Genomic DNA, 144,179 nt, shown 5'->3' on the forward strand with positions numbered 1-144,179 from the left:
CAGTAAATCTGTGGATTTACAATGTTAAAATCAGGGGTTCAATTCCCCTCAGTGGGCTCAGCAGACAGCTCGATGTGGCTTTGCTATAAGAAAACACACACACACACGCATAAGTTTATTTTAATTTACTTTTCTCATGTGTATATTCTCTAACAATTACTGTGGCTTGTTACCATTTAACTTATGTTTCAAATTATTATTACAATAATTAGTAAAAGTACATTAAAGTCATAACCTAAACAAGCTTCACTAAACTGTGTGTTTGTAATGTAAAACTGGTGTTTTCCATACAACTGTATCTTCTGCAATATCTTTGTAAGTAATGGCAGGGAATTTTGTCATATTTAAAGGTCTATAGTATCTAATATAACATAATTTAGAAGTGTTGATACAAATGAATAAATATAACTTTACTTACAAGTTATAGGAATTGTTATAAATACACTTAAAAGAAAAAGAAGGTAATAGACTCGTGTATCTTTGAGATTTTATGGTAAAAAAAATAAAGTTTGTGTGTTGGTCAAGAATCAGAAGTAATATTATATCACTGAAAGGGCTGAAGTCCACCTGGAGGGGTCACCTGTTTTAATCACTTGCACCACAATAGAGTGGTGTGTTATCTGTCAGTCAGTCAGTCAGTGGATATTAAAATGATGTGGCATAAGAGATGTTTAACATTGCAACTTGTGCTGTTGTGATATAAGTAAAATGTGAGAACACCATGAATTACAAGAAGAATTATGCACTCTGTAGGCTAAAACACAGCATTACATATAAACATATATTGAGAAATAAAAATGATACTCATAATTTTGGTTTTATCTACTCTTGAAACAGAAACCTGCACAAAGTACATCTAGTTTAGCTTTATTTTACAAATATTTTTGAAGTGCTAGGTTCACATATTAAATAACATTGTGGTCATGAACAGGAACTTCTAACACAACAAGGCATTCATTCTTGTTTTAATTAAGGAGAGCTGTAGACATGGTAGATGCTGCTGTTTCCAGTGAGTACCTTATGATACTTTTGTTCAAGAAATATAAATATTCTTCAGTGCTGAACCTTACATAAATCATTGGAAAACGTTTTGAAATGTATTTAAGGAAAGTTTGTAATTATGACTAAAAATGAATTATTTCTTAAATGTTACATCTAATGTACTTATAATAATCAATGTACTATATTTTCTTTCTTTATAGCCACACTTGGCTGGCCAGAATCCTATGTTGGCTTCCATGCTGGCTCAGACGCCTAAGACAGAGCCTTCTGTCCCCACTACTATTGCAAATTCAATCATGTCTCAGCTACCCCAAGATCGATTACCTAAAAATCTGGAGAAGAAGCTGATTCAGACACCCTGTGTGGCCATTACATCTGGTTCTTCTAGCATTTCAACACAGCATGGAACTGGCCATACCATGTCTACAAACCAATCCCTGCTTCATCAGGATGTAGTTACTACAGACTCTAGAGGGCATGTTACTCTTAGCCACCATTCAGTAACCACTGTAAATCCTTCCTCAGGACAGTTACCCCAACTTGGATCCTCAACTCAACACCGGCAGTATCAAGGATTTCTTAGTCGTATATTGAACAATTCTGATGGCTCTCAGCTGACACGAGCGTTGGCAACTGCTTCAACAAATGCTACCATTTCAAACCAATCAGGACAGAGCATTTACAACAACAATTTTCAGCCATCCAATGAGGTGTTTCAACAATCTGCTAGGAGTTTAACACTTTCAGATTTGCTTGGAGATGTCAGTTCATTTGATTCTGTGGTTGGGCTGACAGCACAAAGCCAGACATCAGATCCTATGTTGTCACAGATACTGGATGAGGTGTGTGTCTATCCTCGGGTAATGTGTGCCACTAGCTATCCTATTGTAATGTGGTTTTACGTAATGTATATAAAATAGTAGATCTGTTTTATGTATATATATCTTATCGACAGTTCCAGTGCAGTAAAAAAAGGCACCCTAAGTAATTTCAAATTACTTTGTTTTAGTAAGAAATTTTATTGCAAGATAGTCTCAAGATATTTTGCATTAATGATTGTAGAAAAAGGTAATTCAATTTTGTTGCTAAAAACTAGCAAACCTGTGGGCCCCGTGGGTCACATTTAATGCTTGAACTGCAGTTTTGCACTTTTTCAGTTTAATGATCATTAAGCTTGTATTATAATAGGAATTTCTTTAACTAAGTTATAAACAGTAATTATAAGGCTTACTTATTTTTTCATGCTCTAATGTAAATCAATGTCACATGTGGACCCTACTTTCAGGGGATCCCCATAAAAGTGTTTTTTGCGAAATACCTGGGTTTCCTAAAGGGTTCAGTAAAAAGATTTACATTTGTGCATGTATCAGAACTGAGATGATTCATTTGGCACCATTTACAATGAGATGATTCATTTGGCACCATTTACAAGTTGATGACTCCAGCAGTATATGAGAATGTGTTTTGTTTTTTTTGGGAAATCCTTAGGTTCTCAAAAGGGTGATGTGAAAAAAAATTATCTTTATTAAAATCTCAGGACAAATACAGTTTGTTTGGTATCACTTAGAAGTCAGTGTGAACAGCACTTTATGAGGAGTTAGATGACACACAAACACCAGATCTTATTATATTATAATATTTAACCCTTTTGGTTCCTTTGGTAAGATATCCTGGTTTTAAATACACCTATGAACAGACATATGGTTGCAGACCTAATGATGTGATGTACTTACCCACTTTGTTAAAAGAGAGTTTACAATAAAATATCTTGTATATCACTTAAAACAGATTTATATAGATACCTTTTTTTTAATGAATAGATCTTATTCATAAAAGTTATTTCTTTACTTTTATAGAAATTATGAACAGGTAATTCTAAAAGTCCCCTCTATTAATCTTTACGCTCATATAATGATGAATGAGTCTTCTAAAGGAAAAGCAACTGCCAAAGTAATGACTTCAAAAACAGTCAAACAAGTACTGGAATCAATGAAATTGATATACTATCTTTATATGCCTTTTAAAAAATCATGATATAGTTAGTTTATTTGAAGGCATTTTGTCAGGAAGGACTTCTGATGTATTAAGTAAAAGGGAGCTTTATGAGAAACAGCGGTAAAAAAAATAATTCACCTTTCATATGTTTTAATTTTTCAGCTTTAGAAGCAAAACTGAAAGCAAGTTTAGTTGAATTTTACAGTTTTCAACAAGACAGAAATAAAAATATGATACTTTAGTTATATACTAAGTTTTATATCCAAAAGTAGGTGCTAGTCTTAATCCTAAACAATTTCTTGTGGACACATTATATCAAAAGAGGTGCTGATGGTTTTTGTATATGAGTGTTTGCATATATGTATTTGCATACTAGGCCTGGCATGGCTTGATGGTTAGAGTGGTTAATTGTGGGTTGGCTGGTTTGAGTGCACTCTCCAAGAGAAAATCATATGATGAAACAGATTCTGGCTTCAAACCACCATCAAAGTGACTAGCTATCTGATGTGTAATGCGTTATGGTAGGATTAGTAACAATCAATCAGTAATTGATACTTTCATTTTATTATTGCTTTGAAATCTTTAATTGCACTTTTAATATCTTTGCTTTCTGGATATAAAGAAAGCAGTTAACTTGCTATTTATGGGTTGCAGAAATAAATTCAGTTACAGGACATGCTTGTCCTCTCAGTTGTGATAGCATTATAATGTGATAGTTAATCCTACTATTCATTGGTAGAGAGTAATTTCAGAGGTGAATGGTACTGACTAGCTGCTTTCCTTCTGTTGCTTAGCAGGTACAGTTGGCACAAATAGCCTTTGAACAGTTTTATTTTTTTAATTTTGTAATAATTTGTTTCCGTGTTGTTCAATCTGAACAATTAAACTATTATTTATTGGTGATGTTAAGATAAAGTTGCATTACGTTAGGTTTGGAGCATGCAACAGGAGATGGAGACAACACCAATAGATGATAACATGATAATAAAATACTTGATGAAGTGTTTGAGCAACCATCAGGATCTTCAGCCCCGAAAGTGTGCCTTCCAACAACCAGCCTGACAACACTGTCCAGGACGTTCATGAAAAACTTGCTATTAATGCTATTCAACAACAGTTGATGAGCTATGAGACTGCAGCTAGAAGCAGTACAACTGCAGCTCATGCTGTTCCATCATCTGTGTACATTCAGTCTTCTGGTATGGGTTTAGGAACTGTGGTTCCTCCAAACACTGTTGTCAGTTTTTCATCTTCAAACAACTACCTTTCTGTACCGTCTTTGCCTACCTATTCCAGTGGAAGTCAAGCTGGATACAAGTTAAAAGCTCAGAATCCTGGAGTTCTGACTGGTGTACAGCAAGGAGTGGCTGTAGGAAATTTTCAGCGACCTGGAGGTCTGCAACTTCTGAATTCTGGAGGAGGACTGACCCCTGAGGTATGTAAAATTGAGCTTGACATGTAATTTATTAAGATATACTTAGATTATGATACTGTACTGTCATTATTACATATTTGAGAAAAATAATTAATTTGATTTCTTTGGAATTTAATTGCATTTTGTGTGTTGTGAATTTGGAAATATCAACTTTTTGAAGAAAACAATACAGCATGAAGGGATTTTTTTTAATACAGAAAATATTGGCTATTGCTAGAAAATTCATAGTTTTTCACATACTGTGAAATTGAAATAAAAGATTAGTTATGAGTTACTTGTCAAATGTATCTTGACGTGACAGGTTTTTATGGTGTTTATTTTATTGTGACAAATCAGGTGTATCAACGGCTTCTTGAACGTCGACAGAAAATGCTTCAGCATCAAAACGTTTATGAGCACAACAGCAACAACAACAACAACAACAGCAAGTTGTACAGTCTTCTCAGACAGCTGCAGAGCCCCTGACTCAAGTATCAGCACCAGTGTTCCCAGAAAACACAAATGATATGCTGAATAACACAGTTGCTCCCAATGTTACACTTCAGGTACTAAAAGCTTTGTAATGGCTGTTATAAAGTAATCTAACTGTAAAACTACATTGTAGAATACCACACTGTAGATGTTGATTTGTGATTTTTCTTACAGCATTTCCTGAATCTTATGGTATATATGGAACACATATTGAATTATTATTTAAGGCAAGATATTAGCCACAGTGAAATATTCTTCACATTTGAGCATACTTGCAATACGTATATGTATGCTATTACCCAATAACCTTTGTTTGTAAAGCACCAACAAAATATGTATTTGTTCCCCAAACCAAAGAAAAAATAACTATCATTTTATGAGAAATTAGGCATATAGAAAGTCTATGGTTACACTATAGCTAAAGCCTAAGAAATTGTAGGTTTGAACTAATTTTTTTACAAAGACTTCAAAACAATATTTTGAAATATTGTAGGTTTCATGATAGTTGTTACTATTTATTTAAAGCTAATTGGAAATAGTTTCTTTAGGGATAATATTTCTAACTCAGAAATTTAAATATCCTTCAGTGATATTATTATTACAACTTTACTAGGATCAAAAACATGTCATGTGAACTTAAGTTAATGTAGCCTGCAATTAAGGACAACAAAAGTTCTTATTGGTCTGTCTAGGCTATTCTATTCACTTAATTAAACTTCTAAAAATAAAAAACCTGTCCTTATTATTGAAGAACCATCATTGAAAAGTCAAACAAAGTTGTTAGGAAAATAAATACAAAGCTATCTCAGTTGAAGATGGCTCCTACCCCATCAGAATTTATACTTGTTTCCTACTCTTACCATCCTCACTATTAATTAATTATAGAAAAAGATAAGGCATCAACAATATCAATTTCATTAACAATTAACAAATATTAACAATCGGATCCTTTCTAACACTTTTTAGCTGTGGTATAGCAGCTTATAGAATGGCTCTGAATTTTTATAAGTACAAACTTTTAACTCATAGCTTTGTAATCTCTTGACAGATTTAAGATCTAATTACAGTTTTGGACTCAGGAAGTCAAACCCTCTTGACGTAATGTGTTTGATTTCATCCAAGGTCTCATTGATTAATTTACTCTAATCCATCAAACCCTTTTGACTGATGTGTTTGATTTCATCCAAGGTCTCATTGATTAATTTACTCTAATCCATCAAATCCTTTTGACTGATGTGTTTGATTTCATCCAAGGTCTCATTGATTAATTTACTCTAATCCATCAAACCCTTTTGATTGATGTGTTTGATTTCATTCAAGGTTTCATTGATTAATTTACTCTAATCCATCAAATCCTTTTGATTGATGTGTTTGATTTCATTCAAGGTTTCATTGATTAATTTACTCTAATCCATCAAACCCTTTTGACTGATGTGTTTGATTTCATTCAAGGTTTCATTGATTAATTTACTCTAATCCATCAAACCCTTTTGATTGATGTGTTTGAGTTCATTCAAGGTTTCATTGATTAATTTACTCTAATCCATCAAACCCTTTTGACTGATGTGTTTGATTTCATTCAAGGTTTCATTGATTAATTTACTCTAATCCATCAAACCCTTTTGACTGATGTGTTTGATTTCATCCAAGGTCTCATTGATTAATTTACTCTAATCCATCAAACCCTTTTGACTGATGTGTTTGATTTCATCCAAGGTCTCATTGCTTAATTTACTTTAATCCATCAAACCCTTTTGACTGATGTGTTTGATTTCATCCAAGGTCTCATTGATTAATTTACTCAAATCCTGCCTAAAAAAATTTCAATTTGAGGATAGGCTAGTAGCGATTTTGATGAGTAATCATATCAAATTATGTATATGTGTGTCCCACACGTGGTTTTGTTGACACAAAAACATAGCTAATTAAAAGGAAATTGTACATTAGTTTACTTAAGTCATACCTAAAATAATTTCAAGTGTTGTGGCTACTGAGAATTCCTTCTTGTTTTATCCCAAGACAAAACAAGTTCAGAAGTATTAACCTGTTATTGTGTAACAGGCTTTCAGATATCATCCTTACAGCCCTCTTACAACCTGTTTCCAACACTTCAATGCCCTTCCTGAGGTAAGAGGCCCAAGACTGAACACAGTGCTCCAAAATCCCCAACTAATGACTTATAGAATCACATAATAACCTCTTTAGAGTTGTATTTACTATTTCTGTAGATACAATCTAGAATCCTATTTGCCCTGCCACTAGCACCAGAACACTGCTTGGAGGGTGTAAGAGACTAATCAACCAGAGCACCAAATTCTTCTTTCATAACACTGTCAAGGTTTTTCAGTCAAAATTATATTTGTAATTCGAATTTTATTATCTGACATGCATTACCCTGCATTTGTTATAATTAGAAGGATTCTGCCATTTCTTTATCAAACTCACACAATTTTCAAAATTCTTTCATAAAGCAGCAATGTCATTCTCAAAGCGATCAATATCCAAAACATTAATGTCATTAATCAGAAAATTTAAATGAGTTATTTATCATTCTTTCATATATGTCATTGATTTAAATAAAAAAAACAAAGGTCCTAACAGAGAGCCCTGAAGTACCCCACTCATGACATTAATTCAGTTTGACTGAACTTCATTTATGACAACCCTTTGAATTATTCCATCTAGTCAGTTTTCTATCCAGTGAACCAACCTATCTGTCACACCTAGAGATAACCTTTAGCAAGACTTTTATGTATTAACTTGTTAAATGCTTTCTAAAAACCTAGATACATCAAACTCACACTTGTGACCTTATCTACATAAGCAGTAACTTCTTCAAAGTTTAGTTGGTTGCTGTTAAGTGTAAAGCTACACAGTGGGTTATCTGTGCTCTGCCTGCCCTCCATGGGTATTGATAGCCAAATTTTAACATCATATGCATGCAGACTTGCAGTTCAGCCAGTGGAGGGCCCTCTTCAAAGATACCAAGAGATTTAATGAAGCAATATCTTTCTCTAGCAAATCCATACTTACTGTCCAACAAAATTTTAGATATTAAATGATTTTGCAAAACATCTTTTATCAGACCTTCAACATCTTTTCCACACCACTGATATAAGACTAATAGGACTATAATTACTGGGATACCTCTTATCACTTCTCTTGAAAAGAGATGTAACAATTGGCAAATTCTAACCTTTTGGTATCTGTCCACTATTCAAAAACTTGGAAAAAATAGTAACAAGTGACTCATTTATCTTATCCTTAATCTTTGGGTAAATATTATCTTCCTGAGATCATCATGAGTGACCCAAGAATTCCATAATCATAATAGTCTTTATGTATTATCCCTGAAAAGCCCTACTCACATACTAACATTTTGCTTACCCTTAATACATTTTAAGAAATCCTTATGATTATTTTTTCACCTTTTTAGCCAGCCTTTTATTTATTTTCTAATTACACATTTGATCTTTTTTTTTAATAATCCACTCTTCCTCTCCTCGTTGCTATCAACTTAAACTTTTTTATATACTCATTGTGAGCCATCTTAGTGTTTTACAACTTAAACTCTTCTATATACTCATAGTGAGCCATTTTAGTGTTTTACAACTTAAACTCTTCTATATACTCATTGTGAGCCATCTTAGTGTTTTACAACTTAAACTCTTCTATATACTCATAGTGAGCCATCTTAGTGTTTTACAACTTAAACTCTTCTATATACTCATTGTGAGCCATATTAGTGTTTTACAACTTAAACTCTTCTATATACTCATAGTGAGCCATCTTAGTGTTTTAAAACTTAAACTCTTCTATATACTCATTGTGAGCCATCTTAGTGTTTTACAACTTAAACTCTTCTATATACTCATTGTGAGCCATCTTAGTGTTTTACAACTTAAACTCTTCTATATACTCATTGTGAGCCATCTTAGTGTTTTACAACTTAAACTCTTCTATATACTCATTGTGAGCCATCTTAGTGTTTTACAACTTAAACTCTTCTATATACTCATTGTGAGCCATCTTAGTGTTTTACAACTTAAACTCTTCTATATACTCATTGTGAGCCATCTTAGTGTTTTACAACTTAAACTCTTCTATATACTCATTGTGAGCCATCTTAGTGTTTTACAACTTAAACTCTTCTATATACTCATTGTGAGCCATCTTAGTGTTTTACAACTTAAACTCTTCTATATACTCATAGTGAGCCATCTTAGTGTTTTATAACTTAAACTCTTCTATATACTCATTGTGAGCCATCTTAGTGTTTTATAACTTAAACTCTTCTATATACTCATTGTGAGCCATCTTAGTGTTTTACAACTTAAACTCTTCTATATACTCATAGTGAGCCATCTAAGTGTTTTACAACTTAAACTCTTCTATATACTCATAGTGAGCCATCTAAGTGTTTTACAACTTAAACTCTTCTATATACTCATAGTGAGCCATCTTAGTGTCTTACAACTTAAACTCTTTTATATACTCATAGTGAGCCATCTTAGTGTTTTACAACTTAAACTCTTCTATATACTCATTGTGAGCCATCTTAGTGTTTTACAACTTAAACTCTTTTATATACTCATAGTGAGCCATCTTAGTGTTTTACAACTTAAACTCTTCTATATACTTATAGTGAGCCATCTTAGTGTTTTACTTGCAGCCATCCTTTTTTGTTTTTAATAAAGAACATGCTTATCTAGAATATTGAAGAATTTGTTTCAAACATTTTCCCACATTTGATCAGTATCTTCATCTAAATCACTTCACCTAATTATTGTCTCATCCTTTCAAAATCCTTTCATCTGTTGAAATTCGAAACCAAAATCTCATTATTCTTTACCTCCATATGTAGAGAAAAATAAAATTTATTTTATCAATAATCACTTGCACCCAGATGTTATCTAGTCTCCACCATACCAGTCATTTCTTTATTTGAACTTAACAATAAATCTGAAAATAACATTGTTTCCAGTAGGTGAAGCAACCAATTGTTGAAGGACATCATCTAGAAAAGTGTCTAAAAACCTGTCTCATTCATGATTTTACTCTAACATTTACAAATATTTATGCCTGAATTTAATATATTTTATAATTATAACTTTATTAACAGTTGAATTCTTTATCTCACTTTAAAGCTTCTCATTAGTTTTATTTGGTGGCATGTAACAAGTTCCAACTAATACCACTTTTCCCCTTATAACAATTAACAGAAATCCAAAGAGATTCAACTCATTTGTTTTAGTTTTGGTAATCCCAACTGGGAACAGTCTGTAACTCACATAACTACCCATTCCCATCTTTTTAGTACTTTATCCCTGTTAAACAGTGTGTGATCCTGTATTTGTAAACAGTTCCTGTCCTTCAAATTATCTACATTTAGTCATGTTTCAGTTGTTCCAATTATATCAAAGTCCTCTTTTGTGATCAGTATTCTGAGTTCATCCATTTTATTTCTCATGCTTCTAGTATTACAGTACTGCCTTTGTACATTTTTCTTACATTATACCTCTCACTAAATTGTATTCTGTCTTTGCCATCTGGACTTCTCCAGTGTCTCATTTTAAAGTTATCCTTCCAGTTAAGTTAATTGCTCTTGAAAAGAAACTAGCCTCTACCCTAAACAAATGTTAACCATCCATTCCCAAAATCTTCGCCTCTACCCTAAACAAATGTTAACCATCAATTCCCAAAACCTCCTTTTTCCCACTGAACTGATCCCACAAATTCAATCATTTAACCTGTTGTCCTTACATATTAACTTAAGCCACAGTGAACAGTTTGTAATTTCATTTTCACAGTTATGTCTTGTACTTAACAATAAGCTACCCTTCCATAAATAATTAGTATGTATGGCAGAAACTGCATCACTGCTTGCATCCTTTACTATATCACTTTTCATGTTGATTCTATCCTCCAAATAGTAACTGATAATGTAATTTAAGGCTAAAACAAATCCTTCTTCTTACTTAGGTTACACTAGTGAAAACTCTTTATTTCAAACTAATAGTTAATAACTTCATTATATTATAATAATACTTATAAAGTATTAAGCCTAATCCTGTATTGGTAATAGTATTATCTCAAAACAACAACAATAAAAACAATAATACTTATAAAGTGTTAAGCCTAATGCCATAAATGTATGCTTAAATGTAACTTTAATAATAAATCCTAAGATCCCCCATCTTAACTGAACAGACTTAAATATACTAAAATAACAACTCTATACTTTAAAATACTGAAATAATATTAACTTTCTCTAGAAGAACATTCCAACCTACAACTACAGTTATTCTTTTTTTTCAAAGCTCAAATATTCTGTTGATTACTATTACTTTTCCTATTGATCAGTGTAAACTGGCAAGTGGAAACCTAGTGATGGAAACAGAATTTATTTTATTTTGTTCTTGTTAAGACAGTCTACAAAATTGTTAAGAAATATATCTTATAAACTGTGATACATGTAAAATTTCAATTCACTTGTTATTTTTGCATATATGATTCAGTGCAGGTTTGGGAAAAACTACAATATGTTTTAAGTAATACCCACAAAAAAACCGAGCCCCAAATGAATCACTGTAAATAAATTTGTTAACATTACATCACACAACATTTTATATTTAAATGAGGTATTTTCAGTAAGCCATTTAAATTAAAAAAAATATATACTGTTTTCAAAATTTGTTGTTCAACAACATGGTCCAACAAGCTGCTTACCAGCCCTACCACTGATTTAACCCAGCCTCAGTTTACATTTTATGCTAAACTCTAGTTTCATGCATTAAAGAAAAATGACTCGAATTTTAAAACTCGATGCATCCATAATACATCTTAATTACTATCTATCTTTATAATTTAGTTAACACTAGTGACTGTTTTTGCAAATAAAAGTAAATTGAGGCAGTAAGAGATCTCATTTCAATAATTCGCATAAGTAATTTATTATAACCATCCAGAGTCTTGGTTTCCTACAGTTTGGCTCTCCATAGGCAAATAGTGGGATCATTCTGTTCTAAAATGCATTCTGCATTACTTACGCATGTGACTGTAAATATTATATTTTATTAAAATTCCAGCGCTTCAATGGTATAACAGATCAGCAACTGTCGCCACAATACAATACCACATTATTAGGGCAGACTGGTCAGTCACAGTTGTCTCCTGGTCACCAGCCTCCGTACTCGCCACTATCTCAACAGTCCTTTCCCAATCCAAGTCCGCCTGTCACCAGTGGCTACTCTCAGCAACATCATAGACAGCCTACTTATTTGCCTCCTTCTCCTGTAACAGTCACAGGAGGAGGACCCCAATCTTCTCACCTTCAAGCTCATTCCTCACAGACTCAGTGGAACCAAAGAACTGCTCCAAACACCACAACGACAGGTTCTGTCCAGCAGCAGAATCCCATGTTGAATGCTCAGCTGTCACAGGTTAGTTGCTGTCCTTGTGAAAATGCCCTGATCAATACTAAAGATAGTAAAGAAGGTGAATTATATTAAAAGTTTAACTAAAGAAGTTGTGAAGCTCAGAATTAAAAGTATTTTGTATTAGACACACAAACATTTTTTTTTAATAGGTATTCTTAACTGTATTTATCTTCAAATTGCAAATTATTCAGAGTGGTTGTATTGGTCTTGGGGTAAATCTGTTTGTATGTTTTTCTTTTCTTAGAGTTCATTCAGTGGCCAAGGTAGGTTTATTACACAAGCACAACAACAGATACAAGTACGATCCTTGTCCAGTCCAAACTCTGTCACTAGCCAGAGAAATTCACCTTTTCCTAACCAGTCAGATGGTCAGTTTCAGCCACAATCTCCTGGTCACCTATATCAGCAGCCATCACAAGCACCATCAAAACAACAGAGAATACAAAGGGTAGTTTCAATGCCAAGTGAGTTTTCTAGTATAAAAATTTTCATCATTGTTCTCAATAGTAAGTCAGCATCATACTGAAGTTACAAGCATTGTTATTTTGCTAGATAGGTTGAGTGGGAGTTTCGTCTGTTTGTATTGTTGTATAAGAAACATATACAATACTTTTATTTCAGGAAAAGAAATATTGTTACCAAGACTCAGTAGCTTTATTTGTAAGCTATTAATCTAAAAATGGGATATTTATGTTGCCTTGTTGGTAAAAAAAGTGATTGATAGGATTTAAAGCAAATTATTGTATTAAGTTCACTTATTTCAAATAACATAACACAAGGACACTCAAAAGTTGCAGATCTTTTGAACATAACATACCTATATAGAGACGAAATATACATTATTTTATATGGAATGTGATAAGAGTAGCAAATTTGGGCAGATAATTGTAAAACAATATTTCTATCATTTCACCTTTTCAACATATTTATGTAAGCCAATTTTTGAGGTAAGTGTGCCAGAAAACCAAGTTATGTATACAAATAAGTATGTGGTGAAGATAAGGTATGAACATGGTGTATAATTTTGAAAAAAAATACATTTCTTCTGTTTTTATTTTCCATACATGTCCTTTTAAGGTAAGACGTTTATCATTGTTTTAAGTATGTTGTTGCAAAGTTAGTTCTTTTCTGAAAGCTATGCACAAACAAGTGACAGTTCTGGAAAAATTCCAAAATTTTTTGATTTGACCTTCAGTAACCTTTATGAGCTTGAAGATTAAAATAGGAAAAATTTCATTTACCTACATCTTAATTATTATCTATCTTTATAATTCAGTTAACACTAGTGACTGTTTTGCAAAAAAAGTAAAAAAACAAAACCCAAATGCTATCAAAACTTGTTCTTGATGTGGCTGGTCCACTGTTAACACAATTTCTAATGAAAGGTGATGGAAGTTAGGGCTGTTGTATTGAAAAAAGATACTTAATTTTGTCTCATTTAGATTTTAATGTGCCTAGAGAATACTAGAAAGTTATGCTCCATCAAAAAGCTTAACTAAAAAAACATTTAAACATTTAGTGTTGTCCACTGAAAACTAAAGACTATATATCACAGTGATTAAAAGTTGTTTGTACTTTACATCATTAAATGTAATATAATTCAAGCCAGTAAGATTTCATTGATAACAATTGTTATCCTGGAGCTAGTATTATTATAGTTGACTTTACATAAAACTTTAATTTTTACATTGTTTAGGTTGTGTAATGGCCTTAACAACGTATTGCATAGCGACACATGTCAGTTAAAGAGTTTGAAATCTCAGATACTGTATGGAAATTACCTTTATTTTGTAAGGTATCTTTCATTCATATTGTAAAGTAACAAAATATTTGTTGCTCCTTATGATTGCACATTGTCTGTTTTAAATTTTACTGCCTCTTTCTCTTATAGGTAATAAGATTTAGAAATTATTTTGAGTGATTACATTATGTTTAATTGCCAGTTTATTTCTGTTTATACAGGCCATTTGAACTCACCAAGGACACCACTTGGAGGATATGCTAGCAGTGAACAAGTTGTTTCACCCCAGCCACAAATGTCCCCTAGCTACACAAGTCCTGGGAACAACTATGCCTCTACAAGTGGAGCATCTGATAATTCACGTTTCTCTTTTAATCAGCAGAGTTCACAGATATATGGCTCAAGCTCCATAGATAGGTACAAGCCCATTGCTGCATTATTCAGTTCTAATTAGATGGTGTAATAAACTGCAGGTTTACCAATAAAAACTGGTTTCTTGTTTTATTTGTTTTGAATAAAACCTTTGCTTATTTAGGTTACAGTTCACAAATAAAGCTTTTTCAACATTCATTGCTACTTGTTAAATATTGATTTAGAAACTTGTTAATAAATTAATAAATTCATTGTAAGAGATTTTGAGTTAGCATGTGTGATTTGGTGCTGTAAATTTATCAACTATTTCATTTAGACTTTATAAGTTACTAACAAGTTTGGTGTGTCATAACTACTTAAAAAATGAAAGAATGTTTGTTTCTATAACATACCAAATTATTTTAATGTCTCAAATTCTCTAGGCAGTTTATTAGGCTTAGCGTAAATTTCAAAGTTTTGACTATTTAATATTCCTTGAAATGCGACAGGTATGTTTGGGCACTAGATATTTAAAAAGTGGACTGTTTTCTATCCTTTATTAGATAATTAAATGATATTGTATAAATACTGCCCAATATATATAGGTTTGTTCAAAATGCTGGTTTTTTTATGAACAGTACCCAGAAAATGTAAAGCTGGTGTTTGTTTGAACCAATTCTCATGCTTCAAAACTATGATCTATGTTGCAACTGCACCATTATTTTTTATTTGTAATCATGAACAGTCTGTAATAAAACTGATAATAACTATTTTCTTTTTTAAAATTTAATTGAGACAAACAGTGGCTCTTTTTGGAATAATATGCCATTTGATTAAAATTTCCTTATGTTGTACATATCAAAAGGTTTAGTTTTGTATTTAACATGAAACAATTTCAATAGTTACTTGACCAAGAAATGTAAAAGTAATACTTACAGACTCTCATCTGCAGATGTTTCCAAACATAGGTTCATTTTTTTTTGTTATTGTGCTTAGAGGGAGATTAAATTATTCACTTTAATTCTGTACTTTTCAGTAGGTTTCATGTTTTTTTAGTATTTGCAACTTAAATTTCTATCTGTAATCTCCAGCTTAAAATACTGTAAAAAAATTTCTACAGGGGTCAAGGAAAAAACAGTACCGGAGGAATGACATCAGAGTACGTTAGACAAGAGTTACGAGCTATGGTGGGTGCTAAAACTCAACATCAACAACAAACACAGGTAAATTTCAAATATGTTTATTTAAGCTCCTGAATGGGTTCCATACAAAGATGGCTATAACCATTTATTGCAGAATAGGATGGTGGTATTCTGTAGGTATGATATCCTCCAATGTGCACGAAGCATTCACAAAGGAGTGAGACGTCAAATTGCAATGAACTCTTCAGCTGGGAGCCATAATCCTGTTCCTGCATGGATGTCGAAACTCTTTGGCTAGGTGTTGGATTTAGAGGAGAACAAACAGACATGAATCCTCACACATGATCATTGTGACCTATATTCCTCCCTCAGTCATACTTCATCTGTGTCGTGGGTTATAATGGAATTAAGGGGAATTATTCTGTCCTTTTTGCTACCTCTTGTTGTACCTTAAGATGAGGATACTATTGCTTTCTGGATGGTTTTAGCCAATTTTGCTGTAAGTGGAGTTGAATTTTATTATATAGACATTTTTTCAGTACCAGAGGTCAGGTCCCTGGTTCGATAGATCTAAAATGTTGCAGTTGTCCCGCTCAGGAATCTAAATGGTTCAATTCCCTCCAGTATTTTGAACTTGAGGTGAAGGTGGTATCTTATCCTCAAATGGATATCACTTTCCAACAGCATGAGTTTTGGATGTAGTTGATTTACTGAGTATAGGCTATTTTACACATTTCTTGCCACAATTATCTCTCACTTGGATGTGCTCTTATGTGTTTTTACCCTCATCTCCCATATATTTCACAGATGAGCAAAGAGTGTACTTGGTTTAGAAGAGGGGTGGTTTCCCTCATCAGATCATTGGATGAAACTCTCTCTGATTTCCTTTGGATGCTTTTGAAGGTTATTTCTCTCATTTCTTTGCACTGGCTTCACCTCCTATTCAGTGTGGGACTCTAGTTAATCACGTGAGAGCAGATAAGTACTGTACTTCTAATTTTTTCTGTATTGAAAATGTATTTACAACAGGTATTTACTTCCACTCACACTTCCCACTTTCATCTGGTGTTTACATCTTCTGCCAAACTGCCAAGTGATAGTTCATGTAGAGGAAGTTACATGCATTATGTATGTTACATTCATGTCACAGGAGAAATGACACATAATGATTTGTATGAGAAATACACTAGAACAGTGGTTTCCAACCTTTTTTATGCCCCGCACTCCTAAAAAATTTTAATATGTTCTCGCACCCCTAACAGTAATTATTTATTTAAGAATAAAGGTGAAAGTGGGCAAATCAAATGTTATCTCTCACCCCCTGGAATGCTATCTCGCACCCCTGATTGGGAACCACTTCACTAGAATCATTTGATGCTGGGGGAAGGTTTTGAAGCACATGTAAAAAAAAAGTTTGCATATAGTGGTCACCACTGGATGTGAATAGCTAACTAGTCTTGTGAGAGGTGGTAAGTACCTTTCAGTATAGAAAACTTATAACTTTCCTTACATCATAAACAAAGATGAAAAAGAACTTAAGGAAAGTTTTATTTTTTTTCTTAATAGAAGAAAGTTAATTTGTTTAAACGTATCAAATATATTTATGTCACCATCAGCATTTGTAAACTTGTACACACACGCCATTGTTGATATAGAAACATTGACAGAATGATTAAAGTGAATTTTAAGAATACTTTTACTCACGTAATGGGCATTATAATGAAAGATTTTTTTATTTGACTTTTGTTCTGTTCTAAAATTTTCAATTTTGGTCAGTACTTTAACTTCAGCGACTAATTATTTATTTTGACAATCATGCTGGTTTAACTTGTTTTGTTAAAGGTTTAATTAGCAACATCGTGTTGAATTACAGGTAGTGACACACCCTTTAAAGGATTAAAGTATTAATTATTACAAAGAATAATTTGTAGTAATTTCTTTTTCAGGGTCAACAGTTTCAATATTCCCTCAGTGGAAGAAGTAACCCTGAAGGGTCAGTGTCAACACCAAATCATCAGACGTTTAGTAACCCTGAAGGGTCAGTGTCAACACCGAATCATCAGACGTTTAACCAAGAAGAGTTGGATGCTCTTGTTCTCTCTTTAGATCTAGGAACAGGTATAATCATATATGGGGATTTCCCTGTCTTTTAATATTGCAAATATTTCTATAAAATAGTTTCACAGCACCAATCCAGTATATTGCTGATGGCACCATGGATACATGAACTACATGTCACTAGCAGGGTATTCAATGAATGCCATATGTCTTTAAAACTGAAGAGCTCTTTTAACCAAGGATCTGTTAAAAACACATTTTAACTGAATATATCGATTTATTGGTGGTGTTTTTTTAATTTTTTCTCTATCATGTTTGACATAGTGCGTATCAGTATGATTAAAGTAAGCTTTCTTAAGAACATCTGATATAACAGTAGTGGAGATAGTTAGCTTTTAAGCTTCTATGTGTAGTTTATCCTACTTAGAAACAGCAACAGAAAACTTTGATATTTGTTGAGGTTTAACATCTTGTGCTTCAAATAAGTTTTGATTTTCTCATGTTTTAAATTTTCTGTGTAGAAGGTTTTTTTTCTTCCAAATTTTCTTAACACATTGAAAGAGTAATGTTTATAAACGTTAATAAAGTCCAGTAAAAGTGTTTATGATAAACCTTAGTGTTAAGTATTCTTGGTTTAATGTTTTTAAATGTTAATAAAGTCCAGTAAAAGTGTTTATGATAAACCTTAATGTTTTAAACGTTAATAAAGTCCAGTAAAAGTGTTTATGATAAACCTTAGTTGGTTTAATGTTTTAAATGTTAATAAAGTCCAGTAAAAGTGTTTATGATAAACCTTAGTGGTAAGTATTCTTGGTTTAATGTTTTTAAATGTTAATAAAGTCCAGTAAAAGTGTTTATGATAAACCTTAGTGGTAAGTATTCTTGGTTTAATGTTTTTAAATGTTAATAAAGTCCAGTAAAAGTGTTTATGATAAACCTTAGTGGTAAGTATTCTTGGTTTAATGTTTTTAAATGTTAATAAAGTCCAGTAAAAGTGTTTATGATAAACCTTAGTGTTAAGTATTCTTGGTTTAATGTTTTAAATGTTAATAAAGTCCAGTAAAAGTGTTTATGATAAACCTTAGTGGTAAGTATTCTTGGTTTAATGTTTTAAATGTTAATAAAGTCCAGTAAAAGTGTTTATGATAAACCTTAGTGGTAAGTATTCTTGGTTTAATGTTTTAAACGTTAATAAAGTCCAGTAAAGTGTTTATGATAAACCTTAGTGTTAAGTATTCTTGGTTTAATGTTTTAAATGTTAATAAAGTCCAGTAAAAGTGTTTATGATAAACCTTAGTGGTAAGTATTCTTGGTTTAATGTTTTAAATGTTAATAAAGTCCAGTAAAAGTGTTTATGATAAACCTTAGTGGTAAGTATTCTTGGTTTAATGTTTTAAATGTTAATAAAGTCCAGTAAAAGTGTTTATGATAAACCTTAGTGGTAAGTATTCTTGGTTTAATGTTTTAAATGTTAATAAAGTCCAGTAAAGTGTTTATGATAAACCTTAGTGTTAAGTATTCTTGGTTTAATGTTTTAAATGTTAATAAAGTCCAGTAAAAGTGTTTATGATAAACCTTAGTGTTAAGTATTCTTGGTTTAATGTTTTTAAATGTTAATAAAGTCCAGTAAAAGTGTTTATGATAAACCTTAGTGGTAAGTATTCTTGGTTTAATGTTTTTAAATGTTAATAAAGTCCAGTAAAAGTGTTTATGATAAACCTTAGTGGTAAGTATTCTTGGTTGTTTTAAGGTATGAACACCTGAGAAGGATGGTTTGTCATTCTGTTGATTTTCCACATTAAATTTTATATTGGAATGTTTAGTATTTAAAAATAGGATAAATTCATTTACTGGTTCAACATCACAAAAGTGTCCTCAACACATCTTTAATATCCTGTAATAGTATAAACATTTGACACCTCACTGCTCATGTTTTAACAAGATATTTGCATATTGTAAGCCACATGATCTTTTATACTGAATGTGACATCCTATACCAGTTGTATTATTATTTAAAACAAGGTGTTTATCCAGTTTTCCAAGTTAATTATTCATTTCTTTATGTGAGGACACATTTTTAGCCCTAAACTAACTGTTCTTAGCAGAATGTAATATGAGCCTATAGTCCACATTTTATTCGATATAAAAAGTGTGATATACTTAATAGTTTGTGTCTACTTTCCTTTAAAGCAGGAGACAGTTCATCAGGACTTTTTCCACCATCACTTCTTGGCGTATCTAATAACCAATGTTCCATATCTCAGGTTCCCAGTCATAGTCCTAGGGTAAGTGTAAACATTTGTCTTTTAACATGTGCATCATTGTTTCTGGAATGTTTTATTGATTTGTTTAACATGGGGGTAGTAGTATTGAACTTATCTACCTATTAATGATTTTTGTAAAATAAAATTGGTTAAGCTATATGCATATAATGTGTGTATTAAAATAGCATATTGTATACCACTAAAACATAAAAAGGACTGATTTTTAAAAGACAAAAAAGCACCAGTGAATTGAAGTTGGTTAACAGTTTCTTGTGATGATGTTTGTGTATGAATTATCTTAAATTATTCTCAGTTGCTTGGTTTCCACCTACTCTGTCTAGTCTTAATTAATTAAAGCTACTTTGACTTTAGTCTGCTGCTCAGTGTTGTTTCGGTTGTGTTTACTCTAATCACAGTTGCATGTTTAATTTTAGATACATAGTTTTCTGTGGTTAAAAGCCGTATGTTCATGTGAAGGTTGGTTTCACATTGTTCAAAGTTGTACATCAGTAGAAGAACTGATTTTTCTGATACATTCAGACTTTTCTCATTATGTCAGGACGAAGAACCAAAACCAGCTGATGAGAAGAAAAGTTTACTTCTCCAACTTCTGCAACACACACCGGAACCTTGCTAGAGATTATGTCAACTTTGAGTTGAAACAGTCTTTAAAAGTAGCTATGAAACAGATACATTGTAATGGTAGAAGTTACACTTACAGTTGTAACAATGAAGAAACGTTTATATGGAACAGACACGAAAAGCTATTACAGTCCTTGTTCAGTTTTTGCTAAAGACTTTCTACCCAAGACTCCCAGTCATGGATGGAGCCTGTGTTTGTGTCTGTGTGTGTATATATAGATATATGATTGTATACATATATGTATATTACTGGGATGACCAACTAATTACACATCAACTGTGAAAAGAAGAAAATGCTAATTAAATTAATTTGGAGGTATTCTATGAGTTATCCATCTAATTTAAGTATTGTTTTTCAGAGCAGATTACAAAGGAAAGGAATTCAGAAAATAGTCTTCGTTTTATCTTTCACACATTTCAGGAGATCTTGTATTTAAGAAGAGAAAAACAAAACAGAGAGATTATTATGGGTGTAACAAAAAAAAAACAACAGAGAAAGTTGTATGGGTGTAACCTAAGTTGAATAGGCTCTACTTTTGGCACAAAACAGCATTGGTGTTTGTGAACTTACTGTTTGGTTTTAATTTTTCTTCTACAATGAGTCTTAATTGTTTGTGTGCTGACACACACAAAGTTTTGGTGGATTTGATAGGATTATGGCTAATTTCATGTCTTGAAACGTAAGACACTATATAGTTAACTGAGAAGTGTTAACCTTTAAAAGCTTTTACTGTTTGCACTACCCAGTAACATTGGTAGTTTTAACTAAAAAAATGTTTTGTTACGTTTCTTAAATATTTTTAGATTTATACAAATAAAAGCTTGTCACGTTACTTCTGTGTAAATTGTGTAAGAATAATATAAACTGAGAAATATACTTGAGTTATTCAAAAATTACTTGGCACGTGTCGTACGTGCATTTAGATATCCAACTTTGAAATTTATAGAATGAAAAAAATATTTTTGTCATTTTATTTCAGAATCTTGTACAATTGTTTATGATGTCTTAGAAAAAATCTTACTGATTTATTTTTAACATTTTAGAGGATTTTGCTTCAAACGTGACTTCCAAGAATCAAAATGTTAATGAAGTTTAATTTTTAACGTGATTTTATCGTTTTTATCATGTATAGTAAATTAACTGTTGTGGTTACAAAGAAAACGAGATATTAAATCCTTGAGTGTCAAAGGAATAATTATTAATGCCTTGTAAGTGTAATGTCAAACTAAAGTTATATACAAGCGTGTAAATGTTCAACTGAATAGAATTACTAGAAATTACAAATGGAATAGTAGAAATGTAAAGAAAACATCCATGGCTCGTATAGAACCTGTGTGTGTGTATATATGTTGTAAGTCATTCTGAGGTAAATCTAACTACTTTTACTGCACTGCTATCTCAAAATACAACTACTGTAATGTTCTATTAAAGTATTAATTAACTCTTGTTTCAACTTGTAAGTAGAAGTTCATATCTAAGTCAGTTCAGTGTTAAGTTGTGCAGAAAGTTGATTACAGATGTGGTTAAAGTTTGACTGTTATTAAACTGTCCAAAAGCTGTAGGGACAAATCATATTTCTACTAACGTCCTATGAATGATAGTCCATTTTGTGTACAGGCCATTTTGGATATTCAAAAGTAAAAGTTTTAAAGTTTAAAATTGTTTTTATCTATTACAAGTCTATAATGTTAATTACTAAATTACAAGTATTTTTTACGTGTTGTAGTTCTTAACTGTAAGATTGTCATACTTTGTGTTAGTACAATCTTTATTTTAATAACGAGACGTGGTAAACGATCTTTTCTTGTCAAAAACAGATTAGAGAAATACCTGTAAAACTAAAAAAAAAAACCAAAAAACACACCAAAAACAGATTAGAGAAATACCTGTAAAACTACACCAAAAAACACACCAAAAACAGATTAGAGAAATACCTGTAAAACTAAAAAAAACACCAAAAAACACACCAAAAACAGATTAGAGAAATACCTGTAAAACTAAAAAAAAACACCAAAAAACACACCAAAAACAGATTAGAGAAATACCTGTAAAACTAAAAAAAACACCAAAAAACACACCAAAAACAGATTAGAGAAATACCTGTAAAACTAAAAAAAAACACCAAAAAACCGACAATGATAAAATATAAACGCGATTTTAATTATTGAGAAAGAAAATCATCCTAGTTCATGTCGTGATGTGATATGTTACTACCGTTATTATAACATGTTTTTTAGACTTGGAGATTTCGACTTTGTAATTGTTGTGAGTAATAGACATTTTAAAACTAGAATTTCACTGACGTTTCTCACATCAGCTGTACAATACAATAGATTCAAAACATATTAGTTTAAAATACTGTTTTACACACTATACGTGTTTTGGGCCTGAAGTATTCTGTAATATAATTACTTTTGACGTGTGTATTCGACGAAAAATATGAACTACTACTATAGCACGGCGAAGCTTCTACTAGTATATTAAAAGTGTATAATTGTTATCAAATGTTTTATCATATTTTTTTCTATTGCCCTGCTGTCATTAAGATTTTGTTGGATTTTTTAAAACTTGGTTTGTACCGAGTGATGTTATATATCTCCAGCGTTTTACTGTCTTTTTCAAACATCTTGTTACATATCCTGCCTTTGATATTGTCCGGTGCCCACATTTTTGGACATTTGACAGTGTATTTTATTCAGAATAGATCGTTCTAATAACTTTCATTATTGACAAGTAATAAGGAGGGAGGAGGTCTGCTGATCAGATATATTCTAATATATTGTAGCGCCATCTATGAAAATGTGGAACCAAAAGAAAAAAACCTTGTAAAAAAAATTGAATGTGTTGTAACGCCATCTATGAGAAAGTGGAACTAAAAAGGAAAATCCTCCACTTTTGTAAAGTCGCTGAACTGATCTGGTGTTAGTAAAGTTGGTCTTTCCAGTAATGATTTGTACAAATTAAAAGTTTTAATATTTTGTCATTTAACTTAGTTATAATATTGTATAGATGTCAGCTGAGTGTACAAAAAATTCTTTCTCATCGACTTGTATACATAAAGTGTGCCTCCTGTAAATGTATCGCTACAGATATGTATATCGACAGTTGATGAGGGTTTGTTTTATGTCGTTTGTTTGTTATTTGGCGAAAGAAACTTAAACGCGAACTAACACCGATCCACACATTTTTGTTTTTTACGACCATGTTAAAAATTTACTTTTTTTTTTCGTTCGTTACCCAGACAGATTTTGTTTCAGTGAGAATAACTCTTGGATCTTATTACACCATTAATTTTTCTTTTTGTACACATGTGTATACTTGACCACTAGGGCTGAGTATTTCTGTTGCATTATTATCAGGTGGATATAGTGATGAGGTGATGTATCAGCCATTTGCTCTTACTTTAATATCTCTCTACTGCGATGTTTTTGAAGTTCTAAAAAACACAAAAAAATTTGTTGTAAGAAAATTCCATCCCTTGCACATAGGGCCTTAAAGACACTCGATTGAAGTCATAATTGTTGCTGTAATTGCATCGAAAAGCACATATTTTTGTATACATACATATATATATATATAAATAGCTAAAAACTTTGAGTGAGTTTTAGCACAGTTGGTAGATTCTATTATTACAGAACTAGGTTAAGTCCAAAGTTATTGTTTTTCGTTTGTTTGTTTTTTGTATTAAGATACAAGACTGATATACACGTGTACAGAAGAAACCAAAAACCGTTGTCGTGAATCTGTGAGAAATAGTTTGCAGTAACGCTGTTAGTTTTGGAGATTGTTGCTGTTGAAATGTTTATTTTAAATAATTTCGATATTGTTAAATTATTGTATATTCTGCTCATAGCTAATCCATACGTTATATTTACGCCAGTTTGTTGAGAAAATTGGGGGATTATGTGCAGGCTTTATGCAGGAGAGTTGAAACTGTTAACTAAAGTAGACGATAATGAATTTATTTTAATACGTAATGTAGCTCAGTAAGATGAAGGTTCCTCCTTATTAGGTTCTATCTTGTGTAAACACCTGACAGTTGTCTTCTCTGAATAAAATATTGGATTGAAAACTATTTAGTTTTTTTTTGCCTATGAAGTTTGATTTAATCGTAATCGGTGTGTGTCCACTGAAATTAGCGAGAAACCGGTCAGTGCAGACTACGCACTCAAAATATTGGACTCAAACCTAATTTGCCCGTTGATGTAGTAAGTATTAGAACGCTACACATATGTTGTGAAATTATTTCAGTAAATATTAATTATTGCCGACAACTGCGCCAGCCCAGCTATTTTATAGCTAAGTAATATTAGCATCCACTTGTCCGTTATGTTTCACGGACTGTGATATATCTACACTGAACTAGTCAGGGGCGTAGCCAGGGGTAGGTGGGTGTTAAATCCCCCCATGGACCCAAACTTTTTAGACAAGTTCAGTTGCCACCTGTGAAGTTTCATAAAGATCCGTGATTGCATGGCAGATAATTTCACACACAACAAATGGTCAAATGCAAATTTCTGATTGAACACTCTTTTAATACAGCAAGTTTTGTCAGAACTAGAGAAATACAATCAAATACAGGCTCAAACGCCTGTTCGTTCTTGCCAGGACATCTACAACACAGTTTGGTTCAACTTTAATATCACGGTGAATGTATAATGAGGCCAGGCCATTCAATCGATCTTCAGTCATGGTATTTCTCAAATACGTTTCGAGTCTTCTGAGAGATGAAAACGAACACTCCACTGAGCTCGTTGACACAGGCAGCGTGGCAAATACTTTCAACAGTCTAGAAATGACTGGGAACATTTCTACATTGCACATTGCATGTGCATCTATGACATTTTTTTTGTCTGTTGTTCGCGAGTGATTTGTACCGAACCCTAAGTTCACCTACTACAGCTAGTGAAATGCTGTCAGTGTCAGCCTTGTATATATTGACCAACTCTTTAATTTAGTCACATTGTTGTGCTGTGGGTTCTGACCATTCTGTGGTAGATGATAGTAGACACATGGAGTTTGTAAAGAGAGTTTTGTGACGGTCACATATTCGTGAAAGAAAGTGATCAACAAATGGTACAGAAACAACAATACGAAAGAGCTCCTCAGGGCTAGTGATTTGTGGGTTAGCACGGTACACCTGTCTTTTAGCCTGCCTTGGTATTATGATGTCAATCTGAAGCTCACTACACAGAGTTTGAGCCTCACAGAAAATGTTGTTAAATTCATTCACAGTATTATTTCTGAGTGAATGGATTAAATCTTCCACTATTTCTGCGTGATGCATCGCAGCAACTAAATCAATGTTCTGTTGCTGCAGTAAGTTGCACAGAGTTAAACTAAAGGAAAACAATTTAGCAATGGTAAGTAGAGTGATGATGAATTCAGGCTGTGTTATGGAACACAACAATTGATTTGCTTGCGTGGCAGAATCTCTGTCGTGCCAACCTGATATGGTCTCAAGGGCATCTGCAACTGCATGGATTAATTCTAGAAAGACAATGACTGAGTCATGCCTCTCGACCCACCGGGTGCGGCAGAGACCTTTCAAACTTTTTTTTTTTCAATTCAGGTGCTTTATTCTCCACCGAAAGAGCCAAAACGTGCTTTTGTTTGGGTGTATTGAGAAAGTTTTCAGTGCTAGAAATTACTTCCATGCAATTTCGCACAGGAACTTCTTTACAAAATTGCCAAGTTTAGGGAATGGGCACTGCAGTGTACATAGGGTGCAAGTGGGAATTTATCAATTATGTGTCTGTGGACACCATTGAATTTCCCATTCATAGAGGCAGCACCGTCGTACCCTTGCCCTCTCAGGTAAGCCACGTGAGTACCATATTTTGTTGGATTGGTTATGATAACATCAGCCAAATTTCTGCCTGTCACATCATAAACAGATATAAATTGCAAAAAAATTCTCTCATTGCGACAGAGTTGTCACTGGCATGCAAATATCTAACACACAGAAATTATCTATTCAATGTCTGAAATATCTGTTGTTTCATCAGCTAATATTGAGAAACACTTTGCAGCATTAACCCTGTTGACCAAAGCATCAATTACATGAGTATTACAGGCATTGATGATTTCATTTTGAATTTGAGGACTCAGATACATAGCATTTCTCTTTGTACTCTTAAGGCTTGCTGAAAGCTTTACATCACCCTTTGCCCTGTAGCGCAAAATGCCCGAAAATTCCCATCATTATTGACGGGCTCCTCATCAGTTTCACCAACAAACATTGGACCAGAATCATACATTCTCCTCATAGCTAAACCCTGTCTCCCACACAGCAATACAGTATCAATAATAGGCATTAAATATTTCCAGATCTGTTCAATTTCTTGCTTGTAACTTGCATCAAGCTGCAAATGCACAGATGAACTTGTGTTTACGACCTATAGAAAATTGTTAGCTTTTTCTTTGCTGTCTTGGTGGTACTGTTTCAATTCATGTGTTTTGAAGTCTTCAACAGTCTTCTTCCAGTTTGTGAATAGAAATTTCACTAGTTGTCCCAATTGCCGGCTTCCAACACCAGCACCATCAGGAGCAGAAAGACAGCAGTACTTGCAGAAAGCACCCTTTGCATGTTGACTGTAGAGTAGCCATCCCCACTGTGAAAGCCAACGATGCTGAATACGCAGCTTTCTTGGACCACACTGGGAGAAAACATAATCACTTCCTGGCTTCCAGGGATTCTCAAGGAGGCATTTTTTTGGTTTCAGCATTTATCTAAAAGAGACAGAAAGACATAGTTTTAATTAAGTTATTTTGCACATAGGAAAGTTTGTTATGAGAGTACAATAACCTCGAAGAGAAAGGCTTAGAGCTGTACTTCACAGAGCAGGCCTAACATCCTGTGACTGCAAGCCTACAATCACTAGCAGCAATGAATATTCAGTCTAAAACTCATCAGAGAGTTTGCATGATTTTTAATATAAAATTAATATAATGAGGAGTCGACTTACCTGTTTACTAATGCTGACATCATCAGAACTCTAATTTCAAATGTTCCAGGCTGGACCTGAGGTGGTAGTGGCGGCACTGGTAGAAGGCCACGGTGATGACTGTGACAATTCAGTTGACAATTCTGATTCAACCTGCTTGGCTGCAGCAGATTGATCAGGTTCAGTCTCATGAATGGGTTTAAAGAACCCATGCAGTGTCTTTTGCTTTTTCAGGCTTGACATAGTGAATGATTATTTATCGCAACTTCTGTTTGTCAACGTCACATTCACAGTACCATTGGCGCCATCTATAGTGAATGATTCACGATAGATGGCGCCAATGGTACTAGGTTAGTGCCATGATGCTGCCAGGCTGCCACGGAGCCACCCACTGTTTATTTGTGAAGTTAATTCTTTAAATCCAGGGAATATGAACATACACTGTCCATGATAGTTAAATACAGATTATAAACACTATACATATATTTTGCACTCTTCTGAGTGGCTATATATTTTATATGTTGATGACAGGACTATAGGCCTACTTTGCTGGACTTGATAACTTTAAGTTATATATTATATATATAGGCCTATATATTTATTAATGAATAAAAAAATAAGACAAACACCTCAGTGTGCCATTCTGAAATTTGCCAAAAAGGTGGTCTCAGAATACATAACTCAGGCTTTTGTTTTTTATTAAAAAATTTCCCGGGGGGGCCATGCCCCCGGACCCCACTAGCATGGCTTCGTGCCTGCGGTGCTTGCGTCAAACACTCAAACCAAACCCTCCATGGCCAATTCTGGCTACGACCCTGGAACTAGTTAATAATAAGTCCACAAGTTTGTTTGGGTTCATGGATTGTAATACATCTATTCTGAATTAAGTAATAAGAACATTCACAAGTTTGTTTGGGTTCATGGATTGTAATACATCTATTCTGAATTAAGTGGGGTATTATAACTATTTGCTGGTAAAAGAGTTACCCAAGAACTGGCTGTGAGTGATGAGGATAAGCTGCCTTTCCTCTGGGCCCGACACGGCCAAGCGTGTTGAGGCGTGCGATTCGTAATCTGAGGGTTGCGGGTTCGCATCCCCATCACACCAAACATGCTCGCCATTCAGCCTTGGGGCGTTATAATGTTACGATCAATCCCACTATTCGTTGGTAAAAGAGTAACCCAAGAGTTGGCGGTGGGTGATAATGACTAGCTGCCTTCCCTCTAGTCTTACACTGCTAAATTAGGGACGGCTAGCGTAGATAGCCCTCGTGTAGCTTTGCGCGAAATTCGAACCAAATCAAACAAACAAATATATATTTCTCACACCACTCTCTGTCCCTTCAAGAAGTTTTGTAAGACTGTATTGACCGCTAGGGGTCGACTGTGAGCAATAGATGTAAAATTGCGAAATGAAACTACTTAACGTTATATTAGGTAACAACATAAGGTAAGTTCGTAGAAGTTACCAACTGAAAACTACATAAAATGCGAGATTACCAGTGGTATGTCTCATATACCTTTGAAAATATGCATTTGGATGCTACTTTCAGTTAGTTTTGTTGACACTAACAGACGTGTTCCAAATCTATATTTCTTTTGTGGTATCACATAGTTTTCTTATTCCACGCTCCTAGTGGTATAGCGATGTATCTGCTGACTTTCAACGCTAAAATCCTGGTTACGATAGCCGTGGTGAGCAGAGCTCAGATAACCCACTTTGTAGCTTTGTGCTTAAGTTCGAAGAAACAAACCTTATTCCAGGTAAACCAGTTAATATATCAGATGATGTCGTGTATACACCTACAAAATATTTTTTAAACTCCTTACACACAAACATTAAGTCATGGTCAGCCGTTGGTTTGGTTTTGGTTTGTTTTGAATTTCGTGCAAAGCTACACGAGGATTATCTGCGCTAGCTGTCCCTAATTTAGCAGTGTAAGACTAGAGGGAAGGAAGCTAGTCTTCACCACCCACTGCAAACTGTAGGGCCACTCTTTTACCAACGAATAGTGGGATTGACCATCACATTATAATGCTCCCACGGCTGAAAGGGCGAGCATGTTTGGTGAGACGGAGATGCGAACCTGCGACATTGGTTTAGACAAAAGACAGATGTTAGTTTGAATACTGTAGTGATCTGTTCCCCCCTCTTGGTTTCTCTGGTAACGTCCAGTTTCGCTAGTATCAAGAGTTGTTCTGTGTATGTCGTTTTAGTATTGTTCAAGAAGTTGTATATAATAGATTACTCATATCAATAAACTGTTAAACAATCAATACGTTAACCATAGCAGTTAATAACTTAACAAATGAATATGTACTCTTCAATGTTTTCGGGTCCCTAACGTCGTAGCTCTTGCTGTTGAACCTCTTCAATTGACGACTAATTTTCTTTTCGTACTTGTTCTGTTTTTCTCTTTTCTTCACAAGTTTGTCCCCTCGGTGTGGATTCCTTTACGTGGTGAGGGGATTTCCCAGGGAAGGTTCTGTTCTTTCAGTTTACCTCATCTGGAATCTAAACATCCACCCACGTGCTTGCCGTGCGTGGCAACCCGTGAAGAGGAGGAGAGGATCCTGGTGGTTGAGGGGTCCAACCATAACAAATCACTTTGGCCTTGAATTCTTGTAGACGGGAGGCCTTGGGATGGTCCCCCTTGGGTCAATCGGCTGGTCCACTCGGGCTAGGGTCAACCAAGTACCAGTATTTGGATGTTCTCAACAGGTGCTGTGGACATTATATTTGATGCTGGTGTTTGGGTATAGTGCTCACCAAACCCTGACGTTGCTGCAGTGTTCTTCTTTGCGTCCCCTCGTAGGGCTCCATGGTGGGTGGGGTCAGTAGGCACCGAAATTTCCCTTTCTTTGTTATGGATACTCCAATTAAAAATCTTAATAAAATAGTGAAAAAACAGTCTATAGGTAAACGACCACGTCTTGAAGATTCTGAGCAGCAATCCTCACCATCCGTACCACCTATTGTACCTCATTTTCTTATATTGCACTCACTTTCAGACAAATCTTTAGGGCAAATGCCTCCCTTTTTCATTCATAAGGGACTTGCTGGTTCTCCAAAGTCAGTAGAAAAGCTTCGATCTGGAGACATATTGGTTGAAACATCCACATCCCAACACAGTAAACTCCTCTTGGATTCAAGGGCAATTGGGGATGTACCTATTGATGCTACCCCTCATGCTACTTTGAATTTATCACGAGGAGTTATTGTTGAGAGGGGTTTGAAAAACGTCCCTGAGTCAGAGATTCTCGCTGGTCTCTCTACTCAAGGAGTTTCTGTAGTGAGGCGCATCTCCACTCACAAAGATGGAGTTACACTGTCGACAAATATCCTCGTTATGACATTTACGTCACCACGTCAGCCTGCCACTATCAAGGCAGGTTATCTTAATTGCAGAGTATGGCCATACATTCCAAACCCTCTCCGATGTTTCTAGTGCCAACGGTTCGGTCACTCGAAGACGTCATGTCGTGGTTCCTTGACGTGTGCTCGTTGCAGTGGCAAGGGCCATGATGCCTATGAGTGTGAAACAGACCCTCATTGCATCAACTGCAATGGCTTTCATCCGTCCTGCTTTCATTCGTGCCCGAAATGGTTGGAAACAAAGAGTTGCAGCGTTTAAAAAACGATTCATAACATTACCTATCCTGAGGCTCGAAAATCGCTGTTCACCACCTCATCTCGGACGTATACTGCTGCACTTTGTTCCACAGCTACTGTGGGAGTGCAGACAGATCTCTATGTGCTTCCTAAAAAATCATTTTCCAAACAAAGGAAACGTCTTTTGACCTCCATGGTTAAAAAGGTTGTTAAATCAACTTCGACACCTATCTCTGTCCCTGATATACATTCCACCAAACCGCAAGATCTACATCCTTTGGTTCCACGTACAGGCATTTCTCAGATCCATCTTCCTCTCTCATCCCAAAATGCAAAACAATCATTCGTTTACGTTCTCAGTCTCTGGAATCCCCTTCCAACAGTAAAGACCTGCCCAATCGACTCAGGGCAGGATCCGTGGAGGTCGATAGACCTCCCTCGAATTAGGAAAGTAAGGAAAAAAGAATGTAAACAGAAAAAAGGATGTAAACAGAAGGGTTCTCCGCCCAATTCGCCTACACGTAAATAAAAATGGCCACCCTGATACAAAGGAACTGTCGAGGTTTACATTCTAATCTGGGTGACATCAAAACACTGATATCTTCCTACCATCCTGTTTGTTTCTTCTTACAGGAAACATTTCTGAAACCTGCCGATTCAGTCATCTTTCGGCGGTTTTCTTCATACAGAAATGACAAGCTGTGTGATGGACGAGTACATGGTGGAGTGGCACTGTTGGTTGATCAGCACGTGCCCACCCTGTATTTGCCGCTCGACATATCCTTGGTGGCCGTAGCCATCCGTGTTTCCTTGGGTCATACCATCACTGTTTGTTCTCTCTATCTGTCACCTGGAGAGACATATAATCAATCACACCTTATTGATAGGAGGGATCACTCTGTAGAGCGTATGCTCTCTGATCACAACCTTTCTCTTTTCAATACTGGTTCTTCTACTTATTTTCACGCACTTAGTCAGTCCTTTACTGCTATTGATCTCTCAGTTTGCTTTCCTTTATTATTCTCCCATTTTTCTTGGAGGGTTGACAATAATCCACTCGGCAGTGATCATTTTCTTATAATCTTAAAAGAGACTGGCCGTGGTCGATGCCACCCGACCCGCGTGCCCCGGTGGAAGCTGGATCAAGCAAACTGGTCCACTTTCACTGCTCTCGCAGAACTTGATCCTGCAATTGTCTGTAAGCCATAAATAGACGACTGTGTTGCAGCAGTAACTGACTATATTATACAAGCAGCTGTTCAATGTATTCTTAAAACCTCGACATGTTTACCACTATATCCTTGTCCATGGAGGAATCCTGCCTGCCACATGACACAAAAGACTCAAAAATGAGCCTGGATACTTTCTGTAGATATCCCACACTCTCGAACCGCATCGCTTTCCAGCGGGCCCGTGCACATGCTCGATGGGTAAGACGTCAATACCAGAAGGAATCTTGGATTAGGTTCACAACTAGCATATCCTCTACCACCAGTTCTAAAGTCATTTGGGACAAAATTTGAAAGATCAGTGGGCAACATAATTCTGTCTCCCTCTCGATCTTGCTCTCTGGTGAAAGGTTTTGCCAGGTATCTAGCACTTCTGCCTCTTCTTTCTTCAACACTAGGGCAGAGCAATTTCAGGTTGATTGTCTCTCTGACTATAATCGTCCTTTTACACTAGTGGAACTCAAACTGGCCCTTCATTGGTCTGGCAGTACATTGGTTGGACCTGATGATATACACTATGAGGTGCTGTGCTATTTATCTCCTGCTCTTCTTGCTATTCTTCTGGTTGTTTTTAACCAGATCTCGCAAGAGAATGTTTTTCCTGATGCATGTTACCAGGCTATTTTTCTGCCTTTCTCCAAGCTGGGGCCCGGCATGGCCAAGCGTGTTAAGGCGTTAGACTCGTAATCCGAAGGTTGCAGGCTCGAATCCCGGTCGCACCAAACATGCTCGCCCTTTCAGCCGTGGGTGCGTTATAATGTGACGGTCAATCCCACTATTCGTTGGTAAAAGAGTAGCCCAAGAGTTGGCGGTGGGTGGTGATGACTAGCTGCCTTCCCTCTAGTCTTATACTGCTAAATTAGGGACGGCTAGCGCAGATAGCCCTCGAGTAGCTTTACGCGAAATTCAAAACAAACAAACAAATAGTTCTACAAGCCTGGGAAGGATCCCAAGATTCCTTAAAACTACACATCTTGTTTGGTTCCTCGAATCAAACAACCTCCTCTCGCCCAACCAGTGTGGGTTCCGACGACAGTGTTCCATCATGGACCATTTGATTCGACTTGAAACGTCAATCAGAGAAGCCTTTCTTAAACGGCAAAATCTTGTATCAATATTCTTTGACATTGAGAAGGCTTATGATAAACATGAAGGTATGGCATTTTGTAAGACCTACATATATATGGGTTAGACGGCCATTTACCAATTTTTATTAACATTTTTGTAACGGACAGGAGATTTCGAGTTCGTGTGGGTTCGACACTTTCCCGTTCTTTTTACAGGAACTTGGAGTTCCTCAGGGCTGTGTTCTGAGTGTCACACTTTTCAGTATAAAAAATAATGCCATCACTGAACAACTCCTTCTTACTGTTGCAAACGGACTTATGTCGACGACTTACACATTTCATGTCAGTCGTCGAACATGAGGTATATTGAGCGGCAGCTACAGACTGCTCTCAATCATTTACTGAAGTGAACCACAGTAAAAGGCTTTAGTTTCTCTCTCTCTAAAACTGTTTGCATGCACTTTTGCCACCAACAGGGTGTTCACCCTGATCCTGAACTCCATATCGGTGAAGTTGTGCTGCCTGTGGTCTCTGAGACTAAGTTCTTGGGGCTTATCTTTGACCGTAAGCTAACCTTTATACCACACGTCAAGTAGCTACGGGTCAAATGTACAAGAGCACTGAACATCCTCCGTGTCCTCTCTACCACCACTTGGGGAGCAGATCGACGTTCTTTGCTAAAGATAAATCGTGCTCTTATTTGATCAAAACTCGACTATGGATCACTGGTCTATGGGTTTGCCAGACCATCAGCCTTAAAGATGCTAGGCCCTATTCATCTTCAAGGACTTTGGCTCTTCACTGGGGCTTTCTGCACTTTCCCAGTTCAGAGCTTATACATAGAGTCTTACGAACCTTCTTTGCACCTCTGCCGTTTGCAACTGTCTTTACTATATGCTTCGAAACTTTGTTCCTTACTAAAGCATTCCACCTGGGGTTGTGTTTTCCTTCCTCGACGGGCCATGCTTTTTCAGACCAGACAGTCTGCCATTGCTCCTTTTAGCCTTCGTATCCAGACGCAGTTAGGTAAATTGGGTCTGTCCTAGGATAACATTGCTGTATCCACTGGTCAGTCCATCCCACCATGGCTTCTTACAGTCCCCAGTTGTGACCTATCTTTAAGTCATCTGAGAAGAGTAGACACTCCTGATTGGAAATACTGTTTGCTATTTGCTGAACATCTTTCGAACTATCCTTCCATTCTTATTTATACAGATGGTTTGAAATCAGGTGACTGTGTGAGCCCGACACTACAGCTAAGTCTATCTGCTCTGGTACTATCACCGCTGTGCCTATCCCATACATGGACTATGGTCCTGTATTCAAGGCTCGGCTCCGTGCCAGCTGGCAGTCGACCTGGAGTGAGCAACGCGAAAACAAGCTTTTCCAAATAAATCCCTGTATTAGACTTTGGCCGTACTACTTCCGTAGGGATCGGAAAGAGGAAGTTGTTCTAACTAGACTACGCATTGGTCATAGCTTTTTAACTCATCGTTTTCTTTTATCTGGAACTGATGCACCAGTGTGTAGTTTGTGTAACACTCACATCACAGTAAACCACATTTTACTTTTTTTATCATCGTTATGATTCACAACGACGGCACCATTTTAAGGATGTTCTGACCCAAGGTTTGTCCATAACATTAGACAGTGTTATTGGTGATGGCGGCACTGTCCACCTATTAATGTTTTTAGTTTTTTAAAGGCCATCAATCTTTTTAATGCCATTTAAGTGTTTTTAATTTATACATTAGACCTTTTTAATGTGGTTCCCTTTTAAAAATCACAGTTCATCTAGTTCAATTTGAAATTAGAAACTGACCGTAGCATTAAGTAACTCGAAACCAGGACTGGAAAGGCCAACTTCAGGTGACTGACGGTGGTTTTTGTACTTACCTGTTAGTCTTCCTGGTGAGTTATGATTATTACAGTCACGCTACAGAAAGTCCTTTACAACTTGTATTAATGTAGTTTTTCTCTTGACGTTGTAGACTAGATGTAAACATTGGTTTTATACTATTTATTTTTTTTAAACTTTGTTTTGTTTTACCTTAATTTCCTTTTATGAGTTTTACTAAATTTACTTTTACCTTTTTACCGGACGTTTGGCGCAGAGAGCCTAGCTGCTTTGTGCCATAAAACACTAAACCAATCAACCAACCCATCACAAGTTTGTCTTATATTAATGCTTTTCTGACGCCCCCTAGTGGCACAGAGGTATGCCTTCGGACTTCAAAGAAACAAAGCTTTTCTGACTTCTATGAAAGGTTCCATCTTCCCGGTTTTTCACAAAAACAACCAAAATATGTTAACATTGGACCTGGTAATTATTTAAGTGTTGAAGTTTCGAAGGAATCCCAGTTTATGGTTATAATTTCATGTAGGTTAATTAAATTCGTATTGAGAAAACAGTTGCCTAAATATAAAAATTTGGTCATTTTTAATGATTCACGAAATAATCAGAAACAAATCTCGTGAATTAATTGTTTTTTTTTGGTTTTTTTGATTTGGTCATTTAAAAATTTGGTCATTTTAATGATTCACGAAATAATTAGAAACAAATCTCGTGAATTAATTGTTTATTTCATTGTACTTATTTTAAAAAAAACCTTCATCTCTAAAAAGCCCAGGATTTGTCGTACAAGAATCTTTTAAAGTGTAGATTTTTGGTATTTCATATTTTATTGAATCTTATCGTAATGTTTCTTTAAGCATTATATCTCAACCAATGCGTCCCAAGTAAACACAAAAAGATCTATTGGAAGGTTGGCATTATCAAAAAAGTAACGTAAACAGTTTTGAAATGCTGTTAATCGAAATGACATTTTCTTAGAAATAACGTATTTTACACAATTCACAATAATTCACTGGCATTTACAAACACCTTGTACAATAACTAAGCATACCAAAATATTTAAGTAAAGTGTACACTTTTATATTGATTAAATTATAAGGCTGTACTTTAAAGTTATGTTGTAATAACAAAAACGAATGTTACAAGTTTTAATAACGGATGTCACATAAAAGGCTACTGCTTATTGTCCCATCTGAAAACGATTACTTTTAATACACACATTAGGACCATATATTAGAAATCCAAATAAACAATTTGATATGGAGAACTAGTACAGTTTTTCTCCATAAAGATAAAGCAAAAAACAAACAAACACACATTTGTTTGCCTAATCCAGATAATGATGAGTGGTCATCCATCGTTTTCAGATGATTTGATTGGACAAACCTCATTTCAAAATAATAGTGATAATATGAACTTGCTGATTAGCAAGTTGACGGTGAGATAATGCTTATTAAAAATGTATTAATCCTGCAATAAGCTCAGTATGGTTCAGTAGTTAGGTTGCCAGAGTATGGATCCAAGGTTCAAGTCCTATTACCGTAAAAATCATGTTCCGCATTCTGGATCCATGGGCGTGTGATAATGTTGGTGGTAGAATCTAACTATTCAGTCACATAGCTTGGCGGTGGGGGCTATAGGCGAGCGATCTTCCTTATAAGCTATCAGCTGCTTAAGTATTTCATGCAACTGGTTCATTTTCTGTTATCTATGAAGCTTGTGAATACGTTATGTTAACTGTGTAAAAAATATATACAGTACAACTATTCAATTCGTTCCCAAGGCGGCTGAGCTACTTAAACCCTAGCGGACGATGCCAATGTCCGGCCCAAAATCCCGATTTATCCATTTTTGGATAAAAACAAATAATATCATGTCATTGTCCACCTTTTGTTTTTAAATAGACCGGAAGTTCCGTGAAAAGTTGTTGTTTGTTTTAAAAAAAATTCAAATGAATAAGTTGTGTTTGAAACCGATATTTTTCAGTGTTTTCTTGTGAAGTCTGACAATTTGTTTATATGACTTGCAAACATAGATTCCGAGTGAAAAGGGGCCACCAAAATCATTGCTTGCTGAGCAAGCAATGAGTCTGTTCAGTCAGTTAGATGAAAAGAAATTGATTACGATGGTTATTCTTACGTTGAATTTAACTTTGGAAGAAACTAGTGACGAAAACGACTCAGAACAGTCATCGAGACCCAGTTCTAGTCTTCAGTCAGAGGGTGACATCGTCTCAGCCAGCACCTAGTGGTATAAAGAGGCCACGAAGGTGAGCCCAGCTAGACCTGATCCAGTTCCTAGATCTATGTTCACTATCGAAGCCAGAAATAATGATTGGATTGAGGTACATCTGCAGGATAGGCCAGCCACAAATAACGACTTTGAGTTTTTACCGAAGAACAAGCATGACCTTTGTACATGTTGACATCAATGATAACTTAATGTAATCCTGGTGTATAATGTTGACATCAATGATAACTTAATGTGATCCTGGTTTACAATGCTGACATCAATGATAACTTAACGTAATCCTGGTGTACATGTTGACATCAATGATAACTTAATGTGATCCTGGTGTACAATGTTGACATCAATGATAACTTAATGTAGTCCTGGTGTACATGCTGACATCAATTATAAGTTATTACGATTCTGGTGTACATGTTGACATCAATGACAACTTAATGTGATCCTGGTGTACATGTTGACATCAATGATAACTTAATGTGATCCTGGTGTACATGCTGAGATCAATGATAATTTAATGTGATCCTGGTTTACAATGTTGACATCAATGATAACCTAACACCTCTTGATTGTTTAAGAACTCTATTTACAGAAGATGTACATAACGCTCTCATCAGTGCTATCAACAACTTCACCAAAGCACAAGTTGCAAAGAAAACACCTGCTCAGAGACGGTTGAGGTATTTGAACTGGACTCTCTTTACCCACTATGGACTGCTGAAGTTTCTTCCACTGACAACATCAATTGGTATCAACAAAACACCTACCATTAGAGAGTACTTTGACATCCACCAGTATCTCTACACTTTCTATCACCAAGAGTTCAACAGGGAAAGGTTTGAGGCTATTTACTCAACAATGTTTCAAACGAGTATCCCTGATACTAAAGGAAAAACACAATTAATAAAATTGAAATTTTCTGAATTATGATGAAAAGTATCAGTTTAAAGAGCTAAAAACGTTTTCACATCATTTCTGTAGTTTCTGAGTCAGTCAGAAACGTAATTTATAGATGCTAGCAAAAAAGCATTCATAGAACAATGATGAAATCGTTGACACTAAAAATTGGCATTGGAATGTAAAGCGTGAAACTTTCATTAGGTACGTACAAGCTTCTTGAAGTATTGGCTCCTCATTACTTGGAACACTATTCAAGAATGGATTATTTTCATATTCAAATCCTGAAAAATACATTAAAAATCACAATAAATATTTGGCAAATATGTGGTACTAAGAACCTTCAAATCAATATCGAGTACGTTTAGCAATACATCGGGTTATTTAAAAATGTTTTGCTGTGTTTGATTCTTGTTATTGTGAGTACTTTTGGTTTAGTTTGATAGCAACTTTTTGATAGGGAAACTAGTTCATTCAATCTTTGTAATCACGAGATATAGTTTGCATAAATTCTCTTATTCCTTTCTTCGTTTATGCATGAATGTCAAACCGAGTTGATTAAACACTTCATTGTAAAAATACTATCAATAAACGTTTCTGTAGCACATTATTTTCCATGGTAAGGGTTACGCGGGGTTTTTGTTTGAAAACAAAGTGATGGCATTCCAAATAGTATGCGTGTTTAGGCGTTCGACTCGTAATCCGAGGGTCGCGGGTTCGAATCCCGGTCGCACCAAACATGCTCGCCCTTTCAGCCGTGGGGACGTTAAAACGTGACGGTCAATCCCACTATTCGTTGGTAAAAGAGTAGCCCAAGAGTTGGCGGTGGGTGTTGATGACTCGATGCCTTCCCTCTAGTCTTCCACTGTTAAATTAGGGACGGCTAGCGCAGATAGCCCTCGAGTAGCTTTGCGCGAAATTCAAAAAACAAAAGAACAAAACCAAGTAGTATTTTGTAATTTACTACTTTACGTAGATGTGCTTTGCTCAAGCATCGACAGTAATAAATATAACAATTACTTTTGCTTGTAAATCAGTAGGACATGCTCGAAGACTCAAAAATGTAATGAAAGAATTGTCTAGAAAGATTACGAAATCAGTAAACGATAGTTGATACCAATTACTATTCACTTATAAGTAATAATAATTACATTTTACAAATAGCATCTAAAAACCGTTCAAACAGTTCACTGGGGAAACTTGTCCGCTAACAATTTTGAACCATCTGTCTCGTTTTGTCAACATTTTCTTAATCGTCTTTACAAATAAAAACATAAAGAAATCCGACACGTTCAAGCCACATGTTACCATCAGATATATATAAACGACAGTACGTTGATTATTTTAATTCGTTGCTCGGCGGGCAACATGTTTCACGTTTATGTAACATTTGAAAATGATGGCTTTGCTCATTTTCCATCTTTCAGTTGCTGTTCCCGCTTCAATTGGGATACCAGTTCTGATCACGAGAATACACGTCCTTCTGGCAGCTGATGACTGTTTATAATACAGATGTATCGAAATTAAAAGAAGTAAAAGTTTTAGAAAAGCAAAATCAAAAACACCAGGAGCATTTCTTAGGCTATCAAATATGGCGACTGAGGAAATAAAACTTTCGACTGTGTCAGAAAGTCAGTAAAAACCACGAGCTACGACAACAACAACAAAAAGTTGGTATTCACTGTTCTAGGTACGGAATCAGTTTACCGTACAAATCCAAAAGATTTGTAAGATACAGTAATGTAGAGAAACGACAAAGGCCAGAAAGTCCACTAGAATTTAGTTGTCCCTGGATCGTACTCCATTCGAGTTGGCACAGCCCTGAAAGCACCTCCGTATCGAGACCCGTAAATCCCACTATAATTGGATCCAGGAGCACTTTGCATCCCATAATTGGACTCAGTAGACGCTGGATAGGTAGATGGAGATGGGGAGTAGGTGTTAGGGGCAGGCCTCAAGTTCTGATCGTAATATTGAGATCGGAAACCCCCAGATGTTTGAGGACCTCCATCTTTGGTCATCTTGCACCTCTCGGGATCTTCATAGTCATCTTCATCTAGGTTGGATTCTAGTGCCCCGAGAAATAATAGTTTTAGTATGAAACCCTGAATCACTTTAGAAGGAAAATACATCACATTTTACCAAATACAAACTGAATAACGTGAACTGGTTAAAATATTGAATTTGGAATAACAGTTCTTAGTAATGTTTAAGCGTATTTTTCAATAATTTAAATAAATGTGGCATTTTATATACGAAGAACGTGAACCTTCACTCGAAATATGATAATTTCGTATTGAAAAAATGAAAAGTATGAACAAGTAATAGCAATGACCATTCTTAGAATTTTTGATTAATTAAAATCTAAAATTAAACCAGTGAAAACTGGCTATTCATTTTCTGCCATATCCAAATACAAGATTATTTTTTCATAATAACTTCAAATCAGATTATAATCTTCAAACTGCGACATAAAATAACAGAATACTACACTGAGCTAAAGCTAAACTGCCATCAAAACATTCAGTACTGTTGTATGAAGATAACCCACTCTCACTGTGTAAAATAAGAGGTAAGTTTGAACCAATATAAATTAATATAAAGAACTAATGACATTTTATGTATAATTAAGGTAACTTACGGTATTGGAAATAATTCTGGAAATACACGAGTGACGCAGGTAGAGGAATCACAAACAATGAGGAATTACAACGAGATGGTTGATTTATCATTAGTACAATACATTGCTACAGAAAAGCAAAAGTCTCATAATTCATCCAACTTGTTTTTGTGTTACTGTTTGTTTTTTTCCACTTTCCATTACAGTCTTCAAAATGTTCATATTTGGGCTTGTTACAAGATCCAGCCACAGAAGTAAGCGTTCCATGGACCTATCTTTTTGTCTTTCAGGGGACTTGGCATGGCCAAGCGCGTAAGGCGTGCGACTCGTAATCCGAGGGTCGCGGGTTCGCGCCCGCGTCGCGCTAAACATGCTAGCCCTCCCAGCCGTGGGGGCGTATATGTACGGTCAATCCCACTATTCGTTGGTAAAAGAGTAGCCCAAGAGTTGGCGGTGGGTGGTGATGACTAGCTGCCTTCCCTCTAGTCTTACACTGCTAAATTAGGGACGGCTTGCACAGATAGCCCTCGAGTAGCTTTGTGCGAAATTCCAAAAACACAAAACAAATTTTCTTGTGATAAGGGTACACAGTGCCTTTGCTTTCTATCAGCTGTTCTGATTTATTGAAAGTCATTTATGCGAACGATTTATGGAGATATTTTGATACTTAATTCTTATGATATAATTGAATAAATACTGCATAATGAGTTTTAATATATCTGCTTAGCGTACTGAGAAAAAGTCGTAAAAGAACGAAACATGATGCAAACCGCACATTTATTCGTAGGCCTAATAAATCACTGTGTAGTAATTACAAGTAGATATTATCATTATTCAAATGTTAGGATACATACAATACGAGCTCGACATGGCCAGGTGGTTAAGGCGTTCAACTCGTACTCTGATGGCCGTGGGTTCGAATCCCTGTCACACCAAATATGCTCGCCCTTTCAGCCGTAGGGATGTGTTATAATTAACGGTCACTTCCACTACTCCTTGGTAAAAGAGTAGCCCAAGAGTTGGCGGTAGGTGGTGATGACTAGCTGACTTTCTTCTAGTCTTAAACTGCTAAATTAGGGACGAATGTTTCATTGAATGTACTTCATTAACTAAAAATTTGATTTCTACACGTTTTCAAGGGATATTTCCGTTCCTGGTACCGATGAGTAGATTCACCATACCATAGCGGGGAAAAGTACAACTGTACCTTTTTAGGTTTATTTCTTGTGTGACACTGTGTGATTGGTTGGACGACAATAAATTAGAATGTTAGGTATAAACATGAGACTATGCTCATTTTCATAATATAGAAGGGAATAATCCAATTTCTTAGTTGTTTATAGACAGTTTATTAACTATTTGCCTAATTATATCTAACACTGTACATAGATGTCGCTACCGTCTAGAAAAATAAAAACTTTTTTTCTGAAAGATTGGTCCTCATCGTGCGAGCCATGAACATTGATTTATGTCCTAGGTAACTTTTAATTCTGTAACCCTAAAATTTGATTTATGTTCTAGACGAGTCATAGTTCTGTAAAAAAATATTTAGTTTGTGCGCTAGAACACGAAACACGAATCGTATACGATACACTCTGCTTGGTAAACTATAAATTATTGTTACCTAATGGTCATTAGGTAAGTTTAGTATTCTACCTTTATCAACTTCGTCTAATGCTTCCTTCAATGTTTTGGCAGTTTTCTTGGTGTCAAAAATATACTCATAGATAAGTCCTGCAATCACAGCTCCTGCCAGAGGGCCAAACCAATATACCTAAATAAATAAAAGCAAAGAAAAAAACTTGTTGATAAAAAGTGTATAATGCAATAAAAGTATAAAACGTTTATTTAATACATATCCCACTAGGGTTGGTGTTAGATAATACAAAAGCCCCCAAGTGGCTCAGCGGTATGTCTGCGGACTTACAACGCTAAAAACCGGGTTTCGATACCCGTGGTAGGCAGAGCACAGATAGCCCATTGTGTAGCTTTGTGCTTAATTCAAACCAACAAGATAATACAAGACAAATGGTAATCTATGATAGTTAATTATTTAACACTAGGTGGAGTACCCGTCCCTGGACGGAAGTTATGTGTGTTTGTTTTTTTTTGCATTTTGCGCAAAGCTACTCGAGAGCGATCTGCGCTAGCCGTCTCTAATTTAGCAGTGTATGACTAGAGGGAAGGCAGCTTGTCATCACCACCCATAGCCAACTCTTGGGCTACTCTTTTACCAACGAATAGTGGGATTGACCGTAACATTATAACACCCCCCAGGGTAAAAGGGGCGAGTATATTTGGTGCGACGGGGATGCGAACCCCCGACCCTCAGATTACGAGTCGCACGCCTTAATCCACCTGGATATGCCGGGCCGAAAAGTTTGGTATTACGCCTGGTTTCTTTATATTAATTTTGTACAACGGTTTTTGTAGCTCTCCTATTTAATTCGAATCCCGGTTGCACCAAACATGATTGCCCTTCCAGCCGTGGGGGCGTTATAATGTAATGGCTAATCCCGCTATTCGTTGGTAAAAGAGTAGCCTAAGAGTTGGCGGTGAGTGGTGATGACTATCTGCCTTCCCTCTCATCTTACACTGCTAAATTAGGGATGGCTCGCACAGATAGCCTTCATGGAGCTTTGAGTGAAATTAAAAAAACAACAACAACAAGAAACAATCATGAAGTATTTATTTTGTCACAACTTAAACATTTTTCGAGAATTCGTTTGTCGTTCGCGATCTCCCATCGACTAATGTCCAAAAAATAAGCCCCCCAGTGGACTTACAACGCTAAAAACCGTTTTTCGATACCCGTGGTGAGCAGAGCATAGATAGCCCATTGTGCAGCTTTGTGCTTTATTCAAAACAACAACAACAACAACCAAAAAATAATACAGTGTGTATTAAGAGTTTGATAACTAATCATATGATGGTGATTTATAGAATAAAATAACTACAGTAAGTGAATCAGTAACATCAGAGACAACTATATGAGTAGCCACGGGCGATTTTACGGGCCTTATCTGCTGTACACCCAATATTTATATAATTTGCCCGAGGAAGATTTTAACGCTAAAAAATTGTAGATCTGATTTGAGTTATTATGTAAGATAAAGATGGAAATAAGATATTACTTTAAAATGTGTATTTTATCGTAAGCCCAGCAAGCTGGTCCAGCATGGCCAGGTGATTAAGGCACTCGACTCGTAATCTAATGGTTGCGGATTCAACCTTTCAACCGTGGTGGCGTTATTATGTTACGGTCAATCCCGCTATTTGTTGGTTAAAAAGTAGCCCAACAGTTGGCGGTGGGTGGTGATGACTAGCTGCCTTTCCTCTAGTCTTACACTGTAAAATTAGGGAGGGCTAGTGCGGATAGCCCTCGTGTAGCTTTGCGCGAAAATCAAAACAAACCAAACCAAACAACATATTTAAACGGTAACAATATAACATAAGGTACAATAAAAACGTATGGCATACGCATGTTTAGTAAATAGCATTGTTATGAAAAACCATTGTAGAGAAATGCTTTAAAGATACAGTATTTATACTTAAATATTAAATAAAAACACCGAGAACCTGGAATTGATTACATTAATGATAACAGGGAAGAGTTGATGTTATTATTTAGTGTTTGTCGATCACTGAAATGGAGAGGTTTTCTTTAATAAAAGTTTGTAATCATGTGGTTCTAGAGTCAAGATTTTTAAAGTTTTATAGAAGTATGGGCTAGTTGTTACTCGCACTTGAAAATCAAACGGATAGATTATCTGCTTGTAGCTCAAATTCTCATGTGTTATTTGTAGAAGGCGTGTAACAAATGTTCCCACACCTACAAACGTGCCAATTTTCTTGTGTCTGCGCTAACTTCACTAATTAAGAAGGAATTTACTGTTGAAGATTCTAATGCAGACCAATTCATTGTGGCCAGCTTTGATATTCAGTCCTTATTCACTAACATCTCACTTGATGAAACAAATGTTCCAAGCCAAAAATGTTCTGAACTCTAACCAACATATATTATGGCAGCTTCTTAACTTGGTCCTGACAGGACAATCACTTCGTTTCTAATGGTCATCTTTATGACCAAACAGATGGAGTGGTGATGAAATCACCTCTAGGTCTATGTTATAACAAACGTCAATGGCTCGATAATTACCACATTTATTACAAACCAATATTATATAGAAAGTACGTTAATGATACCATTCTACTCTATAACAACATTGATTACGTCAAAAAGGTTTTAGAATACCAAAACTCACAACATCTATTAATAAATTTTACATATAAGATGGAATAAAACAACAACTTAGTTTTTAGACGTTCAAATAAACAAAAACAATCTCTTTGTCACATCTGTTTACCATAAGAAAAATATTATTGGTTTATAAACTCATTTTTGAATGTTACATACCAGACTCCTTCAAACGTAACCTAGCTCTATATCTCCTAAACAAAGACTATAATATCTCTTCAGACTACTTTTGTCTTTACTAAGAAATGTAAAAAGTTCATAACGTATTACAAAGTAATGGTCATCCTCTAAATTTCTAACACTCTATCAAACGAACATTTTAAACAAGTGAAACAGAATCCATGAAAAAGCCACACACTGCTTTAAAATATCTACTATTTCTTGTCACTCATTTCATTGGTAAAGTTTTAATCTCAAATATCAATTTAAAAAATAATCAAGACATTACTAACAAGTTTAGCTACATTTAGTATATATACATATATATTTCATTCGCGTTTCTTTAGTTGTTCAAGCAAAATCGTATACTCCGACTTGTCTTTAAAAATTACAATTATTTATTAATCAGTTTGTTAAAGCATACATAATTCGTAAGAGAACTTTTTTTTACAATTTTTTTAAAACGAGTATTTATTCGTCAATTGATATTAAAAACGCATCAACACATCACGTTGTAATAATGAATAATTCTGCATATTTTATATTTTAATGAAATCGGAATTTTGATAACATTAAAAAACTTGATTTTATTTTCACAGTCAAAGTCATAAAAATATATAACTACCTATTTTTACACTACTTTTGTTACTACCCCTAAAATCTCGGGAGCCAGACGATTCATAGAATATATTATTGAGGCTACTGCTTACGAGAGTTCTCGAGGAAGAGTACATTTTTACATCATAAAAGAAGACACCTACCCAGTGATGAGGCCATTTGTTCATTACAAAAGCTGGGCCCAGCGAGCGAGCCGGATTTAACGACGCTCCTGTGGCTGGTATCTGGAACATAGAACACTAAACATTAGTCCGGAAGTAATGCATTTTAGAAAACATAGTCGTGGATGATAATTCAATCTTTCAACCCTCCCTGAACATTCAGTTATAATCGCACCCTTTCATGTCGCTACCATTTGTAAACTAAACAGATAAACTAAGAAATTTCAAGTGAAAAAAACTTGAAATTCCGCAGTATGGTTCTACTTACGTTGATGAAAGTTGATACACACAAGAGTTAATATTTTTAGACAATTGTGCAATTTAATTTGAACCATAATACTTTTCATATTACATCAGTAATCGCTTGTACTTCATACCAGTTTTATATGTCAAAGACAACTAATAATTAATAAGAACTTTCAGTGTGTGTGTGATTTTAGTATAGCAAAGCCACAAAGGGCTATCTGCTCAGCCCACCGAGGGGGAATCGAACCCCTGATTTTAGCGTTGTAAATCCGGAGACATAAGAACTTTCAGTGCTGACGAGGATTTTCGCTTAACACTAACGCTATTCAGGCTAGCTGGCATATGATAGACACAATAGTGTTGACTGAGACCTTTATATATATGTATACTTGAAATTGTTTGACATTATCTATTACTGTGTGAACTGATTAAACGATGAAGTGTAAATTGTTTGACATTATCTATTACTGTGTGAACTAATTAAACGATTAGGTGTAAAATATATAGGTATAAATTTTCATCAACTTTATTTTACGTCACAACACATCGTAATTACTGTCGTAAATTCAGTTATTTAATTGGATGTTACAACGCATCGGAAATACCGTTATCAACATAAATACATTAGATGTCACAACACATCGGAATTACTCCTATAAACACAATTATTTGATTGGATGTTATAACATATCGGAATTACTGTCGTAAACTCAATTATTTAATTGGATGTCACAAAACATTGAAATTACTGTTATAAACACAATTATTTTATTGGGTGTCACAACACATCGGAATTACTGTCGTAAACATAATTATTTGATTGGATATATTTTCAAGTTTAATGCACTCGCACCTGAAATTCGTTCATATTTCACTGCTAGGTGGCGTGAACTTCTATAACTGTTCGCCTATTAAATTAATAAAGTGTGGTATAATAAATTTCAAGTTGTACAGGTACATCAGAATTATGGCAAGGAGTTTTAACATTACATTGTGTATTTATTTTAACAGCACCTATTGTTATTTAGTATGAATTAATCTGTCCATTATTCAGAAGAAATAGCAAACTATAAGTCAATCTTCTTGCTCCAGGTGCTAGTAAAGTAATCATGACAACAACAGGAATGTATGTATTTGTATTTTAAATTTCGCGCACAGCTACTCGAGGGCTATCTGCGCTAGCCGTCCCTAATTTATCAGTGTAAGACAAGAGAGAAGGCAGCTAGTTATCACCATCCATCGCCAACTCTTGGGCTACTCTTTTACCAAACGAATAGTGGGATTGACCGTCACATTATAACGTCCTCACGGCTGAAAGGGCGAGCATGTTTGGTGCAACCGGGATTCGAACCACGGGTGAGCAATGCATTATTAATTATAAATCAGAAGTTCCGAGTGAAAGTAAATAAGAATTTGTAACAACATGCCTGTTACACCACACGTTACGTGTGGCATTCCTTAGATTCCTTGAGCTTGGAGGCAATAGACACAGTGGTGATCAAAACGCGACTTATAGTAGCAAAATGTTTAACAACATCCACTATGGCGTGAAGTAGGTTACGTGTATAAAGTATAATTTTTCATTTATTTTATTTGATTTCATAAATTACCAGAATTAGGACAAGAAATACTTAACCCTATATTATTCATTCATTTTAATACCACGTATTATAAATTATTTTTCGATTAATCTTCTCATTAGTCGTACGAATGTTGTATTTAATTCACTTCAGAACATTCAGTATCAGTATTGTCAGTCCGATATTCCATTGTCGTAAACTGTTTCAATTATTTCAGCACTGGCTTCGCCTGGTAATCAAAGCAACTGATTCCCAACTTGCGGGTCACGGGTTCGAATTTCGTCTTCCTTTCAGCAGGGGCGGCGATAAAAGGGAGCCATCTTTTGTTGTTAAAAATTGACGATGGATGGTATTGACAACGTATCCTCCTTCTGGCTTATCAGTTCTCAATTGGGAGGGCCCGCTAGTACAGCGGTATGCCTATGGATTTACAATGCTAAAATAAGGGATTCGATTCCCGTCGGTGGGCTCAGCAGATAGCCCGATGTGGCTTTGCTATAAGAAAACACACAAACACACACTCAACTGGGAACGGTTAATACAAATAGCCCTCGAGAAATTTTGTACGAAATTCACGACATTAAAAATTACTTCAATGTATTAACAAACGTTAGGTGGCGTGAATCTCTATAACTGTTTGCCTTTTCAGTTAATAAAACTTGGCACAATAAATTTCAAGACCTGTCAGAAGCACTGCACTTTAATAACAATATTATTACACAAAAATGAGCTCCAATAGTTACTATAAAACCTGAAGGCGATTTTATTGATTTTAATTTATCCAAGAGAAAACCGCAACAAATACAACTTTAATCGTAAGTTACTGGAAAAATACGTACGAAAAAAATTGGTACGAGGGGAGTTCGAACTCGCGACCCTCTGATAACGACTGGAACGCCTTAGACCACCTGGCCATGCCGGGCCTTGTTCATACGAAAGACTGAGTAAGAGAAGTAAAACGCCTAAAAACTGACAGTTTAAATATTGGTTTTAAAAGAAAAATGATGTTCATAAAGGTAGAATCTAGGTGTGCCTTAACTATATATGTATTATGTAGAATTAGCCTAGAAATAAAGGGTGTAAGAAAATCAGATAGTGCAAACTTCTAGGCCCGACATGGCCAACCGTGTTAAGGTGTGCGACTCGTAATCTGAGGGTAGCGGGTTCGCATCCCCGTCACGCCAAACATGCTCGCCCTTTCAGCCGTGGGGGCGTTATAATGTTTCGGTCAATCCCACCATTCGTTGGTAAAAGAGTAACCCAAGAGTTGGCGGTGGATGGTGATGACTAGCTGCCTTCACTCTAGTCTTACACTGCTAAATTAGGGACGGCTAGCACAGATAGCCCTCGAGTAGCTTTGGGCAAAATTCAAAAAACAAACAAACAAGCAAACTTCTGAGGAAAAATTGTTTACATTCAGGGTTGCCATTCACGTGCTCTCGAAACAAACCATTCTTTAACCAGCTAACATCAAGAAACTCAATTTTATTACAAAGATATAATAATGAAAAAGGAGATTCAAATGTTAAAGCGATTGTAAAAATAATAATAAAAAATACTATGCCCAAATCCGCGGGAAATAGGACGACATGACAACGCAGATCACATGTTTTCCACCTTACTGTTTTCACAGTGTGAAATAAAACAAAGTAATCACCGTATCTCCGCATAAAACTCTTTTTATGCGTGTTTCTATTTTCATTGATCGCGAAATCCACGGGAACGAACACTTCCTCAAATATTAGTTGCCATGGTAACGGTTAACCTGTCCTATTAAGCTGAAGTTCATTTAGAAACTCTGATAAAAAGAAATGTAAATGTGCGTAAGTCTCGAATCTCGTTATTTTTTGATTGCATATACTTTGAGCTGTGTTAAATACGTCGAGTCCACAAATTTATTTACTTTTAATAAATCATCATCAGCTTTTTTTTTAATACGACATATGCTTTCAATTTTTAATTTTTCTTGATAGATAAGAGCAGGTCCCTCACTTTACAAAACCCTGATATGTTGACCTTATAACACCTCATTACACCAGAAAGGTGAGCAACCAAACACTTTACTCGAGTTTAAAAACAATATCTGTTTAGAACGCATGAATATTCCGATGTAACGTTTCTAGTGCTGTATGCTCTGAATAAACAACATTTCATTTTCCTTCCAGACTTTACAACTTAAACATTTGCAGCTAAGCTGATTTCAACAGTTTTATCTGTTTATTCCGTTTAAGTGTGTGATAATGTTGCCTGCTTTCGGGGGCGGAACCTTTCAAGGCGTGTATAGACATTCAGTATAACTACCGGAAGCTAGACAAACAGAAAGTCCAGTAGCAGCTTGTTTGGTATATCGTTGTAAAGACCGGACTTCATAAGACCGGCCTGCAATGAAATCCAGAAGATCTCTTTCATTAATGCAGTGGACTTACACTTCATATTGGATCTTTCCCCAAAATGATTGGAGTTACCAACAACGCCATTGGGTGCCTTTTCGTTTTACAGATGAGTTAAATTTCATGCCTTTATCCGATATCAATGAGTTGTGTTTGAGAGCTAAAAGTGGATAATATGCGCAACGCTACGTAATTGAATGTAGTTGTTTTGGTGGCGGTTTAGTTATCGCACGAGATTATATCAGTATTTATGGCGTAAAAATGTTATTGTGTTTTCGAGGATTAGACCTACTGTTTGATATGTGCCGACGTGGTACTGGACCCAGTTGCGCAATATATCTTGGATGCAATCAGGTCAGATTTTGACTTAATGTAGAATAATACCGGATTGTGATGGACTATCGTAAAGGTTATGGTCCTCTGGGACTTCCTTAGACGCCATGGACGTCAACGTCTTAATCTAGTACTAGAGTTTATCAGAACACTGTCTGGCAGCATAGCACAAGCACAATCCATATATACAGAGACCTTATCAATGCCAGGGGAACTCTATTCACTAAAGGATCTACTTTTTTGTGTGTGATGAATATCATCCTTTTTGATTGGCTGCTGATTGTTTGTAGTCAAGCGCAAATATACACAATGGGCTATCCGTGCCATGCTCATCACAAGTATGGAAACCCGAATTCTAGCGTTGTAAGTTCACAGATATATCGCTGTGCCACTAGGGGGCTGATTCGATTAGGCCGTAACTTTGATTCTTTACTCATGGTCCATACATTTCAACCACTGATGGAACCAATCAATTAATATGCGAACATACAATGCTGTGCTCTTAAAACATAGTGCGGTTTCAACTTACTTGTTCATTCAGTTGAAGAATAATTATGTAACTGTATTTTTGAAACGGTTTATTTTTGAAGTTAAACTCATGGATAACCTTATGAGGACATTGTAATTACTTGAAGAATTATAAGATAAGTTCACAAATATATGAAGGTTATTTCCACAAAGAGATGATTGATTTGTGTTGCTTAATATGTATTTAAATGGAAATATAATTATCAGAATTAAAAATGATGTGGCAGTGAAAATAAATATAATTATATGATACTGTGAGGGTTTCTAATTTAAAGTTTTGAGTCGACCAGGACGGTTCCTTAACTAATGGCTGTCCTATACACTATGTTATTCTACGTTCCCTGTAGCTACCTTACCAGTCTAAATATTTATTTTGGAAACTATATATTTACAACGAAACTCTAATTGACTTTGTTTATGGTGTCCCCAAAAGGCTTTTTTAAATATTAAAAGCATTCAAATATCATATTATTACGGCTGAGGAATAATCTGAAGGTCACGAAACAGGCCCCATTTCATATTAGATTTTTAGTTTGTTGGTAAAGAATTTAGAATGTACAAATTTATTTTTGTATAACTAGAACCGATCAATGAAAATTAATTATGTATATGGTTCCCTTTTTGAATTAATAATGTAAATCGTTTCCCATGAATTAGAAAATCTTTTCATGAAGACATTATTTAACAAAAGTCAAGATTGGTTTGTTTGTTTGTTTGTTTTGAATTTCGCACAAAGCTACTCGAGGGTTATCTGCACTAGCTGTTCCTAATTTAGCAGTTTAAAACTAGAGGAAAGGAACCTACCGCCAACGTTTGGACTACTCTTTTACCAACGAACAGTGGGATTGAATGTCACATATAACGCCTCCACGGCTGAAAGGATGAGCATGTTTGGTTTGACGGGAATTAGAACCCGCAACCTTCAGATTACGAGTCAAACGCTTAACTGAAAAGCAATATATTCTTAAGTTTTATAACTAACTAGTAAACTACTCGGCGATACTTGGTTTTGGTTTGTTTTGAATTTCGTGCAAAGCTACACCAGGTCTATCTGCGTTAGCCGTCCCTAATTTTGCACTGTAAGGCTGGAGGGACGGCAGCTAGTCATCACGACCCAGCGCCAACTCTTTTCCCAACGAATAGTGAGATTGACCGTCACATTGTAACGCCTGCACGGCTGAAAGGGCGAGCATGTTTGGTGTGACGGGAGGTCGAATCCGCGACCCTCAAATGACGAGTCTAATGTTTTAACCACCTGGCCAGTCCGGGCCGCGATACTTGGCGAAAGTGGTTTTAATTTTAATATCTTGGGTTGTTTTGATCAAATAAATCGTATTAATCATGATTTTTTTGCTAAATAATCAAAATTATTTCTTTATTAAATTAAACACTTTGGTTGTAATCAATGAAAACAACAGTGTTCAAATACATAAAAATTCGCTAAAGCGATTTTAATCAAAGCAAAACCGGGTACATTGCACTTGCTTCTTTCATGTGTTTTGCGTGACATTTCAAGTTTGAAAAATAAAATTTCCTACTTATTTGGTTTTGATTTCTACTATGTAGTCAAGTGTCTTTTGCAGCTTATTCTGACTTTATTATCCTTATCTTAACGAAGAATTAATTTATTCACTTTTATTTGAGATAGAACATAAGTTAAAATTTATCGATACCAAAATTTTTTGTAAAGTCATCGTATAGCTGATTCTTGCGAGTACACGCAAGCACAGTAAAATATATGTCTGAAGCAAGCCTATTTAGTTGAGGGAGTGTGCACGCATGTTCGAAAATACTAGTCTTTTTCAGTTACGAGAATACAAGAGAGTTGGTATGTATGTGTAGAAGAAAGGGAGACAGGGAGGGAAAGAGCAAAGAGAGAATAAACACAGAGACGAATAATGCCGTCAGAAGTTTTTAAATCATAAGAACACATAAGTGATCATGAATGGATTATTAAGATAAGTGCTCATACAGAGAATAAACGTAAATAACAGTTCTCTTGATCACGTTACTGAAATAAAAAATCCGTTGCTTTCAATTTGACATCAGCTGGTCGTCCTGTTTGCTAAAAATTGCTGTATTGGGCACTTTCACCTCAGTCTGCGGCCTCAAAATAGCCCCTATTTTAGAGTTTGTAGTTTTAAAAATCTAGTCACGCATAAAAAACAGACCCACAGAGAGAGATATGTGTTTGTACTTATACAAGAACATACATCTTTCTCAACTATATTCTTAATGCGTAAGCTTTCTTTCATATAGGATCTTCTAAAGTTCTTACAAGTTGGGCCCTACGTACTTAGCAAATAAATTTATGTGAAGATCTAGCCAGAAACAAAAAGTGGTTTTGTAATTTTTTATTGATTTTTGTCTTTCGTTCGGCTTTTCAGTGATATACAGAGCAGATAATTAGATGTTATTGTGGGATTTTACGAACGTTTCACGTACAAAATCATAGTATGATGTTTCCACTTAACAGATGTAGCATTTCTTAAAGAGTTTTATCGTCGATGATTTTTATGTACCGAATGATGTGCTATTAAGATAGAGTTAAAGTAATAACTTAGACTTGTTAATGGAGGAATTCATTAAATTGCAATAAACCGAAGTGCTTAAAGAAAGGACTGACGTTCCTTCTGTCCCATATATAAATATGTTTGTAACTCTTTTGATGTTTTACACATGAATGTTTTTTACTGCATAAGATAAAATGACATTACGTATGAAGTTGGGTCTGGCATGGCCACATGGTTAAGGCGCTCGACTCATAATCTGAGGGTCACTGGTTCGAATCCCCGTCACACCAAACATGCTCGCCTTTTCAGCCATTGGGACGTTATAATGTGACGGGTCAATCCCACTGTTCATTGGTAAGAGTGGCACCCAAGAGATGGTGGTGGCTCTTACACTGCTAAATTAGGGACGGCTAGCGCAGATAGCCCTCATGGAGCTTTGCGCGAAATTCAAAACAAACCATATCAAACGGCGGTCTGTGCGAAATTCAAAACAAACCATATGAAACGGTGATCTGTGCGAAATTCAAAACAAACCATATGAAACGGTGATCTGTGCGAAATTCAAAACAAACCATATTAAACAATTATCTGTGCGAAATTCAAAACAAACCATATGAAACGGTTATCTGTGCGAAATTCAAAACAAACCGAATGAAACGGTGATCTGTGCGAAATTCAAAACAAACCGAATGAAACGGTGATCTGTCTCGTGCTTCAGGTGTATTTGGCATTTATTTGCTGTTTATAATTTTCTAATTACAACTTTTTGTGAAGTTGTTCTTTTGAAAATACGACTAATGTCTTCCTGGTCATATTTTTTCTCTGTACGTGTATAGAGCAATCAATAAAATGTTGTAGTTCAGACGACATAACAAGGGTCAAGTCGTGCTGTCTAAGTTTAGGCCTTAACTGGTTATCATACGTCATTGTAATTAAAATCACGTTTTTCGTTACACAGTAATATTTCTTATTTGATAAAACACTGTAGCATCATATATCTAATTTAGTAATTATTTACCTGTGACAGGTGTGGAACGAGCATATTTCCTGTCGTATCGTATTAAATATATATGGCCCGGCATGGCCAAGCGTGTTAAGGCGTGCGACTCGTAATCTGAGGGTCGCGGGTTCGCATCCCGGTCGCGCCAAACATGCTCGCCCTTTCAGCCGTGGGGGCGTTATAATGTGACGGGTCAATCCCACTATTCGTTGGTAAAAGAGTAGCCCAAGATTTGGCGGTGGGTGGTGATGACTAGCTGTCTTCCCTCTAGTCTTACACTGATAAATTCGGGACGGCTAGCACAGATAGCCCTCGAGTAGCTTTGTGCGAAATTCAAAACAAACAAACAAACAAAACCTGTGACAGGTGTGGAACGAGCATATTTCCTGTCGTATCGTATTAAATAACTTGACATGATATAATAAAGTCCTCAGCATAGGTTTCTTCCAAAAGATATAGCCGTAATACATTCTGACCAAACTGTCCCCGCCTAGTACAGTAAGTTTACGGATTTACTACCCTAAAATCAGGGGTTCGATTCCTCTCGGTGGGCTCGGCAGATAGCTCGATCTGGCTTTGCTATAAGGAAAACACACACATACTGACCAAACTCGTTCGTAAAATTTGTACGGCAGATATTAGTATCACTCTGTCTTTCTATTTGATTTTATGTTAAGATAAGATACCAATAACGATTGTGTGTTAGTGGGAAAAGATACTTACAGCAACCAATACATATGGCCGCATAAGAAGAGACTTGGACTAAGAAGCGACTATCTTAACCATGTAACCGCGCACTAGGAACGTTACCTGTGTTCTATTAATGGAAGAAGCTTGGTGATTCCAGGTGAGCATACACTTTATGAAAATTAAGTGATGACAAAAATATTTGGTTGTTGTAGCTACATGTTACCGTCTGTTAAAGAAATCCTAATTGTTTGTGTTAATCACGGCCCATTTTTAACAACTTTGAATAAAATACAGTTATTTTTAAGTGTTGACCACAACACTCTAAAAACTGATATTTTCAAAGAGCTTTCAGTTATTGCACAACAGTGATCGAAATGTCCTCTTTCCTTATAAATTCTGATAAGATGCATATCTTTTGAGAGTTGAAAGCGCTTAGGCTAGTCTAATATATTACCCAAACATACCAACCTCAAACGAAGAGGAAAATAATGGCCTGTGTCTCCAAAATGTATCTTAATTAGCTTAATATTTCACTTTCATAGCTTCATCAAAAACTATCGATATCCTATAAATTCAGTACAGGCCCAGCATGACCAGGTGATTAAAGCGCTCGACTCGTAATCTGAAGATCGCGGGTTCGAATCCCCGTCACACCAAACATGCTCTTCCTTTCAGCCGTTGGAGCGTTATAATTTTACGGTCAAACCCACTATTCTTTAGTAAGAGAAACGCCAAAGAGTTGGCAGTGGGTGGTGATGACTAGCTGCCTTCCCTCTAATCTTACACTGCCAAATTAGAAGTGACTAGTGCAGATAACCCTCGTGTAGTTTTGCGTGAAATTCCGAAAACAAACAAACCATATTTAGTTGCTCTAAAATCATTTTTTTCACACATCATGTTTCTTTGTTGTATGCCGAACCTGTTATTAATGATTTAATGCGGGGGCGTTATAATGTCACGGTCAATCTCACTATTCGTTGGTAAAAGAGTAGTCCAAGAGTTGGCGGTGGGTGGTGATGACTAGCTGTAGTCTTACAGTGCTAAATTAGGGAGGACTAGCGCAGATAGCCCTTGTGTAGCTTTGTGCAAAACTAAAAAACAAACTCTTTGTTATGACGAATCTCTGCTACTTCCACCCCTGTTTTTAAATGAATGCTTTTGTCGTTGTCGAATACTATAGAGAATTTGGTTTAACGATTATAAAATGTCTAATTCTTTTTCATCATCTGATCTAGTTGGGACTGCAAAAGTTGGTCCTCGATTGATTAAATATTTCATTGTCTCATCCAAGTTAATGTCAACTTCTACAGTTATATTACTTTCTTTGATTTGTTTTGAATTTTGTGCAAAACTACATGAATGCTATCTGCGTTAGCAGCCCCTAATTTAGGAGTAATATACTAGAAGAAAAACAGCTAGTCAACTCTGGAGCTACTCATTCACCAACAACTAAAGGATTGACTATCACATTATAACGTCTCACGACTGAAAAGGCGAGCATAGTTTGCGTCGGGGACTAGAACTCGCAACTTTATATTGTGAATCGAGTACCTTAACCATTAGGCCATACCAGGCCCTATTCTTCGAGAATTACACTTTTCTGATGTAGCTCCGTTAATGTGATAATATGAGTATTTATTAACTAAGGTTTCAAACTTACGTTACACAGTTTTTTTCCCCTTCTAATCTACTGATAAAATTCCTCTGGTCTTTAATTAATTTCTTGAATTCTACATTATGAATATTTTTAATGAAATTGAAATTCCTGTCATAAAGTATCTCATGTTTATTTTTCGTTTTAAACATGAGATCATTTCTTAAACTACAGTTTGCGTTAATCAATATTAAGAACAACATTTTCAGAAATTATAGGACGTTAATTTATTAAAAGCAATGCAGATTGTTAGGAGAATTTTAAGTTCTGTCACTTTTAGTTTTCGATTCAAATGGTTTCATTAATTTTAACTTTATTCTTATATCTATGTAACTTGCTACTTAAACTATATCTATGATGTAACATAACGAAAAGTGCGATTAACCGTAATATCATTACATTCCCACGACTGAAAGGATGAACATGTTTGGAAATAATATTCCATCTCGCGTCCCTCAGATTGCAGTCTGAGCATCCGAATCCCCGGGACTAGTTATGTGTTTAGTGATAAACAAAAGTGAAATATCTGATGGACAGAATAATAAAAACAAACTCTATTTGCATCGTCCGTATAAAGACAAACAGAATTAGTGCACTAACCCTAACATACACAGAAGGCCTGCTATGGCCAGGTGGTTAGGGCGTTTGACTCGTAATCTGAAGATCACGGGTTTGTAAACCCCGTCTCGCCAAACATATTCGCCATTTCGATTTCATTATAATATGTCTGTCAATACCACTATTCGTTGGTAAAAGAGTAGCCCAGGAGCTCGTGATGGGTGGTGATGACTACCTGCCTTTCCTTTAGTTTTACACTGCTAAATTAGGGATGACTAGCGCAGATAGCCCCCGTGTGGCTTTGCGCAGAATTAAACAATAATCAAACAAACATACAACAAATACAAATATACACATAGACGATCCTTTCTGCCACAAGTCAAGAATGAACATTGTAATCTTCTCAATATCAGCTGTATTTAGCATGTAAGATAAAAAGTCTTATAAATGCCACTCATTAACATATTAAAAGGCTTAGAGAGAGAAATAACTTTATAATGGTCATAAATGAACTGTCACTTTTCTTCAGAATTAATTTCACTAATTCTTTAGCCATTTGTAGTGTAACGTTTAAAACTAAGCAATACAAGTACACTAAACAATTTGTTTTAAGTTATGAATTGAACACTGTTTTGTAATATTTAGAGAAATGTAAAACATGTAAAACCACTTTAAGCATTAAAAACAGGGGCTATTGAAGAGAAAGACTTTTACAATTAAAGGAGCACTCAGTAAAGCGCAAAGTTATCAACAAAGACACACCAATTCTGGCAGGACAATGAAGAATGATATTCTACACAAGTTCACCAAGTTTCATCAAAATCCAGTTGTATTTGAATAAGTTACAAAATAGTGTGAAAAATTGGACCCCATATTAACAGATGAGGATTATTTCATTTTAGTCACCTTGCTGTGACCTTTACCCTTTACCGTGACCCTCCAAGCACTAATCACTTCTAGGTTGAGTCATAGTTCAAATGACTACTAACTTTCGTCCAAATCCATTAAGCCATATTCAGGAAATCTTGCTGACAAATACATACAGGGGTGAAAACATGACTTTTTGTGGCGGAGGTAAAAATGAAAACCTACATTACATACGATGTATACCATGAGTGAGTTGAAAACCTACATTACTTACGATGTATACCATGAGTGAGTTGAAAACCTACGTTACTTACGATGTATACCATGAGTGAGTTGAAAACCTACGTTACTTACGATGTATACCATGAGTGAGTTGAAAACCTACATTACATACGATGTGTACCATGAACGAGTTGAAAACCTACATTTCATACGATGTATGCCGTGAACGAGTTGAAAACCTACATTACATACGATGTATGCCGTGAACGAGTTGAAAACCTACATTACAAACGATGTATACCATGAACGAGTTGAAAACCTACACTACATACGATGTATGCCGTGAACGAGTTGAAAACCTACATTACATACGATGTATGCCGTGAACGAGTTGAAAACCTACATTACATACGATGTATACCATGAACGAGTTGAAAACCTACATTACATACGATGTATACCATGAACGAGTTGAAAACCTACACTACATACGATGTATGCCGTGAACGAGTTGAAAACCTACATTACATACGATGTATGCCGTGAACGAGTTGAAAACCTACATTACATACGATGTATACCATGAACGAGTTGAAAACCTACACTACATACGATGTATACCATGAGTGAGTTGAAAACCTACATTACATACAATGTATGCCCTGAACGAGTTGAAAACCTACACTACATACGATGTATACTATGAACGAGTTCAAAACCTACATTACATACAATGTATGCCCTGAACGAGTTGAAAACCTACACTACATACGATGTATACTATGAACGAGTTCAAAACCTATATTACATACAATGTATGCCCTGAACGAGTTGAAAACCTACACTACATACGATGTATACTATGAACGAGTTCAAAACCTATATTACATACAATGTATGCCCTGAACGAGTTGAAAACCTACACTACATACGATGTATACTATGAACGAGTTCAAAACCTATATTACATACAATGTATGCCCTGAACGAGTTGAAAACCTACACTACATACGATGTATACTATGAACGAGTTCAAAACCTACATTACATACAATGTATTCCATGAATGAGTTAAAAACCTACACTACATACGATGAATACTATGAACGAGTTCAAAACCTACATTACATACAATGTATGCCCTGAACGAGTTGAAAACCTACACTACATACGATGTATACTATGAACGAGTTCAAAACCTATATTACATACAATGTATGCCCTGAACGAGTTGAAAACCTACACTACATACGATGTATACTATGAACGAGTTCAAAACCTATATTACATACAATGTATGCCCTGAACGAGTTGAAAACCTACACTACATACGATGTATACTATGAACGAGTTCAAAACCTATATTACATACAATGTATGCCCTGAACGAGTTGAAAACCTACACTACATACGATGTATACTATGAACGAGTTCAAAACCTACATTACATACAATGTATTCCATGAATGAGTTAAAAACCTACACTACATACGATGAATACTATGAACGAGTTCAAAACCTACATTACATACAATGTATGCCCTGAACGAGTTGGAACCTGAAACATCCACATCACAACTTCTCATGGTTGAAATGGTAAGCATATTCTGTGACAGTATTCGATTCCGTGATCCTCGAGTTAAAGATTGGGTACCCTAGCCACCAGGACTAGTAAGTTTGTAGTGCCAAATTCAAGCCCCAAAAATAGGAATCATAGAAAAGAAAGACAGTTACCTGAGTGGAAATCTACACTATATACTTGGTAGGATTACAAGATATTGGGTGTACAAAACCGACTACTGTCAGTGTAATTGCTGTTTAAACGAAATACATCGTTAATGTTCAGAAACCAGGGAATAGATCCGAAACTGTGTATTAATCCTTAGAACAATTTTATTTGTAACACCTTTAGATTTTGCCCTTCCCCACCTTTATCCTACGTTCTATGAAATTCCGCTAGATAAAGTACGGTTATGTCAAGCAGAGCGCCCTCTCTATTGTCTTCAAACTGTTTATCTTCCCTTTCACAGCGGTCAGAAAACTTCCAATTAATATAAGTAAGGGCAAATGTTTCAACTGGCTGAAGGAAAGACGCCAGTATAGAAAAACAAAATTTGTAGGAAGAAGGCTTATCGGGCTATGCAGTTATCTTTAAATGGAGGAGTAGCCCTAAGAAAATTAGTGGAGCTTGGCATTTCCCTTGTGGTTGCGACAGTATAGTGACGTCTATTATAATCTCACAAATCAGATAAACTTAGCGGAATCGCTATCAAACACTCAAGTTCAGTAAAGTAACGATAGTAATCTATAAGGATTAGCTGTAAGGAATGGTGAAGGTAATTGCGTTAGTTTGTTCAAACCGGGCTTAATCCTTCACAAAACAATGCAATTAATTTTGGACAACAATAAATTACCTCCTAATTTGTAGCAAAAAAAGACTGCATTATTGTAGACGCTATGCAATTAAAGCAGTGGTAATTTTAACACTGATGTAGGACAGCTATTGAATAACACGAAGGTTACAACTGATTAAAACTAGATGAAAAATAATACTTCGCTTGAGTGATGACAATTGCCACTGTGTTAGGCACAACAGGAAATACCCTGGAGAGAAAGATGTATATTTACGGAGTTACAACGTTAAAATTCGACATTCAATTCCTCGCAATAAATAAAGTGCAGATAAACGATTGGGTAACTTAGTACTAAAATAAGTAAACAAACTGTATATGGAAGTGAACGAGAAAACCAAAAGTACTGTCCTTTACCGGGATATTTTTCTTTCTTTGTTTTTTTCGGCTGCGGCATAATGGCTTATAAAACGACTATAACTTATTTTTTTATTTCAACAACAAACTTTTAGTTCTTAGCTCCGTCATTTATTAATTGATTTGTGATGTAATTACACTTTTATGTTTAGGAGGTCAGACTCTTTCGATTGATACACTTGACCACTTTCAAGGTCTTATAAATTAAGTTATTCTAATCCTCCCTAAAATAATTTCAATTTGAGGGTAGGCTGGTAGGGATCCTTATGATAAATAAAATTGAGTTGGATATACGCGCGCCCACGCTTGGTATTACCGGCGCACAAAAATACAGATAATAAAAAAAGGGAACACAAGTGTCAGATTAATTTATTTTAATATTGCCTGAAGAATTTCAAGCGCTGCCACTGCTGAGGATTTCCTCTTGTTACATACTATATTTCTTCCCAGTGGCTCAGCAACAAGTATTCAAGATTGCGGCGCTAAAAATTGGGTTGAGATACCTGTGGTGGGAAGAGCACAGATACGGAGTACCTTCAGATATATCCTTTAAACAGCATCGCAAAGTGAAGGAATATCGAACCTTTGAACACACAAATCTAATTATTGGTGAAGATAAAATATCGTCTGAGTAAGACAATAAGATACTAACAATAAGTAAAGAAACAAAAGATATAATCAATTCAAGTTCCTTGTAAATTTGTTCATAAAATGACCAAGAAAATCAGTTTTGAGAGACAACATTGTCTTAAAGTATGTTCGTATTTTACGGCAACCATTACAGTGGCTAAAACTGAGGTCGAAGTATTTGGAATTTACTATTTCATGTGAAGAAATAATAGTCTAAATAGTTAACTCTTGAAAGTCAGTGACACAGCGACAAGCTGTAGGTTTATAACGCTAAAAACCGGATTTTAATACCCATGTTGGGCAGATTACACATAACTCATTGTGATAGTCTAAACAGTTAACTCTTGAAAGTCAGTGACACAGCGACAAGCTGTAGGTTTATAACGCTAAAAACCGGATTTTAATACCCATGTTGGGCAGATTACACATAACTCATTGTGTAGTTTTGCGCTTAACAACAAACAAACCTATCAGAATTCATAACTACAATGTTCTAACTGTTAAAGTAACGTATTTGTTTGGAATTTCGCGCCAGTTGTCCCTAACTTAGCAGTGAAAGACAAAGTGTGGATAACCCCTTTTGTCACTTTGTTATGACGTACCATAAACGAATTCCCTTTTAAAATTGTTATAATCTCTCCGGCTCACCGTAGAGCTATTGAAAATTTTCATCTAAACTTGCTTGCTTCGGTTATATACTGAATCAGAGAATCAGATAAGGCCAGGCATGGCCTAGCGTGTTAAGGCGTGCGACTCGTAATCTGAGGGTCACGGGTTCGCATCCCCATCGCGCCAAACATGCTCGCCCTTTCAGCCGTGGGGGCGTTATAATGTGACGGTCAATCCCACTATTCATTGGTAAAAGAGTAGCCCAAGAGTTGGCGGTGGGTGGTGATGACTTCCCTCTGGTCTTACATTACTAAATTAGGGACAGCTAGCATAGATAGTCCTCGAGTAGCTTTGTGCGAAATTCAAAAAAAAACAAACAGAATGGGATGAAGAAGCAAATTTGAATTTGATGAAATAGGAACAATAGCGTTTTATTTGCTGTATTGAAATAACGAATTTCCCTGATAATTTTACAGAACTTTTTATTCTTCACTCAAAGGATCTAAGGCCACCTAGCGCTAGAAAAGAGCTTTCAATTCTCTTGGCGGTCAGAGTGCAGATAGCTCATTGTTTAGCCTTGTATTTAATTTCAAACAAACAACCCCATTCAAAGGTATATTTCACAACCGAGTCAAAAATTGGGGACTCGTGTCCTCCAGTTTCGACGCCTATTATTTTGTATCATTGATGTCATAAAGAATTTTGAAGCTTATTGTCATATTATTTAATGTAACACATAAAATACTCTGTTTGTTATTCATTTTAATGATTTTATGTTCAAGTTGTCCCAGTGGTCTAGACTCATAAGAAAAATATACATTATATTCTGAAAGTTCAACAAACAGATTTATAAAGTCAGTTGTACATATTTCAGGATGGAAAATACCCTGATGGCACAGTGTACCAAGAATTGGTATGTGTATGGATGTTACTGGCTTACAATTTGAATAATAAATAAATTAAGAGTAAACTGTACTTTACCCTATGGGTACTGACTTTAGGGACATCTTGTGTGGCGTTCTAAAGCACACCTCACACTCAATACTTATAAATTCGTATGATAACTTTCATGAACACTTATACTACTTAGAAAGACAAAGAGATAGAAAATGCAAATGAAATACATGACAAATAAATAGTGCACAAAAGGTATTAGTTTTGGTTCGGATATTCAATCAAAACTACACAAGAGCCATCTGTAATAGCCTTCCGTAATTTTAAATTAACTGACTAGAGAGAAAGTAAGTAATACCACTGAACTCATATTATAGAATATTAGGATTTGAAGGACACTTTTATAGCACATTCACGTCCTTAAACACGAGGAACATTAATTGTTTCCTTGCTGTTGGCAGTAGGACTCGAACCATGGACTCTCGAATCCACAGTACGGCACATTAACTACTAATCCATGCACAGTCCATATGCACAAAATAATGAAGGTAAGAACTTATCCAACCTCTTTACCATTAGGAACTTTTTTTTTTCAGGTGCAATTACACCTCGAAGTAACAGAACGTCAGTTCTTAGCATGCTAAATAAAACAGAGATAATACGGACGCATTCAGAATGTCATCCCTTTTGACAACATGGATTACATGTAAAGTAGCTGATACACTAACCACAATCCTACTCAGTGACAAAAATGGCAATATCACAGCAAAACAAGTGGTATGTTTATTTAGGATAAAACTAAATTACATGGAAGGAATCGAAGTTAGAAATGTTCGACGTGAATGATACTTTATGTGCATGTTGACTAAATATCCAGGTCAGAGACATTTGGGATTCAAGTTCAGACATTCATAATTAAAAAGTAGTGACAAGAAAGAAGACAGCCAACCAACGTTTGGAATCCAATAGTAAAATTGACTGTTAATTTATAACACGACCGTATCGAATCTCTGACCCTTCGGTCCACAGCCCAACATGTTAACTGTTAGGCTACACGCAGTCCAACAAAAGAGGAGGTGGTACAGTACTGTAATCGGTAAATAACATATCATGATATATTCCTCAGTAGAATCTAAGTACAAAAATAATTATGATGTATCAGCGTAATATACATTATGTGAAACAATATATAAGAGAACAACAAAATGATTTACCATATATTGTTTATCCTTCATTTGGGTTTTCTTTGTGAAGACTAAATTACAGTAAAAATGATGTAGCTATTAAATTGTGTTGTTTGTCTGTCTTATTACTAATTAAATGAAAAATGCAAGAAATTTTAAAATAAAACGAGAATATCATGTCTTATATATATAGCTACTAATATAATACATAGTGTTTCAAATCAACAGCGACGTACTTAAGCCTAGTTTGCATGCTATACGATATAATAATTTTACAACTTTTAATCACGTTATGAAAAAAAGCTTCTGTGAAAACGCCACTGGTAACTACTTGCAATGTGGGAAAAACTTGAAGGTATCATAGCTCTTTGCTCTCGTTTCCTAAGTGTCACAGCGGTACGTCATCACTAAAAACATGGTTTCTATATCTGTGGTGGGCACAGCAAAGACAGTCCATTATGTAGCTTGTGCTTAACTAAAAACACATGTTTTAGCCACGCTGTAGTGGCTCATAATTTGAGTTCTAGTTAGAGTGTTTGAACTTAGGAGGACACACCCTTTCAATTCATTTGTTTGACCACGCTCAAGGTCTCGTAGGTCAATATACTCTAATCTTGCTTCCCTAAACAAAATTTCAAGTACCCTGGCTACTGAGGATTCCCTCTTGTTTTTAAAGAATTCAATCAACTTTAAATACAAACATTAGTTATTACTTATACGATAATAGGAGAATGAAACAGCTAATAATTTAATTTTTGTTATGGAGAGGTGGGTAAGGGGTAAATATGATGACTGTGGATTAATATCAATTAATCTTTGGTTTGTTTTGATGCCACACCAGGGCTATCTGCGGTAGCCGACCTTAATTGAGCAGTGGGAAAGTTAGAGACTATGGGGAAGGCAGCTGGTCATCACCACTCACTGCAAAATCTTGAGCTACTATTTTACCAACGAATAGTGGGATTGACCGTCACGTTATAATGTCCCCACGGCTGAAAGGACCATCAGATTTGGTGTGACAGGGTTTCAAACCCGTGACCTTCAGATTACGAGTAGAGCGCTCTCACCACCTGGTCACACCGGGCTCGACAACTAATGAACAAAAAGACAGACATTCTATCTGGACTTACCCCAGGAAAAGATGTGGCTAGATAGCCAATACCTACAGCCAGGGCATCACTTCCTAGAGATCTTCTGTTGGGGTCTCGCGTAGCAAATACTGTAAACACCACAACAAACGTCAAGACGAATTCGATTCCAAAAGCCTGCCATGGTCCTAGGTCATCATGTACCAAAGTACTGCCCAGAGTACCTTGGTGTCCAGGAATTGTAACCCTGTAAATACAATAATTTTCTTTTATTTATCACAGTATTAACTCTGTTATTATCGTAAATATAATATTTTAAAAAGTATCATGTTCCCTTGGTGAAAAGATTTACTTCTTTTGTACAAAGATTATACGTAACATGTTATGATTTCCCAGAAAAATTAAAGCTAGATGCAAACACGTAAGCGCTTCTACAGAGTATTGAGTTGCATTAAAACAGTTCTGGAGCCTCACCACGTCGTTACAGTTTATGTCACCACGTCTGGTCCTGCTCTATCTGCTGATTGTGTATCCTGACAGGTGCATTATAAGACTGTCTCGTTAAAAAAAAAAATCCCTTCTTCCTACTTGCTTTCAATACATCTTGTATTCGAAGACGACGGTTTTCCGACTCCCATTTCAGCAGAAATTAATAGGCACTGTATCGGCAGGCTGAATGGTACGTCTTCGTGGGGACTTGTATTAAGACCCGTTCCATTTCCCAACTACTTATTTCAGGTATGCAACAATTGAACGAGAGGTATGACCGGAAACCTCGTCTTCATTAACTGTATACTGTTGGCCTCATTTGCATGTGTACATTTTTCTTGATTGTGTCACATTCTGTTTCCTTGGCCACTGAGTTCATTCGTTAAAAGACGCCGCATTTTGCTAACCAAGGCTGTGGTACGACGTCCTGCACATTTCGTCCTGCGAGTATCTTAGTTTGTTCGTGTTCCAAGAAATATCTCCGTCTTGGAACTTCTAGATCCACGACCTATAACATTTTTATGATCTGAACGTACTAGTATTTTGCATCTGTAAGGAAAGTTACATATCTTGCTACCAGTTTTCAGTAGTATCGCGGTATATATGTAATTCTAAACAATCTCAAAACGTGCTTCTGATACATTCCGTTCCAGTAAAACTTTAGAGCAGCTGTGTTGCCACGTGACTTGTTGATTTACATATTGAAATTCGATTTAGTGTCACCTTGTATTTGGAAAAACATGTGAATTAAAATGAGTTGTATTTAAATAAGCATGCCAACTAACAACAACTATTATTTGTAACAATAGCTACCTTCCAAGAGGTATTTCAAGTGTCCATTACTTCTTGTGATAAGGTGCCTTCGCCTTCTATCAGCTGTTCTGATTTATTGAAAGTAATTTATGTGAAAAATATATGGAGATATTTTGATACTTAATTCTTATGATATAATTGAATAAATACTGCATAATGAATTTTAATATATCTGCTTAGCGTACTGAGAAAAAGTCGTAAAAGAACGAAACATGATGCAAACCATAGGCCTAATAAATCACTGTTTAGTAATTACAAGTAGATATTACCATTATTCAAATGTTAGAATACATACAGTATAAGCCCGACATGGCCAGGTGGTTAAGGCACGCGACTCGTAATCTGATGGCTGTGGGTTCGAACCCCCGTCACATCAAACATGCTCGCCCTTTCAGCGTTATAAAGTGACGGTCAGTCCCACTATTCGTTGGTAAAAGAGTAGGCCAAGAGTTGGCGGTGGGTGGTGATGACTAGTTGCTTTCTCTCTAGTTTTACACTGCTAAACTAAGGATGGCTAGCGCAGATAGCCCTAGAGTAGCTTTGTGCGAAATTCAAAACAAACAAACCCACTATTCGTTGGTAAAAGAGTAGCCCAAAAGTGGGTGATGGGTAGTGATGAATAGCTTCCCTCTAGTCTTACACTGCAAAATTAGGGATGGCTAACTCAAATAGTCCTGATGTAGTTTTGCGCGAAATTCAAAACAAACCAATCCTTAATAGGCTCCTTGAAATGGTTTCTGAATAAAAATGTTAAACTTTGCTTTGTATAAAAAACGCAAAAAAAAACTCATCGATTTCTTTTTCTAAGTCCAGCTAGCTAATAAGGAAGACATGTTATTTGAGAAGGTGTAGCGTATGGGATGTAGAAAGAAGATAGCGGTAAAGAAGAATTGATATACGTTTTAAGAGATAGTTTTAAATAAAAATAGAGCTTTAGGTATCCTTTTCAAGCTACAAGAAAAGAAAATGATTGATATGTTTCTCGTTAATCATACAGTAAACTGTCATAACAGGTTTTTCCTAAAATTATCGTCAGGCGTATATTTCTTATCTCACCCGATTCTGGGAGCGCCAAGTTTTACTAATGGTTTTGAATCGTCAATGTGTGAATATTGCCGTACTTAAGAAGCGATAAAACTTTGTACAATGGAACCGTTTGGTGGATGTATTATTATTTTTTAGGTAACAGCCGTTATACGAAAATTTAGGATAAGGCCTCTCTTCACAATTTTCAAGGGGTGGCCCGCCCCCTCCTCATCTGAAAAAATCTGTAATTAAATTAAGAATATAACTTTTATAAACACTATTATATTTGGTTTGTTTCATTGTCCATTTTATTAAAAATGTAGGATCAATTTCATGTTTATAATTTATTGTCCTCTCGAACGGAAAGTCTGGCTACGCCACTCGTACAAGCCCACACTTTGAAACCTTTTACACCATTGTGCATGGGGAACCAAAGATCAGTGATTTTTATCTTTTTGCTTTCTTTGTGCTAAGCAGAATACTTGTAGACATACACACACACACACACACGTATGTGGGGGAAGAGGGAGGAAAAGGAATTCGAAAAAGCTACCATGTTACTAATAACTGTCTTTAAGGCAACTTATGTGATCTTACAACCTTAAACCTTCCGAGATCTTACTTTTCGATTTTAGATCTTAGTGATTTACAATAAGCTGATTTTAAAATATAACTTGAAAAAATTTAAATAATTATTCAAAGAGGCGTGCACATATAAACACGCGAAAACTTATATAAGTTTCTTTTAGAGCAAAGCTACCTCTGGTAATAGAACTCCAGATTTTAGCGTTGTCAGTCCGTAAACGTACCGCTGCTCTACCTGGTGGCTCTTATATATGTACGATGTCAAAGGTATTGAGTTAAAACGACTTTGAAGCCTCCCTACAGCGTTGGGTCAATGCTGCCATTTGACTTTGACGTTAACTTTGCAGCGTAGTTCTGTATTCTCCGGTGTAATAACACTGTCATATCTAATCGCATTCATTCTCTGTGCATGCTTTCCATGAGCCATCTAGTACACAAAAATGACGGTTTCTCAAAGGCCGTTTCAACGATCAGCTCGTTGCAACAGATGACTTGATCTATATATCTTAATATAGATGGTTGAACAAATATGTCATAATAGCTACGTGTGTATGTGCAACGTAAGTTGCTTTTTGTGGTCGGAGATCTCTATTGATTATGTTACGCACCACCGTCTGGTAAGCAACATTAGTCATTGAACTTTGTTTTAATAGATTGTTGCGTTTGTAAGACGCCGCATTTTCCTTATCACGTCTAGAGTGTGACTTGTTTCAAGTCTTCTTGCTTTGTTTTCCAATGAACGGATATTCCAAATCTTGAACATTCTAAATTCCCGATCTAAACACATCTTCAGATCTGGTTGCATGAGTACTTTGTGCCGGAAACGGTTGTTACATACTTTTCTCAAAAGCGGTCGGTTTTTCGTAGCATCACACTACCTACGCAAAGCCAAACAACGTTAAAATGTAATTCTGATACATTTCATTCCACCTAGACTTAAATAGGATGTTTGTCACGTGACTTCCTAATTTGCATATTATAAGTCGATTTGGCATAACGTGCTCAATATATATATATATATATATATATTTAAACTGGATCTCCTTTTGCGCCCCCCAGTGGTAAAGCGATATGTCTGTGGACTTAAACCTTTAGAAACCGGGTTTCGGTACTCGTGGTGGGCAAGTTTTTATTAATGTTGCGTATGTATAAACTGTGCGTTTCTTGAATGTGGCCAATGGTAGTTAAAAGTTTTATACAATTCTTGAAATGAATTAAATATTTATCCAAAATTGAAAGTGAATTTGTTTTCATCAAAAACTAAAGGTACATTATATACAATAACATTACCTTTAGTTTAATAATTTTGTAAACTCTTATTGTTATGTCCATATTTGTTATAAGATGAATTCGAGAAAAAATAACGTTATTTAAGAATTTATTTTGAGTGTTCGAAGTATTGCGGTTATTATATGACAAATGCAGTCATTCATTTCCATATTATTATTATTTATAATTGCGCCACCTAAGGTGACGTAGTTTATGTTTTAAATTCCATGTGTGCATAAGTTTATCAGCACGATTTCTCCAAAACGGCTCAATAGATTTGGACGAAAGTTGATGTGCTGTTGGACTGTGATCCAACTTAGAAGTGATTAATTTTTGGAGTTGCAAGGTCACAGCAAGGTTCCAAAAATTCAAAAAAATCCCCATCTGTTAACATGGGGTCCAATTTTTCACACTACTATAGCTCTATAACTCACTCAAAAACGACTGGATTTTGATGGAACTTGGTGGACTTGTGTAGAATATTATTCTTCGATGTTCTACCAAAAATGACCTATGTTCGTTCATAATAACAGACAGACATCTCTTCGTATTTTTGAGAGGTAAATATGATTAACCCTACGTGACAGAGGTATACGCACTAATGGCCTTATAGTTTATTATGAACATGAGATGTTTTAACAAGTTAACTAAGAGAAAATAATCTGAAATCTCAGAATGAGCTGAAAAAGTCATATTTTCTTACACAAATGGCTTTTTTTAGCTTGTGATAAATAGGAAGATAAGTGAAAGATCTAAAACGAAATAAGTTCCAAAAGGAATCGGGTGCCCATTTTGGTCTTTTTGTACTAGATAAAATCCCCATCTCATTAATAACTAAGACTTTATAATTATAACACTAGATGGCTTATCGTAAATTCAACGACCACATATTTTACTTTTAACTAAAATATATTCAAATTCATCAGTTTTAAAATACATGTTAAAATACGTGTTAGTTCGTAGGACGTTTAGGAAGTTTGTTGTGGATTAATAAACATATCATTTTGGACTCGGCATGGCCAGACGGACGGTTAGGGCACTTGATTCGTAATCTAACGGTCGCGGGCTCGAATCCCAGTCACACCAAACATGTTCGCCCTTTCAGCTGTGGGGGCGTTATAACGTACAGTCAATCCCACTATTCGTTGGTAAAAGAGTAACCCAATAAGTGGCTGTGGATGACTAGTTGTCTTCCCTCTAGCCTTTCACTGCTAAATTAGGAACAGCCAGCGCAGGTAAGCTTCGTGTATCTTTGCGCGAAATTCAGAAAACAAACATACTTGCCATTTTAATTCAGTAGAAATTGAACAATGTGGTTTAAAACTTCTTGTAGTTAGTTTTCGATCACTCTTAATTATATGTATAAGATTGTCAACTGAAACTTTTCATAATAAAACAGTTTAGGTTTTTTCCAATAATCATAAGATGCTGTTGTAATAGCAAGTGCGTATATGCATTAAATACTACATTCTTTTTGTGACATGTGCATGACGAACGAAGTTAAGAGCGGAGATTTTTTACATCATTTCAGGCCTTCCCTTGTTGTTGGTTGAATTTTGCGCAAAGCTGCTCAGGGGCTATCCATGCTTAAAGGAAGGAGGCTAGCTAACTCTGATCATTAATAGTTCGTGGAATACTCGAATCGAATATTGGGATTTGACTATCATTCTTATAACGCACTCCAGCCCAATACTGTAGAATGCGATTTTATTTTCTTGCATTAAATGGGAACGAACCATGGCTCCTTGAATCCAGAGTCGGATACGTTAACCACTTTGCCATTCTAGGCCTTAGGCCTTTACAGACGGTTAAATTAAAATACTACTTTCGTTTATTTATCATTAAGGGCAAAGCAACACAGTGTGCTATGTTATTCCCGAAAGGTGGGTCGAGACCTCCTTTTTATTGTTATAAGCCCTAAGCCTCGTTGTAACGTTTGAGATGTCTCATTTATGTACAATGAGACGTAAGCTTTTTATATAAGTTTTTTCCTTAAACTAAGTACGACTCTATCTTTCAGTTAAACGTCTTATTTCTTTGTCTAAGACAAATGTTGCCAGTTTTATTTTGTAAACACAACGTTTCTTCCCAGATTAATCGACTAGCTTATGAAGCACTGTTAAATCTTATTAAAGGCCAACATTTATTACTTGGAAAAGTACCGCAGAAACAAACGATATAGGCCTAATTAAATTTTACCAAACCAATAAATAGATAAAGGTGATAAACCATTCTTAGTATTTCTGAAATACCTAACCCTAATGATGTTCATAAAACTTTAGACCGAACCACGTTAGTTACTAAAAGCAAAAAACAAAACAAAAACAAAGAGATAAAATTAACATACTTTTTAGTAAAATCATCATGAATGGTTCAACAATGTCCCGGATGTAATTAAAGTTGTAACGGTCATGATGCAATTTTAAGCATCCGCCCACTACGAGGAATATTGTTTGAAGCAGTTTGTCTCCACCTCTATATGGGAAAAAACATATCGACCTGTGCATTAAGAACATTCTTTTTAAATTTATCAGCTTTTTTTTTCCTTCCTACAAAAACGTTATAATTTCTCAGATAACGTAATAAACTAAAATATCTTCTTACTTAGGCATAACTGTTTTCCACAACACGATTTATGAACGTTTTGTATATGTTAGAGTAAAAGTTGTAAAATATTATTCAGTTCAAAACAATGACGCAAAAAATATTTTAGCAAAATTATCAACTTTTATTAATTATGTTTTGGCGCTCACGCATCTAGGTTACATTTAGCAGCAAACGTTTGTGACGTTATTTAACACCATTTACGTCACTGAACTCCTTTATATTGTTTAGGTAGGAGAAAATGTGTATTATTATTGTTATTACTCCTTTTTCACATCTGGATTATAACTTTATTTTTTTCATCTTTTAATAATAGTTGTTATTTTGTACTTATCTGAAATGCCAACTTTACTGTTGGTTTATTTCATTAAAGACAACTACCTTCCTACAACTGGCTGCATAAAATGAATGGTAGTTTTAGATGTGGGACGTTGTAGGCTTAAGAATCTTTAACTGCTTCTACATTTTAAGTTATAATCGCAGCTCACAGAAGTTTTAAGATTAGAGGTTAATTCTGATAGAAGATGTATCCTCAGTGCTGTATGTGTTTGTTATCATGGATACCTTTCTATTGTAAGAGAACATTCGTTCATATATATTACAATTTGCATTTAGTCTTTTAGTTTGTCTTCCATACGTCACAACAACATATGATATTTTTTATTCATTGACTTGTTGCTGAAATACTTCACGTATATGTATATCCTTATATATTTAACAAAAATGCATACAAGATTCAACTTTCAAATATGAATATAAAAATACACTTTATCTCTTTTGTGTTTTACCCTCTTTATTTTTTATCGGTTTAATTACTTCAAAATGTAATTTTATCTAAAAATTAATAACACCAATTAAATACACAAATAAAATAAAGTAAAAATTAATAGACTATTTACACAAACTAAATACGTATATAAATATAAATTAGCTTAAAATTATAAAATATATTTTTCTTCTTTCCTATTTCATAAAATATTGCTTCATAATTTTTCTTCTAAATTACTTTTATAACTATATCATTATATAACTTAATTTGCAATGTAGTATATTAGAACTAAGAAACAGCGGTTCTGTGGCATAATTTGGAGAAACTCACATTACGAGGTTTTGATTGCTAAGAATAATTCTTGTGACGAAAAAAATTTTGGAAAAAAATCATAAAAATAAGAATAATATATTATCTTTGTCGTGATTCATTATCCAGGAATAAATATTAATACTTTATTTGTTAATAGGTGATTAAAATAAGTATTTAATTTAAAAACAAAACAAAACTAAAAGGTGTTTCCAAAGATCATGAGGTTATTACGTCAAGACAATGCCTGAGTTGTATTCCAAGTTATTTTACCACAATTACACTCTCTCTTGATATTACAGAAAGTTTATTTCTGCATTTTTTAAATTTTACCACAAATACATTTTCTTCTAATACTACAAAAAGTTTATTTCTGTAATTTTTAAATTTTCACGATTACACTCTCTCCTAATATTACAGAAAATTGATTTCTATGATCTTTAACTTTACCACAATTAACCTTTCTCCTAACATTACAGAAAGCTTATTTCAGTGATCTTTAACTTTACCACAATTAACCTTTCTCCTAACATTACAGAAAGCTTATTTCTGTGATCTTTAACTTTACAACAGCTACACTTTCTCATAATATTACAGAAATTTTACTTCTGCCATCCTTAATAAGGTAGTTAAAATACATATCACTCACACTGATATATTTTCAGTAGTTGTTGTTGATCCTTGTTACCTTTATACGATTCAGACTAACACTACCCAGCTACAGCTACTCCTTCCTTCTTAATTATATAAAGTTGTACCACATATTTTGAAATATAAAAAAAAATGTTATGTTCAAAGTAGGAACACGTGTAAATATGGCGCTATTAGAATTTTAAAATTGTTCATGACACATTAGTTAAAGTGCTTGCTGGGAAATAGTCAATTATTTAATATAACCTAACATTGCATGAAGAGCAATTCCCTCCTTTATAATAAAAATGTCTTCCTTATAAAATATATTTTGAGGTCATTCAGTAATTTATTCAAATCGTTAGGTGTTGTCTTACTGAAATAATCTCATGATCTTCGAAATCTCCTTTCATTTTTTTAATTTAATATTTATTTTTATTAAGTATTAACAAATGCTATCAATATCTATACCTGGAAGATGAGTCACTATAAAAGGTAATGATTTTTTTTCCAAATTCTTTTCGTTACAAGAATTACTCCTAGCAATGAAAACATCGTAATGTAAATTCCTCCATATTGTGCCATAGAACAACTGTTTCTTAGTTCTAACACATTACATTGGAAATTATGTTACATAGTCTACTCGCAAGATTTTGAACCATGAATTTTATGTGTTTCAAACGATTACTTAAAAATCTGAGTACAAAGCTACATCTGATGTGTAAAAAAAAACACACGTATTAATCAATCTTTCCTTTACAGACGAAATTTAAATAATGTAAGGTGTTTTCATTACTTTCAAAAGTAAACTCAATCTCCTTATTTATGGAATTTAAATCCCAACAAAATTAATAATATTTCGAATATTTTCTTATATCACAAACAATCGTCTAAAATTACTTTTCACAGTTTGCTACAATCACAAAACTCTTTTCAAAATAATTATGCAATATATTAAGTGTAAGTTGCAGTGACTTTTATACCCAATACTATACAAGAAATCTGATAGAAAAATTTGTTCGTTGCAAACAAAAACAATTTTTCGATAACCAGCTTTAAACCTTTTAAGATAAAAGGTTTAAAATAGAAATAAAAAAACAACATATTTTTATATTTGGACAATTTTATATTTTTAATCTATTTGTTATGGATTTTGTTAATTTTTATTTAATTTTAGTTGTGCATATTTTTAAAATTTATATTTAACTGGTTTTGTTTTATTTTAGATAGTAAATTGAAACGAATGAAATATCTAAATTATTTTTATATCTTCTCATTAAACATTACGTTCTATGAATGATCTTGATGTCGCAATACCGTAAATCGAAATGAAGAATATAAACGACAAATAGTTAAATTGTCATGTTTTAAATAATAATATACAATTAAATATTTAATATTCAATATAATATTGGAAATAATTATCAAAGTAGTGGTCCCCAGTAATACAGCTGTAAAAATTCGGATTTGGAACACAAAATCAAGGTGGACAAAGCAAATAGCTCGATGGATCTTTGCTATACGAAAACATACGCACACACATGAAAATAGTAAATAGAAATGAAATACAAATATTAGAGGGTTGCTCTTCCTCTGTTGTGTTAATTTAACTGCACCAGAGTACAGTCACGTGTTGATGGTATACATTGTGATTGGTTAACATTCATCCAATTAGACAGTGCTACAGTGGAATTATCACAAAAGTACAGGCAGTCGTACTATCCTTAAAAGGAGTATGGTAATTCAGCCATGTTCCATGTTAAAAGCTTATAGAAATCAAAATTTCTATTCTTTGCGACAAAGTGAAACGTAATTTTGTGTTTAGTGGTAGATGTATGAAAACTCTGATCAATCAAAGTGAAAAGCCCAAACTTTTCAAAAGTGACTTAAAATATCTCATGGTATGCATTTTACACCATTCACAACGATCTAGTGAAGTATTGCTAATGGTCAACTTTCAATTCAAGTGTGAAGTGCAAAAGCAGTAAGCAAAAGCATTGGATGTATAGCTGTTCAAGAACCATCATTTAGAAGGAATAACTTGATAAAAAAGAGGGTTAAATGGGCATCAGGCTTCAAACACTTGGATAAACAAAGTTGGAGAAGGGTGTTCTTTTCAGAACACAAATACAAATTATTGACAACAGTCAACCAAACTGGAAAATGGTATCAAAGTAAACGTACAACCTCTACAGTGAATGATGCTGGAGGACCAATGCAAGCATGGGCTACATTTCAGCCAAAAGTGTTGAAGATATAAATAAAAACGATGACACATTGACAACTGACAGGTATAAGCACATCCACAACATGAATATTTCAGGAACAAAACCTGCTGGACAAGGGTTGATCTTCCGACAGTACAGTGATTCCAAACAAGCAGTATATATTAAGATGAAATAAGAGCTGGGTAGAAAACAAGAACAATGAAAAAATTGCAGCCATGATTGGATTGCATAGAATACCAATATGAATATTATTAAGCTTTTATGAGATTATATGGCAATTGAGGAAATTAAATGACAATCAGATATATTGGCTAAGTCATCGGGATTAATATAGATATTTGAAACAATACTGCATAACCATACATTAATAAACGTATGGTAACTTAAACACAAGATGGCCTGCTTTGGCCTGACAGTTAGGGCACTGAACTCACAACCTGTGGATTGGAATCCTTTCACTGAAGGTTGTTACTCTGTCAGATGGAGGACTGGTATAAACTGATGATCGGTCCCACAGTCGTTGATAAAATAGTAGCCCAAGAGTTGACGGTAATTGGTATTGATCAGATACTTTTTCTGTAGTCTATTACTGCTAAATTAATATTCTGCTCAAATTGGCTTACCATAAGTTGTGTTATGTATTATAATTTATCTCAGACGAGCCTCCAGTTTATTATGTTACGTATTGCTATTTCAAATAACTGAAAATTTGAATTTAGAAGTTAATTAAATGTTAATATGTATTTAATTTATTATATTTGCCAACAAGACTGATACACATAAATTTCTTTCTTAACACAAATATATTTTAATGTACAAACAAAAAGACAATACAGTTTGTAATAGCGGTGATTCATAATAGTTACTACAAATAATGATTTATAAACAACAGTTTTACAAACTTACAAACAATATTGAATCCTGTATCTGGTGTAGAACTGAATATTTTATCGACGATCGAGATCCATGACGAGCGAGTTAATTCTGAGTTGATACTATCATACCTCGCTTAAGTTAACTAGTTTGACTGGCCTCATACACTTACAAGTTGACTTTTTTAGGTGAATATATTTAATGTTCTCATAGAAATACTAACGTCCGAAGTTAATTCACTGACGTTGAACGGTTTGTAGTGTTCAAAATCAGTAAACGTTCATGGCCCAGTTCTGTAGTTTTCTGATTAATAAGATACTAAGTCGCAAGTTTCTCAAAGTTTTTACAATGTTCTACTACGTTTTCGTAAAACTAATATTTTTGATTCTTACTCCCAAGAATCTTCTACACATTTAGAGAACAGGAGGGACTTACGCAATACACAGCTAACTATATATATCACACAACTATACTGAAACAAGCGTAGGTATTAAAATAAACGTAAAACGGTAAATCCATTACAATCGTCATTGGTGTTATGAACACTGTCTGATGTAAGCTTAAAGCTGAATTTTACACAATAAAATCGTTATAGGATTAAAGAAAGCAGTTCAAAGTCTTTCATTTAGGATATTGTTTCATATATTATTAGAAGAGAACTGTCTTCAGTAAACAAAATAATATTATTTCAAAGCTCCTATCCTCAAATTTACTAATCCAATGAATTGCATATGAAATACAGTCTGTCAATAAACCCAACAACTTGAACGTCATTTCTAAATTATACTATAATGGAACTATTGCTTATATAATACTGGAAAAACTTTTTATCATGCAATGTGCAACCTCCAACTTCACGAAATGTTTTGCCCTGTGTGCATATAGATTTGCAGTAGTGTCACTATTTTCCCGTTTCACTTCCGTTTCCTGTCACAAAGAACTTTATTTGTCTCTATTCTCAGGATGCAGATATAACGTCATGAATACGTCACACGTGGATCTAATGCACTGGCACCACAGGTAATTGGCTAGTCCTTATTAAGTTTGTATACCCTGGGTTCAAAATCAGTTCTATAATTTATTTCACGACATTTTGAAAATTTGTATGGAAGGGTAGATTAATATTACACGTAAATAAGTCTAGTGATTTCTCTTCACCAGAATAATATAGGCCAGACAGACAGACAAACAGAAAAATACGTGATCGCCAAGTATTTCACTCAACATCAACGTGCCGTTTTATTCATTTGCGAAGTGATTAAAAAGCATATGACAAAACATGTAGTTTCTCTTTTTTTGTTCAGCTTGTATTTAACTAGTACCCCCAGCAAGTTAGCGGAAGATTGTGGATTTTCAACACTAAAATACGAGGTTAGATCGCTCATGGTAATCAGAGTTCAGATAAGTTATTGTGTAGTTTTGCGATAAAACAAACTAGTATTAAACTAAATTTTTATAAACCCTGAAAGTGGTACAAACGTAAGACCCAAATTTCGTATAATGTTTCCATTGGATCATTTTACTGTTTTCGATGACACAAATGTTTTAAAAACTGATCAGGAAAAAGTGTCTGTGAATGAATTGCTGTCTTCAGTTTTGAAAAGAATACGTTATCGCAAAGGATAATTTTTATACATATATATAATTTTAGTTCACATTGGTAGCTTGTATCTAGTGAGAGATTTTCAGTAAACCTGTTATACCAACAAAATTAAATACACTTGGCAAAGTTTTCGCTAAAAATTAAAATCTTTGTTCTAGAGTTACAACGCCCATTTCTCAGAAACCGGGACTTTCACATGGGTGTGTCCTCTTTAAACTTCTATTTACGTATGCATATACAACTACCGTCCGTCAATGACACCCAACAACTTGAAGCCCAATGCACAAAAAATTATTTTAAGATAAAATAGGATTTTCTTACTTGAAATTGGACTTCGTGGATTTCTTTTAAGTTATGACGTTTCTCCTTCTCTAATTCTGCTTGTATTCAATCAATACAAGAAGAAACACACAAACCACCTCTTTGTTAAATCAGATAAAATTGTAATCTGTGAATATTATGGTCACCAAATAAGCCTAATATAGAAAAAAATCAAAAACGTTTTTACTAGAACGGTTAGTCAGTATGGACGGCGGCCCGGCATGGCCAAGCGTGTTAAGGCATGCGACCTCGTAATCTGAGGGGCGCGGGTTCGCATCCCCGTTGCGCCAAACATGCTCGCCCTCCCAGCCGTGGGGGCGTTATAATGTGACGGTCAATCCCACTATTCGTTGGTAAAAGAGTAGTCCAAGAGTTGGCGGTGGGTGGTGATGACTAGCTGCCTTCCCTCTAGTCTTACACTGCTAAATTAGGGACGGCTAGCACAGATAACCCTCGAGTAGCTTTGTGCGAAATTCAAAAACAGTATGGACGATTCTCCAAGCAACTGTTGTGAAACTTTCTTGAAAAATAGAATCAAATCGCTGGTAGACCCAGGTGTAAAAATAATCATTTTTGGGCGAAGGAAATTCGACTCGTAAAAAAATTAGGAATAATTTATACGAATTTACTTTTATTTTATATATTAAGTGTAAATAAATATTCATTCCATTTCTCAAGATTACGTTAAAGCCATTGAGTCGTTATTAAATTATTACAAGTGCATTTTTTATCTACTGCCCTCTCTCCGTTTACCAAGGCTCGCAATCCATCCGTGGGCCTAATACACTGACCAATTTATTCGTAAACTAGTGGCCTGGCATAGCCAGGTGGTTAAGGCATTCGACTCGTAATCCGAGGGTCGCTAGTTCTTATCCACGTCACACCAAACAAGCTTGCCCTTTAGCCTTGGGGGCATTATAATGTGACGATCAATCCCACTATTCGTTGGTAAAAGAGTAGCCCAAGAGTTGGCGGTGATTGGTGATGACTAGTTGTCTTCCCTCTAGTCTTACACTGCAAAATTAGGGACGGCTAGCGCAGATAGTTCTCGTGTAGCTTTGCGCGAAATTCAAACCAAACTAAACCACAAATTTGTGAAGTACGTCTACTTGAGAACCAAAGTATAAGGGTTCAGTTTATATGTGGCATAGTATTCACGGCTTCAGTCATGCGCGTGTGGAGAAGCGAATAGTAGCAGAATCTGTTGTTTTCATGGTGGCGTGCGAAATAATTTAATAGTGTTTGGTGAACTTTCCGAGTTTACTTATTGATTCCTAGCCAGAAAGGGTGATGTTTTGTGGGAACTGTATAAATTTTACATGACTTTTATTTAACAAAATTTAGATAAACGTATATTTTATCTTTCTACTATAGATCTATAGCAAGTTATCTCTGAATTAAATATTTTGTTGTTGTTTTGAATTAAGCACAAAGCTACACAATGGGCTCTCTGTGCTCTGTCCACCCCGGGTATCGAAATCCGGATTTTAGCGTTGTAAGTCCGCAGACATACCGCTGAGCCACTTGCGGGCAAATTAAATATTTATACAGCATTATTGGATAATTTTTCTGTAACTCCAACCTGGCTGGACTAGTAAGTTCATATAACTGAAATTACAGTTCTAAGCTGGTCATGCGCGAGCTTTGACTGCTGTCCAACATGAACCGATATAATGTACAACGCAATTTATACCACTGTAAGATAAAAAGAAAACTGAGCAATAAATCTATGTGAAAAGTAAGATAGTCCAAATATTCTTTCAACACGAAAACCTTGAAAGACGTCTATATAAACATCATCAGTAAGTAGTTGTCTGCCATACCTAAATGTGTAAGGCTTGAATGGGTGAATGAAGTGACTTTTTTAATATATATAGAGAGAGAGGTTATATATCTGCACGTAAAAGTTTATATTGCTTAGATCTGCACTTTTTAAAGGACATAACACATGTTCTGCTGTCCAGACTTCCTAGTTTGTGTTAGCTAAATCTATATCATTATCGCCAATTTTGTCTTAAAAAGCTGTTTGTGAACGATGTTGAAAGAGCACTTAGGCTTAAGACGTCTTAATATAAAACGATAAAGTCTTATAACCCGAGTGTTTACGAAAGGTGGACCCCCGAGGGGAAAAGTTTATTTATGTGTATTAAGTTTTACGTAAATACAACGCGAAAGTTGTGTCAGATAAATGCATATGAGACTAAATGTAAGATCCCTAATCGTGTACATCAAATATGTCAAAAAAAGGCTTAAGTGAAGGGGACTGAAACATTAATGAAAGTCGTGCATAACTAGAGAATCTTCCACCCAGCCATAACTCTTTTCACTTCGAAAGAAGGTTGAGGCCATCTAAATGTATAGAAGTCTTAAGTTCTACGTTTCTATTCAGTTAAATAAGAAACGTTATACCTCTCACGTGGGTCGTAATTCTCTTTGTGAGCTTGCGTGTTTATTATGTATATTAATTGATATAAATTTGTACCAGACGATTTGCTATAGCTGTAGGAGTCCAGTTCTCCTCCTGCTTGTATATGTTGAACGTTTGAGGCAACATTTTAAAGATAATTAAGTTTCAGAAAGATGCCGCTCATACTTTTATAATTTAGGAGCTTTCATAATTATTACTTCTTTCCAGACGTATATCTGTATTCAATTACTATATAAAAACAAGCGTTAGAAACACAAGTTGCCCTTTGTACATTGCCAGTACGTACTGTAATATCTTCTGAAAGCACAATGTTAAAACATCCATGAGTTATGTTTGAAAATGAAACAAATTACAGTGTGGAAGGCACCGAATATTAATAAACACGTTTTATAGGCAATAAATCCATAACAAATGGTTAAATATCCTCAGAAACTGGGGCAAAACCAGAATGTTGGGAGTTTCAGTTCATAAGGAAGCATGTTTCACAGTCTGAAACCTCCGGATACAGCGTAACAAGCTCTTGTTGGATGTGTTACTATCGCAAAACGGTTGTATTTGAATAGCGATAAATGTTTGGATTCGATTTCTTGGGAGAACTACCAAAATGAGTACTTTCCATCGTCAATACGAGCATCTGAAAGAGTACATATCTAGATGTTCAGATTCAACAGAAAGTTCGATATGCAATATCATGTGATCGCAAGGAGATTAAATTTTGTTCATACACTGGGCACATTTATGAAGTATCGAATCTTATTGAGATGATTTGTGATTAGAGGAGAAAGAATGGAAAACAAACCAAAAATAAACGATCACACATGATAGAAGTTGAATTAATGAGATTTATCAACTGGAAAAGAGCAAAACGTTTGAGTGATTGCTCTGCCCACCACTGGTATCGAAACAGGATTCTACCCTTGTAAGTCCGCAGACATGCCGCTGTGCCACTGGGAGGAAAAAGGATATCTTAGCAATCATTATAGAGGTAAGCGCTGAAACCAAACGAAATGCAAACATGTCAGTGCGTTATGTATGGGCCAAGAATATAGCATGGTTTTGGGTTTCCCACAGTTTGTTACAGTGAAATTTTTATACCGTTAGGAAACCTTCACAGATTTACTCTAATTAAATAGACGTACTTATTAAAGGCTGTAATCAATGCAGGAGTGAGAAATTTCAAATTAGTAGTTTTTATTCGAGTAAAATTACGCGTATTGCGTTTGATAATTTAAAACTCGGGCAGCTACATTTGAAAAAATTCAAAGAAATATATTTTTTTTTGCATGAAGATTACAAAAACTACGTTTTATTCGAGTGTGAACTGGTGGTTAGCGCACAGTGTGAATACCGATCCCTCATTAGCGCACTTTGTTTAATACATTTTTGTTTTTACACAGCATGTAAACTTATCAAATTCCCGTGCATCTCCTTTCTTTCTATGTTTGTGTTCCTTATAAGACATTTTACAGATTTTACTTATAAGTAGATCACAATTCAATCACAAGAGGAAGCTTTTTTCAGATTGTATTATTGGTTACCTAGTGTAGCCCCTAAACTCCGTTTTTCGGCTCTGACGTTTTTCCCTTAACTTAAGTTGTATTTTTTTTCCACCAGAGATCTTAATTAATATCAACATTAATACCCATATGTGCCGCTTATAGCTAGCCATTAAATTTCTAAAGGAATGTCTAATGTAGTTCCTTATAGGACAGTGATAAGTCTACAGCTTTATAACACTAAAGCCTGGGGTTCGATTCTCTGCGGTGGATGCAACAGATTTCTCTTTAAAACAACAAATATCCAATATAAATACACTAAAACCTTAATGCGTATAGGAAAAGCTTTAAGTTGTATAACTATTACTTCAAAATATTAACCATGCGTATGAAAAAATTATTAAATCAAAAAGTTTATGAAAGTGCAAATGCTAATTTTCCACAACAGATGGCGAGCTTTCTATTTCATTTTATCACTGTCAATAAACAGTGATGACATGCGCTAGGTCTCACCTCATTATAGCGTTTTGATATAGTTTTTTTTAAATGTTTGTAATTAAGCACAAAGCTACCCAATGGTCTATCGATGCTCTTATCCCCACGGGTATAGAGAGCAGTAATTTCTAGCGGTTAAATCCGCAGCCATAGCGCTATGCCACTGGGGGTGTTCAATACCTTACAAATAATGAAATATAAACTCAAAGGAACACCATATATCGCATATTATACTAATTAAAGCAGACCTACATTAATTAATCTGAGAGGTATGTTCTTTGCATAATGAAGCTCATTCTAAGGTTTGATTAAATTAATACGTGCAAACGTTAATAAATGATTTTTTAAAGATGAAAAATTACACGAACTTAATGATGTGGATACATCATCTTCATGAGCGTCACGCATTTAGGTATCAAACAGATGATATGGCAGCTTACAAAAGAAATGTTTCTAACTGAACAGCAGAAAGCTGAAATAGCTATATTTGGTTGAAGTTAAGCAAAATAAATTCTTACATTTTGTGCTTCCAATCTGGACCGTGTGTAATAACAACAAAAAACAGTAGAAATGCGCGGATTAAAAAGGTTAACTTATACCTTTATTTCGCCTATCGTATAAAATATAAAATTTGTAAATTTTATGAGTTAAATATTAAACGATACAATTTTTTACTTATTCTCTAAATAAAAAGAGAAATTAAAAAGATGTAGATCTAAACTAATAAATGTGAATAATCAGTGAAATAATACATTTGCTTTTTTTTAATTTCACGAAAAGCTACTTGAGGACTATCTGCGCTAGCTGTCCCTAATTTAGCAGTGTAAGACTAGAGGGAAGACAACTAGTTATTAACACCCACCGCCAACTCTTGGGCTACTCTTTTACCAACGAATAGTGGGATTGACCGACCCATTATAACGCCCCGACAGCTGAAAGGGCGAGCATGTTTAGAGAGACGGAAAATCGAATCCGCGACCCTCAGATTACCAGTCGAGTGGCTTAACCATCTGGCCATGCAGAGCCCTTTTTTTTTAACACTCCGATATGTAAACATAGTCTGCTTACAGTGAATTAAAATATTGAATAGAAACTGGAAAACTTATATTAACTATGAGTAGCGTGTTGGAGACAAAGACCAAATGAACTGTTTATTTTCTGGACTTATATTAAATAAAGTTATTATGGTCACTCGCCCTAGATTCATTATGTTTGCCCTGTATTTTCAGCGATCACACTTTATATCGGTGTTAAGTCTGACGTAATCCTAGTAGGTAAGGCTCCTACGAGGTAAGATAAGTCCGGCTTAAAAATATCATTAAGAGCTATCTCAAGGCTTTCAGAACGGTTCAACTGGACGTGCCATCCATACGAATCAGTTATAACAGAATCCGTTTGTCTGGCACGAAGCTGATGGTGTCATTGATCTGTCTTCAACAATCATTTGCATCATCTAAACACCTCTAACGTTTCAGTTGAGGCCCGGTAATTCAATTTAGACAATTTACTTTGGGACCTTTGGCAAACGCAGTAATCGTGAGCTACAGATGGACATACATACACAAGTACAAACGTTTCGGTGTACATAAAGACTCACGATAAACGTTTCGTTCACTTCCTTCCTTTTCTCCATTGGTTCCGCACTGTTAGCTTAAACGACCACGAGTAACCTCAACTTACTTATTACTGTACAACAACCGAAAGTATTTATAAACGTTTTCATACTTTTAGTGATTGAAACTTTTTCACTGTTTCCAGTATCAATACAAATAACAGAGTCGTTCAAATGCTTTATGCAAAGGCAGTGTACAAGTACATATCTGAAAAACAAACTTTACTCACGCGAAATTCTAATTAAATCTACAACGCTTCATTCTTCTGTGAATGACCTTTGTAAAAAAAATAAAGTCACACTTTGTACAGCTCGATCGATAACAATAAGTTTATACAGTTTGTCGTCAATTAGAGAAGGACCGCTGGAAAACATCCACAAACGTAAAATAATTAAACCTGAATACTTAGTTGAAATGTAAGCAAAAACTCATAGCATTTGAATAGTACGTATGCAAAATCGGACTTTTATTATTTTATTATTGATTAAACGAAAGAACCATAATTAGCCCTTGTAGATTTTCCATAAAGAAACAGTTCATAAAAATCACGAATCGCGATTACGTGTTTTAGCAAATTAAAAATTCGAGTTAGAATTTAAAATGAGTATTCGTTCAACTCCTTGATTACTGAATCAGGCTCTGACCTCACAAAAAAATTTACCAAACCAAAGCAATGTTTGTTTTATAAATGATCTAACAGGAGCTTCTAGTATAGTTATATGAGTCTCAATTTCTCTCTCTTAAATATACTGCCCATAAATATCGCTATACAATGGTCCATCTTCGCACAGAGCCTTATCTCTATATCGATGTCCATTTCCATACAAAGGCTCAACTCTATGTGAAAGCCCATCTCTATATCTAACAGATATTTTGTGGAAATACCTTAAAATTTATTTATAATAAACTGCGATATTTATAAACAAACACAAAACTTTCCTAAATCAAACATTTCTAAAAGAGAACTAAATTTAACAAATCTCACTCACTAAAGTTTATCAATAACGTTTTTATTTTGTTTGTAATTAAGTATAAAGTTACAAAAAGGGCTACATGTGCTGTGCCCACCAAGGGTATCGAAACACTTTTCGCGTTACAAGAACTCAGACTTACCGCTAACTGAGTAATTGGAGGCTTTCAATACCATTTAACTAGCGACTTATATTTACACGGCCCGGCATGGCCAAGCGTGTTACGGCGTTCGACCGGTAATTCGAGGATCGCGGGTTCGAATCCCGCTCGCACCAAACATGCTCGCCCTTTTCAGCCGTGGGGCATTATAATGTGACGGTCAATCCCATTATTCGTTTGGTAAAAAGTAGCACAAGAGTTGGCGATGGATGGTGATGACTAGCTACCTTCCCGGTAGTCTTACACTGCTAAATTAGGGACGGCTAGCGCAGATAGCCCTCGAGTAGCTTTGTGCGAAATTCAATCAATTAATTATTGTTTTGTTTGTTTGTTTGTTTAAAGTTAAGCACAAAGCTACGCAATGGTGTCTAGCGTTGTAAGTCTGCTGACATGCCGCTGTGCCACTGGGGAGAGTTGCTTAATTATTATAAATACGTTTTCTTTCATCCACCTAAACAGGGAATAAATGTGGATACATTAATTAAAATAAATAAATAAATAAAAACCCCCACTATTACAGCAGTATGTCTAGGGATTTACAACGCTAAAATCAGGGGGTTGATTCCCAGAGCTGGGCTCAGCAGATAGCCCGCTGTGGCTTTACTATAAAAAAACACACACACATACAATAAAAACCGTATCTCCCCTAGTAGCATAGTGGTAAGTCTGCGGACTCATGAAGTTAAAAATCAGGTTTTGATACACAGGTAACCCAAGGGGGTAGTTTTGTGATTGATTGATTATTTGGAATTAATCACAAAACTACACAATGGGCTATCTGTGTTCTGTCCACCACGGCTATCGAAACCCGGTTTCTAGCGTTGTAAGTCCGCAAACATATCGCTGTTTCACTGGGGGGTAACAATGATTGTTTTGTGCTTAACAATAAACAAACAAAAATGTTTATTGTAGATAGTGTTTTTTCATATAGGGACTTGAATTTGTTCTTGCGCAAATAAAATTACGCATTTTTATTTGACTAATTTTAAATGTTTAATAAAACAATATAGCTAAAACTAATTACTTTTTGAAGCCCAATTAACGTATTTCTTTACATCGCTTTTACGGACTACTGTACGTATATATACGTACAGCGTATAAATGAATAATAGAATATGATAAATGACTGCATTAAGTTGTTTCTATCATAACAGATATGCAAATGTTGGTTAATTTACTCACTCACACAATTTGTAGGATTGTGGATCAGGAGTCATTTAATATCTTTAAGGACTCTTGTCATAATCAGAGGTTCACGCTGCTGTTTTCCACTGTGCTTATCCATGTGGGTAAACCAGAAACATCACCATAAATTTACATAAGGATTTAAGGCAACAGAAAGAATGCATGACATTTCGACTTCCTTTGTTTGTTTAGTTTTATTAAGTTATATGTATATGATTATACTTGTCATAAGTCATAAATATTAGGCCTCTTAAATTTTAAACATTGCATTTTTAATCTAGTCCCTCAGGGATTTTCAAGAATTAGAAGCGAGTAGAATAACAGTATTCCAATCGTAATATATTTATTTGTCGTATACATTGCAGACGACGTGTTTCTAGAACTCGTTAGACAGACTGAGATACAACAAACACGTCAGTGGTCATAAAACACTATTAATATAAGCCATTTGATACAATAATGATACTTATGGTGCGTACGACACGTGTTTGTTGTATACAAGTCTATCTAAACAATAAAAATACTGCGCATGCACACCCTTTATGCAATTTGTCATTGGTTCACCTGCCGATGTTTAATTTCGTTTATTCAGTTGGTCACATTTATATCGTCAAAACAGTGATTTGAGGCAAAAAAAAAAAGGAGCATACAGAACCACTGTAGGTATATCGTTATGTGTTAAGTATTTTTGGTTACGCGCAACGTTTGAAAGGTACTATTTAATACTAAACAAATAATATTTTTCCATATACGTAAAAACGACAAAGCGGTACAAAACTGCCATATTGGTTATGCTTGCTTGGTTAAGATATAAAAACAGCAAAAACATGGTTCCTTTAGAGAGCGTTCCCCAAGTGGCACAGCGATATTTCTTCGGACTCATACCGCTAGAAACCGGGTTTTGATACCAGTGGTTGGCAGAGCACAGATAGCCCATTGTGTATTCATTGCTAGATTGTTTAGGCGGAAGACTTTCGAAACATCGTCCTCTACGCTTGTGTCTCCACAAAATACAGTTGCCGTCAGTTCTACAAAGTTTTATTAGCCCATTGTGTAGTTTTGTGCTTAAGTGCAAACAAATTCCTTTGGATATGTTATAAATGCCGCCTCTCGATCCAAGTTAAGATTACAAGTGGCTTATTAATAACACATGGCGATAAACCAACAAACAATAACTTAAAAATTAAGGTGTTAATTCTGGGACCTGGCTGTTAATCTTGGCCTTGTTTGAGCATACGCCGTAATCATCCTTGATTTCTTCAATGATAAATAAAACCCCTTGGCGATAATTAAGTTTTAAACAATGCTCTAATGACTTACTAGTATTCACATGTTTAACAGGTGAATTAAATGGTGTAAGAGAGCCTATGAAAATTAATGCACTCCATCAAATTCGTTTGTTGAATATTTGTGCAAAACTACTCTAGGGATATCAGCGCTATCCGTTCCTAAATATTAAGTGACAGAATAGCGAGGAGAAAGGTAGTCAAAACCAGTTTGTTTGTTTGTTTGTTTTTTGAATTTCGCACAAAGCTACTGGAGGGCTATCTGTGCTAGCCGTCCCTAATTTAGCAGTGTAAGACTAGAGGGAAGGCAGCTAGTCATCACCACCTACCGCCAACTCTTGGGCTACTCTTTTACCAACGAATAGTGGGATTGACCGTCAAATTATAACGCCCCCACGGCTGAAAGGGCGAGCATGTTTGGTGTGACGGAGATGCGAACCCGCGACCCTCAGATTACGAGTCGCACGCCTTAACACGCTTGGACATGCCGGGCCAGTCAAAACCAACTGCCGACATCTTTACCAACAAATAATATTCTGTTGTATTGATATACCACCCCATTCTCAAAATCTGAAAAAGTTGACATGTTTGTGAATCAAGCGCCCTAACCATTAGGCCATGCCAAGCTCTACCAAGTTGTAAATCTTATTATGTAATTCTATTGACGTAAAGGTAGCCAACACAGACTATACAAAAGAACATAGCATATTTAACTACTTTTGTAAAGCAGTATTTTCACTTCATTACTTTTAGGGCGTTACTTACCTGTGACAGAACTGTACATTTCAAATATGGTGATTCAGAGTCGAATCTGGATTCCTTACACTTTATGCTGTTGGTGTGTTATAAGAGTGACAGTAAATCTCTTAGCATGAACATTTGGTATTAAGATGTTACCGATTGGCTACTTTATCTGTGGTCACTAGTTTAATATCAGGAAATGTGACAAATACCCTTAACAACCTTGCCGTAAGTACCAATTGTGAAGGCTTTGGCAACTTGTGAAATAGGCCTGGCATGGCCAAGCGTGTTAAGACGTGCGACTCGTAATCTGAGGGTCGCGGGTTCGCATCCCCGTCGCACCAAACATGCTCGCCCTTTCAGCCGTGGGGGCGTTATAATGTGACGGTTAATCCCACTATTCGTTGGTAAAAGAGTAGCCCAAGAGTTGGCGGTGGGTGGTGATGACTAGCTGCCTTCCCTCTAGTCTTACACTGCTAAATTAGGGATGGCTAGCACAGATAGCCCTCGAGTAGCTTTGTGCGAAATTCAAAACAAACAAAACTTGTGAAATTATCTAACACATACACACTCAACCGTTACGGTTGGCTCAGCAATTGCTTAAAATTTACTTTTCTTTTTGAATGTATCGTCTGTATTTATTGCAGTATGTATTACTCAAGCAATTTATATAATAATTCATACACACAAATATATAGTATCATAAAGTCTGTAAATTATTTACTCAAGGTAGTCAAAGTAGTCAATGGACATGGCCTGGCATGGCCAAGCGCGTAAGGCATGCGACTCGTAATCCGAGGGTCGCGGGTTCGCGCCCGCGTCGCGCTAAACATGCTCGCCCTCCCAGCCGTGGGGGCGTTATAATGTGACGGTTAATCCCACTATTCGTTAATTAAAGAGTAGCCCAAGAGTTGGCGGTGGGTGGTGATGACTAGCTGCCTTCCCTCTAGTCTTACACTGCTAAATTAGGGACGGCTAGCACAGATAGCCCTCGAGTAGCTTTGTGCGAAAATTCCAAAACAAACAAACAAGTCAATGGACATAATACAATTATGCACGCTAAAAAATCAACAATGATAAGAGGTTTTACTTTAAAAGATGATTGCCACTCACTTTCTTATGAATCTCTACCGCAAAAGCCTAAAAAAGGAAGATAACCATTACTAAGGTAACAAACTAGAAATCAATTTGTTTCCATTTTTTTCTTCTTGCTTCCGTAGAAATAAGTCCACAAATACTTTATAACTAATATCAATTTAAGCCCAGATCCACTCTATGTATTTCTGGATAGTGCAGGATGTCATCGCTTTGTTGTAACAACGAGTATTAATTTTAGAAATCGTTATTCTAAAGTAAACGATGTTGTCTTTACCCCTTGAAGTTGGCCTTTCAATAAATCTGATATTTCTTTAAAAAGATACAGGATAAAACAGGAATTACCAGGCAACAATATATGAACATTAGATTACTATACTTAAAACTTTTTACACGATATAGTTGGTGTCTTTAGGGAGCCAGGCCTTATATGCATAAAGTAAGGAATACAAAAAAAAATCTACACGCATAACATTTAATTTTATTACACACGGTCATAGAATACACCGATTTTCAGTCAAGGGAAAAGTAATACAATTAGTAATAAAACATTTTGTAACTGTCAAATGATGTAGGGATGGCAGTACTAAAATGAATACAATCAAGAATATAGAGATGAATATAGAATATAGCTTAAGTCGTAGATCAATATGACCGACTTCGTAACTATTTTATACTCTTTTTATTTTACAGTGTAACATTAAATTTTTATATTGAAAGTCATATAGGGATAATCTAATTATAACTGTATCTTCTCTACATTCTTGTTTCAATTATTTTTGGAACTGTCATCCCTAAACCATTTAATATTTACAAAAAGTTTTTTATTACTTGTATCAAATAAAACAAACTATTATTTACTAAACTTATATATAAAAATATATCCTTCTAATTTGATTTCAAATATTGATTCAAATGCTAATTAGCTACAAGCAGACAAAATAAAGGTGACTTAGAAAACATTTTGATTTAACAAGATTGAGAGAGAAGCTTGTAAAACTATCAGTTCAAGTAAAACCCAATCATGATAAATAAGGCTACATATGTAAAATATCAAGATAAGTAAGAATAATGATGTAACAATGGAACACCAAATCAAGATAATCAAAATATAATAGAGATGTAACACAGCAAGAGAACACGGAAAATGATGGAACACAACATGATATATGAGGATGAGGAGGTTATACAGCAATATCAAGAAAGCTATGGATGGAAATATGGACCAAGATCAACAACGACAGTATGGATGTGAAACCAGATCAATTTCAGTAAAAAATAGCAAAAAGAAATGTGGGAGTCGATACGAAAACTCATATTTGTAATAAGTTAACATGTTATGACACGAAAATATTATATTTTAAGGGCTAGTTAAAGAATAAAAGCGAAATATCATCTATTAAAAATCATATTCATAAAACTAATTTTAAAACTCATAAAGACTGAAATGCCATCTGTTATAAACCATGAAGTAAATGTTACACATTTTGGTTCTATAATCTGAGCTATGAATGTGTGCTTAAACAGTAATAGAAAGTTGTAAAAAGGATGATATGGATAGAAGATATGTAAAATAGAGATAAAAAATACGATCATGCTTATGGTAACTAATCAGATGTAATATTCTTATTAGGTAACGCCTGAGACAGAAAAATAAATGAGTATTGATAAATAACGAAAAAAGAAAAATATATTACAAAGAGGAAAATAAAATGTTTTGTTTGATAAACAATATTCTGGGTGTTTTTCATATTACAAGAAATTTTGAATTAAATGAAAGTAGTATTAGTAGTATAGTGGCCAAAGGTATGTGAACACCTTTTCTAATTAGTGGGTTCGCCTATTTCAGTCACACCCATTGCTTGCAGGTGCATAAAATTAAGCATACAGCCATGAAATCTCCATAGATAAACATTGACAATAGAATGGATCGTACTGAAGAGCTCAGTGACTTTCAACGTGATACTGTCATAGGATGCCACATTTCTAACAAGTCAGTTTGTCAAATTTCTGCCCTGCTAGAGTTGTCCTGGTCAATAGAAAGTGCTGTTATTGTAAATTGAAAACGCCTAGGAGCAGCAACAGCTCAGCCACGAAGCGGTAGGCCACACAAGCTCACAGAACGGGACCGCCGAGTGCTGAAGCGCGTAGCGTGTAAAAATCGTCTGTCCACAGTTGCAACACTCACTACCGAGTTCCAAGCTGTCTCTGGAAGCAACATCAGCTTAAGAACTATTCCTCGGGAGCTTCATGAAATGTGTTTCCATAGCCGAGCAGCTGCACACAAGCCTAAGATCACCATGCGGCTGCAGCGGTGAAAGCACAGTGCCATTGAACTTTGGAGCAGTGTAAAAGCGTTCTCTGGTGTGATGAATCACGTTTTACTATCTGGCAGTCTGACGGACGAATTTGGCTTTAGTGGATGCCAGGAGAACACCACCTGCCTGAATGCATAGTGCCAACTGTAAAGTTTTGTGGAGGCAGAATGATGGTTTGGGGCTGTTTTTCATGGTTTGGGCTAGGCCCGTTAGTTCCAGTGAATGGAAATTTTAATGCTACAGTACACAATGATATTCTAAAAAATTGTGTGCTTCCAACTTTGAAGCATCAGTTTGTGGGAGACCCTGACCTCAACCTCAACGAACATTTTGTGTAATACATTCGTTTGCGAAGATAGAAATAAAGCATTTACTACACATGGCCATTTCACTAAACCTGTTTAAATGTTTAAGAAAACAAACGAAATGTAACAACATCCCGTTTAAGTTTGTTTGTTTGTTTTAAATTTCGCACAAAGCTACTCGAGGGCTATCTGCGCTAGCCGTCCCTAATTTTGCAGTGTAAGAATAGAGGGAAGGCAACTAGTCATCACCACCGACCGCCAACTCTTGTGCTACTCTTTTACCAACGAATAGTGGGATTGGCCGTAACATTATAACGCCCCCACGGCCGAAAGGGCGAGCATGTTTGGTGTGACCAGGATTCGAACTCGCGACCTTCGGATTACGAGTCGAACGCCTTAACACGCTTGGCCATGCCGGGCCTCCATGTAAGTGCCACAAATAAAAAACGGTTCACAATATCAGCCTATTACTTCGTCAGATTTGTTGCACAGTTAGTTGAGAACACAGCTATACTCTACTGATTACACAGGCCTGCGATGGTTTTATTGTCTTGAAATTTTTAATTTTTTTTTCAGTAATTTCTGAACGTTGAATCCAAAAATGATATTCAGGTTTCTCCGTTATCTACAGGTTTTTCACAAAATGTCGTACATACTTTTACACAAGTGAATAATTTTCACTGAAATCAGGTCACATTTTGTTGTGCTTGAAATATTGAGAACCTTTAACTGTAGACTTCTTTAGATCAGTTGTGATATGAGAGTCTTACTAATCATTCTACAACCCACAAAAAACACCGCTAGTATATAAATGGTTAAAAGGCTTCATGACGTGTCACTTCTGACATTGTGTTTTAACTTTTCAATATTACTTATTTGTAGCTAGGCCCGGCATGGCCAAGCGTGTTAAGGCGTGCGACTCGTAATCTGAGGGTCGCGGGTTCGCATCCCGATCGCGCCAAATATACTCGCCCTTTCAGCCGTGGGGGCGTTATAATGTGACGGTCAATCCCACGATTCGCTGGTAAAAAAGTAGCCCAAGAGTTGGCGGTGGGTGGTGATGACTAACTGCCTTCCCTCTAGTATTATACTGCTAAATTAGGGACGGCTAGTACAGATAACCCTCGAGTAGCTTTGCGCGAATTTCCAAAACAAACAAAACTTATTTGTATCTGTGGCAACAAGAGGTTATGTAAATGATCTAAACACATTCTGTTTTATTTGTAAACAATCCTAACGCGCTAGAAAAACAAAGAATATTGTTTCCTTGAAATCTGCGTAGGTGAATTAAAAAAAACTGTTATTAAAACCAAAACAATTTTTAACAAGTTTAAATTCGCGAAACGGTGTTACTTGGTTTGTTTTCAATTTCGCTCGAAGCTACACGGGGGTTATCTGCGCTAGCCGTCCCTAATTTAGCAGTGTAATACTAGAAGGAAGGCAGCTAGTCATCACCACCTAGCGCCAACTCGTTTACTAACGAATAGTGAGATTTACCGTCGATATATAATGCCCCTCACGGCTGAAAGGGGTAGCATGTTTGGTGTGATGGGGATTTGAACCCATGACCCTTATATTACGAGTCGAGCGCCCTACCCACCTGGCCATGCTGGACAGATATAAAACCTTATATTTCGACTGTCAAATATAAATATTTTTATATCAGCTGAGTTAGAATGAAGATATATCTGATTATGTTGACAATAGTAACATGCAAATATTGAGTAATCATTTACTTCTAGGGCTGTTTTTTCTCGCATAAAAAATCTTTGATTTTTGCAAAGTATTGCAAATCGTAGTCAACATATTTTCTACGTATCAAAGTACAAATAAAAATTCTTCGATTCAACATTTGTTAAACGAATGCCAGATATCCACTCTAGTTTTTTTTAATATGAAAATGTTTTGTTTTTTTAATTTCGCACAAAGCTACTCAAGGGCTGTCTGTCTAGCCGTCCCTAATTTAGTAGTGTAAGACTAAAGGGAAGGCAACTAGTCATCACCACCCACCGCCAACTCTTGGCCTACTCTTTTACCAACGAATAGTGGGATTGACCGTCACATTATAACGCCCTCACGGCTAAAAGGGGAGAGTATGTTTGGCGCGACGGGGATGCGAACCCGCGACCTTCAGATTACGAGTTGCACACCTTAACACGCTTGGCCATGCCGGGCCTTACGAAAATGTAGCTCACGCTTCGGCTGGTATTACAAAGCTAAAAAAAAAAATCTCTAAGACAAAAAACAATTTAATTTTCTGGTCAAAATAAGTTTCTCTAGAGACAAGGCTAGCCTCTTGAAATACGTTGTCTTATAAAAGAAAAACCTCTCGAATTACGTTGTATCTAATTAAATTTTCTAATTATTTGAGGTAACTTGATTTTTTTTTACAATTTTTTCTACATTTTTAAATTTCACAAATTAAATATTTCAAGTGTTTGTTTTAAAGTTCTAATATAAGAAATGAAATTTCGAAACTACAAACTGTTAAATTACGGAAGTCGTATTTTGAAAACAAGGAGGGAAAAGTACTTCACATACAAAATAAAATTTTGAAGTTCAAAAAATTCATTAACAACATATTAAATCTGTTTATGAATTATACAAGTGAGATCAAGTAGGCAGTAAATCAGAAATACTTCGAGTCAATCAGCATGCAGAACGCTGTCAGATTAAAGCTAAGTGCTAAGAGTATGGATGGATTGGTCTTGAAGAATTTAATAAGCTTAATTCAGCTTGGGTGATTTTTTTTAATAGGTTACATTTTTATTTGTGAGTCATTTTCAGTGTAATTCATCATGAAGATAACTTTCTGGTACAGTATTCCGTTGTCAACTCAGAAGTTTTTTCCATGGCAAATGTTTACGTAGCGTTCACCGAGAAGTTGTATGTATTTGTTGTAACACTGATCCGAGAATGTGTCAAAACAGATCGAGTTTAAGCGCCTGTTATGAATTTAAAAGTAGGGAATATTTATTTATGAGAAAGTAATATCAACTAGCCTTCACAAAATGAAAAGAATAACGTTATATTTTGCAAGCAGCAAAATGTGACATATTTATCTTCCCTTATCTTAGGATTTAATGATTATAAATGCTGTGTTGAATTGCTCTCCAATAATTGTCTGAAATCTAGAAAACGAGCGCATGAAATATAGTTCTAATCGAACAAAAACGGTGGTAAATGTTAGATATTTCTTAAAGCTATACCTAAAATATATTTTCTAAGGCTATTACTAAAACACATCTGAATTAAGTAGTAAATTTAATAATATATGAAAGTGCTGGGGCTGGTTTAGAAGCGCAAAATCAAATAGCGAAAGATGAATGTGTAACAGTTTAAAACAAGACAGCTAGTCTTTTTATATAACGTACATTGATAACTTAAGGCTTGAAAAACAACTCGAATATTCATTTCGCCTGGTATAGTATTATACTCATATTAACGACAATACATGAAGTTTATACCTACAGAAAATTTACAGTTAAGTTTCATTAGGTATGTGTTCTTTTGCATCCAGAAATTAGGGCAGTGCTGAATAACTTAAAATAAACAATAATTAGAATTTTAACTGTGTTTGTTGAATAACTGATATATGTTGAACACCTCAAAGTCCTTGACAAATAAAAAAACATTTTCACTTGTGAAAATCCGGCATTTAGATTCATAAGTTCCACTTATATTAATTGCCAAACAGGAATAATTTAGCACGAAATTATTCTGTATAGTTAGAATGGTTGTATTATGTAACTCAAACTACGGTTGAGTGTATTGGTATCTGTGGTAATAATTGGTTGCTGAAAAGTGAAAACAACAATTCTAAGCTCACATGGACTCATTAAGCCTCATCTCTTCTTAAAAGGTTCGTCTTAACGCGCACAATTCTATTGGATATCTTACTTTAACGTTGCTCCAGACGCCAAACCAACAACTATTATGTTTACACGATGCGCTGATGATTATGGTAAATAATCCATGAGAAAGGGCGTGTATGGACAACACAGTAAAGTGGCAAGAAAAAAAACGTTTGTACAGAATATTCGGCAAACAGTCCTAGTACATTTGTTTAGTGTTTCAAATCCTTTTCTTTATAATAATTCTGATGCTATAGCTGACCAAATTAAATATTCTGGTCCAACTCTGATGATACAACCCACCAAATTAAATATCCTGATCCAACTCTGATGATAGAACCGACCAAATTAAATATCCTGATCCAACTCCGATGATACAACCCTCCAAATTAAATATCCTGATCCAACTCTGATGATACAACCCACCAAAATAAATATCCTGATCCAACTCTTATGATAGAACCGACCAAATTAAATATCCTGATCCAACTCTGATGATACAACCCTCCAAATTAAATATCTTGATCCAACTCTGATGATACAACCCACCAAAATAAATATCCTGATCCAACTCTTATGATACAACCCACCAAGTTAAATATCCTGATCCAACTCTGATGATACACCCACTAATATAAATATCTTGATCCAACACTTATGATACAACCCACCAAATGAAATATCCTGATCCAACTCTGATGATACAACCCACCAAGTTAAATATCCTGATCCAACTCTGATGATACAACCCACCAAGTTAAATATCCTGATCCAACTCTGATGATACAACCCACCAAATTAAATATTCTGATTCAACTCTGATGATACAACCCTCCAAATTAAATATCCTGATTCAACTCTGATGATACAACCCACCAAATTAAATATTCTGATTCAACTCTGATGATACAACCCTCCAAATTAAATATCCTGATTCAACTCTGATGATACAACCCTCCAAATTAAATATCCTGATCCAACTCTGATGATACAACCCACCAAAATAAATATCCTGATCCAACTCTGATGATACAACCCACCAAGTTAAATATCCTGATCCAACTCTGATGATACAGCCACTAATATAAATATCTTGATCCAACACTTATGATACAACCCACCAAATGAAATATCCTGATCCAACTCTGATGATACAACCCACCAAATTAAATATTCTGATCCAACTCTGATGATACAACCCACCAAATTAAATATCCTGATCCAACTCTGATGATACAACCCACCAAATTAAATATCCTGATCCAACTCTGATGATACAACCCACCAAATTGAATATCCTGATCCAACTCTGATGATACAACCCACCAATATAAATATCCTGATCCAACTCTGATGATACAACCCACCAAGTTAAATATCCTGATCCAACTGTGATGCTACAACTCACCAAATTAAATATCCTGATCCAACTCTGATGATACAACCCACCAAATGAAATATCCTGATCCAACTCTGATGATGCAACCCACCAAATTAAATATCCTGATCCAACTTTGATGATACAACCCACCAAATTAAATATACTGATCCAACTCTGATGATACAACCCACCAAATTAAATATCCTGATCCAACTCTGATGATACAACCCACCAAGTTAAATATCCTGATCCAACTCTGATGATACAACCCACCAAATTGAATATCCTGATCCAACTCTGATGATAGAACCCACCAATATAAATATCCTGATCCAACTCTGATGATACAACCCACCAAGTTAAATATCCTGATCCAACTGTGATGCTACAACTCACCAAATTAAATATCCTGATCCGACTCTGATGATACAACCCACCAAATGAAATATCCTGATCCAACTCTGATGATGCAACCCACCAAATTAAATATCCTGATCCAACTCTGATGATACAACCCACCAACTTAAATATTCTGATTCAACTCTGATGATACAACCCTCCAAATTAAATATCCTGATCCAACTCTGATGATACAACCCACCAAATTGAATATCCTTGTCCAACTCTGATGATACAACCCACCAAATTAAATATCCTGATCCAACTCTGATGATAGAACCGACCAAATTAAATATCCTGATCCAACTTTGATGATACAACCCACCAAATTAAATATACTGATCCAACTCTGATGATACAACCCACCGAATTAAATATCCTGATCCAACTCTGATGATACAATCCACCAAGTTAAATATCCTGATCCAACGTTGATGATACAACCCACCAAATTGAATATCCTGATCCAACTCTGATGATAGAACCCACCAATATAAATATCCTGATCCAACTCTGATGATACAACCCATCAAGTTAAATATCCTGATCCAACTGTGATGCTACAACTCACCAAATTAAATATCCTGATCCAACTCTGATGATACAACCCACCAAATGAAATATCCTGATCCAACTCTGATGATGCAACCCACCAAATTAAATATCCTGATCCAACTCTGATGATACAACCCACCAAATTAAATATTCTGATTCAACTCTGATGATACAACCCTCCAAATTAAATATCCTGATCCAACTCTGATGATACAACCCACCAAGTTAAATATCCTGATCCAACTCTGATGAAACAACCCACCAAATTGAATATCCTTGTCCAACTCTGATGATACAACCCACCAAGTTAAATATCCTGTCCAACTCTGATGATAGAACCCTCCAAGTTAAATATCCTGATTCAACAGCAACCAGTAAGACTGATCCCTAACTAATCAAATATTGGGTGAAACTTTAACCTTTGTTATTTTGGACATTATCTGTACTGTACTGAAACTGATTAAGATTTTCTGTGCTCAGTATCTCTTTGGTGCCAACAGTCAGTCAAAAAATTTAATGGCCATTGAAGACAGGGTGTGTAAAAATGTCAATATTCTAGTAATTTTTGTATTTTATTTTAAAAATCGCTGATGGACGCAGTTGTTCAAATTCGTCAGTTGAAATAAACGAACACAGGAATGTATTAGTTTATCTCCTGCTTTGCATCAAAACAAAACATGATCGAATTTATTTTTAAATACTCTACCTTAGCAATATCTAAATCTTTACTTTTCGAATGTTGAGTAAACAGTTACACAACTATTTCGTATATATATATATATATATATCATATACATTACTTACAAAAATGAAAGGATAATGAGATTTGGCTAAATATATATATGTTTTAGGTTATCAGTTGTTGTTGTTTTTTTCAAGTTTAGCATGGTTATTGTAGAGGATTACCTTAATTCTACCTCAGGTTTATAAGTTTATTAACCGATATTTTTTTACGTGATAAGCCCATATGAGAAATTATCTAATTTTTTTCAAAGCAAAAGGCTAGCTTTAAATTGATTAGGAAATATGTTTAATGTTGTGATAATGTTAGGTTTACGGAATTGCTTGCTGGTGTTGGCTTTTGGAAAGGGTATGAAAGCTATTGAAAAAACAGTTAACCAAAAGTGAAGCTTACAGAGTTGTCATCCCTGGACAGAGGTGGTGCAGGTCGTGGTGGTATCACAATAGGCAGTAGATTGTAGCACAAATTGTGGAAAATACACCAGAAGGCGAATAAAGAGTCACAGAAGGTTTACAGGTGCAGCAATTGACTGGTATCTGCAGAAGTTAGCTCTAAGAAAACACACCAGCAGCGCTAGGAAACGCAGGAACAACCCACTGGAGTACACATAACATGCTCAATGTTCAGAAACAGATTTCATGATGGTGACCTCAGATTCAGGATACAATGTAGAGCCCATGTACTAACCACCAAGATACCAAGGAGCATGGGTGGAATTTGCCCAGAAACATGCCATTTGGACCATTCAGCAATGGATCCCTGCACTATTCCCAGATGAGAGAAAATACTGCGTATCTTCAAGTGATCCACGTGTGAGAATCTGGAGGCGTGAAGTAGAGCGATATTCGGCCTGTAACGTTATCCATCATGATGCCTTAGAAAGGGGCTCAATCGTGACCTGAGATGGCAAATGCGTGCAAGGGCATACAAACCTCTATTTGGTGGATGTTCGCTCTTATGTTGGTGCCATCAGAGATGAGTATCGTACAGCAGCAGGATAATGCCCGTTATCACATCATCAGGATTACGCAGCAATTTTTTTTTCCGAGATGAAGGAATTGAAGCACGAGCATGTGTGTGATTTTCTAGAGAAAGCAGTTAGAGAAACAAACATGCTTAAATAACAATTCAAATAAACAACCTGCTCATAGAACACTCCAGACAAACAGCATGCTCCTATGGTTGTCTAAGAGTTCAAAGCTGCCTTTATTCAAGAATGGACTTTGCTGTCATACCAACTCATCCGAAATGTCATCAGCGATATGGGAAACAGGTGCAGATAAATCAAGAACAACAGAGCAGAATCTACCAGCTGCTTAAGACTTATGTTGTCAATTGTGTTAATCTTAATAAGTGCTTTTTGTTTGACATTTGTGTCTCCAGATATTGACACTTGTCGTTAAGTTTGCATTTTTTGTTATTGTCAGTATATCTTTTTCGATTTGCTTGGCCCCCCAGTGACACAGTGGTATGCGTGCGAATTTACACACTAAAAACCGGGTTTCGATACCCGTGGTGGAAAGAGTACAGACAGCCCATTGTGTAGCTTTGTGCCTAATTCTAAACAAACAAATAATCGACTTGCTTGTTATATTTTTACCATGTGATATTTGTAATAAACAAGCTTCGTCAATATTGAATGTCTCTCTATGTCAAAATACAAAATTCTCGTTATCCTTTAATTTTTTTGTAAGAGTAAATGTGATATTTGTAATAAACAAGCTTCGTCAATATTCAATGTCTCTCTATGTCAAAATACAAAATTCTCATTATCCTTTAATTTTTTGTAAGAGTAAATTTACTATATTTTCCTAAAAACACTTTACTACTTATTTATTCACTTGCCCAGTTTTAGCATCTTAAGTAAGTTATGATCAAACAGCGTACGAACGACTGCGTTTTAAATAAATAAAGGTTTCTAGGTCCAAATCCAAAAGAAGCAACATTAACAGATCGATAACTTAATACTTAGTCGAACGTGAAGAAACGTGCTTGAATAAATAGCAGAAAAATAATTATTTTGTTTGGTTAATTGCGTCAGGTGATGCTTGTGAAACACGTTTTATTATTAGAATGTTTAAAAAGTAATTTTTAATATTATCGAAGTTACCTTCCAATTTCGGCATTGCTGCAACACTGTATGAAACATAACTGAGATTATAAAAAGATATATATATTTTACAAAATTCGTTTATTTACGTTTGTACCAGGTAATTCTTGGAACAAACCAACAGCACCCATAAACTAACTAAAGTGAAGGAAGTGCTCCAAAAACACGAAACCATCTTAATCGCAGTCAGAAAGATCAGTGTGTAATGTTATTGTTTCGTATCGGTTTGCTGCTTTAAACACGGTTGAGGTTGAAAAACTCACTCATAGTCCTGCTTTGTTTGAGAAATATAACAGTTGGTAATATGAAAAACAACAAACACGGTACACTCGCTTGTATGGAAATTCCGAGGTCTAACACAACAGAAATATTCTTCCCAGATGCCAAATGTAGAGAAACTTGTCCGAAGCAATCAAGGAAGTGCCTTTGGAACTAAGAACGTAAGAGTGGAAACAAACCAATCGACATTATGGTGCTCTTGATGATTCTATGTTCCTCTGGTTTCGCAGAAGGAGAGGCATTGAATAAGTGGATGTGTAAGAAGCATTGAGACTAGACTGTGGCTATACATGATGTGTAAGAAACATTGAAACTAGACTGTGGCTATACATGATGTGTAAGAAACATTGAAACTAGACTGTGGCTATACATGATGTGTAAGAAACATTGAGACTAGACTGTGGCTATACATGATGTGTAAGAAACATTGAAACTAGACTGTGGCTATACATGATGTGTAAGAAACATTGAGACTAGACTGTGGCTATACATGATGTGTAACAAACATTGAGACTAGACTGTGGCTATACATGATGTGTAACGAACATTGAGACTAGACTGTGGCTATACATGATGTGTAAGAAACATTGAGACTAGACTGTGGCTATACATGATGTGTAAGAAACATTGAGACTAGACTGTGGCTATACATGATGTGTAAGAAACATTGAGACTAGACTGTGGCTATACATGATGTGTAACAAACATTGAGACTAGACTGTGGCTATACATGATGTGTAAGAAACATTGAGACTAGACTGTGGCTATACATGATGTGTAAGAAACGTTGAGACTAGACTGTGGTTATACATGATGTGTAAGAAACGTTGAGACTAGACTATGGCTATACATGATGTGTAAGAAACATTGAGACTAGACTGTGGCTATACATGATGTGTAAGAAACGTTGAGACTAGACTGTGGTTATACATGATGTGTAAGAAACGTTGAGACTAGACTATGGCTATACATGATGTGTAAGAAACATTGAAACTAGACTGTGGCTATACATGATGTGTAAGAAACATTGAGATTACACTGTGGCTATACAAACATGTTCAACTTTATACAATTGTGTACCCGATGCAATTAATTATTCAATTTTATGAGAAACAGACGAAAATACTGTGTTAGTCTTAAAAGTACACATCCTTACAGGTCGAAAAGCACCAAATCAATAATTAATTTAGACTAAACATAGATACTAGTCTGAATGTTAGAGCATACTGTTGACTTTTATCCACTTGATTTTCCAAAGATCATTTGCTAGTTCTTACTTCATTTATTAAACGTTGCCATTAAATCTAAACGGATCATTTTTTGTGTTTCCTTAAATGATTTAATCTTCAACTTGTTGAACAAAATCAAGGCCCAATACTTGCCAACTTCACAAAGAAAAAATAAAATGAAGAGAAAGCTGTTCGAAAACCTTAAGCCAGTACTAGCAGATGTTGACTGTTGAAAACTGTGTAGCCGCATCTTCGTGGAGGTCATAGCTCATCACCAATGTTTCCTCTAATTTTTTTCAATCAATGTGCAGGGTGAATCTTCTTCATGTGTATCAGCATTAAGACAATGTGCGCTATCAACTTTATTTTAGGAGCGGGAGATAGTCTTAGACCATCGACTCAATTGAATTATTGGGCCGCTTTGCAATGCTATCAGTTGGTTATTTGGGCTTTAGGCCTATCGACTGCCACGCTCATTAAGGTCGTCAGCGTGTGAAGACTCACTATTACTAAGAATGTGCGCGGCTGGAATAATGATGTGCGCAGCACTTGAATGGTTGTTGTGCGGCCGCGCAGAATAGAGGAAACATTGCTTCCTACATACATGTATCCCCTTGCCTTAGAACCTAAGGCCAAAGAGATAAAATCATGGTCATTGCTTTCTTATTGGCTTCAAATCCGTGTCTCTCTCTACTTCAATGTTAGTTTAAAAAAAACAAAACAGACATACTTTTAAAGAGTTCCAACTGAAACAGTGCATTCCTGTGTCTTAATTCACGGTCAAAGGTTACTGTTCATCAAAAGTGTCACATAAATGAAACATGTTAGATCAAATACGTTAAATATTTGTACATAAGTCGGAACGTAGAATATATATGCAAATAAAACTATAGAAACCCGTTCCTTTGCGCTGTGAGTAATTTCTGGGTGTCTGATTCAATTTATTTATCAGTAATTAAACATATTCGTATTTCATCAACAGAGTAATTAATGACTAAATCTCATTTCACCGTCTGGTAAATCATGCATAAGCCATATCACTTTCCAGAATATTAGTACAAAATAACTGATTTTGACAAGTATCATACAGGGTGTTCGGAAAGTCACTGTACATTTTTGTAATAATATTTTATTAAGCCTATTTCAAGCCAGCAACTGATAGCGGTGTTTATAAACAAAATAAGAAGGATTCAGGCCTGTATTGATCCCAACGAGGGTCACTTTCAACATTGTTTATAATTGTCATTCATATTTACCTCCTGTATTCTATATTGAAACATGTCTGTTAATAAATATATAAGTGCACAGTGACTTTCCAAACACCCTGTATATGCCAACAGCGAATTACTCACTAAATGACTCTGAAGTTTTGGTTTCCATTTGATTAACAAATATTCTCGTTCACGGTGCTTTGTCAATTCTCTCACCACTCACTTTCTGAACATACAATAATTATAACGTTCACTAAACAGCTGTATGCCTTAAGCTACGTACCAATGGCGGGCTGAAAATGGGCTAAAGTCTTTAAATCTGCGGGTTCGTGGTTCGTATTTTGTTGCTGCAAAAGAAAAAATGAGGATACATGTTCTTCAATTCAGGGACATGGGGTGTTAAAGAGGGAGAAGAGAACCACACTATTCGAGTAGTTTCAGTTGGCGGTCAGTGGTGTTGATTAACTATTTTCTCTAGAGTCTAGCAGTTCAAATTTGAGGACAGCTAACGCAGATATAGCCATTGTGCAGCCAGACACAAACTTTCGAAACATCTAACTAATGTGTGATAGGCTTTATGGATTGTAAAAGATAATTCAGCAATGAATATGTAAGTTTACCTTTTATAACGTTACTTCCGTTCATACCATAACTACATCCTCCAAGGATTTCTCTGCGTTAGCTAATAAACGTTCTTTGTTTACGGTTTTGTTGAGTCAAACAGTTTATGACCCCATAAATACACGATAGTTGTTTACCACAGTAGAAATAACAGTTTTACTGTCAGCCAATCCTAAGTCACCGTTTAGAAACAGAATTACACGCACGAGTGTTAATTACATATGAATAAGCCAACATTAAAACGTCTTCCCTTGTTTTTTTTTAGTCTAAAGATAATAAGGTGAAAACGACTTTCGAAAAACAGTTGGCAGTTATAAAACTAAAAAAGATAGCAAGCAGTGTGTTTGTGTTTTCTTATAGCAAAGCCACATCGAGCTATCTGCTGAACCCACCGAGAAGAATCGAACCCCTGATTTTAGCGTTGAAAATCCGAAGACATACCGCTGCACTAGCGGGGGCAGATAGCAAGCAACATACCAATAAAAACGTGTTCAGGTTATTTAACCATTGTAGTTTCATATCCAGGCGTATCACTAAAAACATATTACTATCACTACTAACTTCCTCTATCTATAAACTTTGTTTTTTTACCTAAGGGAATGTGTAATAATCTAAATTAACTTGCATAATTTTGTTTTTTTTAAATCACTAAACTGATAAAACTGAGATTTTTTTATTGAAATGTTAACTCCAGACATCAAAATTTTAGGAATCACATGTTCCCAAAATGTAGTATTTACATAAAAAGCACCAAATTTAGTTTCAATAATATTTAATCGTCTTTTGCAGTATAATAATGTATAGATATTTGCTCTCAATGCATTGAAAACAGTGTTTTGTAATTGCTAATTCTACAACTTAAATACGTTAACAAACAAAGCTGATGAGTGAATAAACGAAAGGTTTCTAATGCGATCGAGAATAAGTGGAAAAGATAAATTTACTCTAGAAATTGTAAATTAGTCGTTGTTTTTGTTATTATAAGCACATTTTAAATCCGGTAGGCAGCTAGTCATCACCACCCACCGCCAACTCTTGGGCTACTCTTTTACCAACGAATAGTGGGATTGACCGTCACACATAACGCCCCCACGGCTGAAAGGGTGAGCATGTTTGGCGCGAAGGGGATGCGAACCGAAGACCCTCAGATTACGAGTCGCACGCCTTAACACGCTTGGCCATGCCGGGCCATGAATAAAATGAAATTGAAACAAGTTTCACAAAGGTTGGTGCTAACCAACTTTGTACAGCAAGTAGAGGAGATGATAGATTGCAACCATGCCTGTCTTTGATAAACACAGGATCTCTCAACAATTCTATCGAGACGTTAATTTTGTTGAGTGCCTTTAATTAATTGGAAACAAAACTGTGGGGTAAATATTTCGAACGTTAACGTAATGGCTTCAAATGTGCTTTCTGTTTACCTATCAAGGCTCATCTCTAAATTCGTGATGTAATGAAAATACTCAATGTATACAAACACATAGAACATCTGGTAAAACCTGAACTATCAATAACCTTCGGTTTCGATATGTGAAGTATTTTGCTTCATTCAAAAGTATTCTAAACACATAATAATACAGACCTGCAAATTTAAACTTCATGATATTTGTTTTGGTTTTAATATCGGATTTTACACAATTCAGCTGCGTGAATTTCGAAAATAATATTAATTTCTTTTTCTCTTTCACGGAAGGATTTTTTTTTTTTTACAAAATCGAGAAGAAAAACTTTTACTTAGATCAAATTATCATTTCGTTTAACAACTGTTTTGTTTGTTTGTTTTTGAATTTCGCACAAAGCTACTCGAGGACTATCTGCGCTAGCTGTCCCTAATCTAGCAGTGTAAGAATAGAGGGAAGGCAGCTAGTCATCACAACCCACCGCCAACTCTTGGGCTACTCTTTTACCAACGAATAGTGGGATTGACCGTCACGTTATAACGCCCCCACGGCTGAAAGGGCGAGCATGTTTGGCACGACGTGGATTCGAACCCGCGACCCTCAGATTACGAGTCGCACGTCTTAACACAGTTGGCCATGCCGGGCCATTCGTTTAACAAAATGAACATTTTATTATTATTATGTTTGTTGACAAACAAAAGGAAACAAAATATAAAAGGAAAAAAACATTGGTATCAAACGAATATACAATCACATTCATCATTTTGTCTTGTGAAATCTAACTGTTTTAGTCTCAAAATTACAAGTTGTGGTCTTTCTTTTATAAATTCTATCTGGACTACCTCGTTTCGATGACCAGCAGTAATTAACCTTTATACTGATGTTCCATCTTCCCTGATACTTCCTCTCAAATTACCTTATGTCTTGATGAAACCTTTTCAGACAATTTAGACTGAAAACAATCCCTATCATCATTTTCATTGACATCAGATTCAGAATCAGATAAACTGTATCAAGAGTCACCACTGAAGTAGATACAGGTACATCATGTCCATGAAAACTGTATCAATAGTCTCCACTGGAGTAGATACAGGTACATCATGTCCATGAAAACTGTATCAAGAGTCTCCACTGGAGTAGATACAGGCGCATCAGATCCATGAAAACTGTATCAGGAGTCTCCACTGAAGTAGATACAGGTACATCATGTCCATGAAAACTGTATCAATAGTCTCCACTGGAGTAGATACAGGTACATCATGTCCATGAAAACTGTATCAACAGTCTCCGGTGGAGTAGATACAGGTGCATCATGTCCACGAAAACTGTATCAAGAGTCTCCACTGGAGTAGATACAGGTACATCAGATCCATGAAAACTGTATCAAGAGTCTCCACTGAAGTAGATACAGGTGCATCAGGTTCATGAACAACAGATTTTATAGCAGATTGAAGGTTCGGATAAGAAATTTCCTTTTTTAAGAGTGTTGTAGCCTTTTACGTTACATGAGCAAAACTAGCAGCCATCTCTGTGGTTTCACGCCAGACTATTGGAATTTCAAAAGGCAAAAACGTTTTTTCTTACCTTTAGTTACTTGTCTCAACTCTTCGACACAAAGGATGCAAACTTTGTATGGAGCCAATGATTTGTCTTGGTCCCAAAGTTTTGTTCCACTATACGCGTAATACGTTTGTTTGACGAATTGTGTAATGGTTTTCTTTTGTTGTTTTTTAAACAAATATAACAGAATATGTTTGTGTTATTTACACAATCTCTTTTTGCTACAGTGACAAATAAATAATATGGAATAAAAAATGTCAAAGTGTACTTACAAACAAATACTATCCAAAAATGACATGTCATGCTGCCTGTTAACCGTTTATATACTAGCGGTGTGTTTCTCTTGGGTTCTAGAACAATCGATAAGATTTAACGTCACGATTCGTCTAGAGAACTCTATAGCCAGTGGTTGTCAACATTTTAAGCATGACAAAATGTGACCTGATTTCAATAGAAATTATTCATTTATGTAAAAGTACGTATGACGTTTCGTGAAAAAATCTCTACGTGATAAAGAAAAATGGATATTGTTTTTGGATTCACCATACAAGTACTGTAGATCATATAAATATTTATAGACAATAAAACCATCACAAGTCTGTGTTATTGTTACTAATAAAAAAAGTACAATCATCCTGATTGCCCATCGATAACACTCAGAGCTTATAACTCTAAAATCGTGTTTCGTTACTTCTAACGGACAGAGCACAGATAGCACAATGTGCAGTTTTGTGCTTAAAAACAGAATAACTAATTAACTGATAAAATCGCCCCCCGCTAGTACAGCGGTAAGTCTACGGATTTACAACGCTAAAATCAGGGATTCGGTTCCCCTCGGTAGGCTCAGCAGATAGCCCCATGTGGCTTTGCTAATACAAACACAAACACGTAATTAACTGATAAAAGTATTCCGAGTATTTTTCTTCATTAATAGTTTGATGTTAAAAACGTAAAATAGTCCAAGATCGGCCTGGCATGGACAAGTGTGTTAAGGCGTTCGACTCGTAATCCGAGGGTCGCGGGTAGGAATCCCGATCGCACCAAACATGCTCGCCTTTTCAGCCGTGGGGGTGTTATAATGTGACGGTCAATCCCCCTATTGTTGGGAAAAGAGTAGCCCAAGAATTGGCGGTGGGTGATGATGACTAGCTGCCTTCCTTCTAGTTGTACACTACTAAATTAGGGACGGCTAGTACAGATAGCCCTCGAGTAGCTTTGTGCAAAATTCAAATTAGCCCAAGATCAGATGATATTAAGTTGTTCAGTGTGGTTAAACTGTTCCTAATACGTTTTGGGCTGTAAGTAATTACACATTGAATACATTTTAAAAAAAGACACTCCATGGAAACCACACACAGTAAATATGTATTTAATGTTATTACATTATACAAATGAAACGTAACGACAAAAGTGACAGCAAGGTTTTGAATAAAATGAAATAGTGAAGTGTATGACAATTAGAATTCTTGGTACGTTATTGAGGTTCTAAAATGACGTGCACAATAACCAATTTGATAAATACGATTTCAGTTTGTATACGAGAGGTATTGCTGCTTCCTTTGATGGACCCATTAACATAAATGACATCTAGGTGGGATTGACCTATTGACTCTTCATTGATTGGGTGTTGTTAAGTTTAAAGCTACTCAGTGGGCTATATGTGCTCTACCTACCACGGGTATCGAAAATAGGATTTCAGCGTCGTAAGCCTACATATTTACTGCTGTGCCACTGGAGGGCTGATATATTGTGGAAGTTAGAATAAGAGGTAAGTAAGATATAATAATAATTACCGTATTAAATAGCCCCCTCAGTGGCTCAGCGGTATGTCTATGGACTTATAGCGCTAAAAATCGGGTTTGGGTACCCGTGGTGGGCAGAGCACAGACAGCCCATTTTGGGCCCAGCATGGCCAAGTGTGTTAAAGTGTTCGACTCGTAATCCGAGGGTCGCGGGTTCGAATCCCGGTCGCACCAAACGCCTTTTCAGCCGTGAGGGTGTTATATTGTAACGGTCAATCCCACTATTCGCTGATAAAAAGAGTAGCCCAAGAGTTGACGGTGGATGGTGATGACTAGCTGCCTTCCCTCTAGTCTTACACTGCTAGATTAGGGACGAAATTCAAAAACAAACAAAATCCTATTAAATACTAGGAGGCATTAAATAATTTGTTAATTCATTAGTCGGGGCGACGCTGAAGGAAAATGTCCATTATAAATAATATTTTTGTTAGAACTTCATTTGTTTACTAAGATTTCTTTTTTCGTGTCTTCATTGGCTCAAACTTCTTCGCATTATTTTTGTGAAAGTATTTTCATTGTTATCTGATCTTGTTGTTTATAGCATTCTGCATTCAATAGCTTACTTCGTTTTTTAATAGAATAAAATATACCAAAAATGTATCTGTTTACAATTGTGAACATAAGTATCACAATTTGTCAGTGACCACATTCCTGAGGAGTATTCACTTGTCACTTAACTGGCAGTTTTCAAGTTTGACTTCTGATGGTCTTATGTCAACTATAGACCGTTGTGGTACAACGAAATCGAAAATAAAAGAAGGTGAAAACCACACTAAAACCACGCACACACAAAAAGGCTAACGTTAAAAAGATATTCCCAACGTTTAGGACTAAAATGCGCTTTCTTTGGTGGTTTCAAACTTTACTGGAATAAAAGATATGATACCACAAAGATTACCAAGCACATAACGTTCACAATTAATATGAAACAGATATAAAGAAGTATGCACGTGGATCAACAACAAATAAATGTTGTTTTAAATGTAGGACAATAATAATAAATACTATAAATAATAATAATAATAAATAATCTATTTAACATTAGCCAGTTTTCGTTTTATAGTCATTTGATAAAACTCTTCAGAACCATGTTAGGTACCTATAATTTTATAAAGGGGCATTTCCATTCTTCGAGTATTAATTGAAAATGTTTGATAAATTATTCAAACACGACGCTTTACTAGTTGAAAGTTTGTGTTAAGTGATACATTTATGACCATCAGAAGTTACTCTGCCAGACATCTAATGTAATAGCACTTCAGTTTACTCTTACTTCAGTTAGCTATATCAACTGGTAACACAAGATATTATGTTACCAAACCTTTTACACCACCACCAACGGCAAGAATCGTAAAAAAAAGCTAGAAATTTATAAATGTTCCCTTATTAACTGAAGCTTAATTTTCAGTGTCATTTTACAATAAGTTTATTCATAAAGGATTTAGGGCGTCAGTGGTAAAATTGGAAATATTCTTTCTGAAGGGTCGGTTTTAACAATAGATATTGTATGACGCGCTTTACTGAAGATAAACACGTGTGTTCATATGGGAAAATATACTTATGTGACACGTTAATAAGGTATTACTTACCCGTAAAGGAGAGCCGCTCCAGCAATGGCTCCACCACACTGAGCTAGGGCATACAGACCAGCCCTGAGGGGTGAAATCTTCCTGGTCACGAACATGGTAAAAGTCACAGCAGGGTTCACGTGTGCACCAGAAATATGACTGAAACACTGAGTCAGAGTAGCCATTGTTAGACCACTGGTCAAGGCCTTAGTGGTCAAGTTGCTGGGGTCGTGACCTGGCCAAGTGACATGAGCTCCACACAAAAGAAAAACATAAAAGAAGCTTGCTAAGCACTCTGCTATTATGGACCTCCAAAATTCAAGCGTCTTAATCTCCTCTCTCATGCTCTTTTGTTTGTTCATTTCCAAGTGCATTTTCTCCACCCTATCAATTATATGTAAAAAAAACGATTCCAACGATATGGATGCCATTATTCGATACCAGTGTGATTCTGGACAAATCTGTCAGTAACAAGAAATAGTTTACAGTAAGTAAAGTAGGACTGTTTACAATGTGACACCTGTAAAGCGCAGAATGTACGAAAAACATCTCATGTTACCAGTGAGTTTAATGGAATACACCGAATTAAATGGGCCTCAAAATTTTCTGGGTAAACACACGCGATTTCAAGAGACCTCATATTCGTAATCAAAATATTAGTACACTACTCCGTGAAGGTCACGTTAAAATTTTTTTTTCAAAGTGTTATCTTTAAATGTTGGATCAAATTGAAAGATTATGCAGATTCAAAAGAAAAGCCGCCTGAAAGGACTGAATGTTGCCGCTCGCGCAAGTCGGGCGACCACCGCATCAGTCCACTCAGATAGTATGCGGTGAGTAGTGTTAGTCCTTAGAAAACTGTCAGCCTTCGACAGAGAAGTCCTTACAAGAAATCAGCCACACTGCTAGTGCTAAACGATGATTACGCTACAAACAAGAACCGTCTCAAACTGAAAGATACTATAAACGTTTATAACTTGCACCAGATCCACTAGTTTAGGAGAGAAAGTGCCATTAAGAACTACACCTTTTTGATTGTGCTCGGATGTCGTCTGCCCGCTGCTAGCGACGACTATCTGTTCGGCACGAGAAAAGTGGCACGAGCTTTGACTGACAAGTAGGTGGAGCTCAGTCGGATAGAGGTGATATAAACGTTCAAGATATGAATGTAAAAAAAAAAAAAAGTACAAATGTCAACTCCGTACAACAAATATACTTTGCATATAACATTCAGCAATCATTTCTTTCTAATCAGTACACCAAGTAAGAATTAATTTGATATTTAAAGGAAGAATATTGTGAAACACGTTCTTATACACTTGTACTTAAGCTCAGCTCTTCCCGTAGTAAGGCCCGACATGGCCAAGCGTGTTGAGGCGTGCAACTCGTAATCTGAGGGACGCGGATTCGCATCCCCGTTGCGCCAAACATGCTCGCCCTTTCACCCGTGGGGGCGTTATAATGTGACGGTCAATCCCACTATTTGTTGGTAAAAAAGTAGCTCAAGAGTTGGCGGTGGGTGGTGATGACTAGCTGCCTTCCCTCTCGTCTTACACTGCTAAATTAGGGACGGCTAGCACAGATAGTCCTCGAGTAGCTTTGTGCGAAATTCCAAAAACCAAACCACTCCAGAACGCAACGCGCATTTGTCATATGTTGCACTAAAAGAAGTATTAAATCTTTGGAGATACTTTTTTTTTGTCATTTCTTAAGGGTTAATGTGTGTGTGTGTTATTATTGCTTGTTTTGAATTTCGCGCAAAGCTACTGAAGGACTATCTGCGCTATCCGTCCTTAATTTAGCAGTGTAAGACTAGAGGGAAGGCAGCTAGTCATCACCACCCACCTCCTACTTTGAGCTACTCTTTTACCAACGAACAGTGGGATTGACCAACGTCACATTATAACGCCTCCACGGCTGAAAGGACAAACATGATTGGTGTGACGGAGATTTAAGCCCGCGACCCTCAAATTACGAGTCGAGTGCTTTAACCCACCTGGCCATGCCGGGCCTTGTTATTAATGCTGTTTTATTTCCTTTCGCGAATGTTGTCTATTTAGAAGAGCAGACACAGCAACTGAATATCAGTTGTCTCCAAATCGTAAGGAAATTTATACACATTTGCACCAAATTTAGAGATAAAATGAAATATCAACACCACGTACTTGAAAATCAAAGGCTCTATCTGGTGTATTTGCAAAATCTTTTTGGAAATATGTATTTCGAGTTATTTTTAACATTTGTTTGGCCTTCATCTGAAATATGTGTCTTAAATACACATTTTACTAACTGAAATTACTGTTAATATTATCCCTCTGAGCAGTTCACGTAACTGAAGTTTCAATTAAAAAACGTGATGCCATGATAACGCTAATTTTAACAACGTGAAAATAAAAGAAATGGAACTCAATAAGAGAAAGTGGTAAAGCTATAATGTTACCGTATTTCTCTTCTCTTTTTCACGTTTTTATACATTTCAGTGTCAGAGTTTTATTCAGTCTACCTCACCTGTTGCAATGTTAAATGCAAGTCGTGGAATATCGAACGTTCTCACAAAAAACTGAGTTATTTGTGAATTTTAAATTGTTTGATTCAGTATATTTCAGGTAGGGGGCCATAACCGGACTCAAGCTTTTCACAACCTACTTGATTTTATTCGCTAGACAATTGGGGTAAAAAAAACAACAAAAAACTACAATAGGAAGACTTATATTGAAGAGGAAAAATATGTTCCGTGTTACACTTAGAGAACAGGCAGGATTTGATAGTTTCAAGACACTGATAATAATAGCCTGGAATCAAGTTATAATTTGCCAAAGAACAACATTGGTTAAATATAGTACGAGGGTTTTAAATTACACTGCACAACGAGTTTTTTTGAAAAGTTTTGCTTCCTGAAAAGTGTTTGCTGATTGTGACAGGTACCTGGTGGGTATGCACAAATATAGTTTTGGTTTTGCTTCATCACGTAGAAACTCTAAGAAATAGACAGTTAACTGTTTACCGGCAATAAAGTATTTAATTGCGTTTATGTTTCTAATACGATATTAAGGTCAACATAACTAAAAGTGTTTTGCTCCTGATTTTCGTTTGTATTCAATGTCCGGTGCATCACCTTGCAGTGTCCAACAGTAGTCGGCAAGCATTGACGGATTCCAATTGCCCTGATATCGTTTCTCCATCGTAGCAAAACTGAAGATTTCGATGAAACGGTACGTGATGGGTAAATGTGGATGTGATTTTCGTGATCAGCAGCCAAAAATCTATAAGGAACACCCAGCAATGTTCAAGAAACAAAAAATTTTGTTGTGCAGTGTTATGTTTTCCTTTTCGAACGTAGTTATACCATGATTGGTTTTGTTTTGAATTTCGCAAACCTACACGAGGGTTATCTGCCCTAGCCGTCCCTAATTTAGCAGTGTAAGACTAGAGGGAAGATAGCTAGTCATCATCATCCACCGCCAACTCTTGGGCTACTCTTTTACCAACGAATAGTGGAATTGACCGTCACATTATAACGCCCCCACGGCTGAAAGGGCGAGCATGTTTGGCGCGACGGGGATGCGAACCCGCAACCCTCAGGTTACGAGTCGCACGCCTTAACACGCTTGGCCATGCCGGGCTTTTATACCATTAAACTTTAATTGGTATGAGTCACGAAGATCAATTATAATTATATATTTATATATAAATAATATTAAAGTCTAATATATATAATTACATATAGGTTTTTTTATTTTTATGTACATTGGATTTCAACATACTTTTTATTCGAGTTTAATGTTTTATTTTCCATGTAATGAACTCATTAAATTATTTGTAAAACACCATATGAGCTCTTGAAATTACTTGTAAAATGTCGTACAAACTCATGTACTTTTTTGTAAAACACCATACGAACTGATGAAATTATTTGTAACGTTCCACACGAACTCGTGTACTTATTTGTAAAACACTATAGGGAATCGGTCTAACAGTTTAAAATATGTAAGACTGCTGGACAAGCGAACATATACACATCAGTGTGAACTTTGACTCTGTATTAAATAAGTCTTGGGCAGACTTAGTCATTCTTCCAGGAAAGAGAGTTACTGAAAATTTCAATATTTCTCACCAAGACCTGGCGAAGCAGGTCATGCAGCACAAAATATGAGAATTTATAAAACACGAATGAAGCAACCACGTGTGATGCAAAGTCGATACAACATGGGAACTTTCAAGCGTTGGATCCCGGTGGAAGCATGGGCAAGTACATTTTAATTCAATCAATCTCTTAGAGGCAGGTGTACGCCCATATGCAAGCGTTTATTCGTATTTATAATAATGTTAAGGAAAACTTAGTGCTCCATCTATCGAGCATTCGACCTGTTAACTCCCCCGTCCCCTTCTTGTCCTTGCCGAATCGCTTCCTTTCATTGATGACAGAAATAAATACATGTCTTACGTTTTAATTCAAAGAAAGAGATGCATGTTTTTTACAAGGCAACACAAATAATAATTCATCACAGCGGTAAAAATTAACGCGGTGATAACTCTAAAGTTATTAGTTAATCAAGTAATCAGAGGGTCGTGGGTTCGAATCCCGTTCGCACCAAACATACTCGCCCTTTCAGCAGTGGGGGCGTTTTAATGTGACGGTCAATAAACAAACGAATTAGTGTTAGACTGAATTTTGTATTTTCTGATAACAATGTTTTGTGACAACGAAAGCTATGCTCGTAATGATATTTTTTTGAAATGTAGGCCGTTTTCTTGTTAAGCGTTTCAGCCTTATACAATTTTCGATTTTTGATACTCTTTCTGTAGTATCGAGATAAATTAGCTACTAACTTGGACAAATTCCATGAATGTTCATAAGGTTATCACGCAAAGAAAATGCTTGAAAGACAGTTTCAATTCTAATTCTTAGTATCAAAGACATCATGTCGTTCTAGGCAGGTAGGGCATCTGATTCACCAATAATTTGCCTATTAATATTTTTGTTGTTAAGTGGTGTTATGCACCATCATATTACTTTACAATTAAGTAATGGCACTATTAAATTAGTTTCAAGCCATGAGATAGCGCTGCCGCCGGTCCTTGTTAATTTGTGTTTTGTGTGAGCTCATTGGGGGCTAGATACATATACTACTGTAAGCGCTTAATATAAAAACAAAATACAAAATCAAAAGACACGTATAATATTTGATATTTGCATATACAAAAATATAACAAAAATATTTTCCCCAGTTTGATGTATTTTCATTGGTTAGCCAACCTTCAGCAAGACATGTGTAACTTTGTATAACATCACAGTTGTTTAATCGTCATATGTTTTGTTATCTGAATTGTATTCAACTTTTAAACAAATACAATTTTATACTGATTACTTTGAACTGCTAAGCGAAATTAAGTTACTGCACACTCATTCGTCGTTCTTTCTATTGCTCATACGTACTTTTATTGGGTCGACATTTTATTACGGCACTATATCCACCAATGTAAATTTGAATTTGGGAATCTGCACATGTAAAGAAAAATCAGGGCTTCGTACGTTAATATTAACCCAAAAGACTGTATTTCATTCTCAAGTTAATTTATTTCAGTGTTGTTGTTGATTGTAATTAAACAGAAAGCTACACTTTTCCCGCCACTGGTATCGAAACGCGGTTTCTAGCTGTGCATGTGCCACTGGGGTGCAATAATTTATTCGAAATCCTATTTATGTTACCCATCTTGCAACAAACATTGACAGCTCAAACTTTAATCGACCTATAGTTCGTAATCAGGAATTGAGAAAAAAAAAAAGAAAAGAGATGTTTATTATTGAAGTTTCCATATAAGGATTGCTTTTTGTTGTTGTTTTTTTCCTCGACCAATAAGGTCCCTTTCTGATATACAACACGAGTTTAACACAACTTCTTATTCGCAGTAACTGATCATCATTCAATATTTAAATTCTGGAAAGGAAATTTTCTGGTAAATTCATTTGTAATTTTGGATTACTCACCAGATTGAAGACGGATACCCAGCAGAAGTTGCGACCATAAGAAATTTGAACCAATTAGCAGAGGTGACTACAACTTTTACGACATTCATTAGCAATATCACGTCTTGAACCTTGGATCAATCCATCCACGTGTCAACACGCTGACCAATCGGTCACTCTCCACCCAGAAAAGTATTTTATGAAAAAATATAAATAAATATATCGACTTTTTAAGTTAACTATTTTATTAAACACTGTGTGAATTATGACCAAATAAATTGTCTTCCTTCTCGAAACTACTGCTAAGCAAGAAAATGTTAAGTTCAAAAGACGTAGTGGTTTTTACTATTTTATTTCATAACTATGGCATTCATCTTCTCTCTATTTTTCCCTTTGGCCCGGCATGGCCAGGTGGTTAAGGTGGTCGACTCGTAATCTGAGGGTCGCGGGTTCGAATCCCGGTCGCATCAAACATGCTCACCCTTTCAGCCGTGGGGGCGTTATAATGTGACGGTCAATCCCACTATTCGTTGGTAAAAGAGTTGGCTCTGGGTGGTGATGACTAGCTGCCTTCCCTCTAGTATTACACTGCTAAATTAGGGATGGCTAGCGCAGATATTCTTCGTGCAGCTCTGCGCGAAATTCGTATAGAAATAATACTTTGTTTCAATATCTTTCTAATTAATTAATATAACTTATATTGAAACTACATATACATTTTGTTGGAGAGACAGACTTAATGTTATAGTCAAAGTGAAACATCAGTGGCTAATTATTAGTGCAATGGTTACATAAGTACACACCCAGCATGGCCAAGTGGTTAAGGCGCTAGACTCGTCCTCCGAAGGTCGCTGGTTTGAATCCCTCTTACTCCAAACTTGCTCGACATTTTAGCCGTGGGGGCGTTATTATGTGACGGTCAATATCACTATTCTTTGGTAAAAGAGTTGGCGGTGGGTGGTGTAGTCTAGCTGCCATGCCTCTAGCTTTACATTACTAAATAAGGGATGGATGGCACAGATAGCCGTCGTGTAGCTTTGTGCGAAATTTAAAAGAAAGCAACACTGTTTTCCTTTATACGTGGCCCGGCATGGCCTAGCGCGTAAGGCGTGCGACTCGTAATCCGAGGGTCGCGGGTTCGCGCCCGTGTCGCGCTAAACATGCTCGCCCCCCCAGCCGTGGGGGCGTTATAATGTGACGGTCAATCCCACTATTCGCTGGTAAAAGAGTAGCCCAAGAGTTGACGGTGGGTGGTGATGACTAGCTGCCTTCCCTCTAGTCTTACACTGCTAAATTAGGGACGGCTAGCACAGATAGCCCTCGAGTAGCTTTGTGCGAAATTCCAAAACAAGCCTTTATACGTTATAGAAACAATTCATTGTGAATCCACCACAAATACACTACCGTCACATAAATTAAAATAACCTACAAGAACTGGGAATTCTGATAAGTAAAACTAATTTTCATTATGGTGGAAATATTAGTGTTTGGCTTAGTTTCTATAAGTGGAAATACAGTTGAAGTCCATTTTAATTTTTAAGACATTTTTATATCAATAAACCAAAGGAAATGCACGTATGTTAAATAACATATTCTCAGGATTGGAGAATTCTTCAGGACTTATTTTTATCATAGAAAGGATTTCTTAATGATGACCAAATTAGTATATAACGGGTGACAACAAACATCAGACAACACGTGCGAAATGCTAAAGAAAAGTGAAACGTTATGAAAGTGTAGAATCTTATGGAATTGTAGAGAACTGATTTTTACAGTTTCGGTCTTTTTCTGTGGTTGTTTGTTCAATTAATAAACAACTTTGTAACCTACTTTAATATCTGTTGTTATTTCGTTTACATTTTAAAACTTCTAGTGCAAAATGATAGTTCATAGTTGAAGTTTGAACACAGACATTTACATCTAGACATGGTTAAAAAGGAAAGAACGCTACTACTGGCGAGTCACTGGCGAGGAGTGTTTAGCATAAGAAAGCCAGTTTATTGTGTAAATCGAAGTTAAAATGCCACATGAAATACGTGATTGTATATTTCATGAATTGCATTTCTTAGGCTCAACAACATATATCAAATTTCAAGGAATATTACATTCGTTTTAGCACCTATTTTGTCAGTATTAATACTTTCAGGTTTCTATATATATATATACACACATATATATATCAGTCTGGAATAATCGTAACAATGTATGCAACTTTTGTACAATTCTCTGTGGACTTGAAGATACAGACGGCTATCAAAAATTGCGAGTAAACAAAAGTGAAACAACTTATAGCCAGTAGTAATTTGTTTTTCTAGTTCAGGCACCTGGAATTTATTGCCATCTGGTACAAGCCGTGTTCTCTTCAGTTTTAAGTTGCATTTCTGAGTTATTCAAGGAGAGTGAAAAACGAGGTTATTTTAAATGAAAACCGTGTTTCAATGATTCATAAATCAAACCTGGACCAAAGTAAGTTTTATTCCTTGCACAAAACCAGAAGAAAAATAACTGTTTGAGGAATGTTAAAGCTACTGAGAGTTATGAAACAGATTTCATGAATTTAAGAAATTAGTGAAAGTTAAGGGTAGAACTCAATCTTTAAGTTACATACATATTATTGTTATAGGTCTGTGTTTGGTATTATTTCATAACTACGTTAACTGTTGTAAATTATATAGTGTTGTTTTTAGTATAAATATTTGTATTTTATTTTTATAATTACGTATTGCAAATTTAATCATACATAATACAACAACACTGTTACCTTGAGTATGTTTAACTTAGAAATCTTAGGCATAGAGTTTGATTGCTTGTGGTCTTTATAGAATTTCACACAGAGCTACTTGAGAACTAATTTAGGAGTTATAGTTTGGTTTTGAATTTCACGCAAAGCTACACGAGGGCTATCTGCGCTAGCGATCCCTAATTTAGCAGTGTAAGACTAGATGAAAGGCAGCTAGTCATCACCAGTCATCGCCAACTCATGGGCTACGATTTCACCAACAAATAGTGGGATTGACCGTCACATTATAACGCCCCACCGCTGAAAGGGCGAGCATATTTGGTGTCACGTGGTTTCGAACCCGCAACCTTCGGATTACGAGTCGAGTGCCTTAACCACCTGGTCATGTCAGGCCAGACGTTACGGACTAGAAGGAAGGCAGTTAGTCAATACCACTCGCCGTCAACTCTCAGGCTACTCTTTTATCAAAGGAAAAAGGAATTGACCATAAAAATTGAAAAAGGTGAGCATGTTCGATAAAGGGATTCGAACTCGCGATCCGTAGTGTCAGTCGAGTGTCCTAACCTCAGGCTAGTTGGCATGATAAATGCTATAAATACTTTGTGAAAGGGGTCGGGTTGTTAATTTTGAAAACAAACTCCCTCTCAGGTTATTAAAATATGAGAATTTTGCAAACTTATAAAATCGGATAACGTAGACGATAAAGAGTTGTCTCAGTTCAGCAGTTTATTTAATTAAATTATTCCACATTACTTCGTTTGTTTACTGATAAGCGCAAAGCTAAACTGTACAATTGGCTGTCTGTGCCAAGCCCATATAAACATAGATGTATGTTCATAATTACAAAACATGAACGCACATGTTTTACTTTTTATAACCACAAAGTTTTATCGCTTTATTCTCTTGAATAAATGTTTTCAATTGTATGAGCATCGAACGACCATAAATAACATGATAAGAGATATAAAGTAATGTAAACTAGAAACTTAATAAAAGATAACTAGTAGGAGCTGGAGTGAAGTTTTGCCCCTGGAGCCAGATTTTATCTGGAAAGAATTTGAACTAGTTTGAAAGAGTCCCAGACAAAAAGGGCCACGCCTAACATAGAAAATAACGAAAATAGAAACAAATATATACACTTGAGTGACACAAATATACACACGTGAGTCACACAAATATACACACATAAGTGACACAAATATACACACGTGAGTGACACAAATATATACACGTGAGTGACACAAATATACACACATGAGTGACACAAATATACACACTTGAGTGACACAAATATACACACTTGAGTGTCACAAATATATACTCGTGAGTGACACAAATATACACACGTGAGTGACACAAATATACACACGTGAGTGACACAAATATACACACTTGAGTGACACAAATATACACACGTGAGTGACACAAATATATACACGTGAGTGACACAAATATACACACGTGAGTGACACAAATATATACACGTGAATGACACAAATATACACACATGAGTGACACAAATATACACACTTGAGTGACACAAATATACACACGTGAGTGACACAAATATACACACGTGAGTGACACAAATATACACACGTGAGTGACACAAATATACACACGTGAGTGACACAAATATACACACTTGAGTGACACAAATATACACACGTGAGTGACACAAATATATACACGTGAGTGACACAAATATACACACGTGAGTGACACAAATATACACACGTGAGTGACACAAATATACACACGTGAGTGACACAAATATACACACTTGAGTGACACAAATATATACACGTGAATGACACAAATATACACACATGAGTGACACAAATATACACACTTGAGTGACAAAATATACACACGTGAGTGACACAAATATACACACGTGAGTGACACAAATATATACTCGTGAATGACACAAATATACACACTTGAGTGACACAAATATTTACACGTGAATGATACAAATATACACACATGAGTGACACAAATATATACACTTGAGTGACACAAATATACACACGTGAGTGACACAAATATATACTCGTGAATGACACAAATATACACACTTGAGTGACACAAATATACACACTTGAGTGACACAAATATACACATGTGAGTGACACAAATATACACACGTGAGTGACACAAATATACACACGTGAGTGACACAGATATACACACTTGAGTGACACAAATATACACACGTGAGTGACACAAATATACACACGTGAGTGACACAAATATATACACGTGAATGACACAAATATACACACATGAGTGACACAAATATATACACTTGAGTGACACAAATATACACACGTGAGTGACACAAATATATACACGTGAATGACACAAATATACACACATGAGTGACACAAATATACACACTTGAGTGACACAAATATACACACTTGAGTGACACAAATATACACACTTGAGTGACAAAATATACACACGTGAGTGACACAAATATATACTCGTGAATGACACAAATATACACACTTGAGTGACACAAATATACACATTTGAGTGACACAAATATACACACGTGAGTGACACAAATATACACACTGAGTGACACAAATTTGATTCTTTTGTTCCAAAAATTTTGTATACAGACAAAATATCAAATAATGATGAAGAATCTGTCGTCAGAAGTCCGCCGGTTGACCAGTCGTAAGTCTACGAACTTATAACGCAAAAATACGACGTTTGATTTATCTTGGTCGAAAGAACGCGGACAACTCATAGTGTAGCTCTGGGATAAAAAAAAAAAAAGAACAGACCCACGAGAAAGAGTATGTGGAACAGAAACTTCTAGTAAAAAAGTAAACATAAAACCACGGAGTACCAAAACTCACCCCCCCCCCTGACAACGTGACTGCGGCTGAACGCATGACAAGTTATCTATACCAATCCACGAGCTTATTAAGCTCTCAATGGCCATGAAAGAAGCAGAAACATAACTGATGTATGTGGTAAGAGAAGAACCGCCTAAAAGAACCAAGATAATTCGAGTTAAGTTGAGCAGGGGGTGATTTTTCCAGGAGTTGTATCGACTACCTCACAGGGAAGTGAGGATATTTCTTTTACTAACGTTATCAGTAGCCTTTAGGCTGTATGCTATATTTATTACCCACCTTCTTCTTTTCTGAGCTACAGCACATGGTACTTTGTATTCCAGGGGTTTCATCCCATCTGAATGTCGATGGAGGCCTTCGATGTTTGCCGCTTTCGCCGTACTGGTACAGAGGACGTCGATATCTTGCAGTAGAGTTGTGACCAATGGGCTTCTCCTGAAATCTTGTCAGCTTTCTCTTTTAGCTGTATTCCAGTATGGCACGTGCATTCAGGTGATGGTGCAGTTGCTTTGCTTTCGATCATACATCTGGGGACCAACCGCTCTGAATTGTATGCAGTGCTGTCTCTGAGTCAGTGGGTTGCACCGTCTATTTCCAGCTTACTTTTTATAGGAATATACACTGTAGGGAAGAGCTCGTTTAAAGAGTTAATGGAAAGTCCACGAATCTTACTTTCCTTCTATCAAAAGCAAAACAAAAACAAGAAAACCTTTGTGAAGTAAGAAGCACATATTTTCAGAAAGTTACACGATAAGTGGATGGACCTTGCCAAATGGCAAATTTTGTTACAAGAAACATTGAAAGCTCAATGTAACTCCGAAAACAAAAGTATCGGTCAACCCATTAACTGCTATGGTTCATTTTTCACTGGAAACACTTCTCTTTGATAAGAACTTCAATTTTATTTTGTTAACTTTTTAGGATTAGGTAGTTGTAAAATTTGGAGAACCTTCACATATGCAGTTTTATATTTATATTTAAAAGGAATACGTCGGTTTTTGTATCTTTCATTTAATATTTATTTTTGTTAATCTAAATGTAACGGCAACTGAGATATTTGTTTTGGTTTATTTACATTTGCACCTAAATGCACACATGTAAATCATGACGATTTATCCCTTCTGAACAGCCCGGCATGGCCTAGCGCGTAAGGCGTGCGATTTGTAATCCGAGGGTCGCGGGTTCGCGCCCGAGTCGCGCCAAACATGCTCGCCCTCCCAGCCGTGGGGGCGTTATAATGTTACGGTCAATCCCACTTTTCGTTGGTAAAAGAGTAACCCAAGAGTTGGCGGTGGGTGGTGATGACTAGCTGCCTTCCCTCTATTCTTACACTGCTAAATTAGGGACGACAAGCACAGATAGCCCTCGAGTAACTTTGTGCGAAATTCCCAAACAACAAAAAAAAAACCCTTCTGAAAAAAAAATAAAAAACTGTGATTTCTTTTTGAAACCCCAGAGTTTAAAATATCGATATAAAATAGATTACTATTTTCATAACCTGACTGCGGGAGTGGTAAATCTATTTACCATTGTTACAGTTATTATGGTATTTCTTCTTTTTGTGATTGGTATATATGGTTATATATTGCTTATGTTATCTGTATTTATTTTTATTTGAAAGCTCTAATCAAAACTTTACATACCTTATTGCTCTAACGAACTTTTAAGCTGCTTCTGATTTGTGGTGTTTATGAAAAGTGTTTAAATCAGCTCACACTTTTATGTTGCCTTTCTAATAAAAGTATATATGTTTTAGACTAGTCAATTTGACACTTTACATAGGACAGTCCTAAGCCATGATCACAAGTAGCTTAGGACCTATGTGTGTTTTCTTATAGCAAAGCCACACTGGGTTATCTGCTGAGTCCACCAAGAGGAATCGAACCTGTGATTTTTAGCAGCTTAAGACATTTCATCACGTTATGTCTCATTGCTGATATGCAGGTTAACTGAAAAACATTCCAGTAAATCTAGAACTGACCAGTGGTAATTTCAAATTAATTCCACTCTCTTCTATGGTTAAAACAATGTGTGTGTAGACCAAATATGCTGTCGTTTCTCTGTTCTTATTTTTGCCATTTCTTTTATGATACTATTTGTTCGAACTTTTAATCTGCTTCCTTTTAATCTCCTATTCATACGCTATGCGCGCCACTATAACTTGTGAATAAGGTTCAGTAACTGGCACGCTGGCAAGACACAAACATACAAGATACATTATGCTAAGAGTAACCTGCATTATGTTTATTAGTATTTTAAACTTTAAAACTTTAAAGGTACTTTGCGCACAGATGTGCTAACCTTCTAGGTTAGGGATTTCAAGTTTCAAGTTTGATAGTTCCTAATTATGCGCTACCGTTCAATAAGAAAACAGGTTTAATTGTAATTCTTATAAAGCATTCATATCTAGAAGTGTAGAGCATTTTCAGCTACACTGCTGCACTGGCGTTGAACCTCCCGATATGCAGCCCAGCATGCTAACTATCACGCTTCGTTCCGTAGTTGTCTATATATAATAAGATTAATATTTAAATATTATTAAACTACATTTTTATAGCTATTCAATTAAACACATATTGCAAAGACGAATTATGCATGACTGTCAAGTTTGTATATATAATTCATTGAGTTGTGCAGTTTATTAGAACACACGTTTGTAGATCAGGAACATTCTCTTCAAATACTGTTGTTAATTTGATGACAAGAGTTATTGGGAGTCATAAGCTTACTGCTAGCTGTGCTCGGACAAGATGTTTCTAAAACAAACAAACGTTCAGCTTGTCAATGTCTTCCTTTAACATTTCATTTTTCAATATGTTAAAGCATTCATTATCGAAAATTAAATCTTAGCCTTTTTGGACATATATTATGCAATAACATTTCATGAATATAATACGTTTTTTGTTAGTTCCAGATGTGTTTGTTTGTTTTTGAAATTCGTACAAAGCTACACGAGGGCTATCTGTGCTAGCCGTCCCTAATTTAGCAGTGTAAGACTAGAGGAAAGGCAGCTAGTCATCACCACCCACCGCCAACTCTTGGGCTACTCTTTTACCAACGAATAGTGGAATTGACCGTTACATTATAACGCCCATACGGCTGAAAGGGCGAGCATGTTTGGCGCGACGGGGATGCGAACCCGCGACCCTCGGATTACGAGTCGCACGCCTTGACACGCTTGGCCATGCCGGGCCCTCCAGATGTGATACCGTTTCGTTTTATTGGAAATAATTTCATAAAAAGCATATTATCAGACATTTTTTTTTGTTATATATATATATATATTTCAATTTCAGGTTCATATTAGATGAACGTAGTAAGATACAATTTTTGAAAACATTTCAATTCAATATTTATAAAATGGTGTATTGTGCCATTTTTCATCCCAATACAGTAGATGCTTCGACGAACTTAATTGTGACGTATCATTTAAACCTAGATGGCGTAATAATTATCTCAAAGGTTAAAATTCTAGACAAATATTCCGTTTCGATAATTCAAGTCCGCGCAAGTTCTGTACAACTCGAGAGCTATACAAGCTACGGGTTTATAAAAATGATTTTATGAAGTACAGGTTGGAGAAATTTTGATCTTACATTAAAGTTTAGTTGAAACTAAAATAAAACTTTATTAAAAGGTGATCAGAAAAAATATTAAAAGAAAAGCTATTATAACTGAATAAAACCGAGTATAAACGATAAAATACAGAATGATAAATTCCACAAGTTATTAAAGTATAGAACACAAATGCATCAAAGTTTTATTCTCCGATGTTCTATTTTAATAATTACTTCGAGTATTTATTTTTCCAATTACATTCTAGTCTCCAGTTCCTTCAGACACACACATAAATTCACCTAAAGGCGCACAGTGACTCCAAAGTTATACAAGCTGGTGGTGTATTAATGTTTGTTTGTTTGTTTTGAATTTCGCGGATAGCTACACGAGAGCTATCTGCGCTCTCTGTCCCTAATTTAGCAGTGTAAGACTAGAGGGAAAGCACCTAGTTATCACCACCCACCGCCAACTCTTGGGCTACTCTTTTACCAAGGAATAGTGAGATTGACCGTTACATTATAACGCCATCACCGCTGAAAGGGTAAGCATGTTTGGTGTAACGGGGATTCGAATCCGCGACCCTCAAATTAGTGGTCGAGTGCCTTAACCATCTGGTCATGCTGGGCCACACGTCTATGGAAGACGACTAAAATGTCTCTAGTACATTTACAAGTCTAAGGAAAATGGTTAAAGTGTCTGTAGTATATTTTCGAATAAATTTTGTATTATATAAGCCTGCAGTTTGACATTTTCAACAACTAAACGTTCAGACAATATTTACATATTAAAAAACGAGTTTAAACTTAACATTTGTCATGCGAATTTGTAAATTTATGGAAGAAAAATGTTAAAGGATACCACCATGTGGCGCTTTAAAGGGAAAATTTAATAAGATGGATAAGTTCTTTCAGATATATAGCTACTTCACTTTCTGTGTTATTTTCCATCAGATTTAATACGATAACAGTAAATTCCTCGTGGAGCAGAATACAAATGACCAGATTGCTGACTGTGTGGTCTTGAAAGATAAGTGCATTATGGACTTTGGTTCCAAAAAACTGTGGAACAGAGATCGTTTTGTCAGCTGTATGTATTACTATAAATGTACCGTTGGTATTCAGTTACTGTGTGTGAAAACGTAAATGAAAACCACACAAGGATTATTTAATACTGCAGAATATTGGTCACTAAGTTTGTTTGTTTGTTTTGGAATTTCGCACAAAGCTACTCGAGGGCTATCTGTGTTAGCCGTCCCTAATTTAGCAGTGTAAGACTAGAGGGAAGGCAGCTAGTCATCACCACCCACCGCCAACTCGTGGGTTACTCTTTTACCAACGAATAGTGGAATTGAACGTAACATTATAACGCCCCCACGCCTGGGAGGGCGAGCATGTTTGGCGCGATTCGAGCGCGAACCCGCGACCCTCAGATTACAAAGCGCACGCCTTAACGCGCTAGGCCATGCCAGGCCCTGGTCACTAAGACGTTTAAAATGATGTCATACAACATATTATTTTGAATATGGTTCTGTGGCGATTCCTCATTAAAAATAAATAAAAATAACATTTAGACAATTTATTAAATAGAATTTCATTTAAGAATGCTATATAATGAGACATGTTGAAAATGTCACAACAATAATAAGACATGGCTTTATTTAACAACGCTTAAATTTTATTGTTTCCTAGAGGGTGCTGTTAACATGATGATGATACTAGATTTACAAAGATTGCAAAAGTAGTCCTAGAACACCTAAAATTTTTTGTGAATGTTAACGATCGAAAGATTTTGCGAAGTATCCAAAAACAAGGGTAAATTATAATTAGGATAATCACTCAAGTATTGAGCCATCTAGATTTATTTACATCAGTAATTGAGGAGCTAGCGAAGTATTCAGAACAATGTAAGATTTCCCATATGTTCAGTAACTTGATCATTTAGCCGTGAAATTGTGTAAGTGAAGTTATTTCTAAAGATTTGTTGAAAGAGAAATCATACGTGTAAGCCTAGTACTACAACTGTGTACAAGTGGCAGTAGCGTATTGCAAAGGTTTGGGAAGAACTAAACCAATTTGTTGTCGTTACATGGAATGGACTTTACATTATTTTCACCAAGTAATGTAAAAGAACTTACTCAACAAAAGAAAATCTTACATCTTCTGCTGTCAGATATAATTTATTTTTTTGGTGAAATTAAAAAAAGGCAAACTTTAATTTTCAAGATAACTTCACGAAGCAATATCGGAGGTTTATTAGAGTTAATAAAACACTTAAAAGAAAGTAAAGTGAGGTAGAAAGCTAAATTAATGATTAGGAAAACGAAACAGAAAATTAGTAGAAGGTGAAGGGGTAAGAGACAGGAATTCAGAAGAAGGATTAAAGGTAAGAGACGTACAAGTTAAAGAAAAATTAAAGTAAAAAATAATTCTGATTGAAGACGAGATCTTTGTAATTGTTTAAGACATACAGAGACATTACAACAAGATTGAACAAGTATAGGAAAGCTGTAATTAGAAAACTGAAAAAATAGCGAAAGACATCAACGAACCCTGGTGACAGAATAAATCTGCAAAACAAGTTACTAAATGCAAAGACCAGACTAGCTATACCTTCTTTAGTATCTTTTAAAGATATCCAACCTAAAACACTATCTACTCTAAACATGGAACAGGATAACTTATTTGTTCTACACCTATTACCACTTTTTTTTGTTCCATGTGTTACCGAAGGACCTTCCTGGACTACGCTACTCCAATCATCTGACTACCAGATCCATTTTCAGAATTTAAATAAACAACTCTACAACATCACCTGTTATAGAAACCAACAGACAATAATGGAAAGGTACCATGGAATGCATATCAGACTCAGTTTGAAATAACTGTAAATTGACCAGTTGGACTAGTGAACAACACATCTTGCCGTCCATATAAAAGAACTTTAAGTAGCCTCCCTGCTGATAGTCATAACAGTTATCAAGAGGAATCTTCCTTATCCAATAGGTTTAGTTGACACACCAGAAGAAAGTAGGCACAGCAAGGTTCTGCAACAGAATGAGAAAGAAAAGAGTGACCTTAGCAGAACCTGCAGAAGATTTAGAAAAGTTTGTCCAATTATTTTGCTCGTGACATGATGAATTCGTTGGCACTTGGCCAACTTAGATACCATAACAGATTAGGGTATGATAATTAGGCTCACAGGCAAAGAAACTTCGGTGATTAGATTGTTTGTTTGTTTGTTTTGGAATTTCGCACAAAGCTACTCGAGGGCTATCTGTGCTAGCCGTCCCTAATTTAGCAGTGTAAGACTAGAGGGAAGGCAGCTAGTCATCACCACCCACCGCCAACTCTTGGGCTACTCTTTTACCAACGAAAAGTGGGATTGATCGTCACATTATAACGCCCCCATGGCTGGGAGGGCGAGCATGTTTGGCGCGACTCGGGCGCGAACCCGCGACCCTCAGATTACGAAGCACACGCCTTAACGCGCTAGGCCATGCCAGGCCCGGTGATTAGAATAACGAAACTGGAAATGAATCAAGTCATTCATAGTGAAAACTATTGCATTATATTGCATTTTTTTTATTAAGAAACTGTTCTTAAAAGCGTTTTCTTTATGCATATTAGTCGGTTTTGTTTTATACTGTTATAAGGCATACTTAAGTGACATGCAGTAACATTTTACTTTGTCACATTTTCATACTGAGCTGGAAGGTTTTTATGGACTGTAACTTCCATAAGATTAGTTCCTTAAAAACGTTTCTATCTTCTCACGTGACTTTCAGTTTGCCGCTGAACGATATTTTCATAATGTCCACTAAATCTGAAGTTTATTTGGATGTTCCCCAGTGGCACAGCGGCATGTCTGCGGAATAACAACATTAGAAGCCTTGTTTCCATTCCCTTGACGGGCAGAGCTCAGATAGCCCATTGCACACCTTTGTGTTTAATTACAAACAGTTTTTAGAAAACACTTCTGTTTTCTTATTGAAAGCTTGGTGACACTGTCTGTATAGTGTCGAAAGCCCTGAAGTAATAATAACTAAACAGTCTAAGCATGAACACTCGAGATAAGCTTTCTTTAAATCAGCACTCCACTCATAATCCGAGGGTCGCAGGTTCGAATCCCCGTAACACCAAATATGCTCTCTATTTCAGCCATGGGGGTATTATAAAGTGACGGTCAATCCCACTATTCGTTGGTAAAAGAGTAGCCCAAGAGTTGGCGGTGGGTGGTGATGACTAGCTGCCTTCCATCTAGTCTTACACTGCTAAATCAGGGATGGCTAGCGCAGATAGCCCTCTAGTGGCTTTGTGCGAAATTCAAAAAAATTCTTTAAATCAAGAGATATTTATAAGCTTCTTTGAAAACTATCGACTTTAAATACTATGTTAACAATCTTAAGACTGATTAAAGTACAGAAATATTTTCTTTCTAGACCGTAAATATTATCGATACTTTGTTGTGAAACACATGATAAAGTTTTTTTTGTTTTTTTTTTAGTACAAAGTTTACTAGCTCATCTATTGTGTCTACCGCGGGTAACAGAACATTGTAGTTAAATGTTGTAACTCCATATACTATCCCACCAGGCAACAACAAACGATAAAACATTTCAAGACTTCGTTCTCTAATACTAGATAGGCACTATAATTTCCTAATGACCCAAAAATTACGATACTTTTTATAAAAGATGGTTTTCTGTGGATCTGACAAAGCTTGATATATTATTCTTGTAAATGTATAATTGGATAAATTATATGGAACTCCTCATTTCTTGTCAGTGAATAAACAATTCCTGTAGCGAAAGCATAAATGTAGCGATAAGTTCCCTTCTTTTCGTTTTCCATAACTATAAAACAATATAGGGATTTTGTAATTTACTTTTCAAACTCATTGTAACAATTTATTGAATTTTCCTTCTGTTATTAATACGGTATTAATATTCATATTTGTAGCGCCATCTGCTAGCTTTAAAACATATTAAAATTTAATAACATTAAATATAATGTTGTACTACCTTTACTTCAACATATGAAACAGTGATGTATTTATTTATATATTGTACTAGCTCTGGTTAATTTGTACCTCGCAGTAAAACGAGGGGCCATACTGTACAGGGCATAAACTTGTAGATTATAAGACTTATTGGAATAGAACTTTGCTATTTAAACTTAACTATGATAAGGAAAATGCACAAAGAGTTGAATATGTGGTTCATAATAAAGATGTATGGGCGTGGACACTCTTTCGTCCCATTACCACAAAGACGATCTCTGTACTTTGGGTCGTAGTTGCACGATGAGCGTGGCAATCTCTTCAGTCAGGTAAGAGTAGCCAACTCTTTCATAGTGAGGGTTATTGAATAATTGTTTACCCTTAATTCTATCCTTTAGCAACCTAGAATGACCTTGGCCAGATAGTTCTTGTAGCTTTGCGCGAAATTAAAAAACAAAACAAAACCTGTGGAATCAGGTAAACGCTGTTATTAATTAAAGTACAATTTGATCTTTAATGGATTTTTTTAGGAAAATAAATTCAGAATGGTTAAAAGTCGAATAAAATTTGCAGTTATTTATGACGTAAAAATTGACAACTAACTACAAGTAAGAAATCTAGTTTATGGATTCGTAGGTTGTGAGTGTATGTTTTCTTATAGCAAAGCCACATCAGGCTATCTGCTGAGTCCATCGAGGGGAAAAAAACCCTTTATATGTTGAGTGTTTTCATCATAATACATTTTAGTGTCTACTATATTGTGGCAGTTCTAATTTGGGGCAGAATCGAATGGATCTCACTGATAGTCAAACACAACCAATAGGTAGTGCCAGATGAAAACCCTCGTTATTTTGAAATAAAAGCAGAGGATATTAATAATTCTTATCATATTACTATTTACCTCTTCCCTTTTTTAAACATTTATTTTTATTCACAAGTTGCTCGTGAAACAATATTTGCGCTTAACTTTCTTTATATATCGAATAAATATGAAAGCCAGATGTCTCGCCTGTGTCGCTTGGCAACAAAAGTATGAACCGATATATTTTTCTTAAGTATGTTTATAATATCTGGAACGTTTAGCTCGAATTCCATATCTTTATTTAAATCATTATAGTTCATGCATATACTTAGCTTAATATACACATGCCGAAGTTCTTGGCGTATTTTAAAAACATTTAATACATAAAAGTGACAACTATCCCCATTATGCCCCTATATGTGTAAAGTTTTAAGGATATTAGACAATAACTATACAGCTTCTTTAATAAATCACTCAAATCAACGATATTTAATAAACCTTATCTGCACGTCACGATTTTTTTAATGGCTTACATTCAGCATTTAATTAAACTACTTTTTATTTATGTTATACCAATTAGTGTAGCATAAAATATTAACTAATAATCCATATATTAATAGTATTAAGGTTTAAGTTCTTAATTTTATATTACAGTGTTCAAGTAAACAGGGATGTATACAGAGAAGGGATACAGGTATGCACCCCCACTGGCCATACCAATATTGTGTAGGTTAATGGGAAATCAGAAATATAAAGTACTGATCATCTCAATTAGAATGAGAGTACATGGTCATATGTACTATAGTGTTAAAGAGTTCGTGTTAATATGTTGTGTACGTGATTCGATTTTCATGAAATTTACGTTGCAGTAACAAGGAAAAATTTCCTTGTGGTCGGGTTTAAGTCACTGTTACTTAGTCGATCATACCAAAACATCCTGTATCCACCCCTGTTACAATGTTAAAGAAAAACATTCTGAATTTTTTTCTCTAGTTTGAGAAATGTAACATTTTTTTCCTAAGCACCCCTCTTCTTTCGCGATGACGATTTATTCACCACCCCTCCAATAAGTATAATATTTAATGTAGATTACTTAATACAAAATCGTCACATCTCAAATAAGCCATATTTTTATAGCTTTTAATCTTATATGGATACAGACCATAAAATATTAAATCAGACCCCTATTGATTCATAATCCGAGGGTCGCGGGTTCAAATCCCCGTCGCACCAAACATGCTCGCCCTTTCAGCCGTGGAGCCGTTATAAGGTGCGGTTAGTCTGTCTATTCGTTAGTAAAAGAGTGGCTCAAGCGTTGGCAGTGCGTGGTGATGACTAGCAGCCTTCCCTCTCGTCCTACACTGCTAAATTAGGGACGGCTAGCGCAGATAGCCCTCGAGTAGCTTTGCGCGAAATTCAGAAAATAAACAAAAGAAATAGACTCCTATTGCCACACTCACGTGTCACATCTTCTTTTAGGATTCGTTAATAGTTCTCTCTAAGATCCATATTTTCTGTGACCAGTACAGGGTGTCCCGTAAGTCCCTACCCATCCATATGTTAATATGTTATCTTCAATTACGCATGTATTATAAATTTGTTTCTTTTATTTTCAGAGAAATATGGCCGATGTAAGCCCATTTACACTTGAAAATGTCTCGCAGAACATGGCGTCGCATAATATTATGCAGCAAGAATGAGGGACAGCACACAGATACACTGGATACATAAGATATATGGATGGGTAGGGGCTTACGGGCCACCCTGTAGAATGCCAAGGTTTTCAACTATTAGTTGACTTATTACCTTGTTTTGTTTTTTAAACAGAGAATTGTCAATTTCTCTTTTAGTACAAGCTTCGGTCTTCGATAAACTTATTAAGTTGGATGAATTTGTAACGGCTGTTATCGGATAGTTAGTTAGAAAGCCGGAAAATTTGCGATAATTAGGAGAAATTGTCTGCTTTTTTCCGTGTTATTCTGTGTTCTTTGGTGCATTATTTAATAAAAAGTATTAAATGCCCTATTACCATTAGTGAAAAAAATTAATTGTCATTGACAGCAAAAAAACACAACAAAATGACCTGAGTAAGTACTTTTATTTGTTGTGTTTCAAGCTTATTCGTTATTTATTAATAAAAAAGTAGCTACAATGTAAAAATACAAACCTTTTCAGGTTAGTTTTTAAGTAGAATAAACAGTAATAATGTAATAAAATTGTTTTATGAGGCGTTCCCTGCTGATACAGCAGTAAGTCTACAGGTTTACAATGTTAAAATGAGAGGTTCAATTCCCCTCGGTGGACTCGGCAGATATCCCACTTTGTCTTTGCTTTAAGAAAACGCACACGTTTCACAAGGCATGCACGCGAGAAGCTCCAAAGAGCTCGTGGCAAATTTAATTCAATAGCGTAACGTGGGATCCACGTTCCCAAGGTGATTTACAACATGTAATGGTGTAAATAGTCGTTAGACACGGTTCAGAGGGCAACAAAACAATAATGTTTAAATGGATGTATGGTGTTACGAGTTTAAAACTACTTAGAATAAATAAATGTAGTTTCATGTTACAATATGAAGTCATTCTAGAAAGGAAAAAGTAATTTAAAATCATTTTGTTTTTTTGTGGTTTGGAAGTCATCAAATTGATCAACCTTGTATAGAGTTAGGGAAGAGAAATTAATAGACAAAACAACAAGTTTTGCTGAAAACAAACGTTTGAAATGTATTTAGCAAGGTTTAGAGATTAAGTAAATAAAATTTGATACTTCTGAGATGAAGAAAACTTTTTAATTTTAACATAAATTTGGACTGTTAATATTTTATAATTAAAAATACTTCACTAAAAACCTGACTTTCTGTACGTGTAGGAATTATAACGTTTACTGAAAGTCTTCCAAATTTTATAAAGTAATACGTACGATATTTAAAAGTTAGCAGTGTCAAAACTATAATAACTTTAAACGAGTACACAGTGATCACGTGGTCGGGCAATATGACCGATCCTGTGTCGAAAGAGTAAATTGTTATTGAATTTCGCACAAAGCTACTAGAAGGCTATCTGTGCTAGAAGTTCCTAATTTAGCAGTGTAAGACTAGAAGGATGTCAGCTAGTCATCACCACCAACTTTTGAGCTACTCTTTTACCAACAAATAGTGGGATTGACCGTCAAATTATAACGCCCCCACGGTTGAAAGGGCGAGCATGTTCGGTGCAACGGCGATTTGAACTCGCGACCCTCAAGTTATGAATCGAGCGTCTTAACCACCTGGCCGTGCCGGGCCGAGAGAGTAAATAATGGGAAACAAACTAACACTACTAGTTAATCTCTGAAGATTAAAGTTGTAAGTGTTTAAATAATCATATGGTCTGTCACCATAGACTTATTCAGTTACAATTATTTTTATTGGAACCACAGCGTAAAAATTTGTATATCAAGCAGTTTTATACAACCAGAGTTGCACTGCATTTAAAGAAAAGTGGAACTAGATGTGTGTGTGTGCAAGGCACATTCATATAAAATTAAAACAGAAGATTGCATTTTCTAATAAGTAAAATGTTTTCCTTCCTATAGACAATAGTAGAACTTGTTTTTGTTGATGTAATATACAATTTAGGATGCATGCCAAGTTTTACGAAACTGGCTATCTGCAAATATGATGCATATACTGTATGCACATGTTCCATTTTAGTAAAGGTCTTATGAATGGAAGACGAAGTAGATGGCAATACAAAGTTATTCTTTAGACCTGAAATGTTTCTACTATAATTTATCTTATGGAATACTGTTCATGGTACCGCTAATCCCCATATAATACATAGTAGTACAGGCTTAGACATTCTCCCACCCCCCATGGCGTTACGTAATTTTTGAATAAACCCTTAGTTTCCATCTGTTCATCACCAATTGTCATGGCGTTTTTAAAGCTAAATTATATTAAATAGTATAGCAGCCAGTGATGATTGCCTTACTTTGTGCGTCAAGGTTATTCTGAGTTATTTGGAACGAACAAATGGTAAGTAATAATGCAAGTTATAAATGTCTTCATCACTCATTTAGTTGGTTTAAGCTAGCGGAAGAAACCCAGACGTTTTATAGTTTGTATCGTAATCTTAAAATACCAATAGAATCAGTGATTTTTGTCCCGATATAAATGAATGTAAACAGAAGGACGGGTGGAAAGCTTTAATTTGGAATGCATTTAGCCTCCCCTAGACTCCTTTCAACAGGAAATGTCACGTAACTATGCTTACGTATACAAATATAGATTCAAAATCGGGAACAACTGACGTATAGAACAAAGAAAATCACGCTAATAAACAATAATTTACAATAAGTCCTGGTAGATGGCCGGTAGAACTGGCGTACGTTTGCACTACATTCAAGCCAAACCTACGAATATTAAACAAATAACATTTTTTTTATAAATAAATGAATATATACACAATTATCATATCTATCGACTAATTGAGCTTTCTAAAACTGTCATTATAACCAATTTATTAAATTTATGAGTTTTAAGAGTTAGAAATAATTTAGTATCGTTATTTTTGTTCAATTCAGTACTATAATCAAACAATAAATACGAGGGCTGTTCAAAAAATACGCGGACTGTTTGAATTGCGCGGCTCCAGTTGGTTCCAGGGGAATCCGCTTGGTGTCGCTAGGTTCGCACAGATCAGCTGATTACAACGCCATTTCCCGATTGCAGATATCTTCATTTGTGTATTAGCTACGCGGTTTTAAGTGAAGTGCGATTTTTTCGTTTGGCAGATTTCAGAATGAATGACCTGAAGGAGCAACGACTTGCTGTGAAATTTTGTGTTAAACTTGGAAAATCTGCGACTGAAACTTTTGCTATGCTTAACACGGCTTACGGTGATGTTGCTATGAAGCGTACGGCATGTCTCAAGTGGTATGAACGTTTTAAGGATGGTCGACAGTCCATTGAAGATGATGAGCGTCCTGGACGTCCTTCCACGTCAACTGACGACCCACACGTCGACAAAATCAACACCCTGGTGCGGGCAAATCGACGTCTGACTGTTAGGGAGCTTGTTGAAGAGTGTGTGGGATATCAGTTGGATCTTGTTACGAGATTTTGACCGAAAAATTGAAGATGCACCGCGTTGCTGCGAAATTCAGCCCTCAGAACTCGTGAGTTTTTGGCCAAACACTCGATCACTGTTCTTCCCCACCCCTCCTACTCACCTGACCTTGCTCCTTGCGATTTTTTCTTGTTCCCCAAACTCAAAAGACCCTTGAAAGGAAGAAAATTTGAGACGATTCCCGAGATTAAGGCAAATGCGACGAAGGAGCTGGAGGACATTACAAAAGAAGCGTACCAGGACTGTTTCAACAAGTGGAAACACCGTTGGGATAAGTGTGTGCGTTGGGGAGGAGAGTACTTTGAAGGGGTCTCAGACCTGTAACTTCTAAATAAAGTACATTTTGTTTTATGACGTCAGTCCGCGTATTTTTTGAACAGACCTCGTATTTCTTTCCAGTGAGTTTAGGTGTATTTTTTAAACAAAAGACGGTTATACAAAGTAATCTATTATAAGTGTGCGTATGTATCTATCTATGTGTGTATATATATATATATATTTCTGTTTCCTGGCCCATGTAATGTTAAAATCATATTCATTTTCCTGATTTATGTAATGTTCATATAATATTAAGATTGTGACGTTTTATTTCTGAACTAGCTAAAGTAACAGACTTCTTTCGGTTTATTAAGTTGACATTGCGTGTATTCTGAACCCATTTTGGCATACAAAAATAATTTATGTACTCTTGTTGCTAAGTAATATAACATAAAAAGCATTGGTAGAATGCATTGTTACCAGAACGCATTGGCGTTACCATCTCTTTTCTAAGTGGTTTTTTACAAGCTTGCCTCAGTAAAGAGATGCGCATGCACGCGGATAATTAACATTCATTTGCACACCCTCAGGGTCCACTTAGTATGAGTGCAAAATTTTAGGTTTTTAGATTCTTTAATGTTTAAGCAATGGCGATCACACACACACACATATATATATTTCTATGTGGATTTTCACTAATTTACCACGCAAAAAAAGATGCATTCTCGCACGCACGTGCGGGGGTAAGTAATAAGATCCAGCTCCACGCACTTGGTACGTGTGCAAAATTTCAGTTTTCTAGGTTCTTTACTCTTGGAGCTATGATGGTTAGGCACGGGAACACCCTTTTATTATTAGAGATAAATTATTTTTATCTAACTATTTTTGAAGATAAATCATCACTGATGATAAATTAACGCATAAAAAAGATGTATAGGTATTTGTTGCTTGTTTTGTTTTTTAAAGAGAGTCGCTCGAGCTATTCTTACATCAAATACATACAGTTAGTCAGAAGTTCGTCCTACAACGAATAAAACCGACTAAAAATTTTGTTAGCCATATTTGCCCTTAACAATAAACAATCTGCTTGGTTCTCACCGCAGGGAACGAACCATATATTTCAGTGATATAAACCCCACGAGCTTACCGCTGAGCTGTTGAGGGTCAACTACTAAGCTCTTTGCGAGAAAGCTAATTTGAGCTTAGGTCAAAGACACGTTCAAACGATTCGATAGTAAGAACCAGAACATATTATTTAGCAATGGTTATTTGCTATCTCTGTACGCTGTGCTTATTATGTCGTTAGAGTTTGTAAGATGTCTGTACTAGATATTTTACACCGTGTTCAGTTGTACATGTAGGGCCACAAAGCTGGTTAATAAACAATTTCTTTTTTTGTTTAATTTCTTTAGTTTAAAAGTAAAAGTGCAAATATATCCAAAAGAAGCGTTTTGCTGATCAGAAATGGAACATTCTTAACGGTACATGGCGATAGAAATACATTGTTGTTGTTTTTTGCGTAAAGTTAATGTGTTTGTTTGAAGTTTAGCGCAAAGCTAGAGAATGGACTATTTGCGCTTTGCTCCATGGTTATCGAAACCCGGTTTCTAGCGTGGTAAGTCAGCAGACATATTATTACTAAACATGAAATAAAAAAACCTAATATTGCAAAATTGTAGCGAAGAATAACTAGAACTTGTGTATAAGTATGCAGCTACTTCGTGTGTGTTTCAAACAACAACATAATACATCCATATACAGGGTAGCCCGTAAGTTACTACCCATCCATATGTTATTATGTTATATTCAATTACGCATGTATTATGATTTTTTTTCTTTTTTTCAAACAAATATGGCCGATGTAAGCCCATTTACACTTGAAAATGTCTCACAGAACATGGCATCGCATAATATTATGCAGCGAGAATGAGGAACAGCACACAGATACATTGGATACATAAGATATATGGATGGGTAGGGACTTACGGGCCACCCTGTAGATTAAAGTCTTTAATTCACTAAATTCATTACAAAATATCTAAGTATAAATGCGGTGTGATTATACAGACATACAGATAAACATCAATTTTTGTGTATGAAGTTTACTTTCTCTATGCTGTGTGTTTAAATTATTATTTTTATTCACTTGGGAATTGGTTTAACTCCTATAAACCCTAAGGTTGCGTCCACTCTCAACCAGCACTCCAATGTTACATAGTGTGATTCATGAAGACATTAAAACTACAAACCAAACTTTAATACAGCTCACGATCTAGTAAAACGAAGCCAAATATCGTTGTACTCACCTAATGTTACAGGTTTAACTTGTATCTTCATACTCCTCCAATACATTTAGCTGGAATTATTACTCTCAAAGATATCGTTACCACTAATATAGACAAATAGGAATTTATACCTGCTGTGTTAGTTACGTGACTTATTTAATTTACATATTCAAAATCTTTTTAATGTAACGTTTGTTTGTTTGTTTGTTTTGAATTTCGCACAAAGCTACTCGAGGGCTATCTGTGCTAGCCGTCCCTAATTTAGCAGTGTAAGACTAGAGGGAAGGCAGCTAATCATCACCACCCACCGCCAACTCTTGGGCTACTCTTTTACCAACGAATAGTGGGATTGACCGTCACATTATAACCCCCCACGGCTGAAAGGGCGAGCATGTTTGGCGCGACGGGGATGCAGATTACGAGTCGCACGCCTTAACGAGCTTGGCCATGCCGGGCCAACCCAGACCAAACTTCTGTTAAAAATAATATATAACCTACATACCTCTTTCATGTGTGATTTTTAACTGTACGTTTCAAGAACGTTGATTAATAATGCTATTATAACACTATTTAATAACATTAAACATAAAATATTATTTGTTGTCATACAAAATAGTGCCTCACGACACTCGACAACTTCAGATAACACTAAGGAAAGGAGATAAGAGAAACATATAAGACGTCCTGTTTAAGTAACTATATGAATTTGCTGACTTCTATAATGGTTGAGTAAAATATTTAAACAATTCAGTTATATGAAGACGTTCTATATATATTGGTTTGGTGTTGTTGTTTTTTTTAATTTCGCGCAAAGCTACACGAAGGCTATCTGCGCTAGCCGTCCCTAATTTAGCAGTGTAAGACTAGAGGGAAGGCAGCTAGTCATCATCACCCACCGCCAACTCAGTGGGGTTAATCGTGACATTATTACGCCCCCACGGCTGAAAGGGCGAGCATGTTCGGTGTGACGGGGATTCGAATCTATATATATATATATACACATTTATATATATTGTAACAACACTGATTCTTATGTATATTTGTATATGCCTATTTCGTTTGAACACAAATAAGGTTATAAATCAGTAAACGCTCTTAGTTTTATAGTATAAACCTAATAAAATTAAAGTAAAAAGTCGGTAAACACTCTTAGTTTTATTACACAAATTAAAGCGCCCCCCTCAGTGGCACAATGATATGTCTGCGGACTCATACCAATAGAAACCGGGTTTCGATCCCATGGTGGGCAAAGCTCAGATAGCCCGTTTTGTAGCTTTGTGCTTATTTCCAAACAAACAAAAAAATAAACACGTAATAAATCAGTAAACACACACGCTTTTTTATATCATTTAAATGCCTATTTTAATTATATACTTAAAGTTGATTGCTGATGAGCAAGATGATTCATTCACGACATATAACTTATAAAAGTTTCTCCCGAATGGCAGACTGATTGAGTAGGGCCTGAAGTTTGGTTTCCCAAACTGAGAATCCGACAATTGTTGGTTCGCTTACCGCTGCCATAAGATTGCTCTCTTCGCCTCGGACAAACCGTGAGTTCTTTATAAGAGCGACGTTCAAATCACAGTAGTCTAAGAACTTGGGGCGAGTGTTGTTGACTGACAAAATCTTATCTAGCCTGTGATTTCAGGATTAAAAAAAAAAACTAGCACAGCTAGCCCTTGACTAGCCCCATACAAGTAATCCCGACAAACAAACTGAGTGATTAATTAAAACATGTAGATACGTAACTATTCATAGCTGTTCGGCCGATTAGTTTAGAAGCTTCGCAATTTACTATGTTTAGCTCCATAAGTTACGGATGGGGGTTTCTTACAGAAAAGCCACATCAGGATATCTGCGATGTCCACTAAGGGGAATCGAACCCTGATTTTAGCGTTGTAAGTTCGAAGATTTACCACTGTTTCAGCGGAGGATCGTCAGTTATGAAAAAAGTTTTTTTTTTCTTTTCTAACCTATCTATATTACTTTACTACATCTATTGTATATTAAAGTGGTTTTTTTGTGCTTAATATATCACTCTAAAGTCACATACTTCCTTGAAATGTGTTTGGTGTGTTATAAGAGTGACAATCAATCTGTAGTATTTCTCTACAGCCTATCACTTCAAAACTAGGTACGGCTAGTGCAGATAGCCCTCGAGCAAAAAAAGCGAGAACATGTTTGAAAATTGGCGTGAAGACCTATTTGAGTCAACTCGCATGGAGCATCTCGCATTGGTTAGAAATTAAACGTGACAAAAGAGGTCCACATTCAAATTTTCGTGGAATGCTTCAAAAGGTAGAGTAAATTGTGATTACGTTTAAGCTACAAATACTAAATACACATCGGGCAGACGGTAGCACTGTTTGTTTATTTGCTTGGAATTTCGCGCAAAGCTAGACGAGGGCTATATGTGCTAGCCGTCCTTAATTTAGCAGTGTAAAACTAGAGGGATGGCAGCTAGTCATCACCACCCATAGCCCAACTCTTGGGCTACTCTTTTATCAACAAATAGTGGGATTGAACGTCACATTGTAACGCCCCCACGGCTGAAAGGGCGAGCATGTTTTGGTGCGATGGCGACTCGAACCCGCTATCCTGATTACAAGTCGAATGCCTTAACCCACCTGACAATACCAGACCCCGGTAGCACTTAAGCACTGCCTGTATTGTTATATCTTAGACTGTTCATCGAAATGGTATTTTAAATATCTTCTCGATAGATCATCGGAACTTTACAGTACTACCCAGAGTACCCTCTATTTAACAATATCCATATAATGACTGACTTACAAGTTATGAAAATGTCTGTGAATATTGTCGTCAAAGGTTGAACTTACTCTTTTCTCTTCTTTCTCAGTGGGACAGCGAAGTGTTTGGATTTACAACGCACATACACTTTTTTATTATACAACTCAAAACCAAGACAATGGTGTCAACCAGTTTCAATTAATAATAAGTATTATTAATAACTCATGGTAATTTTCTTTAATCATAATTCTAGTACAGATGATGTCATCATTACCCCTTGAAGTTACCTTTCTTACAACAATTGGTTGTTCCTTCACAAAAACTTAAATCCAGGGTTAAACAGGAATTACCAGCCAATAATAAATAAACAATAAACATTACAGTTGGTATTATAACTTGATTATGAATACAATTCTTTCTGTTTGTTGAAACACTGCATTAAAAAACAACAAGCAAACAAGTAAAGATTTCAAAGATAGTACGGATGACATTTGGATTATCGCTACGTAGCAATAAAAGCAAATATTAGCATATAATCGC

At 35.6% G+C, this 144,179-nt stretch overlaps 2 protein-coding genes across 2 annotated transcripts in view; one reads left to right on the forward strand and one right to left on the reverse strand.

Moving 5' to 3' along the window:
* LOC143228403 (uncharacterized) overlaps window positions 1-24,616 on the forward strand; it is a 143,896-nt gene extending 119,280 nt beyond the window's left edge. Inside the window, 11 exon segments of the mRNA XM_076459669.1 lie at window positions 1,203-1,862; window positions 3,928-4,034; window positions 4,123-4,436; window positions 4,829-4,977; window positions 11,992-12,345; window positions 12,587-12,806; window positions 14,305-14,500; window positions 15,555-15,657; window positions 17,523-17,694; window positions 19,825-19,919; window positions 20,458-24,616. Coding sequence (XP_076315784.1) covers window positions 1,203-1,862; window positions 3,928-4,034; window positions 4,123-4,436; window positions 4,829-4,977; window positions 11,992-12,345; window positions 12,587-12,806; window positions 14,305-14,500; window positions 15,555-15,657; window positions 17,523-17,694; window positions 19,825-19,919; window positions 20,458-20,535 — 2,448 coding nt within the window. The 3' untranslated portion in view covers window positions 20,536-24,616.
* Window positions 24,617-35,961: 11,345 nt separating this feature from the next.
* On the reverse strand, window positions 35,962-113,344 carry LOC143229887 (aquaporin AQPAe.a-like). The gene is made up of 5 exons (XM_076462753.1): window positions 112,314-113,344; window positions 66,009-66,213; window positions 46,195-46,275; window positions 42,673-42,790; window positions 35,962-40,464 (listed from the first exon to the last, which is right to left on the reverse strand). The coding sequence occupies exons 1-5, from the start codon at window positions 112,721-112,723 to the stop codon at window positions 40,169-40,171; spliced, it is 1,110 nt and encodes a 369-aa protein (XP_076318868.1). The 5' UTR covers window positions 112,724-113,344; the 3' UTR covers window positions 35,962-40,168.
* Between the last annotated feature and the right edge of the window lie 30,835 nt (window positions 113,345-144,179).

This window comes from Tachypleus tridentatus, chromosome 10 (assembly GCF_004210375.1).
Source record: "Tachypleus tridentatus isolate NWPU-2018 chromosome 10, ASM421037v1, whole genome shotgun sequence".
NCBI classification, from domain to species: domain Eukaryota; kingdom Metazoa; phylum Arthropoda; class Merostomata; order Xiphosura; family Limulidae; genus Tachypleus; species Tachypleus tridentatus.

Excerpts from the sequence above, each read along its gene's own strand:
- LOC143229887 (XM_076462753.1), bottom strand. The coding sequence starts at position 112,723 with ATGGCATCCATATCGTTGGAATCGTTTTTTTTACATATAATTGATAGG. Across the intron at positions 66,214-112,313 it reads GGAGCGGCTCTCCTTTACGG|GGTTACAATTCCTGGACACC; the intron begins GTAAGTAATACC and ends TTGTATTTACAG. Across the intron at positions 40,465-42,672 it reads ATTAGACGAAGTTGATAAAG|AATCCAACCTAGATGAAGAT; the intron begins GTAGAATACTAA and ends TCGGGGCACTAG.